Consider the following 144,179-nt stretch of genomic DNA (forward strand, 5'->3'; position numbering starts at 1 on the left):
TCCCAATCTCATCTCTTCTGTTGCCCCCATTTTCCATTTGAAGAAATGGAAGCATAAAATTTTTCATTATTCAGCTTCAGATTACAGTTATTTAGTGGCAGAACTTGAATTCAGTGCTTATTATACTGACTGAGTCTGCACAATGTATAGAATGTGCTGAAGTCGGTGAATGCAGGGTGTTATTCAGGTGGTACAGGGACAAAAACGAATAAGATCAGCCTCTATTAGCTGTAAATAATGGATTAGATATTGTGTGTGCGTGCTTTCTTTTTTAATACTGAAAGTAAAATAGGGCATGGTTTTTCTATATTAATCATTATTTTGAGAAACATTTATTGTGTTCTAGATACAGTGCTAGCCACAGAGGATACAAAGATGAATAAGACATGCTTCTTGGCTCTATTTAATAACATAATACAATATAACTTTGATTTTCCAAGTGAGAAAATATGTAGGGGGAGGATAGGAAATGGCATTTATGATGGGACTGCATTCAGAAAAAGAAACTATATGCACTAAAAGTAAGTATTCTAATACTTTATGACAATGAATTGACTTTCCCTTAAAGGGATTTCAATAGGTATTATAAGATTATCCAAATTACATGCTTTTTAGTGTGGTTCTTTTGAAAGTAGGTGATTCTGACTAGGCCAGTTTTTATCGTAGAATCCCGAATTTAGATAAATGACAGAGTGAAGCTATAGTGGATGTTCAGAGCCTTGAAACTCTGAAGACAGGGCAGGGGGATGGGATGAAGGTGGGAGAAGTAGGCAGTTTTGTCTGCAGCTTGGTTCTTTCAGATTCTAGGTTCCTGGATATTCTACATGGTTGATGAAGTTTCCCATTTGATAGGTAAAAGATCAGTTCAGGTCAGTTCAGTCGCTCAGTCATGTCCAACTCTTTGTGACCCCATGGACCGCAGCACGCCAGGCCTCCCTGTCCATCACCAACTCCCAGAGTTCACCCAAACTCATGTCCATCGAGTCGGTGATGCCATACAACCATCTCACCCTCTGTCGTCCCCTTCTCCTCCTGTCTTCAATCCCTCGCAGCATCAGGATCTTTTCAAGTGAGTCAGCTCTTCGCATGAGGTGGCCAAAGTATTGGAGTTTCAGCTTCAACATCAGTCCTTCCAACAAACACTCAGGACTGATCTCCCTTAGGATGGACTGGCTGGATCTCTTGCAGTCCAAGGGACTCTCAAGAGTATTTTATGTGAATGTACATGGTTTGTTTGTAAATATCTTGTGAAATTATTAGAAAAAAAAATTATTAGGGAAACAGAACACCTGATAGACCATCTGGTCTACCCCTTCCATTTTATAGGTAAAGAGATAAGCTTAGATAGCAAAACTGACTTGTTCCAAACTCCACACTGTCTGACAAAATCCAGGCTTTCTAACACTTTGCCTGGTATCACAAGTGGTTTCAGAATAACATAAATTTTTTTTCATGGAGAGGGCTACTGTCTCTTGAGGACTGAAACTGCCATCACTTCAGCCTCTGCTCTCAGGCTGTTTGTATTCTTGGGAAAAGCTGAGCAGTCTGCCTCCAGCTTAAAGCTTCTGATAAAGAGGGTTTCGAGAAGGTAGAATGACAAGGTCCGTATGTAAGTGAAACTCTTATAGAGGGAAAAGACATTCATTCAAGAAGGTAAAATGCTTGAAGGAAATGTTTAAACTCTGAGACAAAAGTGACCCCCTCTCGACAGTTTTAGCAATGCCCTCTTCACTGCTTTTGCTGTGGGTACGTATACCCCTTCAGATTTACTGCCCCACTTGAATGCATGGCCGGCGGGCTGAAATCATGCCTATTTTGTTTACTCTGAGATCCACAGCACCAAACACAAGCCTAGCATACTCAGGAAGTATTTGTTGAATAAACAAAAGAAGGGGAAAAGATTCTTTTTGCCCTCAGAATGTGTCTAACAATTCAGCACCTTTCCCTACACTATACACTTTCCTTTCTAAGGTCAGAAGCTAATACTCAGAGCATTTGTTTCTGCCAAATTGAATGGACTCTTTACATCCCAGCTAGAGAAATTTAGTTGGAATTTCTATGAAACTGAAGCAACTTACAAGTCTCTATCTTGTCTTGCTTGCCTTATACCTCAAAGGATCCATATGAGCACCCTGAAAATCACTGGCCCCCTGTTCATCCCCATCTACACACACTATTTCTCTCCCTTGGTAACCTCTGTGGGAATCCATCCTGGGGTACTACCAGGACATCCACAAATGTAAACATGGAACAGCTGTTGATAAATCCCAGCATGCTGCTTGAAAACAGCTTGGATGTGGTTGTCCAGCTCCTAGCCCACACACGTACCTTGGGCCTTTGCAATTTTGTTGTAATTGGCCCCATGCCTTCCAGGTGGCCCTGGATACCAGTTTACAGAGAGGCAATTCAACCACAGTTGCTTCCTGACAGTCTTTTACAGTCGGATTTTTGAATTCTAACTTGGGGTTTTCTCCTTCACACGGTTTTGAAGCCAAACCCAATCCATTTGACAGAATTATCTGTTAGTTGCTAGATAAATGGGACTACACAGAGGGAGATGGTAAAAACACAGGCAGAGGATGTAGACATTAGCAAGACAGGAGAGGACTCTGTGTACCAAGAAAACATCCCAGGACATTTCTCAGAGGCAGATCTCACCTGCACTGTAAATGGGTAAGACAGAGAGGTGCAAAGGTGAGAAGGAGATGCTTGGCCTTTCTTTAAATGAACTTGTACGCGTCCTAATCTTGGTGACAAGGTTCCCTGCCCAGCTCCCACTCACCTCTGCAGTGGGCTGTTTCCCAGTTCTTTCAGGTCCCTGCACAGCTCAAGCCAGCTCTCTCTTCCTTCAGCCCCCAGTCGGCAGCTGCTGCCTTCTCTCCCTGCTAGTACTCGGGTGGGCTGGGAGGCTGGCCAAGCCGATTGGCTGGCTCAGGCCAGGCACGTGAACATAATGGGAAAAAGAATTTGGGTCTATTTTGATGAGAGACAAAAATGCCCTTTTTGCCAAAGGACATCTGAAAACCAAGAGGAAATAGTTCAAGCCACGGCTTGAAAAAGCACATTTGGCTGAGCTCTGAGCTTTTGTCTTTTCTTTTTCCAAACTTGTTACATCTTCAACTTAAAATGTCACTGTCTCGTAGGAGGCAGTTTTGGTAAGAGTCGTGGGAGTCAGATAATGTCGACGGCAGAAGATGGGGTGTCCAAGTGGATAAAAAGCTTCCCTGGACCACAAGGTCTCATTGTCTCACTTTTGATTGCTTCTGTTGCTGCTGAGGGCAGCCAAGGGAGGAGAGATGTGGCAACTACTGCTGTTGAGTCTAGATGCAGGAAAGGAACCCCTCCCTGGAGAGGTAAAACAGGTGAAATTAGGATACTGGATGACCCGTGATGTGAAAAGGTGAGATTTTTGAAAAAGAATTGAATTTTTAAGTTTCTGAAAATTTTTTTTTACTAGGCAGCATGTATGTCTGATATAAAAAACCAAAGGGTCAAAAGAGTGTACAGTGAAAAGCAAGCCTTTTTTCATCCTTCCCAGTCCTCTACTTCTCCCAAGAGGCAACCCCTAGAACTAATGTTTTTGTATTTCCATCCAGAGCTTATCTCTGTAAATACTAACATATATGTCTCCCCTTTTTAGGAACAGCTCGCCATATATACTTGTTATGCTCCTTGCTTTTTTACTTAGCATGCACATGCAGAGATTGTTCCATTTAGTACCTTGAAGAGCTACAAGTTCTTCTTAAGGTTGCATGCTGTCCCTTTGTCTCCATGTGCCATACATTATCCGGCCAATTAAAAGACCACATCTTAGTCATCTTTCCCTAATTCCCTGCACAACACAAAGCTCAGCAAACATTCAATGCTTCTTCAGAAAATACATCCTGTACAACTTGTTCATTTTTTTTTTATCATTGCTCTTTTTAGAGGTACCAGTATTTGTTCAATAATCTAGATACTTGTGTAATGTATAAATTCCTGGCCACTCAAGTCTGTCTTGTGCACTGACCAAACCTTACTGACTTCCAAGGTCTGCCTTATCTCGCTCCTTTAATGTTATTCCTCACTATGTCCTATTTTCCTGTGCTCTAAGAATCACTGCCATGCACATATATTTATTGATCACTATATGCAGAATTTTTTTTTTTCTATTTTAAAGAGGCAGAGTAGTGGTAAAGACAAGGAAGGAAATTCTGGATGGGAGGATTAGTACAAGTGGAGGTAGGAATGACAGAAAATAGCTTTATATATCTTCGTGACACTAATAACTTTGGCACATAGTAGGTTTACAGTAGAGTTTGCATGAATGAGACACTCTTCCCTGGTCCTCTGGTTTTTCTCTCCATTCAGTCTTTGAGGATTCACTTAGCTTTCTCGTTACTTCAAGGTTGTATAAGATGGTCCCTTCCTTGGCTGATCTTCTTTAAAGGGAGGACAGGTTCTGAGATCTTGAAAGAAGGTAGATTTGGGCTTCAACTGGGCACTGTCATTCACCAGTTTTGTGACGTCTGCCTCTCTGCGTCTCAGTTTCCTCATTTATAATATGAGCAAGTTTGATAAGAGTATCTTGGAGGCTCCTTCCAGATCTAATGGAAGTTAGATTTTTATAGCTATGTTTACCAATTTTTCTGGAATATATCCCTCATCCCAAACTCCAAATAAACACATCTGGTTAAAATCTTCAGAGATATTCTGAAGCCTTGGGGTCCCATTGCTCCTAGAACATTACAGAATAACGCAGAAGTTCAGAAAAGATTCTCAATGCTGGTCATATTACAAAAAAATTACAGGGATTTTTGAAATCTGGTTATTACACTAAAGATGAGTTTGTTACATTCATGAACGGGGAGAAGAAGGGAGAGCAAGAGAATTAGTAATAACAGAAAGGCTTGGCTGGCTAAGGAAATCATCCTGTCTTGTTCTTAAGGAAAACTGATTTTACAACCAATGTTCCTCAGGTTTTTAAAATCTATACGCTCTCCCAGCTCAGAATATGTTTAAGTCTCACTTACTGTAATGATCATTCATAATGTGTGCCATTCAAAAGCAAGTATTTTTTTTCTTTCAAATGTGATATATATTATTGAATATATTCTTCTCCAGTTCAGTTCAGTTCAGTTCAGTCGCTCAGTCATCTCCAACTCTTTGCGACCCCATGAACTGCAGCACGCCAGGCCTCCCTGTCCATCACTAACTCCCAGAGTTCACTCAAACTCACATCCATCGAGTCAGTGATGCCATCCAGCCATCTCATCCTCGGTTGTCCCCTTCTCCTCCTGCCCCCAATCCATCCCAGCATCAGTCTTTTCCAATGAGTCAACTCTTCGCATGAGGTGGCCAAAGTACTGGAGTTTCAGCTTTAGCATCATTCCTTCCAAAGAACACCCAGGACTGATCTCCTTTAGAATGGACTGGTTGGATCTCCTTACAGTCCAAGGGACTCTCAAGAGTCTTCTCCAACACCACAATTCAAAAGCATCAATTCTTCGGCACTCAGCCTTCTTCACAGTGCAACTCTCACATCCATACATGACTACTGGAAAAACCATAGCCTTGACTAGATGGACCTTAGTCGGCAAAGTAATGTCTCTGCTTTTTAATATGCTATCTAGGTTGGTCATAACTTTCCTTCCAAGGAGTAAGCGTCTTTTAATTTCATGGCTGCAGTCACCACCTGCAGTGATTTTGGAGCCCAGAAAAATAGTCTGACACTGTTTCCCCATCTATTTCCCATGAAGTGATGGGACCGGATGCCACGATCTTCATTTTCTGAATGTTGAGCTTTAAGCCAACTTTTTCACTCTCCTCTCTCACTTTCATCAAGAGGCTTTTTAGTTTCTCTTCCCTTTCTGCCATAAGGGTGGTGTCATCTGCATATCTGAGGTTATTGATATTTCTCCCGGCAATCTTGATTCCAGCTTGTGTTTCTTCCAGTCCAGCGTTTCTCATGATGTACTCTGCATAGAAGTTAAATAAGCAGGGTGACAGTATACAGCCTTGACGTACTCCTTTTCCTATTTGGAACCAGTCTGTTGTTCCATGTCCAGTTCTAACCGTTGTTTTGTCTGGGACTTCCCTCCTATTAAGAATCAGTGATTTTACACAGTTGTTCTAATTTTGCAATAAGCAAGTGCAGTATAAAACCCATTGTTTGCAACAAACACTTTAGGTCTTCGGAAATACAAGCCATCAGGGTGTTTGTTTTACACTTGTGTAACCTGAGAAACGAACAGTCAGTTTTGGGTTTGGGGTGTTGGAGAGGGGAGAAGATGGGGTATGTTTCCTACTTGATTGTTTCAGTGCACACCAGGCCCAGTGCTGTGGGGAGAATACAGGCTGTTCTTCATGTGGCTAGCTCTTGATAGAGCTACCCTGTACTGAATGTTATGACAGAGTGGATGAGAGGATATTAGAAACTCACAGGGCCGGGAGAAGGGAGTGTCTTGTCTGCTTTCTCCATCACAGTATTGCTGAATGGAATGATTGTTAAGCCTGCAGCAGAGCTAACAAATACTGAATATTTCAGGGATAACAGAGACAGGCCAGAAACAATGCTTAATTGAATACACTTCTATATCTTGTACAGCGTTTTCCCATTTATTAACACAAACATCTTGTGAGATTGTTTTTCATATCCCTCTTACGGATAAGGAGACAGATACTCCTCTGGAGACGGAAAGGGAAGAAGTGTTCAGAAAGTGCATTTTTAATGGGATGAGCGTTCACATCGCTGGGGTTGAATTTGCTATCCACTTACCAACAGCTGGAGAAGGCAATGGCACCCCACTCCAGTGTTCTTGCCTGGAGAATCCCAAGGAGCCTGGTGGGCTGCCATCTATGGGGTCGCACAGAGTCGGACACGACTGAGGCGACTTAGCAGCAGCAGCAGCAGCAGTACCAACAGCTCCTTCAAGGGAAGACATCAAGAAGGATGACTCTCTATGCTCTGGGGAGTCTGCACCTTCACACAGGGACGGGAGGTTTTGCGTGAGTGACTGTGAGGGCTGCTTGGAATTGCTAACTGTTCAGGAAGTCAGTGTTCTGCTCTCCCGCTATCGGAGAACACGAGGCAACCTTGCATCCGAGCTCGGTCAAGCTGCCAAGAACAGGAGTTGGCAAAGAGCTCTCTTTCCAAACAAGATTCACGGATAATCAGAGGGCAGGTGCGGGCTTTGAAAGAACCTAAGCTGGGCCTGGACCTCACTGCTCTGACAACGAAGATCTGGAAAGTTCGCTTAGCACCCGACACGTCTCGGAGCTTCTCAGAAAGCGGGAACGCACCAGCGTTCACACTGTGCCTCCTCAACCAAGCCGCGTCTTCTTTGTAACTCGAACAGACCCTAGGGCTGGTTGCTACGGTAGCGGTGCTGGCTCTGCTCCCCGAGGCGAGGAGGTGGGGAGCGGGCCTTGGTGGATGTCACCTAGACTTTATTTGGGGTTGCTGCCCCACTGCCAGCCAATTGTCAGAAAGGAAGTCGTAAGGTAGATGTCTTGTAAGTGAAGTGTCCAGGGGGCGGCATTAATATTATAGGAAGGGGTCAGGACAACCCCCCTCCCCCTCCCTCCCCTCGACCCACCCCCTCCCCCCCGACCAGCAAACCTCCCTGAAAGTCTGCTGCCTCCGATTTTAATGGTCCTTCAGAGAAGGGAGAAAGAACCCAGTCGTAAATGTGAAGATTGAGTCGGACAGACCCAGCGCTGCCCTCGGCCTTTAGTCTAGCTAGGCCACGCCCACCATTGGGAGGAGGCTAGCCCTAGGCCACGCCCCTCCATTTGAGCGTGCGCGGAAGGCGAACCGAGATGGAGGAGCAGTGGTGTTGATGAAATGAACCAGCACAACGAACCGCGCGAAGGCCGGAGGGGCCTGTATTCTGCGTGCGTCGTTCGAGGTCGCCCCGCCCTGCCGTTTGCGCGCTCGCGCGACGCTCCCGCGAGGCCACAGGTTGGGCGAACACGCACAGGATCGCCGGGGCGCGCAGAAAGGGAGGGGCGGGTGGAGTCAGGCGCGCGCGCGCCAGAAGGGACGCGAAAGGAGCAGGCGAGTCGGGCGGATCGGATGGATAGAGCGGTGTGGCCAGGTTGTTTGGAGGCGGTGCGTGAAGCCGCTCTGGGCCCGAGGGCGCCCATCTCACTGGGCCGCTCGGTTCTAGGACCCGATCCGGGGCAGGGGGAGGAGAACACCGGGTCAAGGGCCACCGTCGCCGCTCCCGGGAAGCCCTCCCGCCAGCCCGTCTGACCGCGCTTTGCGGGTTCTGCCTGTCAGGGTAAGCGGGTCCAGGCTTATCAGGGAGGAGGGTGAGATAAGAGAGTGTGGAGGCCATCAGGGGCCTGCGGGAGGAAAGGGAGTGGGAGCGTGCGTGAGGGAAAGGGTATGAGAAGAGAAAGAGGCCCATCAAATAAAATAGTAGTCATAATAACCACCACTAGCACACGACAGTAATATTCTAGTGCTGTGTACCGGAGCTTGAAGAGCACCTTATGTGCTTCATTCTTTTAACCCCTACTGCAGTCCTCCGAGATGTATGCCATCATTAAACCCATTTTAAAAGAAGGGGAAACTGAGGCAGGAGAGAGGTTAAGTAACGTAGGCAAAGCCCCATAGCTCCTTCGCGTCCTCGCTTCGAACTTAGGTCTCTTTGGCCCTAAGGGGTGTAATTTAAATATCTTTGTTTTACCAAAAAAAAAAAAAAAAAAGTGGGGTTAGGAGGAGGAGAGGGGTAAGGGTGGTTTGCAGTGGAAAGTGATCCAGAACAGGAGAGAAGGATGGAGGAAGAAGATGTAAGGCAGGGGACCTGAGTTTGGAACCTCGCGCGCCTCCCCCTTCTTGGTTCTTGCGGCCTCACAACTTTTCCTTGCTGTTCGGTGGCTTTCTGAACCAGAGCTGTTCGCTCTGGAGGAGCCAGCTCACAGGTCCGGCCCACAAGGGTAGTTTTTAAAACTGGTTGAACTGCGGTTCGGTCCAGGGTGGTGTCTTGGAACACTGTTTGGCGGGGGCGGAGGACGGCGGGCCCCGCGGCCGGGATAGGGAGAACCCCCCTCCAGGAGGCTGCCATTTCTTCTGAAGTGCTGCTTACTTCCTTTTCCTTCTTAGCCGAGCGTTGCAAAGCCTTTGTCCTGTCCGCTAGAATGGGGAAGTCTTTTTTATTGTTTACTTGGACTGAACTGCACACACAGCCTCAAACAAAACAAACCCAGAAAAACCAAAACATGCTTTTCGCAAACAAGGTCTGGTTCTCTGGATTGCTTGCAGAGAAAGCGTTCTGTTGACTTTTTCTTGAGTTGCTTTTCAGAGCTTTTCTGAGTTAGTAAGAAGCTTTGTTTTGGAGAAGTTACACTGTAGATCATTGAGGGGCGATCTGCTCAATTTGTTCTTCAGATGAGCACAGGGCAGACACCTCAGGAACTCCTGAGTGGCCTTACAGTCTAGTACTGGCAAGCAACAGGTATCAGGGCTTGTATTTTGCTTTCATATAGAGTGGAGTAGCTTCTGTGGAAGTCAGGTTTTCAAGTCAGCCTGAGGGGCAAACCTTGCATGCAACCAAAATTAAGATTTCCCTGGTGGCTCAGACGGTAAAGCGTCTGTCTACAATGCGGGAGACCTGGGTTTGATCCCTGGGTCGGGAAGATCCGCTGGAGAAGGAAATGGCAATCCACTCCAGTGCTATTGCCTGGAAAATTCCATGGACAGAGGAGCCTGATAGGTTACAGTCCATGGGGTCGCAAAGAGTCGGACACGACTAAGCGACTTCACTTTCCTTTCACTTAGGAAAGTGCAGAATTGGAAATAGCCATTGTGTTTCTCAGTAAATCTAGCGCAGTTGTGTCACCTTCATTTTTTAAAAAAAGATAATTTATTTATTTAGTTTTGGCTCTGCTGGATCTTCGTTGCTGTGGAGGCTTTTTCTCTAGTTGCCGTCTGTGGGCTTCTCATTGTGGTGGCTTCTCTTGGGGAGCACAGGCTCTAGGCGAGCGGGCTTCAGTAGTTGTGACACAGTGTTGCTCCGCAGCATGTGGAGTCTTCCTGGATCAAGGCTCAAACCTGTGTCCCCTGCATTGGCAGATGGATTCTTAACACTACTCTACTAAAGAAGTCTTCTCCCTCAGTTTGGAAACTTATTACAGTTTCTTTGGTTGTAATCCAGGTACAGTAATTAGGTTACCTTTAGGGGCTGTGTTGAACAGATACACACGGTTGAATGGCATAGAGTCATTCTACACTATGAGGTGCCCTGTGCTGTGTTGGCACTGAGAGGCTTAGGAAGAGGACTGATGACCATGGGGAAAAGTATGTTTATTGATCCCCATTTTGGGCTCATACTGGAGCTTGTGCTCACTGAGTGGAAAGTGGCAGGCAGAATTGTTAGCTTTATTTATTATCATCATCTTTATTTCCGTTGCTTTAGGCTGACAGTAGTAATTTACGCTAAATTAAATGTGTGTAACGGCCCTGGGATTTCTTTGGAAAGAATGATGCTAAAGCTGAAACTCCAGTACTTTGGCCACCTCATGCGAAGAGTTGACTCATTGGAAAAGACTCTGATGCTGGGAGGGATTGGGGGCAGGAGGAGAAGGGGACGACCGAGGATGAGATGGCTGGATGGCATCACGGACTCGATGGACGTGAGTCTGAGTGAACTCTGGGAGTTGGTGATGGACAGGGAGGCCTGGCATGCTGCGATTCACGAGGTCGCAAAGGGTCGGACATGACTGAGCAACTGAACTGAACGTTCCTTTTCAGTTTTCGAGTGGCACTACATTTTGCTGCTTCCAAGCTATTGTTTGTTTCTGCATAGTTTTCCTAGATAAGGGTTTGGTGGAAGCATGTCTTAAATATTTTGCCAGTGGTCTGGTTTTGACTTCCTTGTTTGTCAGTACTATAACAGTGATTATACATACTTCCCAGCTGGCTCAGTGGTAAAAAACCTGCCTACCAGTGCAGGAGATGCAGGAGACTTGGGTTCAGTCCCTAGGTCAGGAAGATCCCCTGGAGAAGGGAATGGTAACCCACTTCATTCTTCTTACCTGGAAAATCTCATGGACAGAGGAGCCTCATGGGCTACAACCATGGAGTCGAAAAGAGTCACACAGGACTGAGCGTACCCACACACGTGTAACAATTGTTAGCTTTTAAAAAGAAGTAAAAAGAAAATTTAATTGTAGTTGATGTACAAAGTTATACGTTACAGGTGTGCAACAGTGATTCACAATTTTTAAGTGTTGTACTCCATTTATAGTTATTATAAAATATTGGCTATATATATTCCTTGTGTACAGTATATTGTTATAGCTTATTTTATATGTAATAGTTTGTACTCCTCTTAATCCCCAGTCCCTGTATTATAAAAAGAATTTTCTTGGAAATGGAAGTCATAATACTACCTTTTAAAGTTAATGTCTTTAAATTTCAGTTTTCTTATCTGTAAAATATAGAGAAAAATTATTGTTTAGTTGCTAAGTCATCTCCAACTCTTTGTGACCCCATGGACTATAGCCCTCGAGGCTACTCGTCCTTGGGATTTCCCAGGCAAGAATACTGAAGTAGGTTGCTGTGTCCTTCACTGGGGGATCTTCCTGACCCAGGGATTAAACCTGAGTCTCCTGAATTGGTGGGTGGATTCTTTACCGCTGAGCCACCAGGGAAGCCTGTGGAGAATGATAGTACTGTAAAAGTTGTTGTGAGTTTTCTTCACTGTTACTTTGAAGCAAATCCCACATTTTATGTCCAGTCACTTACAACTATTTGCATTATCTCTAAAAGGTGAGAACTTATTAAAAAAACACTATTAACTGCTATGTAACACCAAAAAAAAAAAAAAAAGAGGAGTAAAGAAAACCTTGAAACCAAAAAAATCAGACATTGTTCAGACTTCTGCTGCTGCTGCTGCTGCTGCTAAGTTGCTTCAGTCGTGTCTGTCTCTGTGTGACCCCATAGACGGCAGCCCACCAGGCTCCTCTGTCCCTGGGATTCTCCAGGCAGGAACACTGGAGTGGGTTGCCATTTCCTTCCCCAGTTCAGACTTCTACTTGTCTCAAAAATGTTAGAATTTTTTTTCCTATGAGTTGCTTAGAGCAGAGTTTAACTAAGGTCTGTATGCTTTGATTGATTGATAGATATCCTGAGAGTCTTTTACCTTTATTTCTTGTAATTTATTTGTTGAAAAAGCTGGATTCTCTAGTTTCCTGTAGAAGTTTCTGGATTTTGTTGGTTGAGTTTCTCTGGTGTCATTTAATGTGTTCCTGTGTCCTTATTTTCTGTATATTAGTAGTTAAATATAGAAACTTGGTCAGATTCAAGTTAAATTTTTTTTGCAAGACAGTTTCATTGTGGTGATGTGTTTTGTTTTTTGAGGCACATAATACCTGGTGGTCTTTTTGTGTTGATTACAGCCATAGTGATTATTTAACATCTTTATTGAGATGTGATTTACATTACTATAAAAACACCCATTTTCATGTAAAATTCAGTGATTTTTTTTCTTTCTATTAAATTTTTTGAGTTGTGCAATAATCATTGTTGTGGAGTTTGGGAACATTTCTGTCTCCTCAATAAGATAAACCTCATTCCCATTTATAGAACTCTCAGTCCCATTCTACCGTGTAATCTTTTCTGTCTGATAGATTTTTTTTTGCCTTTTCTAGATATTCCATAGAAATGCCAGATGTTTAAACTCGTTGCTGCTACTGCTGCTGCTAAGTCGCTTCAGTTGTGTCTGACTCTGTACGACCCCATAGACGGCAGCCCACCAGGCTCCCCCGTCCCTGGGATTCTCCAGGCAAGAACACTGGAGTGGCTTGCCATTTCCTTCTCCAATGCATGAAAGTGAAAAGTGAAAGTGAAGTCACTCAGTAGTGTCCGACTCCTAGCCTCCCCATGGACTGCAGCCTACCAGGCTCCTCCATCCGTGGGATTTTCCAGGCAAGAGTACTGGAGTGGGGTGCCATTTTAAATTCGTTAGGAGTTACAAAATGGTGATAGTCTATCACTCTGTATTTATTTTTAGCTATACCACCTCTAAAGAGAAACTTTCCTTCAGCTATTTGGTTATTTGGGGTTATAGTTTATATAGGAAGGACAAGATACATGTTTTAAAAAATAAGTCCATTCACTCTCATTCTCTAATGGTGCCCAATGAAATGTATTTTCTTAGCTGATTATGAACTCTTAAAAATTATTTATTTATTTATTTATTCATTCATTTCTTGGCTGTGCTGATTTTTCATTGTTGGGGCTTTTCTCTCGTTCCAGCGAGTGGGGGCTACTCTCTAGTTGTGGTGCGAGGGTTTCGTTTGTGGTGCCTTCTTTTGTTGCGGAGATGGGCTCTAGGGCACAGGCTCAATAGTTGTGTCTGGGTTTAGTTGCTCTGCAGGATGTGGGATCTTCCCTGACCAGGGATCGAACCCGTGTCTCCTACATTGGCAGGCGGATTCTTTACCACTGAGCCACCAGGGAAGACCCATTATGAACTCTTGGATTTAAATCTCTATCTGAGAAGTCATAATACATTTTAGTAATTATCCATAAAGATATTCAGATCGTATTTTGTTTGACCAGAGGGAACCTCTTCAGATTGTTCCCTGAGTTCTTTTGATAAAACATTAAGAATCGGCCTGCAATGCAGGAGACCTGAGTTCGATCCTTGGGTTAGGAAGATTCCTTGGAGGAGGGAATGGCTGCCCATTTCAGTGTTCTTGCCTGGAGACTTCCATGGACAAGAGGAGCCTGGCCGGCTACAGTCCATGGACTCACAAAGAGTTGGATACAACTGAGACTAAGCAACTAACGCTTTGACATTAGAGCTTCTTAGCTCGGGAACCTTGTTCTAAGAGTTAAAATAATCCAATTGTCCTCTTTTTAAGCCTGATCTTTGGTGCTTGGAGGACAAAGACATTTTTTGCTTGAATTGCTTTTGTTTTGTTTTTATGTAAATATCTCACTAGGGATACCCACTTCCCCTAAAGTAGTTTTATGGTTGTGTTTGATGTGATGCCAAAAAGGAAGTGCATGAAGGGGTACTGATATAACATTAATGGGCATAGAAATGGTTTTATGCCCTATTGCAGGGGAACATCTTGAGCATTGTTTAGAATCTAAGGTTTTGGGCCCCAGCATTTTCTTTCTTTCTTTCTTTCTTTTGGCCACATTGCATGGCTTGTGGGATCTTAGTTCCTTGACCCGGGATCAAACCTGGGCCCCCCACAAGTGAGAGTGCTGAGTCCTAACCAGTAGTCCACCAGAAAATTCCCCCCGGCATTTTCTTAATAATGGTCAAATATTGGAATTTACTCCACACTCTGTGTGAACTTCTGCCATTTTCTGATGTTCTTGATTAGTTCATTTGCACGCCTTTACTTTATGCCTGTTGTGTGTAGAATAAAAATGAGAAGAAATGAATTCTGCCTTTAAGAAGTGTTCACCCATATTTGTTAGGAACCTGCCACAGAGTCTATTTAAGTTTCAGAGTGATTACAGAAAATCTACTATAATTTCAGAGAAGCATCTGTCAAAGTATGGAGTAACTTGAATAAGTGGAATCTTCAGAGGTTGGTAGAGGTTCCCTGGTGGCTCAGATGGTAAAGCGTCTGCCTACAATACGGGAGACCCGGGTTTGATCCCTGGGTTGGGAAGATCTCCTGGAGAAGGAAATGGCAACCCATTCCAGTATTCTTGCCTGGAGAATCCCACGGACGGAGGAGCATGGTAGGCTACAGTCCATGGGGTTGCAAAAGAGTCGGACACGACTGAGCGAGCTTCACAGCTTCAGAGGTTGGTTACAGACAGTTTTTCAGAGGTGTCTCAGAAATGATAGCACGTGGGAATGCCAATTTTGTTTTGATCCACATTCTTAGTTTTGCATCTGTCTAGCTATGGTGTTGATATAGTCATAGCTATATGACTGTAGCTACGCATCTGCCTAGCTATAGTTATGTATGGATGTGAAAGTTGAACCATAAAGAAGGCTGAGCACCGAAGAATTGATACTTTTGAATTATGGTGCTGGAGAAGACTCTTGAGAGTCCCTTGGACTGCAAGGAGAACAAACCAGTTAGTCCTAAAGGAAATCAACCCTGAATAGTCATTGGAAGGACTGATGCTGAAGCTGAAGCTCCAGTATGGTGAAGCTGAAGCTCCAATACTTTGGCTATCTGATGCGAAGAGCTGATTCATTGGAAAAGAAAGACTCTGATGCTGGGAAAGATTGAAGGCAAAAGGAGAAGGGGGGTGCAGAAGATAAGATGGTTAGATCACATCACTGACTCAGTGGTCATGAATCTGAGCAAACTCTGGAAGATAATGAAGGACAAGGAAGCCTGGTGTGCGGTAGTCCATGAGGTCGCAGAGTCGGGCATGACTTGGCGGCTAAATAACAACAGCATCTTGCAAGCAAAGATTCATTTTACTCTTTCTAGGAATTTTCCCTTGAATATATTCAGTGGAGCCCACTCTTATATTGTGCTGAGGATCTGTGCGTGGGCTTGCTTTTTAAGTAAATACCCTTATGATAAGCTCCTTTTTTGTCATTTTATAACCAGGCACATCATTTCTCTAGTAATAGCATTACTCTTAAAACTGAACCAGGTTTAGTTTATCTTGTTGCCTCCCCAGTTTCCTCCCAGAATATACATTGTAAATCATGTTGCTTCTGGTTGAATTATTTATACCTCTCTCTTCTCTGTTTTTATTGTTGAATTGCTGCTTAGCTTCTTATAATATTATGTGGTGAAAGGTAGACGTTAATAACTCAAATTCTGATTTTCATTGTAGTTGCTCAGATTAGCCCTTGGGATTGGTTTTTACAACTTAAATCTCTCACTTCTTGATCTTTTGGCCTCTGGTTGTATTTGACTTTTTTTGATGGGGAAAAAGAATTTCCTTTTTTGGGGATTGGGGTGGCTATTCCCATGCCCATATTCATCACAGTGTGAAGACTTCAGCGTAAGCGTTCAGGTCCACATTCTGTCAGGCTTTCAGAGATCCTGGTACATTTAAACTTCCTGAAGTGATTCCTTTAGAAATGTTTCCATGATTTGGTCTGTGTGCAGAGTGATCAGAGTGATGTGAAAGTCTTGTATAAGGACATATTTGTATTCACAGGGGATTATTTTAGTCTTCAGTTAGTCTGGAGAGGGCTCAAAAACTGGATTAGGGTAATAGCTTCATTTCTGTGCTAAAGGGCAGCTTAGGCAAAAGTTTTTTCATGTTTAAGTAATTTTATTTATTTTCTTCAAGTTTAAGAACTGAGGAACGGAGCCAAAGTCTGTGTTTGTGTGTGTCTCTCCCTTGTATAAATGGGAGAATAAATACAGTAGTCTTAATGTTTTAGTTTAAGCTGATGATGTGATGGTATTGTTTTGATGTCTTTGTTTTGTTAACATCTTAATGCCAGTGTGTAAATTAATGTGATTTAAAAATATGTTTTTGAATGTAGATCAGATCAGCCATTGATTTGCCCTCCAACGTAGTCTGCTGAAAGCCCCTTCAAGTTTCTTCAGGATGCCTGCGGCACTTGTGGAGAACAGCCAGGTCATCTGTGAAGTCTGGGCCAGCAATCTGGAAGAAGAGATGAGGAAGATCCGAGAAATTGTGCTCAGTTACAGTTATATTGCCATGGTAAGGAGCTCTACTCTCTTTGACTCACCTTCTGAAATGGACTTAGGGAATATTTATTATGAGATTTTGAAAGAAATGATTACACTAAAGCCATGGTAAATTAAACATGCTGGCAGGTTATGTTGCTTTTATGAAACATCAAGGTAGCCTGTGTGTCTGAGAAGGATGTAACCTGCAGGATCTTAGATTATTGATGATGTTACTCTGTCTTTAAATAGAAGTTGTCTCAGCCCATAGGACACATGTGTTCCACAGGTATGGTGACTTAGACAGTGTTGCAGCACTTTTTAAAAAGTAGTTGGCAGCATTTAAAAGTCAAGAGATCTTACTCAAATTCCAGATTTCTGGTATATCTGGAAAAAATGGGCACTATAGGGTCCACTTTCCTGTCCGGTGTTGAGTAGCTGGAGGGAGACATGCGTCCTAGTGAAATCAAGGCCCTCTTTTAGGGGAGGCGCGTACTCTTTAGTTTGCTCCAGTCTCCATTACTCATAACCCTTTTCATATTCTGTGTGCTTTACTCCTTTACTTTAACTGCCTGGAGTTTGTGACTCCTGCTGTGGAGAGTATAGAATTACGTCTTCAGGCTGGTATTCAGAACTCTCTCTCTGATCTTGTTCCAGGCTTTTTACTTTAAGCCAAGCTTGGCTCTTGATTATTATTTACTAATGGCTGTCTCATGTTCCTGTATTTGTGTTTATTCATAGAGTTCTGTTCTCAACCTCAACCGTTCCTAGTTAATTGTATATGAACCTAGAATGGTGGTGTTTTTTTTTTTTTTTTGCTACCCTGCATGTTTTGTAGGATCTTAGTTTGCCAACCAGTGAAAGCGCTGAGTCCTAACCATTGTACCACCAGGGAATTCCCAAACTGAGAATGTTCTTAATGGACCCAGAGTTAGTCAACTACTTCTGTTCGCATTCTGCTTAGATCTCCAAGTTGTTGTGTAAAGCTTCATGATTCCAGTGCTCCTTCTGCAGATTAATGAAATCAGTATTTTAAGGTGAATTTTTGTGCCTGAGCTTGGGGTTTGTCATATAGCTTTTATAAATGGAGATAAAAATTTTTTTATGAATGATCAAGTCGGCATCCAGTGGTTTGTGAAACCTTATGACAAGAGACTTTTTCCTTTCCTAGGACACAGAATTTCCAGGTGTTGTGGTACGACCCATTGGTGAATTTCGTAGTTCTATAGATTACCAGTATCAGCTTTTACGGTGCAATGTTGACCTTTTAAAAATCATCCAGCTGGGCCTTACATTCACAAATGAGAAGGGAGAATATCCTTCTGGAATCAACACCTGGCAGTTCAACTTCAAATTCAACCTTACGTAAGTGTCTGAGACACTTCTCAGTGTTATTCTTAGACTTTCTACATTTGTGCAGACTGTGACTTTAACTGATTTTATTAATTTTTAAGTTTTGTTTCCCTCAAACCCAAGTAGGGGGTGGACAGAGTAGTCAGTCAGAAGATGGAGTAACAAATATCAGAAAGAAAAGCCTCCCTTAAAGAACTCTTACAAGTTGACAATAAAAAGCTCAGTTAAAAATAGGCGTAAGATTTGAATATATATTTTTCCAAAGAAGATTTAAAGATGGCCAATAAGCTTGTGAAAAGATGGCCACCATCCTTAGTCATTAGAGAAATGCAAATCAAAACCATGAGACAGTAAATAAACTACTTCATACCCACTAGGCAGCTATAATCAAGAAGACATAATAGCAAATGTTGATGAGGGTGTGGAGAAATTAGAACTCTCATATATTGCTATTGGAAACAAAATGGTGCAGCCTCTTTGGAAAACAGGCAGTTTCTCCAAAGGTGAAACATGGCGTTACCGTATGACCCAGCAATTGCACCTAAAAGATGAAATCGTACATCAATGTAAAAACCTGTGAGTGTTCATAGCAGCATTATTCATAAAGGCCACAATGTAGAAACAGTCAGTCCAAATGTCTGTGATCTGAGGAATGGCTGTATTTGGTATCTCCATGCCATGGAATGTTACTGGACTGTCCAGAGAGAGAAAGTACTGACATGTGCTATACATGCACGAGCTTTGACAACATCATGCTAACGGAAAGAAGCCAGACACAAAAGATCACATATCCTATGATTCTGTTTATTTGAAATGTCCAAAATAGGTCCTTGAGAAAAGAGTGGTAATTGTCCAGGGTGGATAGCGGGGAGGTAATGGGGAGTGAGTGCTTAATGGGTATGGGTTTCTTTTAGAGGTGATGAGGTGGCACATGATTGATAGTGGTTATACAACTCTGTGAATATACTATTGAATTGCACACTTTACATGAGGGCATTGTTCACTATGTGAATTATATCTTAGTAGGGCTGTGTAAAATGTAAAAGGGAAATCAATTCCCCAATTAGATCAGGGTTCTAATTGCAGTTCTGCCATTTCTTAGCTGGGCAAATTTGGGTCAGTTATTTTACCTTCTATAATTCAGTTTCCTTATCTGTAAATAGTGTTATTACTGTCTTTCATAAAGAAATGAAGTATAGAGAGTATGCTAATCAAGGGTGATTGAAACTGAAGCCTATCTGATAGTGGGCAGGTTTTTATGCACTTTAGAAATAAGCTGTGGTAAAAACCACACAACATGAAATTTACCATCTTAACCATATTTAAGCATACAGTTGAGTAATGTTAAGTGTATTTGCGTTGTGGTGAAGCACACCTCCAGAACTTTTTCATCTCGCAAATCTGAAACTGTATCCATTGAACAACAGCTCACCTTTTTCCTTTCCCCCAGCTCTTGGTAACCATCATTCTCCTTTGTTTCTATGAATTTGACTACTTTAGATATTTCATATAAGTGGAATCATACAGTATTTGTCTTTTTGTGACTGGCTTATTTTACTTAGCATAATGGTGCTGGAGAAGACTCTTGAGAGTCCCTTGGACAGCAAGGAGATCAAACCAGTCAATCCTAAAGGAAATCAACCCTGAATATTCATTGGAAGGACTGATGCTGAAGCTGAAGCTCCAATACTTTGGCCACCTGATGTGAAGACCCGACTCATTGGAAAAGACCCTGATGCTGGGAAAGATTGAAGGCAAAAGGAGAAGAGGGCGGCAGAGGATGAGATGGTTAGATAGCATCACTGACTCAATGGATATGAATCTGAGCAAACTCCGGGAGATAGTGAAGGACAGGGAAGCCTTGTGTGCTCCAGTCCATGGGGTCGCAAAGTTGGACACCACTTAGCGACCGAACAGCAACAACAAATGTCCTTAAGGGCCGTCCATGTTGTCATATGTGGCAGAATTGCCTCCCTTAGCTGAGTGATAGTCCGCTGTGTGTATGTGCTGTGTATTGCTCATCTGCTCATCCATTGATGGACCTTTGGGTTGTTTGCACGTCTTGGCTGTTGTGAATAGTGGTGCTGTGAACATGGATGTGCAGAGATCTATCACCTTGAGATACTGATTTTCTGTCCTTTGTATATATACTTAGAAGTGGCATTGCTGGATCACATCATAGTTCTTCTTTGAAGTTTTTGAGGAGGATGCAATTTTTAAGGGGAAAATTTGGGGAGGTCATTGTTTTGCTCATTGAATGAGGTGGTGTTAGTGTATTTCCTGTTGGGCCCCAGTTCTTGAAAACTGCTTTGTTTAATTGGGACCAGGAGCATCTGATAGGTCAGAAATAATTTTTTGATTATTGTTCTGGAGTTTTCTTTGAGGTTCAGAGAATAATTTTAGGAGATGATCTGGATCTTTCCTTTAACTGTAGTTTTTGAGTCCTTAGCCAAAGCCTGTTATTTGTACAGTGATGACAGTTTAGTACACAGGAAAAATAAGGGTTATATTTATTGCATGATTGGTGTTTGTATTTAAAATAGTGCTTATTTTACTAAGAACAAGATTGTGATTCAGCACTGGTTTCAGTTTAGTGGAAAAAAATTGAGATTGTGGTGTTTTGGTTTCTAGCGTTCTGTCCTAAGTTTATGTGAAAAACAAAAGGCAAGCAGTGAAATCTAGTGGAAAAGGAGGAGAACACAAACCTTCATTTCTGTTATGTGGCATTATAAATATTCCTGTGTTTAGATTAATGGATCTTTACAGTGGAATACTATTTCAGAGCCACAAAGAATGTGTTATATCTGTGAGTGTTGGTCTGGAAAGATAGTCTGTGATATGTAGATACAGGGATGGAGGTGTGTCTGTGGGTAGAGAAAACAGGGTATGTAAACTGAGATGAGGGCTTCCCTCATAGCTCAGTCGGTAAAGACTCTGCCTGTAATGCAGGAGACCCAGGTTCGATTCCTGGGTCGGGAAGATATTCTGGAGAAGGAAATGGCAACCCACTCCTGTATTCTTGCCTGGAGAATCCTATGGACAGAGGAGCCTGGCAGGCTACAGTCTGTGGGGTCGCAGGAGTCAGACACGACTTAGCGACTAAACCAACCAACCAACCAAACTGAGATGAAAGAATTAAAACAGTCATTTCTATGTGATAGCATTATAATAAAGTTATTTTTTCCACTTTCTGTTATTTTTAAATTTTTGCATTGATTGACTCTGCTTTTCTTTAAATGAGAAAATGTGGATCTTTCATAATGAATACACTTATTTTGCAGGGGAAAAAATCCCATTTTTCTTTCTGTTACAGATAAGATTACTTTGTTTGCTAGAATACTGGAAGGAATGAGTTGATTTATTCTTAAAGTATGAAAGCAATTCAAGAATACTTGTTCTGTGATTTATATAGTGATGGTAATATTGTTGCCCACTCCTTGTACTATGCTAGGAGCTAAGAAATGAATGCCTTCTTTTTTAGAGAGGACATGTACTCCCAGGATTCCATAGATCTCCTCGCTAACTCAGGACTGCAGTTTCAGAAGCATGAAGAGGAAGGGATTGACACACTGCACTTTGCAGAGCTGCTTATGACATCTGGGGTGGTTCTCTGTGACAACGTCAAATGGCTCTCATTTCACAGGTCAGTCTCAGTGTTTCTCTTTTGCTTTGGGAGCAGGCAGTCGAATTCTTCCATTACTTTTGCAGTCCTCTTGGCACTCTTATTGTTCATTAGCAGTTATAAAGTTGAAATGATAACTTGCTTACATTTCAGTTTTTCAAAAAACACTTTGGAGCTCATGCTGGTTTATTTCACACAGTATTAGGCTGTGTCCTGTGGCTGTCAGGGGTTATATGCCAAGTGGAAAGATGGAGGGTGGGAAGGATAGAAGACTTGGTCACCTTTTCTTGTCATTTAAATGGCTGACCTGGAGTTTCCTGGGTACTCAAAAACCACATTCTCCTTGAGAGGTATTTTTTTTTTTTTCTGCCACACTGCGTTGCTTGTGGGATCTCAGTCCCCGACCAAGGATTGAACCCAGGCCGCAGTGAAAGCTGCTAACCGCTAGACCACTGAGGAACTCTACTTTTCACTGCTTTTAAATTTTTGATGTGTAAAACCCACATTGATAAACCCTTGGATTCACTTACATATATCCCATATTAATCTGTTAGGTTGTCATTTAATGGAAAGTTCAGAGTATGGGATAAACTCGAGTCCTTTGGAAAACTGAAGTTCCTAACATGAGGTAGCACCATAAACTCTGAGAAATGGGCAGTTGAATGCTGGGGTCTGATAACTGCTGATAACTCTTTTACCTTACTGCCTCATTTTCTCCTTATAGTGGCTATGATTTCGGCTACATGGTAAAGTTGCTAACAGATTCTCGTTTGCCAGAAGAAGAACATGAATTCTTTCACATTCTGAATCTTTTCTTCCCATCCATTTATGATGTTAAATACCTGATGAAGAGTTGTAAAAATCTTAAGGTACACAGTATTTTTCTTAATATATAGTAACAACAACAAGAAAAAGATAAAAATCTAGGTTTGTCATTTTGCTTTATTGTAGTTTGTTGAGCGTGTGTCCTTGAAATCCTGCCGGGTGCCAGTCTGGTGTTAGACAGGGTGCACGTAGAGTAGACTGGCACAGGGATTTGCGTGGTAACTGTCTTTGACCTGGGCATGCACGGAGCCTTTTACTTCTCTCACCCTAAGGCAGGCATTCCTCACTTAGGGCCCACGAACCTAGTGAAACAGTTGGAGACGTGAGGTATGTGTACAGTTTGTTAGCGATAGGGTTTGCAGTGTACCAGACTCTCAGAGGAGTTTTAGCTCTAAACAGTTTAAGAACTCTCTCCCCTAAAAATTGCTAATCTAAGAGGCTTCCATCTAGAATGGCACTGGCATTTACTCTTTCCCCAACCTTGTTTTTCAGCAGTGAGGACTTTCAGTGGCAGAGGCCTGACAAGATTAATACAGAAAAGAAAGGAGTGAAAAGTGGTGGGATATAAGACAGTGTATCATTTGGAGGGTTAAAAATGGGATAGTCTGGGGTGAGGCCTGTTAAGTAAATAGTTGACATAGTTGACTCCAGTAGAGCAGACAGACAGAGTTGACAGACATCGGTGACTCCAGTAGAGAAGTTGGATCTGTAGTATTACATGTGTTTTCCTTCCATCTCCAGGGAGGTCTTCAGGAAGTCGCTGATCAGTTGGATTTGCAGAGAATTGGAAGGCAGCACCAGGCAGGCTCAGACTCACTGTTGACGGGAATGGCATTCTTCAGGATGAAAGAGGTAAGGCAAAAGGCTTTTTGGAAATTTATAGTGTCTCTTGGAAGTTGATGGCCACCTTGAAAGCAGGGTTTTTTTTTGGTGTGTGTTTGTTATGCATATGTTAAACACACTGATTTGAGAGGCAAAGAAACATTTTGAAATGGAGGTTACTCAGCATGCTCAAGTCTGGAAGTGTACTTAGTGTTCCTTGCAGTGCTCATCCTTGCAATTATTTGCTTTTCTTCTGATTTCTGTAATGTGAACACATTTGTTAAACCACTCACTCATTTTATGCTGAGTTCTATTAATTATCAAATGTCCCAATCTGATGTCATACTCAGTGGTGAAAAGCTGAAAGCTTTTCCTCTATGATGAGGAACAAGACAAGGATACCCACTCTTGCCAACTTTTATTCAACATGGTTTTGGAAGTCCTAGCTGGAGCAGTTAGGCAAGAAAAAGAAATTCAAGGCATTCAAATCAGAAAGGAGGCAAACTGTCAGTATTTGCAGATGACATACTATAAATAGGAAACCACAAAGACTCTTATCAAAAAACTTTCAGAACTAATAGATGAATCCAGTAAAATTGAAGGATAAAAAAATTAATATAAAAAATCTTTTGTGTCTATACATTGATAGTGAACTATCAGAAAGAGAAATTATGAAAACAGCCTGATTTACATCAAAAAGAATAAAATGACCTTGGAATAAATTTTATCAAGGAGATGAAAGACCTGTACACTGAAAACTGTGAGACATTAATGAAAGAAACTGAAGAAGACATAAGTCAATGGAAAGATATTCTGGGCTCATGGATTGGAAGAATTAATTTTGTTAATTCATACTACCCAAAGCAGTCTACAGAGTGAATGTAATCCTGATCAAAATTCCAGTGGGGTATTTCTTCACAGAAATAGCACAAATAATCCTAATATTTGTATGGAAGCATAAAAGACCCCCAATAGCTAAAGCCATCTTGAGAAAGAAGAACAAAGCTGGCAACATCATGCTCCTAGTTTGGCCCTTTGGGGCACCCTTGGCAGTGTTTGGAGACATTTTCGGCTCTCATAACTTGGGGAGTGGGGTTATGCTGCTGAATATCCCACAGTGCTGCCGTACACTGGACCACCTCCTCAACCTCCAGCAGAGCGTTCTCCTGCCCAGGAGTGCCCAGAAGGGTGACACACCTTGCTGTGTGTGCTTCATGTTCATTTTTGTAACAATCTGTTACTGTGTTATCCATTTTATGGACCGGAATCTGTGCCTTAAGGAGCATTGAAGTGACTTTACCACAGTGAGTCAGTCTGAGGCTAGAGCTCAAGCTTTTAACCGTTGTGCTACCTGTTAAAGAGAAGGGATGAGATAGAGGCCGTTGTACTAAAAGCAGCAACAGCAGCAGAGGGATCTTGGCAGTGAAAACTCATGGAAAGTATCAGAAGTCTGTTTTGAAAGGGGAACCTGTATAGAGAGAAAGGAACATGAAACGACTGTATAGGAGAGGTTTGGAGCCTTTCTTTATGAAGTTAGCTTCTAGTTGGCTAGATGTTCAAGGCCTTAAGAAAGCTGGGAGGTGCTGATGTGATAGTGTTGCGGCTTGGCCTGATTCTTGGCCTGACTCTTGGCGTGGTTCTCACCAGGGGTTCTCTGTCCTGTTCTGCAGTTGTTTTTTGAGGACAGTATTGATGATGCGAAGTACTGTGGGCGGCTCTATGGCCTAGGCACGGGAGTGGCCCAGAAGCAGAATGAGGATGTGGACTCTGCCCAGGAGAAGATGAGCATCCTGGCGATCATCAACAACATGCAGCAGTGATGGCGGCGAGGCTCTGCAGGCTGGCCCGGCTCCAGAGTGGTGCTTCCTGTGCTGACCGTGTATACTCACCTTCCTCCCCAAGAGAAGACGCTTTTTTGAGCAAACTGTACCTACCATCTGCGTTTACAGACAGACTTTTGTTTTACTGAAGACAAAAGATGACTTTATTTTAGATCCAGAAGAAGTTTGCTCTGAATTTGTAACGTCTTCCCTATTCCTCATCCCTAAGCCTCTCTTCTCCAGTTACCTCTTGCCACCAGCATCCATGGCTCCTTTGACACCTTTTAAAATCCAGGACAAGTTGGAAACAAACTAGTAAAATGTATATAACTCTTACCTGTTGTCATTCTTTTTCTTTTAAATTTGTTGCTAATCTCTGAGGATGACTTCTTGCTGTGAACCTCAGCTGAGCTGAGGGCTTCGAGCAAACGTGGAATCAAGCGATGGGCTTGTGAAGTGGGTTATAGATGTTGAGCCTTTTCCTTTCTTTCCTTTCTTTTGTTTATTTTGACTTTTCTCAAGGACATTTGCTTTCCTCACACTTTGCTGGTCTTATGTATTATTATGTGGAAATGAATTAGTGCTGAGAAGACCAGATAATGAAAACGTTCCTTAAAAACAAATTTCTACTGCATCTGTCTACGCATTATGTACAAGGAACTCCAGAATGGGTATTAAGTTAACCACTTAAATGTCTTCAAGTCTGTTCCATTGTGCCACTGAGATTAGCTGTGACATATGCATCATTTGAAATCATTTTAAGTTTTCATTTCATAAAATATCTTGGAAATTACTGAGAGCAGGTTTTGGGTCATAAGTCTGTTATATTTTCAGTAATGTGATTTCAGATGGTTGTCTCTGTTCTCCCACCTCTCTTCTCTGTTTTCTGTGCTTTTCCTTTTCAGCAAACTGAGAAGTTAGGGACATGGATTAATGTGAGTACAAGGAAGGCGAATCTTTTAAAAAAGTCACAGTGGTTACATGTAAACAGGGCAGTAAGGAATTTGGTTTATAGGGTTCTTTTGGAGTAGTATCCCATGCACAACTGGGGTAAGGAAGCTCAGGATTGTGAAATTTTTTTTTAATTAGTCATTTAAAAAGTATGCTGTATTTTTTTTTTTTTTTGAATGACTACAGTATGGACAATTTCAAAAACCAAAAACTCCTTTGGAATAGTGGAAATGAAAACTGGTAACTCACTGAAGTGGATGAATAGTCTTGCATTTTAAAAGCTTATGGAAAACTCAATTTGAAATGATTAAAAATGTCAAGTATTATAAGCTGGTATTTAAGATGCTTGTAAATATTATTTATGTTTTTAATTTTGTAAAATAAAGATTTCTTTTTAACCACTGGCATGAAGGTTTGGTCTTTCGAAACTGAATTGCTGGCTGTAGAAGATGGTTGTTGACATGGATGCAACTTGCCTCCATTTTCCACAAGTTGGCTTGCATACAAAATGTCTCATTCTGTAGAAAGCTCTTAATGAGCAACTGTGTAAATGGAATTGTCTCTTTACTTCATATGCTCTGCTGATTACTGGGCCTTACTTGGAAATTGGTTTTAATTCTGTTTCCTGGTGCTATTCCATTATATGTGGTGGATTCGCTTATTAATTACTGGACTTTCAGACAAATTGAAGTTCTAGATTTGGTTCAGGACTTTGTTTCCAGTCCTTCCTTTTGGCCCAACAATATGGGGCTGTAATAAGTCTCCCAAGTGGCTCTAGTGGTAAAGAATCTGCCTGCCAATGTGGGAGACATAAGAGATGCTAGTTCAATCCGTGGGTGGGGACGATTCTCTGGAGTAGGAAATGGCAACCCATTCCAGTATTCTTGCCTGGGAAATCCCATGGACAGAGGAGCCTGGCGGGCTACAGTCCATGGGGTTGCAAACAGTTGGACACAGTAAGTCAGATACAAGAGCAGAGCTAGAATTTTGACTGCAATATATATTTATTGTTGTAAGATTTGTGGTAAAGCAGCTTCAGTCAGTGGTTCTGAATCAAGGTGCTTTGGCATGCTGGTGACTATGAGCCCTACACAGATGTCCTAAAAAATTTGGATTAAAATAGGCATTTAGTTACTTCTTGGCCTTTTGACTAAGATCAAGTATAAAATAGGCATTTATGTTTGCCACAGTTAAGAACAGGCTTACTGACATGGGGGTGTACTCATTGCATAGAGATAACTATATTTAAAGTGCTGAAGAAGGGGCACAGGTCTAGTAGAACTGGAAAGAACTTCACTTTGTATATAGGAGTGTGTAGGGCTGTCAGTGGTTATCCTTAGAAAGGGATGGTCCTGCAGAATATCCAAGAGAATACTAACTTGGGTGTGATTCAGTTCCCCCACATACAGTCCCCCTTATCTGTGGGGGAAATGCTTCAAAACCCACAGTGGGTGCCTGAAACCATGGGTAGTACTGAACCCTATAATGTATGATTTGTAATCTTCATATACTCATGGGTAGGTAGTGTATTCAGTGTGGATATGCTGGACAAAAGGATGATTCATGTTTTGGTGGGATGGACTGGGAGGGCTGTGAGATTTCTTCATGCTACTCAGAATGGCCACAGTTTAACTTATGAATTGTTTATTCCTGGAATTTCCCATCTAATATTTTTGGACTCTGTTGACTGGGGGTAACTGAAACTGTGGAAAGTGACATCGTGGCTGGGGGTGAAGGGGCTATTGTAATCCCAGTTATTGAATTTCTGTGGTTTGCTAAGGCAGTAAGGTTGACTACCACTCACAAGCCTTGGTTGTCAGCCAGTGCTAGTATGAAAGCGCTGTTTAGAATCCTTTAAGTCCAAGCTATTAATGAGCATTTTTTCAGTTTCCCAGCTTATTCAGTGGATAAGTCTGAATTATGCACCTACTAGATACTAGACATTGTAAGTACATGCTAGGGATAAAGTAGGAAATGGAAAACAATCTCTATCCTCATTGGAGTTTACAGTCTACCTGTGTTGCCAGATAGTAAATCACAAAAATATAATTTATGAGCTGTAAAGTATAGGATATTGATGTACCTGAGGTTGAAGTCGAAGGACAGTCTTTGAGAAAGGACGTTTTTTCAGCTGTGGTGTGCAGCATGTGGGATCTTGGTTCCTTGATCATGCTCCCTGCATTGGAAGCACAGAGTCTTAACTACTGAACCACCAGGAAAGTCCCCAAGAGAGGACTTTTAAGCTGAGATCTAAGAGATGAGCATAACTGGACCAGGCAGAGAAACAACATAGGCAGAAATCCCTGAGATGACAAGAGAACTTGGTGGCAGCTCAGAGACCAGTGTGACTGGAGTCTTGAAGCAAGGATGAGAACATCTAGGCAGAAAGCTGAGAGGTAAGGGCTAGGATTAGGCAGGGCTTTCCAGTACCAATGGGAAAATACTTAAGTTTTTTAGTTAGGAGTAGACAAGATTTGATTTGTAAGTTATACCAGTCATTGGTATATGAAGAATGGTGAATTAGTAATAAGAAAGCAGGTTTAGGGAATTCCTTGGAGGTCCAGTAGTTAGGACATGGTGCTCTCACTGCCGAGGGCCCAGGTTTGATCCCTGGTTGGAGAACTAAGATCCCACAAGCCATGCGACAAAAAAAGAAAAAGTAAGCAGGTTCAGATACTGAGAGGTGGGTGCAGCTTTCTGGGTAATAGGATGGTGGTTTATATTAGAGAAAAAGTTAGTTTGGGTGGGGTAAAAGTACCAAAACTAAATCTTTAGTTGCTTAGTGATGTATCTTATCCACTCAGAAAGCTTGAGTTACCTCCCTGTGGTTCTGATAATTAGGAAGATGGAAATGAAAATCATGTATTCAAATTAGAATTCAGTTCAGTCGCTCAGTCGTGTCCGACTCTTTGTGACCCCATGGACTGCAGCACCCCAGGGCTCCCTGCCTATCACCAACTCCCGAAATAGTTTGATACATTATCTGGCATTGGAAAAAGGAGTTTGAGAGGAAATGGCGCTGTGTAATTTCTTTCATCTTTGCTTTTGGAAGTCTCCTTGCTTAGTTGTAGAGCAATACTTGTTCTCACCAAAGCAGGGATCAAGGAGGATGTAGGGTGCCCCTACCCAGAGGTGCTGGTTTTGGCGAATCATGAAGGAATTTAGAAATTTCTAGTTTAATAATACTGCTCTTTACTCTCTCTAAGTGAAGCATTTGTTCCTTTTAACAAAGACTGTAGAACTGGTACCTAGTTCTCCACTTTGCTACAAAGATTCTTCATACATCTTCCTAAAATTCACGTACCTATGTAAAGAACTATGAGGATCTAAATTCTACAATATTTCCTTTTTTGGATTTAAGGTTTTAAAATCCTAAAGCTAGGTCTAATAAAAAAACAAAAACAAATCCCAGTAAGTCAGATCTCTGAAAACTGCCTCTAAGGAAAAGTTTATTTTTCCTTCCTAGAGAGTTTCTGTAATCAATTTCATTCTTGCCCACAACAACCCCAACCCTTGGAAATAATTGACAGATAAATAGGACACTGGAGCAGGAAAGCTTTCACAATGAATCCCCAAAAGAAAATAGTACTGGGAAAATGCTCCCGCTCAACTCACCCTAAACTGCCCGGTTTTTATGTTATAGCAATTGTGATATTATAGAAACATCTGTTCCTGACATTTTTCAGCTATGTAAATAACCAATGGGAAGAACAGATCTTAAGAAAATGCTCATTAGTGAGGGGAAAACAATAACAACAGAAAACCAAAACCAAACAATAAACCCCCCACAACCCCCCACAGGGATTTGTAATTAAATAGTATATAAGGTCCTTTTATGCTAAAGTTGGAGTCCAGTGATTCCAAAGTTACATATGCAAAATGAGGAGTATGCATTTTTCTTCAAAGATCATCTGTGGCTTTAATTCTCAAAAAGTCCCTATGATCCAAAAAAAAAAAGTTTAAGAACCAATGAAACAGTCATTTCATCCTGAGCTATTTTGATCACCATTCATTTCTTATAAAACTGAAGGGGTAAGTCACATCTGAATTAGTTATTTGTTCTTCTAAAGTGTTAGTCAGTGATTTGTTCAAATAAGCAATTCCATTACCCACTGAAACCAAAGTTCTGGCCTGAAGTTCAGACAAAGGGTAGAGTTAGCATGATGGGTAAGACCTCTTTCACATTCAAGCTTCAGTCTTTGAAAGAGTAGAAGTGAACCCAAATTAACAAAAACAGTTAAAAAAAATGATACCAGTAGTCATAATATGCAGCAGTTGTATCTTAAACCAGAATGACATGTTTATGATCAGGCGAAGCATTTATAAAGGTAGCTTGTGTTTAAGAATATAACACTTTGGGTGACTGAAAGAGTTTCTCCTCTTTGGGTGAAACCTGCGTAAGGCAATCACTTAGCAGGTGTTAGTTCTTGAGTAACTACTGCTGGCTTTTCATGATCTTTCCTCCAGTAGGAAACTACAATTGAGTCCAGAGTCAGATTTCACTGGGTCCAAGCGTAGAGTTGATTCAAACTTGACCCTCATTTGTATTACTTGGATCACTGCAGAAATATCTAGGGATCAAAGTGAATGTCTGGTGAAGTGTAAATGCAGAGGTGAAAGGTGTTGGATGTTTCAGATTTGGCTTTCTTACAGATCCTTGGAAGTTCATGCGTAGAGGGTCTGGTAATGTCGTTTGTAAACTTTTGTGTTGCCATACTTCTGAAGGAGCTCTTGAGCCTGTTGCTGCATTTCCTGGGTCACAAAGCTAGGACATTGGGACCCAACGTGAAGCAGGATGAGGCAGCATTCCAGCACGTCTGGGAAAGGCCAGGTCTGAAAGATGACACGGGGATAAACAAGGAAGCATTTGCCAAACAAAAGCTCTGTACACCTGCACAGAAGTCACTAGTGACTCAGCCTCTGCTACTGACATATCCCTGGTGTGGCTGAGCCATTTCTCTCTTAAGACTCTTCATCAGTTACTCTAAGGAGAGATGATACTCAAAACTGGGATATCCTCAAACGATACAATCTTTTTCTAAGAAGAGCCCTACTCAAATGAATTTAAAACATGATGCTTCTGTTACTACTAGGGGTCACATTCAAACGTACCTATCCATTTGTAAACAATCAAATACATGTTACCATTTTACTTTACCTCCTAACAGATTTCTCTGAAGGCTGAGGTATAAAATTGTTTGGGATATCAATCACTCTATTCTCACAAAACATTATAGCTCACCAAAGGCAATTAGATCCTCAGTTTTTAAATATACAGAAATGTGTACAGAATTCAGATACATTAAAGAATTTGGTGTAGTCAATTGCTAATACAGAAAGTAATATTTTACCAAATGAACTGCTAATATATCTTACCTTAATACTCTCAGGAAGCTTAGCTATTCTCTCATTTGCCTCTGTAAGTCTTTTGGTTAATTCAGGCAAAGAAACTGGTTCATTTTTTTCTTCTTTACTAGTGATAATAAGAAAAGTTACAAGTCATATGTCTTGTTGCACATAACTTTTAAATCCATTATGTTGTAAATTACTTTTGTCACCTGGGTCTTTAACTCTTATCTTTAAATACTAAGGCTAAGAGACGGGAATTTAATGTGACGTGATATAAAGTTTTCAAAACGCGCTATTGTTCCTCACCACTTTCCAAATTCCCGTTTCTTAGACACACAGCTGCAGGAAGAATTAAGGTTCTTCAGGGGATTCAACCTGCAGCCAAGTGCGGAGGGCCTGGATTTCTCTGGGTAATGGGTTGGACAGAGCAGGTGTCCCTACCCTCGGGGTGTATGGGTGCACGTTTTTCTGGGAAGAGTGTCTTAAACTTCTCAAAGGGGCCCTCTGATCAAAGGTTGAGAGCTGCTGGTTAGAGAACTGTTTAATGTTTTTCTTATTACTAAAACCAAACGTATAGTGCTGCTTAGAGTTTACCTCACTAGAGAAGTACTCAGAACTTTGACTCAAGATTTCAATTGTATTTTTAGAGCAACAAATGTAATTTTAATTTTTAAAAGTTTGTAATAATAGCTATAAATTTATTAACTACTAGTTAAGATATTTTAGGCCCTCTGCTGGCGGGAACATAAGGTAAAAGGTACTCAGCATAACAACTAATCCGTAACTGCTAATCACTGCAGATGGCACAGCCAAGTACCCTGTGACAATACAAAGGGGCTCTAAAGTGATCAGTGATCATCTACCTGGCCCTTATTTTCAAAAGATGTGATTAGGACACTGCAGCAATCTGATCATTTGGGATGTTTTACAGTTTGGTGTGTAATTCTATATACTACCCTTTTTGTGTGTTTTTTTGGGATAGTACTGAAAAATTAAAAACAATGGTTTTGGGGAATTTCCTGGCAGTCCAGTGTTTAGGACTCTGTGTTTTCACTGCTGAGGGCGCAGACTGAATCCCTGGTCAGGGAACTAAAATTCCACAAGCCAGGGAGGGTGGCCAAAAGAAGAAAAACTGTGGTTTTCATTAATGATGTAATGTTGCAACTCCCTATTTTACATGACTGATTTTTTGGGAATCTTGCCCAAAAGGGTTTCATTGTACTATTTTATTAACAATATTTGTGATTCTGTTTGTCAAAACAAGCAAGGTTAGGGTTGGTACTCCATTTATGGATAAGGGAACTAAAGCTCAAGAGACATTAAGACTCTTGAGGTCACTGAGCAGGACCAGGACTGGACCCCCACGTCTGACCCCAAAGCCTGTGCCTTAATGACTGCTCTGTGGGGCTTCCAAGTGACCCGATCAGTCTCACCAAGTACCATGTGAGAGTCGAGCAGGGGATTTTAGTTCCACAACGTACTGAATCAGTACTTACTGGTTCTGAGGATGAGAGAGGGACTCTCCTTCCTGTTCAGGTTCATTCTTATCAGGGCCATTTGCTGTGGATTTACAGAGTTGACTCTTCTGGTGTTGGCGGATCATTTCGCCCAAGGTCTCTTGGACTTCAGCAACAGTTCTCTGTGCATTTTGGAGGTCAGCATGCTTTTCTGACAAGAGCTCCTTACAAGCGTTCTGCATTTGCTCACTTTCTTCTATAAGTCTCACGTCTAGTTCTGGAGTCCTGCTTGGCTCTGGCTGGGAAACTTTGGGGTCAGTTTCTTCAGGGCTGACACTGTCAACCTCTTGGCTCTGTTCAGTAGAGGTTTTACTTCTGTGAGCAGCTCTTACCCAGACACTGGACTCATGGCAAGGCCCAGAGAGAGACCACCAGAATTCATATAGACGTCCGTAAATAAAAAAGGCCTTCAGACTTTTGAAAGCTGGTGTAGTGGGAGACTGATGATCACCCAGTTTGTCTCTTAGGTGGTCACAGCCTAGAAGAGAAGAAAAGGATTTAGGGTTGTTTATTTCTTTGTCTGCCAGAGATCTGATTTCATGCCCACATGTTCCCTGTAACCCAAGAGGCCAGCCAGATCCCAAGAAAAAGAACGGCAGTGATCTGTGGGACCGCATGCTTTCCACCAAAAGTCAGCCAGAGCTTCTGGCCTAAGACAGTGTCCTCATTGCTCCAAGCCATGTAAAGCATGACAGAAAGAAGTATTTCATCAGTCCCATTGTAGGCTCTGGGGCTAAGATGCCACTGTGTTCTGAAAAACCCTAATGTTTTAGGTCAGTGACCAGTTATGTAGCTCAAGGAATGTTTTCTCCATTCTTTATAACTTGTGAGTACACTGCTATTTCTCTCTCTAGCTATGTGTAGGAGAAAGTATATAGGACCAGTAAAGGAAAACAGCTCAGTCACGCTAACTACCTCTTGGGATTTTGGGTAAGAGAATTCAAACTTTCTACTAAATGACACAATGGCTCATCTATGTCTTTCAATAACCTATGTACTCCTGGTGCCACACCACTGGCAGTGGTTATATCATCCTTCAGTGGGTGTGCCCCCAGTGGGGCTGGGGTTCCTTTACCCTGCGGAAGAAAGGCTGAGTGCACTTCCTGCATGATGGTGAAGTTTCCTGAGTCGTAGCTCCGGATCACAGCCCGAAGCAGTCCTTCCACAGCTGCGTCCCAGGAGCCCGCTTCCTGGCTTAGCACTGCCAAGGTCAGGTCATGGCAAATGTGGAGCAGGAGCTGGAGAGAAGAGCCAGAGTCTCAGGTAAACATCTTTGCACACCAGGCACTGGGATGACACCAGAAATGCTCCTATTTACAGCATTTGGAAAGTACATACAGTTCACATTTAAGAAAAATCCTCCTATCCCCACCACCCATTTTTGCTTCCTCATTGGAAACATTCATATTTAGTTGCATAGCAATATACAGTCTAGTTTTAAAGTCTGTTCAGGCTAAGAAAATGCCTTGATATTTGCATTTAATTAAAACAAAAAGTTTTAATTAAACTTTTTCTGGAATTAAAAGCTTTATAATTAAAAGAAAATCTGGAGTGTAATTAAGAAAATTTTCAATTTTAAGTGTGCAATTTGATGAGTTCTGACAAACATATGTATATATACATACATTTAATATAGCCACCATCAAAATCAAGACATAGGATATGATATTTTCACTTTAAACCCCTTTGCAGTCACCTCCCCTCTCCCCATCCCTTGGCAACCTCTGATCAAGTTTTTGCCAGTATCATTTTGTCTTTTCTAGAATTCATATGAATGGAACAGTAGAGTCTGTAGTCTTTTGTGACTTGATTCTTTGACTTACCATAGTGCTTTCAAGATTCACTGATACTCTTTTTGCATTCGTAATTTGTTCCTTTTTGTTGTTGTATAGTTTTCCACTATGTGGAAATACTGTAGTTTGTATACCCATTTGCCAGCTGATGGACATTTGGGTTGTTTCTGTTTGGCTATATGAACCCATCTATGAACGTTTCTGTACTAGACTGTGCAGACACCTGAGTTCACTTCTTTTGGTGAAATATCTAGGCAGTGGGGTTGCTCGGTCATCGTGCATATATGTTTAATTATAAGAAACAGCCACACAGTTTTCCAGAGTGCTATACTACTTGAGAATATCTCGTTCCTCAAAAATATAATAATGTTTCTCATTAAAAAAAAAAAGTGGATAAACTGAGATGTTTTCATAGGATGAGTAGAGCAGCTGTAATGAATCGATTTGTTCTCTTCCTATCAATACGGACAGATTTTATAAACAACGGTCACATAAGCAAGCCACAAAATAACACATGGTCTGATGCAGGGGCTAAAATGCTGGTGAGCTAGGGGAGGGGAATGGGACTGGGCAAGGGAACACTGAGGGACTTCGACTTGGTTGTATTTCTTTAACTAAAAGCACAATATACAAAACCAAACCAAAAGACTCTGTGAAGCAAAAATGACAGAATATGAATATCTGTTAATTCCAATTGATGGGTACTTATTATCTGCTTTTTTTTGGTTGTTGTTGTTGTTTTCAGACTGTTTATTTTTTCATTTAGAAGGGAATGCTGGTCAAAGACTAACTTCAGAGATAAAGGGCTCTAATTACCCTGAAGGGATCTTTCCACTTTCCTGGGCCTGGCTTAGTCTTTTCTGAAATGCAAACTGGCATTCTCCATGTTTCCTTATTATACTAGACAGGGGTTAGAGAAGTCCTACTACTGAGTGACTAATATCAGAAGCTCAGGCAGAAGGCATACCTGTTTGGAGGGAGTGTTACTTGTAGCAGATGGGTACTTGATCTTTTGCAGCTGCTGAAATGCTGCCTGGTACTGCTCTGGGGAGTCGAGGCTGAAGGTGCTTTTCCACACTGCAGTCACCCTCTCCACAAAGGACCCTTCGCTGTCTGCGGGCCAAGCATTGTAAGAAAAAGAACTTTTGCCTTCAGAGAGCTGCTTTTCCTCCAGGTGCTTGGACAGTAGCTCAAGAAGGCAAAACACCAATCTCTGACCCTGGAACCCAAAAACAAAGGAGAGGAACTGTTAAACAGGGAAGGGCTCCACTATCTAGGACTTTCCCCATCTCTCAGATTCTCCCCCTCTGTATCTGCAGCAACCATACCCCCTCAGTGGGCTGCCAACCTGATGTGAGTCTTGCGTGTGGGGGTGGAGGGGAGGGAGGAGATGATCTAATAGATGATTTTTCTAGGATCTTTGGGATCCTAGCCTTTTTGGGAATTCCTACCCACAGTTCTTGGAGCTCAAGCAACCATATTTTATAACATGAAACCCTAACTATAGCCCTACTCACTGATATTTAAGCCACATATGGGCCAGCCACTTAAGATTTGTGGCCAGTGTGAGAAAAGATGGGCTGGACTCATCTATCTAGTTCCTTCCTCCGCCCAGACTTCAGATGAAGGAATACAAAAGTTAAAGCATCATGGGCAGAAGTGCTGGAGCAGACGAGCTGTGTGGGTCTGAGACCTGGGGCAGTGGTCAGGGGCTACATCCAAGTAGGTTTAACAGAGGGAACCAACTGGAATACAACAGAACACAGACAAAAGGCCCAGTCTTCTTGCTTTGTTAAGGATAGTAAGAGGAAAAAGAAAGAAGTGCTAAATAACCATTCTGGAAACTTTTTTTTGTTGTGGTGGTGGTGGTGGCAGATAAATTAGTCTCTCTCTGTTTGGTCACTCTGCAAACAACGTGCCACGTGATACTATCTTTGAAGATGTTCCACCTTTGCCTCCACGTTTATTCTGCACTTCCCAGAAAGCTACCTCCTCACCTAGTGTTTTTCTTGGGCTTTGGACATTCAGCTAGGAACTGTCGTTTGGCCCAGTTATTCTCCTGAAGGGACAGAGGAACTAAAAAAGTTCATATGATATCTGACAAGCAAACTTCTCTAAAATGAATCAAATGTTTACATGTTTTCAAAACTTGTTTTTGCTAAGGCTTTTAAGATCATCACAGTATTGATATATCGAAAAAGACAATGTTGATATGTCAGAAAAGACATTTATTGAAAAAGTTATTGATTTTTTAGCCAGATGGAAACAAAAGATTTAATGGAAAAAAATGTTTTTTAAATTTGGCTGCTTTAGGTCTTAGTTGTGGTTACACAGGATCTTTCGTGGCACATGGACTCTCTAGTTGTGGCACACAGGCTTAGTTGCTCTGTGGCATGTGGGATCTGAGTTCCCTGACCAGGCATAGAACCCACATATGCTGCACTGCAAGGTGGATTCTTAATCACTGGACCACCAGGGAAGTCCCTAACAGAATGTTTTGATTTTACCCAAATTCACTATGGCATGCAGCTGAGGAGGGCTCCTACAGGCAGAGCACGGTGATTTCTGTTAAAGCTGATCTATCTCTCTCTTCAAAGCACACCATCTCCCTCTTCATTTTTGTGCTGATGACATCAATGAAGAAAGCACAGGGGCTGAGCTGACTAAAGGCTATTCAACTGCTAAGCAATGAGAATCACTGTCGATAACCACATTATCTCTTACTCTGAATATGGCAACTGCAAGCCCTGGGGTACTTAGATGGGATAGTATGGCTAGGGCTTGCTGGATACTTCTAAGAATACCTGCCAGATTGGCTCAGCTTGTGCAACTGGGTAATGCACTTGGAATGTGACTGGAGAGGATCTGGGGCTCCCTCCTAAAAGCAGGAGAGGCAAAAAGACTGACCTTTAGACTTGTATGGAGCTGGAGAGCCTCCTGGGCTCCCACCCAGTTCCGGGCCAGAAGCAGTTCCTGGGCACATCTTAGAGCCAGGGAAGCCGACAACTCGTTCTCTCCCACGATGGAGGCCAGCTCTGCTGCTGTCCTAAGTGATGCCGCATCCCCCTTTTTGGCCAAAACTTTGGCTGCATCATAAGCGGAAGTGGCCCCTAAATAGCTAAGACACAAAAGAAAAACCAAACATTAAAAGACTGCCTACTCCTGCTCCCCAGAGGGTCGAATTATTTCTTTCTGTCCACTCTGACTCGCATGGCTTCCTGTGGTCCTAGCTGTGTCACTGCCTGTGGCTGTCCCTGTGAAGGCTGAGGCTAGCACGGCAGAGAAACAGAGGCAGCATCATGGAGGTTAAGGACATGAAGGAACCCCAGCAGCTGCTGAGTTGAACCCAAGCAAAAGAGTCATTCCTTCCCTTTTTTCAGATTTAATGATGCAAGACATCCCTGAAGAAAGGAGTAACTTCTGAATCCGCTACTAGGATTTCGTGAATAGTTATGGTGACTTATGTAAATACCAAGTAGGTAGACCATGCTGAATCTTAATGAAGCTGGGTTTAATACACATATGCTTTTTAATTTGCTAGTCACTTCACCCCCACCTCTAAACTAACTTCCACTCTTGTCCTGCTCTTTGCAGCTCTTCTCTGTCTGGGTGCACTCAGACTTACCATTTTGCTGCTAAGGCATAGTGGCCGTCTTTTTCTAGGATGGCTCCCCAGCTGAGGTACAGGTCCTTTATGATTGGGTCCTCTGGGCGCAGCCGGGCCTTGGCAATTGCAATAGCTTCCCTAGAGGCAAGAAGAGGTAATGAGCCAATCTGAAGAAAGCTCTAGGTTACGCCTTCTCTGTTGTCTGTCTTACTCCAACTTCCCATAAAACAACTGTATTCCTGCATTTTAGGGCAAGTTAGAAAGTGCAAGCTGCGCTTTTCGCCTGTTCTTCACCTAGGTCAGCAATACTTAAAGTGTGGTCTGTGAATTCCTGGGAGTACCCAAGGCCCTTACAGGGGGGTTCACGAGGTCAAGACTATTTTCATAATAATGTCAAGATTATTTGCTTTTCTTACTGTGCTGACATTTGTACTGATGATGCAAAAGCAATGGTGGGTACACTGCTGGCACCCAGAGCAAGGATCCAGGAGGTAGTGGCTCTTGTGTTTTTTTTTTTTTTTTAAATGTAAATTTCCGGAAAAATTATTAATTTCACTAAATGTCAGGTTAATATTGATGGAACCTCATTACTTCTTGAAAGAATGACTAACATACAAACGATAGTTACTTAGCGTTGAGTATCTGGCAGATGTTTTCTCAAGAATGAACAAAGTAAGCGTATCATTTCATGGAAACCAACCAAAACAGTACTGTTGCCAGTGATAAAATCTGAGCTTTCAAGTGAAAATTAGAGTTTTAGGAATCTTGTCTCTCTCACTGGGAACCTGACAGCTTCCCCAAGTTAGAAAGACTTTTCTGATGAAGTAAGGAATGTCATTTTTTTATATATATATTTTAATGAAATGTGTTAACATTTGGAGGATCTGTGTAACTCACTGAACTACTATTTTCCAAATGACATACAACTTCTGGTTTGCATCCAACCTAAAGTTGTAGCTGGAGTCAGTGTTTTAGACTAAAGTGATTCAGAGCAATATTAAGAAGACCTCTATTTCCAGCCATGACGGGGTGATAACTAAGACCACATGTATTCTCCTGTCACAAAATTAAAACACTGGAGAAAGTAGGTACAAAACAAATGTTTGCAAACATTGGACACGAAGCAGCACAGGACTGTCATCCTGGAGAAAAGAAAACATGCTGTGAGCTCAACCCTGGCCCTGGCCCTGGCTTTCTGCCTAAAACCATCTTCCCAGAAGAAACTCCAGCAGAGCCTTCATAGTTAGGGCTGAATGGAGACGAAGCAGTTGGAATTTGTGGGGCAGGACAGTAAGAAGCAGAAGCTGTTCAGAGAAAGAGCTCCACAGTGGTGCTTATGCATACTGTTGAGTCTCTGGTTTAAACACAAAGCTGTACATGGAGGAAAGGCCTTAAGGCTGGACAAAGAATAATCAGGGAGCCATAAGCTGACTAATTCCCAGGGCTCATTCAGGGTAGGAGACGTATATACAAGTTTTGACCACCCTGACATTTAGTTCTGATTTGTTGAATTACACAATACATTCAGCAAAGATACTAGAAGGTAGGAGGGCAAACTAATTCTAGTGTATGGATTTTTCTGCACCTGCCCTAAAAAAGCTTAAAAACAGCCATGAGAAGATCAAGCTGATCTGCAGGGAACTTGACTGCTTGCCAAAAGTGTCCAGCATGCTCTAAAGGAAGACAACAAACCAGAAGAGGATAAACAGAAAGTCTCATCAAAGCCATATGAAATGGCTGAAAAATCAGTGGTGGATAAAGTCCTACAAACAGGAAAAAAAAATCCTATGTAGCAAAGATAAGAATAAATACAGTAGTCAGCAGTGCAAGCCAAGAAAAAATGGAATGATATGTGATGCACAGAAAGACAAAACCTTAGAAACCTAGAAGTCTACACCCACTGAAAGATTCTTTAAAATAATGGCAAAATTAAAGACTTTTACAGACAAACAAAAGTTGATGGAGTATGTCACCAGTGGAATCACACTAGAAAAAAAATGTTGGCGTTCATCAGGCAAAGAAGGAATTGATAACAACTGGAAATTTGGATCTACATAAGAGGATGGAAAATGTTGGCAATAAGTATATGGGCAAAAATAAGAAAATGTTAAAAAACTTAAAGAGACAACTCATTGTTTAAAGCAAAAATTCTAGCATTGTAATGTGGGGTTACAACATGTACATAGTATGTCAAATATACGACAGCAACAGTGGAATGGAGAGGGTGACGTATGCAAGAACTGGTACAATGTTATTGGAGGTAAACTGATAAATTAGAAATGCTCATCATAAATCCTAAAGTAACCATTAAGAAAATAAAGGATTATAGCTGAGAAGCCAGTATTGGAGATAAAGTCCAAAAGAAAAGAGGAAAAAAAAAATAGCAAGATGGTAGACTTAAATCAGTCACACCAATATTTACATTAAAACACTGCAATTAAAAGGCAGAGACTGTCAGACTAGATAAAAAAACAAAGCTCAGTTTTATGCTGTGTATAAGAAATATTTTGGGAACTTCCCTGGTGGTCCAGTGGCTTAGACTCTGAGCTCCCAATGCAGGGGGCTAGGGTCTGATCCCTGGTCAGGGAACTAGATCCCACGTGCAGCAACTAAGAGTCTTAATTGTCAAATAAATAAAAATAAATACTAGTAAAAATTTTAAAAGAAAACATATTTTGTTGCTTTTGTTTTCTGTACTTACATATGTATTGCAGTGAAACAATATTAACTTAAACAGCATCAGTCTCAGAGTGGTTACTGCTAGAGAAGGGATGAGGACAGAACTGGGGAAAGGCAATTCAGCGAAGTCTGGAATACTATACTTCTTCTCTCCCAGGTTAAACAATTTCCTCTTTTAATAATTCATTAAGTTGTTCATTTGCATCATGCTGTTTTCTCTATTTGTGATACTTTATAAAGAAATTAAAAAAAAGATCAGTGGCAAATATTGCTGAGAGTTAACATTTTGTTAAGTATAGGTGGTGGATGTGTTGATCTTGTTAAGCTAGTGAACATAATATTTGTATACATTTGAGATGTTTAATTACAGTAAAGGTTTTATGGTGGTTGTCAAGAAACAGAACTGTTATATAGGTTATTTTCATATCACATCCAACTGTTGGGTCATACAGACCTGTAGAAATGGTTTGACTTGAGCAGCTCCACAGCTTCATACACTTTGTGGATAGAAAGCAGGTGAGAGGCAGCCTTGACATACTGGTCCTGAAAACACAGTTGTTTGGCAAAAGCTTCCACGGCCCATACCCACACATGGTAACCGGCTTTAGGAAGAAAAAGGAAAATGCTTGTTGTTAGTCACTGCATTAAGCAGAACATTTAGATAGTAATTAAGTTGCTGTTATGATCATTTGTTTCATCTCTCTCTCCCCATCCCTATACCTGGAAATATAAACTGTTTCTTTGATTATGTAATACATAAAAAAATAGTAAAACATTCAAATGTACAAGAGTATGGAAGTCAGATAGTGCTTACCCTTGTTTGGGTCTATACAGACTGAGTGAAAAAGTGCCCGAGAGAAGCTTCTAGGGTGCTGATAATGTTATATTTCTTGATACAGGTGCTAGTTAACAAGGGCGTATTCAGTTAGTGAAATTCAGGTACACTCATGACCTGTGTACTTCTCTCCCTCTCTCTTTTGCAGACTTGAATAAAAAGCTAAAAAATGCGGCCTGGCATAAAAATTTCCTTGTTATCCTGGAGCCCTCCTACCCAGACTTAGCCAAATTCCTTTCCCTAGAGACAACTATTATTACTATTATTTGAAACCTTTGGCAACAGTCTATGAATATACAACCACACATGTATAAATGCCAGAGTATTAAATATTATGTTGTGCATCTATACCTAGATTCTTCTCACTAAACTTTGGAACTCCATTCTATATCAGAATACTCAGTTTTTTGTTACCTGAAGGAGTTTCTACTGTATAGATATACAAGATTTAACCAGTCTTATACTGACAGACATCGAGGTTCTTGTGAGCTTTGCTGTTACAGATACTGCTGCGATCATGGTCCATGTTATCTGTCATTTTGCATGTGTAGGTACAGTTAAATTCCTACAGTTAGAACTGCTGAGTCAAAGGGTATGTGGATTTTAAACCTAATCATTATACTTGGCCAAACTGTCTTTCAAGAAAATGTCTATCTTTAGTGGGTGTACCCTAGAGAGGCTAGAGCTTTTGTGGTAAAGAACATACCGACTGGTGCCATAGCCACGAGATTGTCTGTCAGCTCCCCTCTTTCTGCTGCCGTCTGCAGAACACCTTTTAGATCTCCTTTCCAAAGCATGAGCTGGTGATATAACTCAGGGTGGCCATTTTCCAAGTGACTTTTTCCTGTTTGGAGGAGAAATAATATTTGGAAGATGTTTCAGAAACATTTGTCGGTATTGTCTTCTAGAAAAAGAAAGGCAGGATGAAAGAGAGGAATAAATTTCTAGAATATGTAGTCACTCGCTGATGGGTCAGTCCCTTCCCAGGAGTGTTTGTAGTGGGGCCTGAAGCCCACTCAGCCATCTGTCCACCCACCCACTTTCACTTGTACTCAGTCACTCAGAATGAACACTAAGTTTAGGGTCCTGTGATGGATGTAAGCAAGCGGTGTCTGAACTTGCACACAGAATTCAAAGCCTAGTTAGCTGACTCGTAAAACTAGTCGTTGCATGCCACAAGATGGGAGCCATAAAAGGAGTACATACAAAGTGTTAGGAAGGCACAAAGATAGACAGGATTGTGTTGACTGGACTGCCTCACCTTCAACCTCAATCATTCTGTACAGGGTAGCCCTGTCTGTGAAAAGCCCCAGGTGAAATCTTTCCTCAAGATCAGTAGACACATCCTCATTTGGCCCTGCTAATTCAAAAAGACAAAAATTCAGATGAAAGTGATTTAATACATTACTGTTTTCTGTTCAGTTAATTCTGATTCTATGTCTGTAATGCCCATTTCAGATTCTGAGACAGAGTCCTGTGCTCTTACGTACCCTAACAGAGACCTCTACTGATAGCAAAATATGAAAATACTTCAGGCTTTTTAGGCTCAGTCTTGGCAAAATCCAACAAGACAGTTTAGTTTGAAGTTTGCTCAAAGAAAGATTTGGGGGTGGGAAGGAAGAAGGAATGTTAAAAAGCCAACCTCAAATTCAGTGTATTTAAATGCAGTAAAAAAAAAAAACAAACACACAGACCAAAAAAACTAACAAGCAAAGTCTGTAATGTAAACTAGGATCTTCCACAGAGGGATTCAATATAGATTGTTTTTGAAAAAGACAACTGAATGATAATAGAGTGGCTTCAGGGGAGAAATGGAAGAGTGGGGTGAGGGATGGGAGGGAGATTTATTTTCTCTTTATACTGTTTGAATTTCATTTTATCATGTGCATCCCTTTTCAACACATAAAATTCAAAATTAAAAAGAAAAAAAGTTGCTGTAATGTCAGAATAACACGTTAGTGAGGACATTAAAAAGTTAAAACCAAAAAACCTATAAACAAAAATTTCCATCAAAAATTTTTAAAGGAACTGCCATATTAAGGGTTTATTTCCAATAAACAAATGATGTTCTTTTCTACGTGTACATGCTGTTTACTGGGGAGAAGCAGTTGATGGAACTGACTGACACCAAGATATTTCCGCCATTATACCAATTCCAGCACACAGATGGCTGGCAACAACCTGACAACGGAAAAGCAGAGCGTATGTCTCCACGGCGCTGGGGAACGTTGACAGCGGTCAGAGTGCAGAGCCGCAGCAGGCTTGATGCAGAAACACAACAATTTTGGACGTCTGTTGACTCATCCATTCAACATCCAAAAAAGCACTTATGTGCCAGTTCCCAGAAGACTACGGATGGGCCAGGGAAGTTTATTTCTATACCTTTGGAGTGTTTGGTGGTGGCTAATACCAAACAGTCCTGATGAAGCTCCTCTTTGGATCTGTGGTCCAGACTTGTACTCAGGGGAAGCATGGAACGAGCTTTTCGCTTCTTGATTAAGGCTTCTGAAATGTAATACAAGTACAGACCATCTGAAGAACTGATTACAAACCCCAAACTGAATGCATGTCCACTATGTACGCAACCTACTGGAGGAATACTGCTGAGCAGAGAACATTCCCACTCTTAGAAGGAAGCTTTCAAATTAAATTATTAGTAGTTGGGGGTAGTGTTTTCAACACACAGAGAGTCCCTATGGAGGTTCTGAGCCAACATCAACAACTACAAAATGACAGTTCTTCCAAGTACTAAAAAAATGACCCCAAATCAAAACACAAATATTTAAAACCTAAAACAAAACCAAAAAACCATACTCTGTTGAGCTTTCATTTGCATGTAATGAGGATGCTTTAACAAATTATTTTAGTTATTAGATACCAACCTGGCTTCTCTTTAGGTACGTCCTTTTTCAGTAAAGTGACTTTGTTATTAATGGTGCTTTTTGACTTTTCAAAACCTAAGGCTGCTGGAGTGCAGATAATTGGTTCTTTAGAAACTACATCATGGGGAGAAAGAAAAAAGTTTGGATGAGAACAATGTAGAATCTAGTTCTTTTTAAAAATTAAGAGCTATCCCAGTCTTTACAGTGTGATTTTATCTATTACTCCAAATATAAGAAATATTTCAGACAGGAAGCATGGGTAGTCAGTCTCCCTTTCCCCACCTCTCAAACTGCCTTCCAGGAATCTGTAGATTTATCACCTAGCACTCTGACTAACTGATCTAAGGAAAATTATAAAGATTCTAGCCACCACAACTTTAAAAACGTGCCCTTGCTTGTAAGTTTCTATGTATACGCTGCCCCAGCTTCACTTTGTCCCACAGTCTTACCCTGCCCAGGTTGGTAAGTTTTCTCTAGAGAACTTTACTATTTCCATCCCAATCATCCATTAGATTCCCTTAATACTTCAAAGGTAGACCTGACTTAGTTTCCTGGTCAGGACTGTTAAGTGCCAGAAAGCGAAACAGGAGATTCGGCTACATGCCTGCCGAGGTGACACCACAGGGTGGCTCTGGCTCGCGGGCTTCCTCCTCTGTCTCCTGGTCTGACACGCCATTCTCAACAGGGCCCAGGCTCTCCTTGACACTCTCTTCTTCATTCCCGTCACATAATCCTTGCTTTACAGGCACTCTCAAGGTGGGCTTTTTCTTCTTTTTGGGCTTTGGCTTAGGTTGAGAGAGCCGCTTTTTCTCTAATTCAATACTTTTCTTGCCTATAGAAGTCACAGTTCAGAAAAGGATAGATTAAAGTATATATTTGGGTTAAAAGCACTCTAGGAGATAAACTCTAAAACCTTATTGCTCTTCTTTTTGATAACATTCTTACCTTTTCCCCACTTCCCAATGAAGTCTTATATTATCAAAATGTTAACCAAACCAAACCCTTTTCAGATTTCATTAAATCATAAACACAATGCCCATTTACCCTGAATACTTTAGTGTATATCCTACAAAGAAGGGTATTCTCCTACATCATCACAGCACAACCATTAATATCAGGAAATTAACACTGATAGATTATTCATTCCCACTTCATTCAAGTTCTACCAGTTACACCAGAAGTGTCCTTTATAGCAAAAGGAAATCACTCCAGGACTACAGGTTGCACTGGCTTGTTACATCTCTAGTTTCCTTCAGCCTAGAACAGGCTCAGATTTTATTTTGACTTTCATGACTAGAAACTCATGAAGATCACAGGATATTTTGTCTGATTTCCCTCACATTGGGTCTGCTTTATCTTTTGCATGATTAGATTTAGGTTATGTACTTTGAACTGCAATACAAACCAGTGAGGCTGTGTTTATCCTGGTGCAGTCTGTGAGGTAGCACATAATTTCTATTTGTCTCATTATCTGTGGTTCACTTTGATTACTTGGTGTGCTTCCCTTATAGCTCAGTTGGTAAAGAATCTGCCTGCAGTGCAGGAGACTTGGGTTTGATCCCTGGGTCGGGAAGATTCCCTGGAGAAGGAAATGACAATCGGCTCCAGTATCCTTGTCTGGAAAAGTTCATGGACACAGGAGCCTGGTGGGCTGCAATCCATGGGGTCGCAAAGAGTCGGGCATGACTGAGCGACTAATACTTACTTGTTACTTGAATAAGGAGGGTGGTACCTTGCAGGTTTGTCCCCACTAGTTTTACTAAAAATTGTTACTATGATTATGGCCAAAGGGCAATTTTCAGTTCCATCGTTCAGTCTACACTTACTAGGTGGCCTTCTGCTGAAAAGAACTTTTGCTTCTGTCCTTTATTTACACCGTTACTTTATAGTGGTCAGTACGGACTCAAGAATTCCTATTTAATGTTTTAATCCTTTACTATTACTTATTTACTTTTTCAGTTTGAAAGCTTTTATCTTTTGATTTCAAGTCATCTTACTGAGATATAATTTAACACAAGAAAAAATACCAGATTTATTAACGTTTTTATGAGTTTAGACAGATGTATAGGTAACCCACCACCACAAATAAACTGTTGCCATTATTTCAAAATGTTCCCTCATGCCTCTTTGTGTAGATTCCCCTCCGCCCTGAGCCCCAGGCAGTCACTGATTTGCTTCACTGTAGTTTAGTTTTGTCTGTTTTAGAAATTTGTATGATAATACAATTTTTCATACTCTCTCTATATATTTTTAAATTTTTTTCTTTCTTTTTTATATATTTTTCATACTAATATTTCATACTCTATATTAGTACTATACAGTGTTTAGTCTTTTGTGCCAGGCTTACTTTGCTAGGCATAATCTTTGAGATTCACCCATTTTGTTGTATTTATAAGTAGCTACTTGCTTTTTATTGCTGAATAGTTCCACTGTAGGATATATACCACAGTTTATTTACCAGCTGACATTTGTGTTGTTTCTGATTTGTGGCAGTTACAGATTAAGGTATAAGGATTCTTTTATAAGTCTTTATGTGGATGTATCGTTTCATTTCTTGAGTACATTTCTAGTTGTTTATATACCCTGTTTAGTTTTCTAGCTATTTCTGGTGGGTGGGAAAATCTGGTTCCAGTTAGTCTCTTACAGCCAGAAGTGAAATTCTGTTAATTATTTTCAAGTTCAGATTATCTCACATTTGGGTAGCCAGCCCCTTCAAGCTGGTTTCTTTGTCCTTTAGATGACCTCAGTTATACCTTTGTGGCAAATGATGCTGCAGACTTACCTTAGATTTTTTCCGCCTAACCTGGAACTAGCCATTTCTCCAAGAAGCCCTGGTAGGTTCCTTTTAAGAGATTGAGATTTAGAAAACAAGATCTGGGTGCTAGGTATACTTGCTACTATTCAGGTGTTGTCTTCAGACCTCTTCGGGCTACTATCCTTGCCCAGGCTTCCATTCCCACCGTACTGCTCTATTGCCCACCATGAATGTCCTCCTTGCATGACTGATAACTTACTGAGGAAAGGAAAAAGGGAATGAGGCAAGCCCTTATAGGCTCCAGGTTCTGACTGACCTTGCGGAGGTCGGGAGTGTTCCTGCATGGAAGTGAGCCATTTGTACACACAGAAATCATCTGCCCCTGAGTAGATGCAATCTGGATCCAGTGGGGACCATGCAATGCAAAGCAGTCGACCTCGATGTCCTCGGAAATTGCATAGAGGCTCTTCCTGGAGAGTATCCCACACCTAAAACCAAAAGTCGCACAAGAGAATAGATAATTTTTGGTTATTCTATTGTCTGAGGGGGCGTTGGTATACATTTTTGAAAAAAAAAAATCTGTGTACTCTTATTTCCTCTTGTAATTTGTACTTGCAGTTTCAGAAAGTGCTATTTCCTAATGGAGGTTTCTGTATTCTGGGATATAGAGGCATTCCCATAGGAATGATTTGGAGTAAGCTTTTCATGGTGCCCTGTGGATTTCACTGTCCTGAACCAGTACTGCATGTTATCTTTGGGCTGGGGATTCTGATACCTCTAATTCAGAGCCCACATCTACATGTGTGATGCAAGGGTTCTAATTTCTCACAGATGATTCTTCTATCTCAGGGCAAATGATCAATTTCCTTGCTATTTCCTGAATGATTCCAGTCTCCATCTCAAAGGGCAGCCAGTCATGGCTCTCAGCTCTGTGCAGACAGCTCATTTACCACTCAGTACTGAGACAGACATCCATCACTGATGATGGATCCCCAGTTCCTGAGGTCTGTTCTGGTTCTGATATCCGAAACTCACTTCACAGCTCTGGCTTGGCATCTCATCTTTATTTTTGAGAACTTGAAGATGTGAGCTACCGAGTTATTATTAGAAGTATTTTTTTCATGATTTATAGTCACCATTCTGTGATAGAACAGAATGGGAGGACTACTTTTCACATCAACTTTAGTCTATCATACTGACAGTAGGTCAAAGTGAAATCTTTAAAAACATCAGTTTAGCTAGTTCCTATCAATATTCTCTTTCACCTAAGTTACAAAAAAACCCAAATTTACCCTGCCAAGGGCCCAGATATGTTTAATGAAATGCCCTCTAGGACATGGGTTTGGGTGGACTCCGGGAGTTAGTGATGGACAGGGAGGCCTGGTGTGATATAGTTCATGGGGTCGCAAAGACTTGGACACCACCGAGCAACTGAACCGAACTGAACTGAATGCTCAGAAAAATCACAGGGGAGAAGAAGAAAGAGTTTCAGTTAGAGTATGTAGTGAAGAACCCACAGAATCAGGGATACAATAGTACCTGAGCTGTACCGTCGTAGGAAGCGGACACCAGCCTTCCATCATGGTGTGGGCTCCATGCCAGACTGGTGATCTTGGCTGTGTGCCCTGACAGGGTCCGGTAGGGCTCTGTAATGGTCACTGGAGATTCAGGATTGCTCTCTAAAAGACAGGGGATGATGTCATTGGTACCAATAACAACAACAAAAAGACATAAAGGAGGGTTTTAATTAACATGGCAAGTCAAGATGTTACCACACGCTTTCTACGTGATTTTCACTGGGCAGCACTGTCTAGTGGTTAAAAGTGTAGGCATATCCACCGTGGCTGGCACATGGGCTTACTGTAAGAAGTGATAGCTATCATTCTTTCTTTCTAAAAGCCAGCAAAATGGAAGTAATGCCTTTAGGATGTGATACCAAGAAGGATGTATTATCATGTATAGTTAAAAATGTGTGACCTGAATCTAGTCATAAGAATATATGAGACCAAACTGAGGACACATCTACCACATAACCAGCTGGTATTTTAAAAAAAAAAAATCAAGATGAAAAAACAAAAAAGGCTGAGAGATATAAAGGACAATATTGGATCAAATGACAACACTAGAATAAGCATGGTAGATTAAACTATTATATTAAATTAACTGAATAATGGAACTGTGGTTATATAAGGGAATATCATTATTCTTACAAAATACACAAACACTGTGGAAAATACATACACCACAGCACAAAGCAAATATGACAAAAGGTTATAAGTTGCTGAATCTGTGGAAAGGTATATGGTAGTCCTTCATACTATTTTTGCAACTTTCCTCTAAGTGTGAATTATTTAAATATAAGAAGATAAAAATGAAGTTTTTCCTGGTCATTTTTTCCCTTTTTCTGTTATTCAGTAGATACGAAATAAAAAACAAACCAGGATGATAGTATTTCAGTAGACAAAGATCTGCACTGCTTTTAAGAATTAAGTTAATGTTCTCCTGTAAGTGATGCTGGAAAAACTGGACAGCTACCTGTGAAAGAATGAGATTAAAACATTTTTTCACACCTTATAAAGAAATAAACTCACAATGGATTAAAGACCTAAATGTAAAACTGGAAACCTTAGAACTCTTAGAAAGGAACTCTTTGACATAAATGATAGCAGTATTACTTTGGATTTGTCTCTTCAGGCAAAACAAACAAAAGCATATTAAAAAACAAAAATTATAGCTCTTGGCAATGAAGATGGGTTATGTGTTTGTTTTTTCCTTCATATTAAGAAAAAAAGTAATTATCTTCTTTCACATTAAAAAAAGCTCTTCTGACCACTTAAACTTCTTCTAGGTGCTGAGGAAGTTCAGAGAAGTTTAAGCCTTGTTAAGGAATAAGTTGTATGAAAATATGAAAAAGATCAACCTGCTAGGCAGGGACTAGTAGTTACCACAACACATGCAGATGCTGCAATCAGACAGTGTGGGAATGAATCTGGGCTCTATCACGTATGAGCTGTGGGACGCATGGAAGTGAGCTAACCCCTCTGAGCCTCAATTAGGAAAATGAAGATAACAAAACCTACCTCCCAGGATTGTAAGAATTAGATGCAGTCATGCATGGGATGGGATGTATGTTGTACGTGTCAAATACTCAAACACTGAAGGAAGGGAATATACATTGGCACCATCTTTTGGAGAGTGACTTGGCAATAACTATACTTTAGAAAATTTGGAGGAAACAGCAATGTTTATTAATGAGGGATGGGAATAAGGGAGGTACTTCACTTTCTAAGTTAACATGTATTGTTATGTTTGAAATTTTTGTTTGTTTTAAATCAGGTGAATACATTACTTTTGAAAGCAGAAAAATATTAAGAGTAGTGTTTAATACCAAAGAAAAAGGAAAATGTACGAAGATTGGAACAAAAAGTAGCTGAACACATATACCACCCCCAGTATGGAAAGAAACCAAAGTTACCTATGACAGTCTGCAGGTTGTGCACATAAATGACTGCATTGTTGGAGCCAGAGGCCATCAGATAGCTCAGTTCTGGCTGGCTGCCATGCTCATGATGCCAGCTAATGGTATTCACAAGCTTATGATGTTGCTGGATGGTGCAGATCAGTTTCAGGTTAGGAGCCTTGAATATTTCTATTGACCTGGAATAACAAACACACCAAGATAAGAAAGGATGCTAAAATTACAGTTCAGTGCAAGCAGGTATCACCCTCATTCCATCAGTCAAAGAAAGGTGAAATGGAATAGGATAACCCAATCTAAACTGCAGAGGTTACTCTCTTACAAAAAATCAGGTACAAAAGGCAGTTCTTTCAGCAGCTTTAATAAATCTCAACAACCTCTGGAAAGTTGTATTTATCATGCTCTAAAAATAATAAATGGTACCAGGGTAAAACTAAAAGAAGAATTAATAAACCAATGACTGCAACAGTACCATGTTACTATGATCAATACCGGAAAGGGCAAAACAAACCAAAACACCCTAAAAAACCAAACCAAAACATTGGAAAGGATATAGTAAGAGCTAAAAAGCATTTCTCCTTTTTTTTTCTTTACAAAGAATGAAAGGAGATTTAGGGAACTTAATTCTGGAAATGAGCGTTCTGTGAAGCATACTACAACCAAAACAGAGTAGGCAAACATTCTCTTTGAGCTATAAATATTTAACTTATTTTGCAGTTCTCAATAATGCAGACAGCTCCTGAGTTATTTAAGGATATCAGGGATAAGTCAGAATATCAAATACAGCTAGGCTTTCCCAACTAACATTACAGATGGCACTAGCTTGTGATCAAATATATGTGCAATTACAAAGTTTTTTTTTTTTTAAAAAACAAACACATACCCATCTTCATTGCCAAGAGCCATGATTTTGCCATCTGCTTTCCAGCTGATCTCTGTGTGTACAGGCAATTTGTACTAGAAAAGCAAAACAAACCAATCTCGACTAAAAACATTGTTCTTGCCACACAACTTATAAATCAATGATGACAGTGTGAGGGGAAAAAACAAACAAACCTTGGTTTAAAAATGTTCTAATTACAACAGCCATTCTTATAAATAATCTACATAATTTGCCAAAGAGTTACTAAGAACAAGTATGCTAAATATGATTTCCTAACTGAGACAAAAGACAGGCCAGTGAATATTAAATATTTGCAGTGTCTAACCTTGTGAAATGAACTTAATTAAAATGATTTTTATCCCACAGTAAGACATGAAACATGTCCACTGGCTTCGATAACACGGGGCCTGTCATCTTAACAGAAGTCATATACGCCACCCTCTTTTCTTCCCATCTCTTCTGTTTCTTTTCCAGAATTTTATTTTTCTCTTCTGTTTTTATTAGAGAACAGTTCCTTTGTTCCCCAAGGCTGCCTGGGCCCTCTTCTTTTCTTACTTGTCTCTCCACAGACCACCTCATACATGCCCACAGCTTCTTTAGCTACCACTCATATAGAGGGACTCTAAATTTCCATTTCCGGCCCAAATTCCTTATGTGAACTTCTGATCTATATTATTTAAGTCTTACAAAACTAAAAGCTTGTTAGGAACAGGAATTTTGCCTCTTTTATTCACTGTTAAATGTTCAGATAACATTTAAAACATGAAGGAATATAGCCATTAAAAACAATTCAATTTATGATTAAATATTATTTTTATAACAAAAATAGCCATACAAAAATAATGAGCAAAAGTAAAAAATGCTCATTTGAAAGAGTAAGGAAAACTCAACATTTATGGTTTCATTAAAAAAGACAGTTCTGGCATACAGATATATTGATATAATGGTAAAGAAAATGTGATTAAACGTGGAAATCTGGGTGAAGGATATAAGGAAATTATTTGCATTATTTTTGAAGCTTTTGTATAAATCTGTAATTATTTCACTAAAAAACCAAAATGATAATTCTGTTTTGAGCAAAATACCTCATAGTTGTACTTGGATAACATATTATAAAGTAAATTTTACAAACACCTCCCTCTGGAGAAAGCGGCAGGTGTGAAAAGGGTGCTTTATATTCAAGATCTGAAAGTTTATAATAAATAACCATTGCAACTGAGAGAAGCCTGAAATCTGACAGCATAATGGATACCTCACATAATGCCATTTATCATGCAAGATGAGAAGATAAAACAGAGAGATCATGAGAAGACTTCAAATCACAAGAACTTACTTTGATTGAATTGGTGTCCCTGATGAGTTTGTTGATGTCAAAGGCCTCTCCACTAAGCTTCCAAGGGTTGTGTTGTAAGACAATCCCTTCTCCTCCACAACTGTATAAAGTGAGGGAAAGTCTGTCTCCTTCTCCTACATGGAATAAGAAAAGAAAGCTTATCAGTTTTGTACTTCACCAGCTTAACTGTTTGTTGCTTAATATGACCATATTATACTATGACATGTTTAATCTTCTGCCACTCAAAACAGTAGGGGTGCCAAAGCTGGGATCAGAAGACATGTTCTCAAAGTTTTGGGGAATTTATCTTCTCTTACAGAAATAAGTACTGTCTGGTATTTAAATATATGAAGCTGCAGGACTTCCTATGATTAAATGTAAGAAGCTATTCTCAAAGCAATTGGTGTTATAGTAACTTTCCTGTTTATTTTAGGAAGTAAACAGTGGTTCTGATGGGTTTTTGTAAGGACACGTTTTATTTTCACTACTGTAGAACTGTTTGGCACAAATCAAGGATCAGCATTTGCTAAATGGATGAATTAACTCTACAATGCTGCTTGAGGTCTGATGACTTACGCTGCAGTTAGGCAGATATACAGATGTTCCACTATAGATGCTGAAGAAAAGACTACTAAAGATTTTGCTGAACATATTCAATTTATAAATTCTGCAAGACCTACCATTGTAGGAATAAGAAAGGCAAGACTGAGGGGCTAGAAAAGGGTCAGAATGTATTCACAGGCAACAAGAGATCGTCTGAGAAATTCTAACCCTGCTTTAACTGTAGGCTGAAACAGATGATCATTAACATTATAATTCTTTAAAAAATTTTTAAAAATAAAGTGTTTATTTTTTTGGCCACACTGAGTGGCTTGTGGGATCTTAGTTGCCCAGCCAGGGACTGAACCTGGCACTTGGCAGTGAGAGCATGCAGTCTGCACCACTGGACTGCCAAGGAATTCCCAACATTATAATTCTGATAAAATTAAAAGGCAATAGCAAGTTTTAGTGAAAATTATTAGATTAGGTATCAGGACCTAGCATGAGATAACTGTAGTCACAATAAAAAATTCAGCACAGAGAGACCAAATACTATAATTTGGAGAGGCTTATTCTAGGTGAATGGTTTCTAACTGATCACCTGTTACAACTGCCCTCACGGACCCCAGGGACAACACAGCAGCCTGCATAAGGATGTATTGCACTAGAATGTTTATGACTTTTTCCAGGCTGAATATCCTAGGATTAAGTTGAAAGAGAATAGTCTTACATTTGTTAGAGAATGATTCAGATACTTACCGAGTGCCATGGCAGGTACTGGTGGTCCCCAGGCTAACGAGTACACAGTCTTCTTGTGATATGTGCTGGAAATCTGTGGAGGTCTGGGGGGAAGGGAAATTATAAACAGAAAGATTTAAAAAGGTACAGTGGAAAAGAGACCATCTTTTTTAAAAAAGTTGCCTGTTACAAACTTAGTTGCTGATATTAAAGAAAAATAACAGTACCCGTCTCCAAGTAACTGATTGTAAAGAAGCAAACATTTAAATAATACACCATGTAATAAGAGCAACTGAAAAATAAGTCCCAAACGTACTTTACCTAGAAAAAAGTTATTAATATCCCTTAACTGGCCAGGGTCATTTTCCCTATCTATTCCTGAATTTCTCACTTCACTTAAATGTCAAATATTCTAATATTACTGTAGTTATATACAAAAGTAAAGGCTACAACTTGAGAAAAACAGGACAAGACAGAAAATGCAAACTGTTCAGCCCACAACTAAGGTTACTACTAAGCATATATTATCACTATGCAAATATCTCCACCTTATAGTCAAGTAAAAGACTAGAATCATTTTTGGCTTAACCTGTCATTAACATCACATTCTCAAACTAAGGCTTAATTTTTTTATTTTTGGCTGTTCTAAGCAGCTTGCAGGATCCTGGACCAAGGATTGAAACTGTGCCTCCTGCAGTAGCAGCGTGCAGTCCTAACCACTGGACAGCCAGGGACTTCCCAAGATTTCAGAGTAGATAGGTTTTTAGGTTTTTTTCCTCTGGATTAGTATTTTTATTCTTCACAAACATTCATTTCTTCCATCCTTTCTACCTAATAATGGTATTTATTTAAAATTTTTTTTCAATGTTTTACAATTTTTTAAGATTACTTTCCATTTAGTTATTACAAAATGCTGGGTATACTCCCCATGTTATACAGTACACCCTTGAGCCTTACACCCAATAGTTTATACCTTCCCCTCCTCCATCTCTATAATCCACCCCTCCCCCCACCGGTAACCACTAGTTTGTTCAATGTATCTGTGAGTCTGCTTCTTTTTTGTTATATTCAGTAGTTGGTTGTATTTTTTAGAGTCCATATATAAGTGATATCATACAGTACTTGTCTTTTTCTGTCTGACTTATTTCACTTAATGAAATAATGTCCTTTATATCCAACTACGTGGCTGCAAGTGGTGAAATTTCATTGTTTTTTATGGCTGAGTAGCATTCCTGTGTGTGTGTACCACATCTTTTTTATCCTTTCATCTGCTGATGGACATTTAGGTTACTCCCATACCTTGGCAATGGTAAATAATGCTGCTTTGAAGATTGGGGTGCATGTATCTTTTAGAATGAGTCTTTTTGTTTTTTTTTGGATATATCTTGAGGAGTGAAATTGCAGGGTCATATGGTCATTCGAGTTTTTGGTTTTTATTTATTATTTTAAAAAGAAACCTTGCTCTTCAGGGTTATTTTTGAAGGTTGTGGTTGATTAATGATATCTGATGTGTCCAGACAGGGCAGTGCAGTTATTACCTTTAACATATACTATACTCTTTGTGTGATTTTAGAATTCCAGTATCTGTGACTGAATGAGTTGTTGACTTCTTTATTTCCATGTATCCGACACATTTATCATGATCAGTCTAGACAATAAACCAAATTTTCTTTGGCTAAAGGAAACAGAAAAAGCGTTTCTGGCTGAATACCTAGCAATAAATATATCTACAGTAACGTCCTTCCTCCTATTATATACCTTTGCTGCTGTCAGTTTGAATATTTAGCTTATAATAAGCAAAAGATAGTAATTTACTAGAATTAGTAATTTTGTACTGACACAAAGCTATTTAAATTGATATATAATTTTATTTTATTAAGTACTTCTTTGAAACAGTGTAGCCTTTTAAAAAAAAGATTAAAAATGGAGAAAAACAGTTAACTGTGTGTAAGTTATACATAGGGTCTTCCCTGGTGGTTCACTGGTAAAGAATCTGCCTGCCAATGCAGGAGATACAGGTTCGATCCCTGGCTTGGGAAGATCCCCTGGAGAAGGGAATGGCTACCCACTCAGTATTCTTGCCTGGGAAATCCCAAGAGGAGCCTGGTGGGCTACAGTCCATAGGGTTGCAAAAAGTCGGATATGACTTAGTGATTAAACAATAAACAACAAGTTATACACAAGTACCTAAAGAATTGGCACATGAAAAGGTTAGCTCTACAGTATAATGAATGATTCTCACTTAGGTGCAAATGATCTAGAACAGGAGTAGGCAGACTTTCTGTAAAGGGCCAGGTAGTCAGTGCTTCAGACTTTGTGAGTCTAGCAGTTTTTATCATAGTCCATCCACTTTGCTGTGTAGCACACAAGCAGCCTCAGATAAGATGTAATGAAATGAGTGTGGCAGGGCTCTAATAAAACTTTATGGACAGAGAAACTTGAATTTTATTTACTTTTCACACATTGTGAAATATTCTTGATTCTTTTTCATTGATTTTTAAAAGATAAAACTATTCTTAACTCATGGGCTTCCCTGGTGGCTCAGATGGTAAAGAATCTGCCTGCAATGCAGGAGACCTGGGTTTGATCCCTGGGTTGGGAAGATCCCTTGGAGGAGGAAATGGCAACCCACTCCAGTATTCTTGCCTGAGAAATCCCATGGTCAGAGGAGCCTGGCAGGCTACAGTTCATGGGATTGCAAAGAGTTGGACACGACTGAGCGACTAAACACTTTCTTAGCTCATGGGCCACAGTTTTCTAATCCCTGGCCTAGAACAGTGCTGTCCAATAAAGTAGCCCTTAGCCAGATATGGACATGGAACAACAGACTGGTTCCAAATAGGTAAAGGAGTACATCAAGGCTGTATATTGTCACCCTGCTTGTTTAACTTATATGCAGAGTACATCATGAGAAATGCTGGGCTGGAAGAAACACAAGCTGGAATCAAGATTGCCAGGAAAAATATCAATCACCTCAGATATGCAGATGACACCACCCTTATGGCAGAAAGTGAAGAGGAACTAAAAAGCCTCTTGATGAAAGTGAAAGAGGAGAGTGAAAAAGTTGGCTTAAAGCTCAACATTCAGAAAACGAAGATCATGGCATCTGGTCCCATCACTTCATGGGAAATAGATGGAGAAACAGTGGAAACAGTGTCAGACTTTATTTTTGGGGGCTCCAAAATCACTGCAGATGGTGACTGCAGCCGGGAAATTAAAAGATGCTTACTCCTTGGAAGAAAAGTTATGACCAACCTAGATAGCATATTCAAAAGCAGAGACATTACTTTGCCGACTAAGGCCCGTCTAGTCAAGGCTATAGTTTTTCCAGTAGTCATGTATGGATGTGAGAGTTGGACTGTGAAGAAGGCTGAGTGCTGAAGAATTGATGCTTTTGAACTGTGGTGCTGGAGAAGACTCTTGAGAGTCCCTTGGACTGCAAGGAATCCAACCAGTCCATTCTGAAGGAGATCAGCCCTGGGATTTCTTTGGAAGGAATGATACTAAAGCTGAAACTCCAGTACTTTGGCCACCTCATGTGAAGAGTTGACTCATTGGAAAAGACTCTGATGCTGGGAGGGATTGGGGGCAGGAGGAGAAGGGGACAACCGAGGATGAGATGGCTGGATGACATCACTGACTCGATGGACGTGAATCTGAGTGAACTCCGGGAGTTGGTGATGGACAGGTAGGCCTGGCGTGCTGCGATTCATGGGGTCGCAAAGAGTTGGACACGACTGAGCGACTGGACTGGACTGAACTGAACTGAACTGAACTAGCCAGATATGGCCCTTGAGCACTGGCAGTGTGGCACATGTGACTAGGAGCTCAATCTCCAATTTTATTCAATTTTAATTACCTTAAGCATAAGTAGCCACATGTGGCCAGTGGCTACCAAACTGAACAGTGCAGGTTTGGAATCTAATATAGCACTCAGAATAGCTGTGTCCAGTAGATTTATACTGTGAGCCATAAATACAAACCCCGTCTGCAACTTAAAGCTTTCTAGTAGCCATGTTAACAGAAGTATCAGAAACAAGTGAAATTCAATTTTAGGAATTAGCTCAGTGTATAAAAAGTATTACCTTTTAAATTATAATTAAAATAAATATTGAGGCATCTTACATTCTTTTCTTTTTTGAACTCTCAAGTGTGTTCTACACTTAGCACACTTCAGTAGCCACCTGTGACTAAAGACGCAGTGCTGGTCTAGAAAGTTTATAGGCAATACAAGGAAGACAAGGAATATAGGAAATACAGGAAAGAGTGAACTGAATTACAAGTCACCACAAAGAATTAACTAGACAAGTCCAAAATGTAGAATATGCTAGAAAATGACTTATCTGGAATCTTCAAATTGAAAGGCAGTGTTACGGAAAGAAGTGGGGGACTATTCTATAATAAGAGGCTAAAGAGGAATAAAAAAACACAATGTGTGACCCCTGATTAAAAAAAGGTTTGAAAAAAAATTGCTAGAAGAACATTTGTGGCTCAACTGAGGAAATTTGTATATGCACAGGATATTACATCATGTTATGGATTACTGCTAATTTTTGTTAAGTGTACCAAAAGTATGGCAAAATGTTAACAACTGGTAATTCAAAATGGAAGAAACAGAGATGTTCTTTATTCTAAGCTTTTAACACTCTTGAAAGTGAAAATGTTAGCCGCTCAGTCGTGTCTGACTCTTTGTGACCTCGTGGCCTGTAGCCTGCCAGGCTCCTCTGTCCATGGAATTCTACACTCAACAATACTGGAGTGGTAGCCATTTCCTTCTCCAGGGGATCTTCCCAACCGGGGATCAAACCTGGGTCTCCCACATTGCAGGCAGATTCTTTATGGTCTTAGCCACCAGGGAAGCCCATATAAATATCAGTCGCTCAGTTGTGTCTGACTCTTTGCAGCCCTATAGACTAGCCCACCATGCTTCTCTGTCCAAATACTATAGTTGGTAGCCATTCCGTTCTCCAGGGGATCTTCCCAATTCAGGGATCAAACCTGGGTCTCCTGCATTGCAAGCAGATTCTTTACCATCTGAGCCACCAGGGAAGCCCCTATGTATAACTTAACATTCTTGGATGCCTGAAAACTTTTGTAAAAAAAAAGTGTTGAGGGAAAACAAAAGCAAATGTTTTCCTGAAAAGAAAAACTTCAGTGGTGTTCACAGGTCAGATGGGCTGAACCATCACTATCACCTGAAAAAATGTTTTAAAAATAAAATTCTGAATTCTAAGCCCCAGTCTCAGAGTCAGAATCTTAAAGATGATTCTCAGTCTTACTATGATAAACATCTGGGTCTATGAACTCAAAATGAACTCACTAACATTTTGGTCAATGGGCTAAATAAAGATCATCTATTTCTTACTTGTTGGAGTAGGTGTCGTACAATCCCACTTTTCCATCGTCAGTTCCAAAAGCTAAGCAGCCTTCCTTGGTCAGGTGCCAGCACAGCTACAAGGAAATACGAAGAAAGGGGCACTGTTAAGGGATTCATTAAGTTATACTTCAGCGTTCAGCTGGAAACACTTCTTGCTCTTGGTGTCTTCTAATTTTAAAAGTAACAAATTCTCATTATTTAAAAGAAAAATTGTACTAACAAGAAAGTCACTTGTAATTTCACCATCCAAAACACCCCACTACCAGTTCTGTATCTTTCTAGAAATTTTTTGTGAGTAAACTTTATATATAATTGAAAAACAAAAATAGGATCAAATGTTTAAATGATGTTCGTGATACATTGTTGGGTGGGGAGTAAAAGATTCCAGAACAATTTAGAAAATATGATTCTATTATTAATTAACAAGATTTGTTACATCAACAGTGGTTCTTTGGATTATGGAAGCAGGAGAATAGAGTCAAGGGTGGAAAAGAGAACATTTTTGCTTTCTACACTTCTGTACTGTGGGTTTTTTTAAAATCACAAACATTATTATTCCTCATGTGGTTATATTATAATTTAATGTACCTCCTATGAATGCACGCACATCCAGGTTATTTTAAATTTCTTACTATTAGAAAATAGGGTGACTTGAATAAAAATGTAATTTCACAAAACAAAGCTAAATTTCTGAATTAGGAGGTAGTGCGTTTGGTTAGGGAGGGTCCCTGTGCTTTCCCAATTTCAAATTGCATCAAAAATACTCCTGAAATGTAAATTCCCTATAGAGTTCATTTGTGTGAATAGGTATTCTCTAAGAGAGAATTAGTTATTTGAAAACAGTGTATGGCAAGTTCAAAGAACGCATCCTTACCGCTGTAACCTTGGACTTGACACCTTGCCAAAAATTTTTCACATCATAGTTGTTCTTTATGGAGAGTGTATTCCATACGCGGATCATGCCATCCCCAACGCCTATCGCTAAGCAGCCTGTGTCCACAGGAGAGAAAGCCAGACTGTAGGCAAACCCACCGAGGGAAGGCAGGGTCCAGCAGCACTCCAGAGTGGCCATGTCCCAACATTTTACCTGAAAAGGTTAAGGGTTAGGGTCTTTACGAAGATTGGAGAAACGGGAAAAACAATCAATGTTTCAGACAGAATGGGCTCAATGAGCGCAGCAGGAGAATGTAACTTACCTATTCCAGTAGGAATTAGAAAAAAAAAAAAGCAGTAAACTGTAGAGCTCAAAGGGATCTTGGAATACATTTATTCGCTAAGATGCCAAGTGAATTGAAGGCACACAATACACTAGAACTCAGGCTTCCTATTTCCCAGAGTCCACTGGCCTTTCCACAATATTACAGCATTGATAATCTCATTTGGTAAACTCAAAAAAAAAAGTAAAGAAAAAAGATGACGATGGTCTTAGGACAGTGGAAGAATCAGAGTTTATCTCAAAAAGCAAAATATGTTATCATTTCTGTTGGACGAGGAGTGCTCTAAGTTTTTAATCTTCACTTGTTTATTAACACAGTGACTTCGGAGAAAACAAAGTCTATCAAACAAGCTTTGATTACTGAAAAACAGTAAGGTTACTCAGATAAAGCCAATTCTCTCTTACAGAGACTCTGCCAAGAGCAGATGATTCTGCTACCTAAACTATATAGACAAGGATATTTTAAAGCTAAACCATGATGATCTCTCACATCCTTTCATGCACACATCTCTTTCTTATCGTATCTGCTTTAACAAAAAGACATCTTGGTTGTTCCTCCCCTTCCCTTTACTTCTCTACTGCTAATGTATTTAATGCCAATCAGAAACAGTAACTTTGAAATCGGAACCTGGGGGGGAGGTGAGGTGTGAGAACTGATGATAGTCTGAAAAAGTCCTCTAATCCTATCCAAGTTATAAATCACCAATATACAGTATTGAATGCAAAATAAGCTGTTCTTACATCTCTGTCCATTGATATGGAAAGCAGCAGCTGTTTGTCTTCTTCAGTTTGCAGAGGACATAAATTAAACACAATCCTTGAATGATTTTGCCCTTCTGATGAACCACTAAAGAGGGTATATTTCCGTCTCCAAGACTGAGTGAGATCCCATAGCAGCAGTTCACCTCTGTGAAGGAAAAACAAGTAGCAGTTCTCTTTCATGAGCAATCTGAAAACAAGTGGTGTTGGGCCAGAGTGCGGGCCCTCAGCTGCAAAATACTTTCTGTTCATTGTTCCTTTAAGGAGGGACAAATTACATATTCTAAAACAGACGCAAAAACAAAAGAAATTATTGCCTATGGCGAGGAGAACCAAGCAGAGAAGACAGAGGTGGAGAGAGAGCTCTGGAGTTTGCTGGCAGTCTAGTGGTTAGGACTCTGCTTTCGCTGCAGTTGCCCGATTTGGTCAGGGAACTGAGATCCTGCAAGCTATGTGGTGTGGCTAAAATTTTTAAAAAGGAGCTTTACTATATCCTTTCATTCTTTCTGAACCATGCAAACATACTAGACTACCTTCTGAACAGATTTTCCTAATAGCTTTAATTATAAAATGCCACCATAATTTGCACAACCACAAAGGCTTTAAGACATATGTCTGCTTTGGAGCAGTGCGGGTAGTAGCGTCACTGCTAACACTTCAGGAGATCCTATATGCTCCACCTGCATTGCCTCTTAAAGCAGGGACCTTGTCTGTTAAATTCACTTGTCATCTCAAGCACCTAGAAACAGGGGGTCAATACATTTTGCTTAACAAATGGTCATAATCATCCTAGGACAAAGGAAACACTATAACCGTCCCCTTATTCATGTGAAGTCACTGAAGCTCAGAAAAGGGAAGAATCTTGCTTATGAACAGCTGATAAGTAACAGACTGATTCTGAAATCTGCCTGACTTCAGAGTCCACACTTAACAAGCAGGCTGTACTTATTTGATCTTTTCATAACTCTTATTAGACAGCACAGGCATTAATTCCATGACTTTTCCATTACAAATGGTCCATCATAATATAATGGGCCTCTTAGCCACTGCTGTCTCCATCTTCTGTGTCTAGAAAGAGAAGCCTAGGAATTCCTGAGACTAGAGAGGAAAACAAAATGTGTTAGAGAGCATGACCAAAAAAAAAAAAAAAAAAACTTACCCAAAACAGCTGGATACCAGCTGAGTTGGCTGATCCTTGGGCCAATGGAGTGTCAACCAAAGGCGCTCTTTAACAGTTGGGTCTACACCCCCTCCTCTTCTTTTAAGAAAGGGCAATTTCAAAGTCATCACCCCTGCAGATTAAAAGAAGTTCCATGGACGGTCAAGACACACACTCAGGATAATAAGACAGTAAAAAAGCTTTTACTGGATTGATAGAAGTTATATCACAAGGGAAATGTTGAATATTAGCCTTACCTCGGCCTCTAGAGCAGCTCCAGATCCGAATGGTCTGGTCTTTGCTCCCAGTGGCTAAGTAGCAGCCTTTTGTTACTGGAGTTTGTGCTGTAACTTTCCCATTGGGAATTTCAGGTTCTTCTAGGATAGAGATGGTAATTTTGTTTTTAATTTGCTTTAAAAATGAACTCATTAAAGAAAAAACTAGTTTGCAAGAGTTCCTGTAACTATCATTTTCATAGATTTGATCTGTAAAATCTAGTTTTAAATGTAATTCAAATTGCACTATTCTACCCACTTGGTTCTTTGAGTCTAAAGAGTACTGAACCCTCTTAAATCATCTCTACCTGAATTTTCCTCTTGGTTTATGGATAAACAGTCTTCACCCGACAGGGGACACCAGGCTATGGAATGGATCTCATCATCGTGGCCTCGAAGCCTGTGCATAACTTCTCCTTTCTTGCTGATGTCAATTATAACCACTATGCCATCTTTGTAGCTAAAAAACAAGGTTAGAAATATTGCTAAAAAATACAGACTGTCTTTCTAGGAAACTTTTGGCTTAGGAGTTATTGTGCATTTCTACAAGTTAAGTGCATGGAGGGGAGGGAGGAAAGAGAACAAGGAATAATTTTGTTCTGTCCTTTTTCCAAAGTATACTTATTTCATATTTTGATCAAATGATCAAATTCCAGGTACTATGTTATACTATGCATGTTGCCCAGCATGAAGGTTGACAGCAGAGCATGCTTGTGCTCGAGGGAAACGTTAAAGAAAAGTAGTCCTGAAAGGGGCCAGCAATCCCCCTAATTGGAAATGAATTTGTCCTAATACACTAAAAATATCTTTTTATTTTACAAGTGATCTTACTTTTCTAACAAAAGCTGCAGAATTCTAACCTGTAGTTCTGGGTATTTCAAGACTGTCATTCTTTTCCATTTAGAAGAAATTGAGACATTCTAATAGTTTTTTCTTTAAATGATGAAGTATTTCAGACACAATAAAGAAATATATACTCTCTAGCTTAAGAAAAAAAAAAACTTTGCAGTACAGTTGAAATCCTCTGTATATCTCATCCCAATCAAATTTTTCTCCCTCTCTTCCACAGAGGTAAACTGCAATTCCTCTATCTTGTGTTATATTAGTTCTAGACTTTCTTTGTATATATTCCTAAATGAGATACAAAATTACTTTGTACTTTAAAAGCTTCATATACATGGTAACATGTTGTTTATTTTCCTGTAGCTTGTTTTTTCCACTCATTCTTTTTGTGAGTCATCCATGTTAACACACGTAACTCTAGTCCCTGATCAGTCATTTATACTATTGCATAGTACTCCACTGTATGAATATACTTCAAGTTTACTCGTTTTCCTTTTGAAAGGCTCTCACTTTTTTTTTACTGTTACAAACATAAAATGCTATTAATAATCTCATTATAAGATTATAAAATATATAATAATCTTAATTAATAATCTTATCACACACTTAAGACAGTTTCAGGTTTGATGCTTAGTAACAGAACTGCCAGAATCTTAGTCACATTTTTGCTTTACTAGAAAGTGCAAAATTGGTCTCCAAAGTGGGCATACCTGTTTTCCTATACACTAGATAATCCTACAGCTTTATTTCTCTTTTTATTAAAAAAATTTTTTTCCCAGTTACAACTTTATTTAAAAAAATAAAATCATAGAATATATCAAATCTTTGAAGATAGAGACTTTGAAAACCATCAAGTTATATAACCTAAACAATAGACATGTGATCAAGCTATTTTGCAATTTCAATCAAGACTTCAGGGACTAATCACTGTTTTGAAGAACATTTAAAAATAAATCATTTTGATTCAATCCTGTTTGACTGTTTGAAAGACTCACCTCTTCTTGTGAATTTCTGCTCATCTTTCAAGGTCAGTTTGATTTACCCTTCTCTGACCCCTGCCTACCACCCTTTCTGTTCTGTCTCTTGTACCCTCACCACAATGCTCCCATTCCATGGAGACCTCCCATCACAGACCCTTTCCATTTTCAGTGTTACTCACGCACACCTGTCTTCCTGTTCATCCCTGCATGCAGAGCAGATTCATGATCCATCATTATAATCACTCCTTAAATAAAATCCTTATCTCCTTTGTTCCCCCTTTTTCTCAGGGGTATTTACTCCACAGAACCCCAAACCTGGTTGAATCCAACCACCCCCTTTCTCAATCAGTTTGAGTAGTTTACTTAAAATTCACGATCATGATCCTCAGCTTGGCACTCAACCAGGACCACGGGACCTGCAATTTCCATCAGAAAGTTCATTTTCCTGTTCTCTGAGATTTTCCTGTTCATTTTCCTGTTCTCTTCATACCTTCGTCCTACATCCAGCTCCTGTCCCACTCTGAACTTGACTTGTGCCTCACAAAAAATCAGAAGCCATCAGAATGAAACACCCTTCTCTTCTAAGCAGATCTGTGAAACTACTTACACCTATCTCCACATTCTCAGCTGGTTCTTTTTACTTGTGATCTGGGGCCAATTCCCTCTTGACTTCTCAGCACTCCTGTATTCATCACTGTTCACCCCTGCAACAGATTCCCCCTCTTCTGCCTCATTTCTATCAGCATAGAAACATGCCTTTGTTATCTTCCGTTTAATGCTCCCTGACCCCCATATGCCTCCTCTGGCTTCATGTCTACATGCACATTGCTGCAACAGAGTTTGTGGAAAAGTTGTCACCATGTGTATCTATCCCACCTCCAAGTGTCTGGAATTCTCTCCTGTTGGACTTTCTCCTCTTAGATGCTTGTGCTTATGTCTCATCTTTAAACTAGACAGAATGGACATCTTTGAGATATAAGTAAATAGAGCAGTAAGGGAGAGAGGACCGCCTACTGAGGCAACTCATGTGAAGACAACCTTGATGATCACAGGGGAGACGGATCCCAATGCCACACTGCTTTCCCAATTGAGTGGAAGAGCTGAGAATCAGAGCAGAGCTGAGTCATTTGACCCTATGGGAATAAATGTTATTAATATAACCAAAGGTAAGTACAGAGGAGTAAGAGGTGAAAGAGGACATTTCTGACATTTGGAGATTCACTGAAGAAATCAGGTATGAAGAATAAGGAAAGTACAGTATCACAGAAACCAGGGAAACAAAAATACAGTGAGGACCTGGAGGAATAACAATACGAGGGGTGCAGGAATAACAATACGAGGAATAACAATACGAGGGGTGCAGGGAGAGTGGTTAATACCTGTAAATGGTTTCCTGTGAGGAATAAAGGGATAGGAGAAGGTAAAGAAAATACAAAATAACATCATAAACAAAAATAAATTATTAGTGCAAATGGCACAGTACTCACCCAATAGCTACTAAATCTTCATGATGAGGCGAGCAAGTAAGACAGAAAATTGTTCTAGGTTCTATAAAGAGGTGCTGGCTGTCATTTCTGTTAAGCCAGTAACAGAAAACTACTCCTTTTTCATCTCCAGATACTATCAGATCCTTTACTCGAGGAGACCAATGCAATGCTGATATTGTATGCTTTAAAACAAAGGAAAGATATATTTGCTTCTCATTTGTTATTGCTTAATTTTTAGTTTTTAATCTGTATAATGCTAGGCATATTATAGGTACTTAATAAATACTGTTAGGACCACCCATATAGCAATATTATATTATAATCAAACGATAGGAGAATTCAGGCTAAGAATGATTAAATTTTTTTTTTCCTTTGTAGATTAGTGCAAAATTCTTCCTAAGATTAACTGAGTTCTTTTCTATATTTTCTAGGCAGGTATATCAATTAACCATCTAGTTTCAAAATAAGTTTCACTCACAGTTTATATCAAGAGTCTTTTTCGTGTAAAGAGCCAGAGAGTGAATATTTTAGATTGTGTGGGCCATATTGTCTGTTTTAACTCTCAATTCTGCCATTGTAGCCTGCAAGCAGCAACAGTTAAAATTGTAGGCAATACTAAAATGAACGGCTGTGATTGTATTCCAGTGAAACAATCTGCAAAAGCAGGCAGCAGTGCAGTTTGTTGACCTCTGATTTATGTGTATCGCCTTCCAAAAAAATTTTGAGGTACCTTTACAATATATACCTTCTGATCTAATGAACAAACACAATTATAAAAGTTACCATATATATTATATAAATTTATTATATACTTAATAAATACTATATATTTATAATAATATGTTATATATTTTTAAAATTATATTCAATTATATATATAAATAAAAGTTAGCACAGAGGAGCTAGCAAAACTATACTTGAAGCAGGAGAACTCTGACACAGATACTTATTAATAGTCTGAGAAACCAGTAAGCCATGGTACCTGATGGAGTGCATGTTCCGTCACAACTGTTTTTGCCTCTACTTCCCAGATTTTCACAGTCCCATCATCGGAGCTGGTGGCACAGAGGTTGTATTGACCCGGGTGATGACAAAACGTGAAGCCAGACACCTTTTCCGTGTGTCCCACCAATTCGCCTATGACTTAAAGGAAAACTAGGCTGCAGGTTAAAGAGCTATCTAAGATTCCCGCCAGCATCTTTACTGTTGTTGGTGATTGCGGCCTCACTTATTCCATGGAATAACAAAAATATCCAGAAACCCACAATTAGAAATCTCATGTGCAGATATTGGCTCTGCCATCTGACTTCAGACAAGTCGTTTTATCTCCTTGGGACTCAGTCTTTTTAACTGTAAAATACGTTCATATCGCTCAGTTCTCAGGCTGAGGAGCAGCTCCAATGAAGACTGTAAAAGGGATTGTATTTAGATCTGGCTAGAAGTCTTTAGGAAGTGTCTGGCATGCCGTATCCCAAGGCATAACCAAAACCTAGCTGGACCCTGGAAGCAGATCTCGCTTAGGGCCTGGAGCTGTAGAAAGCAAGGCCTAGGTGTTATAAATACCTGGAAAGACACACGGATAACTTTTTAGTAAGCCAGCGGATGCACGCGGAGAGAGCCAGGAGGCGGGACCGCTTAGCCACAGCGTGGTGTAGAGCTCAGCCTTGGAGACCCGGACACAACTCAGTTTAGACGACTATGAATAGACCCTTCTCTCTGCCCGAGCCTCAGTTTCCCCATCTATGGCGGGCACGCCCTCTTGGCGCCCCCGGGGAACGCAGTTAGTGCAGGTAGTTTGGGGTCAAGAGGTGGGGACTTACCTCGAAATGGGGGCGTCCCTGGGATCGTGTCCGCGCCCGGGCCCACGCGGACAAGGAAGACCGAAGTCCGCGCCGCGAAGCCGAAGAGGCCCCCGGGCACGGCATCGCTGCATCGGGAGCAGTACCAGTTAGGGGAGGGCGGCAACGTGCGCGGTTCCTGTCCCATAATCACGGGCAACCAGCGATGAGGGAAGTAACCACTGGAGCAGACCGTTCGTAGCCCCACGCTGGAGCCGTGGAGGGGGCGGGGTTGACTCGGAGCCCGCCGCTACGGCGCGCGCGAAGGTCCAGACCTCACGGCGCGCTCGATTCCAGCCGCCTCGAGCCTGGGAGAGGCGGGGCCCCGGGTTGCAGTCGCTTCCCAGCTCCTTTTGGAGGGTCTGGTACCACTGGAGCCTAGTTAGCCAGAGGTTGTACTGTGTGCCTAGTCGCTCAGTCGTGTCCGACTCTTTGCAACCGCATGGACTGTGCAGCCCGCCAGGCTCCTCTATCCATGGAATTCTCCAGGCAAGAATAATGGAGTAGGTTGTCAAGCCCCTTTCCAGGGGATCTTCCCAACTCAGAAATCCAACCCAGGTTTCCCGCCTTGCAGGCGGATTCTTTACCGTCTGAGCCACCAAGGAAGCCCAGCCCAGAGGTTAGGTATTCTCATTAACGACAGCAATGGAGTCACCTCCCCGCCCTGCTAGTTTATTCTCTACCGTGCTAGCTCTGGAGATGGTTTAAAAGTATCTGCAAGACGCCAACTAACAAAAAGGTAAAAATTATAATCAGAAATAAAAAACAAGAGTTTTTGAAACTGGGTGGAAATTCTATCTTTGGGTTTTGATACTCAAGGAGAAGCAGAATAGAGTAACCCTCTTTTGATGTGATTAAGTACCACTCTATGAAGGGACTGTATGTGTTAAATGCTGTGGAGAAAAAAGAACCAGTTTCCTTCCACCTCAAATGGCCTAAAATGCTCCGTTTATGCACTTATTCTTCTTCGTATTGCTTGTTTGCATTGGGTATCTCGAACTCTTGAATATGTAGCAAAGGAAACCTGAACTATCCATGCTACTGAAGAGAAGCTTTATCATAAATCTTTTCCCCCTCGATTGACCACTGTTTTTGCCAGTTATTATGTGAGAGACTTTAACCTATTACAAATATTTTCCCCTAGGTTGACCACTGTTTTTGCCAGTTATTATCTCAGGGAATTTAACCTGTTATAAATCCTTTTTCTTAGCTGAAGAAGTAAGATCATGATCCAGATCTAGTTGGGTTGGATCTAACTGTGAGGATTACATGAGATTTACTGAAATGCCTGCTGGCTATATGTGGTAGCTAGTGCCTGCTGAATATTAACTCTTAACTCTTGGAGGTAAACCTGAAGATTAGCATCATACTTAGTATTTGAACCATTTGTTCCTTATTTTTATTTATTGAAGTGTAGTGGATTTACAATATTAATTTGAAGTGTATAACAGTGATTCACAATTTTTGAAGATTAACTCCATGATCTTCATGACCCAGATAATCGCGATGATGTGATCACTCACCTAGAAGCAGACATCCTGGAATGTGAAGTCAAGTGGGCCTTAGGAAGCATCACTACGAACAAAGCTAGCCGAGTTGATGGAATTCCAGTTGAGCTACTTCAAATCCTGAAAGACAATCCTGTAAAAGTGTTGCAGTCAATATGCCAGCAAATTTGGAAAACTCAGCAGTGGCCACAGGACTGGAAAATGTCAGTTTTCATTCCAATCTCTAGGAAAGGCAATGCCAAAGAATGCTCAAACTACCACACAATTGCACTCATCTCACATGCTAGTAATGTTCAAAATTCTCTAAGCCAGGCTTCAACAATATGTGAACCGTGAACTTCCAGATGTTCAATCTGGTTTTAGAAAAAGCAGGGGAACAGAGATCAAATTGCCAACATCCGCTGGATCATGGAAAAAGCAAGAGAGTTCCAGAAAAGCATCTATTTCTGCTTTATTGACTATGCCAAAGCCTTTGACTGTATGGATCACAATAACCTGTGGAAAATTCTGAAAGAGATGGGAATACCAGACCACCTAACCTGCCTCTTGAGAAATCTGTATGCAGGTCAGGAAGCAAGTTAGAACTGGACATGGAACAACAGACTGGTTCCAAATAGGAAAAGGAGTATGTCAAGGCTGTATATTGTCACCCTGCTTATTTAACTTATATGCAGAATACATCATGAGAAACACTGGGCTGGATGAAGCACAAGCTGGAATCAAGATTGCCGGGAGAAATATCAATAACCTCAGATATGCACCTCAGATATGACACCATCCTTGTGGCATAAAGTGAAGAAGAACAGTAGAGCCTCTTGATGAAAGTGAAAGAGGAGAGTGAAAAAGTTGGCTTAAAGCTCAACATTCAGAAAACTAAGATCATGGCATCTGGTCCCACCACTTCATGGGAAATAGATGGAGAAACAGTGGAAACAGTGTCAGACTTTTTTTTTTTTTTGCAGACTTTTATTTTTTTCACTGCAGCCGTGAAATTAAAAGACGCTTACTCCTTGGAAGAAAAGTTATGACCAACTAGACAGCATATTAAAAAGCAGAGACATTACTTTGCCAACAAAGGTCCGTCTAGTGAAAGCTATGGTTTTTCCAGTAGTCATGTATGGATGTGAGAGTTGGACTATAAAGAAAGCTGAGCACAGAAGAATTGATGCTTTTGAACTGTGGTGGAGAAGACTCTTGAGAGTCCCTTGGACTGCAAGGAGATCCAGCCAGTCCATCCTAAAGGAAATCAGTCCTGAATATTCTTTGGAAGGACTGATGCTGAAGCTGAAACTCCAATACTTTGGCCACCTGATGTGAAGAACTGACTCTTTGGAAAAGACCCTGATGCTGGGAAAGATTGAAGGCGGGAGGAGAAGGGAATGGACGACAGAGGATGAGATGGTTGGATGGCATCACTGACTCACTCAATGGACGTGAGTTTGAGTAAACTCCAGGAGTTGGTGGTGAACAGGGAGGCCTAGCGTGCTGCAGTCCATGGGGTCGCAAAGAGTTGGACACGACTGAACGACTGAACTGAAAGTTATTATAAACTATTGGCCATGTTGCTTGTGCTGTACAATATATCCTTGTGGCTTATTTTATACATAGTGAGCTTCCGTGGTGGCTCAGACAGTAGAGTCTGTCTGCAATGCAGGAGACCTGGGTTCGATCCCTGGGTTGAGAAGATCCCGTGGAGAAGGGAATGGCAACCCACTCCAGAATTCTTGCCTGGAGAATTCCATGGACAGAGGAACCTGCCAGGCTACAGTCCATGGGGTCGCAAAAAGTCAGATATCACTGAGTGACTAGCACCTTGATGCTTAGAGTTCTTTAAAAGAACTTTCATACAATCTCTAGTGGTCTTTACAAGCCTGTACCCCAGTGATACTTATTTTTGTTTTTAGAAACTGAAGTCCTCCCAGGTTAGTTGGCTTGGTTTACGGTCTGTTTTCCTAATCCTTTCAGACCATTTGTGAGGCTTCGCAGTTTTTCTGGATCCCGACGAATCTTCGGAAACTCGCTAAACTTTGGCCCTTATTGAGTAATCCATTACGAAGCAAGGCTGACGGGACCCCGCCCTAAGCACCAGCCTCTTGTTGACGGTTTCCAAGACAACACCACGAATGAAGGTGCGGCTGGGTATCGCGATAAGAAGGGAAACCAACAAACCCCAACAAAACCCTAAAACCCCGGGAATTGCGCATGCGTTTTGCGCACACGGCGTTCTGAACTCAGAGGCTTCCGTAGAGGGAGGAGAAACATGGCGGCGGTTATACTGGAACGTTTGGGTAAGATTTTTTGATGGTTAAGTGGTGGAGGAAGGGAGTGAGGTGGCACTTTGAATTAACGACTTGTGTTGATACTGCAGGTGCGTTATGGGTGCAGAATCTCAGGGGGAAGCTGGCCTTGGGGTAAGTGTCGCCTCGGAGTTGCGGAAGGTTCCTGGCTCCAGTTCAGTTCAGTCGCTCAGTCGCGTCCGACTCTTAGCGACCCCGTGGCCTGCAGCACGCCTGGGGCTGTCCATCACCAACTCCCGGAGTTTACTCAGACTCATGTCCATTGCGTCGGTGATGCCGTCCAACCATCTCATCCTCTGAGAGCTTAAGTGCCAGACTCTGCTTTATGCCCTGAGCATGGCGAACGGTACACCAGAATATCAGCTTCGCCACCCGGTTTTTTATTACCCCCGTATTGCATAGCCCTGAGGGGACCAGGATTTTCAGTGACCGAAGGGACGTTGTAAATGCCTTTTCTGGACACTTCCTAGATTCTCCCACCAAGTTGGGAGCATACTTTTCTAGTTATCTAATTATCTGCCTATATGGGCAGTGATTGTATCGACAGGTGCAGTTTACATCGTGTCTGACATTGTGTTAAAATCTATGTGCGTTATCTCATTCTTACAGCATCCTACATAGTGTAGGTACTGCAATACCCATTTGTTTTGGACGAAGAAACCTGTGCCCAAGGTCCCACAGTTAGAGAATGTTGAAGCTTTATATGTATTTTGCAGACCATTCTTCGAACTCAGGACAAAGCGTTCCTTAAGGTTAGGGAATGAACTTTAGTCAGTACTGGTAAGAGGCTTTCTCTGACTGCTTCTCATTTTCCTTCTAATGTAGTATAGCTATTGCTATGTGGAGGTTGATAATCTGATTGTAAGTTTTCTAATTGATGTGTTTGTTAACATTAATTTTGGTTTAATTCATAGGTTTTGGAGACATCTGATAAGTTGTGAATCCACATTTTAACTTTGATTTTGGAAAAGTTAACTCATTTTTCCTAAGCTTCAGTTCTGTGATATGAGAGGGTTATTAGTGCCTACTTAATAGATTTTTAAATTAGGATTAAATGAAATAATGTTTATAAAGTGTTTTATGCAGTGCATGACGTATAATATTCCCACCCTAAATCTTAGCTTCCATTAGTGTTTTTATCATTATAAACTATTATTGAGTTCCTATTATATCTAGCTTTGTTTAAGGTTCTTGGCTTAAGGGATGAAGAGGTGGCTAAAGAAAAAAATAAGAAGTACTGCTACTTAGGATTTGTCTTCAGTTTGCTTTCGTAGATTATCTTCCATCACTCTAGCCTCAGCCATGCTGATTTACTTACTTTTTCTGTTTATGCTGTGCCTTTACATATTTCTTGGCTTTTTCATGCTGTGCCCTCACTTTCTGTTAGTAACGGCAGCCCTCAAAGCCCTTCTCCATTTCTTCTGACAATGCACTTCTCTGGGAGAAAGGGTGCTGCTCCCCTTGGTCAGATTGAGAACAAATGTGAAGATACATTTTTCTGTGAGTAAAGGCAATGGGGAAATCTTCAAAACAAACAAAACAATCCAGCAGTTCTCATTATTCATATCCCTGTTTAAATGTTTCCCTTTCATGATCTCACTAAAAATGAAAGAAATGGGGACTTTCTTGGTGGCCTAGACTCCACGCTTCCATTGCAGGGGACCTGGGTTCGATTCCTGGTCAGGGAACTAGATCCCACATGCCAAAACTAAAAGATCTCACATGCTGCAATGAATACCCCACATGCTGCAACTAAGACCCAGTGCAGCCAAATAAATAATAAATATTAAAAAAAAATGAAATCAGTTCCTTCTTTCTTTTAGCATGTGTTTCTTAAATAATGGCTTCAAATATATATGTCTTTGTCCTTTTTTACCTCGTATATCCTGGACAGTTAGGGACAATTCTTGTTTCACTTTGTAGCTCCAGGGTAGGGTCTTGCACAAAGTGAATGTTTTGTTTATTCTGGTTGATTTAAATTGTCCCACACTGACTTGTATTGGGAACCTCTGAGCAAGTAACTAAAGCACTTTGCCTTCAGTCTTTTTATCTGTGTGATACAGAAAGGCTGGATTTTGCTAGGTAATCTCTTTCTAGTTTTGAAGTTACATAATTTATGAATCCCCATTTTGGGCTTTATAGTGGGGAAATGACCACATGGAAACTGAATAGAAAAGGTATAACTGATAATAGTCCAGTGATTGGAAACCTCATTGCATCCCAAATGCCAGACAGATAATAGAAATGAATTATAGAGACGTGGTTGTTGTAAAAAGAGTGGTAGGGCTTGTGGAAGTCAGTTGAGTACATTCCTCCTCTAAAGACACTGAACTGAATTTAAAAATGCTGCTCGTCAAATACTTTTCTACAGGTTATATTTGGTAGCAGATGGACAATTTCCAGCCTTTAAATTTTAAGTCTCCCATTTTAGTGATGCATGCATTTGGGAAATTTTGTGACTTACTGAAGGTTACATGGCAAATCTGGGATCTAAACAAAAAATTCTCTGGCTTAAAATAGTGCTGTATCACACATGGGAGGGACACGAGTGATGAGCCCTTAAGGGGTTTATCAAGGGAGTCTTTCTGGAAGAGGTGATATTAAAATTTAAAGAGTGAAGAGTATGGTTTGGTGTTTTAAAAATAGAAGAGCCGGTTGTAAAAGTTTGAAGGCACTAATTACATGTGTACACAAGGTGTACATATGTTAAAAGTCTCCACAAGAAAAACCAAGTTGGAAATACTGTGAATCAGCAATTTGGTGGAACAATGATGACAGCATTGTGATATGTTTGAAAAACACTGGGCTGCAGGTGATAGAGCTGGATTTCAGGCTTCTGTCAGGCACAAGTGTTGGAGCCTTGGGTCATTTGCTTAACTTCTCTGAGATTCAGTTTCAGTGTTTACTCAAATCAAAGAATGAGGATGATATTTAACTTCAAGGATGCCTGTGAGAATTAAGAGACTTAATACGTAAAATGTCTTATAGTGCATGGCACTGTGAGAATGTTGTGTTGGAGATGATACTGCTGTGAAGTTGTTTGAGAGGAGTCATATTTAATGCTAGAATCAATCAGTGGATACTCAACACTCTTAGATAGGGTTACCTACTTCATCCATCAGCCCTACTGTTTTTTTAATTCTTTTTTTCCTCTTTTTGATTTTTTTAATTATTAAAGTATGATAACACATTTACAGGAGACTTGGAAAATACAGAACAGAGTTGCATATAGTTCCACTATTTATTACAATTATTTTTTAAGTAGATAACAGTTTTACTTGGAGCTTCAATATCAAATGCTCAAAAATTAAGAGAATGAATATACAGAAAAGTAGAAGAATATAGTAGACCTGAAAAGAACCATAAGTCGATTTAACATAATTAAGATTTATACAATTTTCGCACAACAGTAGGATAAAAATTCTATTCAAGTTCCCATAGATTAAATTAGGAGAGACTGGATCATATCCAGGGACATAAAACAAGGTGCAAATATTTTATGGTCTAAAGGTATTGAAATCATACAGAGTCTGTTCTCATCACTGTGGTATTATGTTAGAAATCAATATCACAAGATATTTGACAATAATGCACATGTTTTCAAGTGCAGTGTCACCTTTAGCAAGAGAAATTATCTCTTGTTTTTAATGTATCTATGCTGTCAGTGTTCTGGTTGCTGTGACCAGCAGATATGACTACCATGTTGATTTGTGCTCTTTTAAGTAATCTTAACCTGTGACCTGAGGGAGTTGTGATTCCTTGCCCTTAAGGTCAGTGATTCTTAAATTTGAGTCAGTCACAGACTTCTTTGAGAGTCTGACGAAAGCCACAAACCATGTTCCCAGAAAAATGCATATAGTATTCATAGTTTGACTTGTAATTTCATCATCCTTAGTGTAGGAATCTTTGCACTGGGACATGATAACTAAACAAAAGCACGATGATGATACACAATTATGTATATAACTACACAGTGATGATTAGTGGTATGGGCAGTGGCCCTTGTGCTAATGGATGAAATATTTCCCTCTATTTATTTTGAAAAATTTCAATTCTATAGGAAAGTTAAAAGAATATTACAGTGTCCTTCAGCTGGACTCATCAGCTGAACTCATAATTTTAGCTCTCTATAAATATATATGCTTTTTTCCCTCAAATCATTTGAAAGTGAATTGTACACACTATGGTACTTTACTCCTAATCAATTCAGGTTATATTTCTGAAAAGTGACAAAGGTCCCACGAACCGCAAACTTACTGAAATGGTACAGTTTAATTGTCTTTTATTTTAATGTTAAAAGGAGTCAAATAGAAGTCAAGTGTATGCTGGCATTTACTTTTGAAAAAAGAAAAATTGACCATTATTTGTGGCTTGACAATAAGCCCTAAACTGGCCATGCACTAAAACTTACAGATGAAAATTTTCAGTGCTGTAATATTTATATTTGTTTAGTGAGTCTCTTGTTTATGTGACACTTTACTCTCTTCAAGGCACTCTCAAGATGCTTCCTTCTTTTTAAAAAAATTTGAATTGAAGGATAATTGCTTTACAATGTTGTGTTTGTTTCTTCTGTAAGGACTCTTCTTTGAATTAGGGTTTGTATCTTGTTGAAGCCTTATTTGTAGATCTTTGTAGAAACTTTATTTGAAAGATTTTTGTGTTCGTTTCCTAGGGCTGCTGTGACAAATTATCACAAACTGGGTGACTTGAAACAATGGAAACTTACTATCTCATAGTTCCGGAGACCAGAATCCCAAAATCAAGCTGTCAGCAGGGCTGCACTCCGTCTGGAGGCTGTAGGGAGAATTCATTCCTTGCCTGTCTCTTCAGCTGCTTCTTCTGTCTTCACCTCACCTTTCCCTCTGTTTCTCTGCATCTTTCTCATTAGGAAAGATGAAATTACATTTAGGGCTGAACAAGATAATCCAGGATAAGCTCCTCCTCTGTAGATCCCTAACTTAATTACCTCCTTTTCCACAAAAAGTATTATTCACAGATTCTGGGAGTGAGGATGCAGACATATTTTGGGAATCATTGTTCAGCCCACTACATTGAGTTTCAAAAAAGGTCTGTGATGACATCTTCAGGTCTTTTTTTTTTTTTTTCCCAGAGTGATGCCCTGTAAAAGTGTTTTTACTTCTGCTATGCCTTTAACTTGGAGTGCTCTTGTACTGGGTTTCTGAGTATGGAAGTCTGCCTTCTTCAACACTCAGTCCCAACTCCTTAAAGCCATCCTGATTACCTCAGCCCTTCTGTTGCTTTTTCTGACATTTTAATGCCTATTGCACAGTATGGTTAATTCTTTATCTCTCTAACTGAATTTTAAATCACTTGACAGGAGATAGTTTCATGTCTCTTTGCATCCCCATCACTTGAAACAGTACCTGTAGTACCCTGTCCTTATTAATTTGTCAATAAGTGTAAGTTGAACTTTCAGCCTGAGTAGATGCAAGTTGTAGATGAAGGATTGCCAGAAACTGAGATCCTGGCTTTCCACTCCAGTGCCAAGAATGAACCCTAATGGCAAATTAAGTACAGGTACAGATTCCAGCTTTATGTAATAGACCAGCTTGCACTGATTATCCAGATTCTTTTAAGTATTCTAACTATTCCTTAGGAAAAAATGAGAAGCTCTGTGTAACTTTATTACTGACTAGAACATGACTGTTACTATTCTGAATGATACAGTAGGGATCCGAAAGGGTTAGTGCCTTATTTTCAAATAATTATTGACACCAGAGACTTCCACTAGCTTCTCTGAGGGAACATGTTAGATCTGTGAAATTGGAAGTTAAACAAGAATGTATTTATAAATTTTGTAATTTTTTTCCCTCAGATTCTTTTTTAAAAAATTTATTCTGCTGAAAATTGTGACGTCTTTATTTGTTCTTATCCACCTCTAGAGTCAGCCACCCTCCCCTAATATATATGTATAAATAAAAATACAAAATAATGAATAAGGGCTATATCATGAAAAATAAGAGTAATGTGGGGTTGGGAAGGAATGAAACTTAAATAGTTGCTTTGGGGGCTCTACTAGCTTACCCCAAGAGGTTACAGATTGAAGATCTGCCTGATGAGTCAGGCTTGCAGATACGTTTTGTATGTTATATTGTATTTAAAAATTTAAATCATTTTAAAACTGGTGACTTTCTCATAAAAATCTAGCTTTTTAGATTCTGTTATGCATAGCAAGACATGGCAGCAATTTCTAGAGCAGAAGAGTGTATCACTCTTTGGATGGTGGCTATTCTTCAGTTTCCCTCATTTCCCAACTATGTTTAAAATTTTTGCATGGGTACTTATACTCAGCCCTCTTGTTTGTATTATCCTGGCTGTCCCCTGTATTCTGTAATTCATTCTGTTGATACAAATATGTATTTAGTGCCTGCCACATGCCAAGCTGTTCTAGCACTGGGAATTTTGTAGTGAACAAAAAGCATAATCACTGTCCTTATGGCGTGTACAATCTAGTGCGGGAGGCAAATAGTAAGTAAAATATAGAATATATGAGAAAGTGACAGCTTCATGGGAGAAAGTGAAAGCAGAGCATGGGAGTGGAAAGTGTGTGTATGTGTGTGTGTGTGTGTGTGTGTGTGTGTGTGTGTGTGTATGAGAGGGATATTGAAGTTTCAGATAGGAAAGACCTCTTTAAGAAGGTAACATTTGCCTAAAGATCTGAAAGAAATCAGGGAGCAAATTCAAGCCATGCCATCTGATCGAAGAACATTTTAGACAGATGGGACATAAACGCAGAGGCCCAGAGAAGGAAACATACCTAGTGTATGAGAGGATGAGAGGAGGAAGAACACAGTAGATGAGGTCAGAAGAAGGAATAGGAGATCATGTAGAACCTTATGGGTCACTGGAAGTACTTTGGTTTTTACTCTAAGTGAGATGAGGAAACAATTGGTAGGTTTTCAGTGTAAGAATAATATGACTGAAATGGGTGATTCTTTGTTGAGAACAAACCATAGTGGGGATGAGGAGCAAGAGACCATTGGTATTTCAAGATAAAGATTATTGTGGCTTGGATTAGGATGGCTGTGAAGGTGGGTGAATGGTTGGATTTTGGCAGTATATTAATCACAACTAACAAGACCTCTTGATGAATTGGAGTGTGAGAAACAGGAATGACACGAGGGTTTGCCACTTAAACAAGTGGAGGGATGGAGTTACCATTTGCTGAGATAGAAAGACTTCCAGAGGAGCAGGCTTTGGGAGACCATCAGGAACTCAGTTTAGGGCTTGTTAAATTTGAAATACCCAGTAAGCATACAAGTGGAGATGTGGGGAAACAGCGGGATATATGAGTTTGGAGTTCAGGGAGCACATGCAGATTTGGGAGTCATCAGTGTATGAACAGTAGTTAAAACCATGAGACTGGTTGGCTTCACTGTGAGAGTAGATAGAAAACTCAGGAGTCAAAGCTTCCCAGGTGGTTCAGTAGTAAAGAATCTACCTGCCAATGCAGGAGACTGGGGTTGGGAAGATCCCTTGGAGAAGGTAATGGCAACCCACTCCAGATTCTTGCCTGGAAAAATCCCTTGGACAGAGAAGCCTGGTGGGCTGCAGTCCATGGGGTTGCAAATAATTGGACATAACTGAGCATGCTCGCATGCACAAGTTAAAGGATTGATTTCTGCCTGAGGCAGCCAGCTTTTACACCTCAGGGTGAGGAGAACACAGCAAAGGAGACTGGAGAAGTGTCTGCAGAGGTGAGAGGGAACCCATCATGCACAGTGTCCTGGAGCTCAGAGAAGCGTCCCAAGGACGAGCAAGTGACCGGATGGGGTATTGTGATTTGTGAGAAGCCAAATATACTTCTGTCATATGTGTTTGGTCTTTGTGCATGGTTCTGGCTTACAGCTCCTGAAACCTTTGGAATTTCCTGAGCCATAGGTTGATGGGAGCTTCTTTTGTCATCATCTTTGATCTTTCGTCTCAGTTTATGACTTCAGAGGCATAAAGTGAAATGGGTCTCTTGTTATTCCTGACAAGCCCCTTTCCACAGGGTTTTTATTAATGAGGTGAGTTTGGGGAAGCACTGGAGACGGGGTGGTGGTTGTGAGCGGAATCAAGCATGAATGGAGGGGTGGGACTGAGTTGTACCACCTCCTGGTATCCAGGGATGGGGGAAGGAGTGGAGGTTGAATCAGTTATCAATGGCCAGTGAATGAGTTAATCCTGCCTATGTAATGAAGCCTCCATAAAAAGACAAAAGGGGGTTCAATCTTTTGTAAAAAGTCAATAATCTAGTGATTAAGTAGGTTTCCTGAATCTTAAAAGCTGCTTTAGCAAACCCAAAAAGGGGGTCATGAGAACCTCTTGATCTATATAGGCAGTTGGTCAGAAGCACAGGTAACAACCTGGGCTTGTAATTGGTATCTAAAGTGGATGGTGGTTTTATGGGGGAAGCCCTTGATCTGCTACCCCCAGGTGGAGAGTGTCAGAATTGAACTGTAGGACCCCCAGCTGATGTCAGTGTTGCTTAGTGGTGGTGTGAGGAACCACCCCCCCCCGCCCCCCGCCAAGTTGGAATCGTTGAGTAGTCAGATCCCTTTTACCAGAGATACTTAAATCATTCTGGGTGAAAAGTGAGAATTGTCCACTGGGTTTTACAACACAGATATCTTCAATGACTTTAATAAAGCAGTGTTGGTGTCACAATTGCAGAGAGGATTAAGGGTGAATGGTAGGGCTGGAATGAGAAACAAGGAATTTAGGTAACTCATTCAAGGAGTTTTGTTTGAGTAGTTCGAGGAAGTTGGTTGGGGACAGTTTGTTTTAAGTTGAGAGATTTTAGAGTATATTTGTTTGCTGATGAGAATGTTCCAATAGAGAAGAAAAACTGATGATTTAAAGGGGGAAGAAAGAATTGGTGGGAGCAGTGCTCTTGAGTAGGTGAGAAGGAATGGGATCTAGGGAGCAGGGGATGAGATTGGTCCTGGTTAGTGCATAGACTTGAATTATAGTAGTAAGTAAGGGTATAGTCGTTAAGTGTGTATGGATACGGATGCTGGTAAGTATGTAGATTAGGTGATGGGAGCTTGTAGATGTTCTCTTCTGATTGTTTATCTCAGTGAAGAAGCACAGTTATTAGCTGAGACTGAGGATGAGGGAGGGGATACTGGAGGTTTAATTAGCAAGGAAGAGACATAAAGTGTGAAGATAGGAAGATACCAAGACCAACGTTGGTTTCACTTTTTTTTGTTTGCTAAATTCCTGTTTCCTTGATTGCTTGTCCTTGATTTTCACACAGCAAAATTATATTGAGTTAGGAGAATTTACAGGGCTTCCCTGATTGCTCAGCAGTAAAGAAACTACCTGTAATGCAGGAGACACAGATTCGATCTCTGGGTCAGGAAGATCCCCTGGAAGCGGGCATGGGAACCCACTCTAGTATTTTTGCCTGGAGAATCCCATGAACTGAGGAGCCTGGTGGGTTACAGTCCATAGGGTCTCAAAGAGACATGACTGAAGTGACTTAGCATGCACGCATGCCTGAGAATATATATATACGTATATCAGTTCAGTTCAGTCGCTCAGTCGTGTCTGACTCTTTGCGACCCCATGAATCGCAGCACGCCAGGCCTCCCTGTCCATCACCATCTCCCGGAGTTCACTCAGACTCACGTCCATCAAGTCCGTGATGCCATCCAGCCATCTCATCCTCTGTCGTCCCCTTCTCCTCCTGCCCCCAATCTCTCCCAGCATCAGAGTCTTTTCCAATGAGTCAACTCTTTGCATGAGGTGTCCAAAGTACTGGAGCTTCAGCTTTAGCATCATTCCTTCCAAAGAAATCCCAGGGTTGATCTCCTTCAGAAAAGGGACCCTCAAGAGTCTTCTCCAACATCACAGTTCAAAAGCATCAATTCTTCGGCGCTCAGCCTTCTTCACAGTCCAACTCTCACATCCATACATGACCACAGGAAAAACTATAGCCTTGACTAGGTGGACCTTAGTCGGCAAAGTAATGTCTCTCCTCTTGAATATACTATCTAGGTTGGTCTTCTTCCAAGGAGTAAGCGTCTTTTAATTTCATGGCTGCAGTCACCATCTGCAGTGATTTTGGAGCCCAGAAAAATAAAGTCTGACACTGTTTCTACTGTTTGCCCATCTATTTCCCATGAAGTGATGGGACCGGATGCCATGATCTTCGTTTTCTGAATGTTGAGCTTTAAGCCAACTTTTTCACTCTCTGACTTTCATCAAGAGGCTTTTTAGCTCCTCTTCACTGTCTGCCATAAGGGTGGTGTCATCTTCATATCTGAGGTTATTGATATTTCTCCCGGCAGTCTTGATTCCAGCTTGTGTTTCTTCCAGTCCAGCGTTTCTCATGATGTACTCTGCATTTAAGTTAAATAAGCAGGGTGACAATATACAGCCTTGACGTACTCCTTTTCCTATTTGGAACCAGTCTGTTGTTCCATGTCCAGTTCTAACTGTTGCTTCCTGACCTGCATACAGATTTCTCAAGATGCAGGTCAGGTGGTCTGGTATTCCCGTCTCTTTCAGAATTTTCCACAGTTTATTGTGATCCACACAGTCATAGGCTTTGGCATAGTCAATAAAGCAGAAATCAATGTTTTTCTGGAACTCTCTTGCTTTTTCCATGATCCAGCAGATGTTGGCAATTTGATCTCTGGTTCCTCTGCCTTTTCTAAAACCAGCTTGAACATCAGGGAGTTCACGGTTCATGTATTGCTGAAGCCTGGCTTGGAGAATTTTGAGCATTACTTTACTAGCAAGTGAGATGAGTGCAATTGTGCAGTAGTTTGAGCATTCTTTTGCATTGCCTTTCTTTGGAATTGGAATGAAAACGGACCTTTTCCAGTCCTGTGGCCACTGCTGAGTTTTCCAAACTTGCTGGCATATTGAGTGCAGTGCTTTCACAGCATCATCTTTCAGGATTTGAAACAGCTCAACTGTTATATATCACTTCAGCCCTTTTAGATTTTAATTGAGTCAGGAGGGAGTATGTTCTTTTATTCAGTCTCAACTGTGGAATTAATTTGATGTTATCTGAAGTAAATTGGGAACAAAGAATTTTTTGCCTTGTTGCATCTGATAACATGATTCTCTTAAGACTGAGCTGGAGGCCAGTATTATCTTCATTTGGGACTTGGGTATACCTTGTATTAAATTTCTAAATAAACTTTGAGTAACAAAGAGGAAGTATTCATTCTGTCAAATTGTGACTTTATAAAGTTTCAGATACTCTTATTATCTGATTTAACTCTTAATCCTGAAATTTGGCTTGGATCTGCTACTTTTCAGTGCTGAGCTACTTTTCAATTGCAAATGACTATGGGCAGGATTTGAAAAGTGCTACTTAAACTTAATCCTTGAGTATTGGTAGATACAGAACACCAGAATGATGAGAGTAGGGAAATTCATATGCTAGTTCCAGGATACCATCCACTTTCTGCTTGAATTCTGGCAGTCTCACTGTACTGTGGGAACCTGCGTGTATATTTTGCATATGAACACTCTAGACTGGTGGTTCTTGCCTACCTTCCTTCACTGAAGTTACAGAGATACAGTGAAGGTAAAGGGATATGGGTTTCCTAGTAAATGAAAAGATATAGTTGAAAGGTCGGGCAAGGTCGGGCATGTTGAGGCATGCATGCCCAGGCATGTCGGGACATGTCCCGGCAGAGTGCCGCAGACAAGCCCCGGAGGCGGGCCGACAACCAAAGCCGTCCAATCAGGAGCCGACACGGAGCCCTTGGACACCAATCACCGCTGAGCCCGCGCTTTCTTCCTTATATGGGTGCCCAGCCCAGGCTATAAAACCCTTCCCCACCCCTCATACCTCGCAGACTCCCTTTGCTTCGCAGACTCCCTTCGCTTCCTTGCTCACCCGCCCCCCTGGAGTTCTGCCCGAGAGCGACCGCCCAATAAAGGCCCTGATCAACGGTCCATAGGGGTGGCTCTTTCTTCCCGCGGCGTTTCTTACAATAGTAAATATCAGTAGTGATATATGAATTTCCAAGTGATAAAAGTTGATCCTGGTTGCCTTTCAGTTTTGTTTTTTAAAAAGAAGCCAAGCCATTCATATTTCTGAAATCCTGCTGTTAGGCATGAGATTAGAGAAGATTAAGGTTAATTTGACTAACTTAGGGCCCATGAATCACAGCTTCATAGAAACAAATTTGACCATGATTATAAACATGAGAGAAGGTTTGAAATTTTGTAATGTAAAGCTTACAGTTCCAAGTGTTTTTTTTAATCTGCAAAGTGTTTATTTATTTGATTATTGAGAACAGAAGAGATGAATTGTTCAGAGGGCCTGATTAAAAATTAATACTAGCTACTGGTGTATATCATGTGGTAAACTTTGTGGGGTGTTGTATGTTAATTATTTATCTACTGCCAACAGAATGAAGTAGGCATTGTTCTTCTCATTCTAAAAGTAATAATATCTAAAATTTATTGAGCCTCATTAATGTGTCAGATTAAATATTTTACTTCAAATATCTCATTTGAGCTCCTTAAGAAGTCCATGGGCTTCCCTGGTAGCTCAGCTGGTACAGAGTCCATCTGCAATGCAGGAGACCCTGGTTTGATTTCCTAGGTCAGAGGATCTCATGGAAATGGGATAGGCCACCCACTCCAGTATTCTTGGGCTTCCCTCGTGACTCAGCTGGTAAAGAATCTGCCTGCTGTGCGGGAGACCTGAGTTCAATACCTGGGTTGGGAAGATCCCCTGGAGAAGGGAATAGGCTACCCACTCCAGTATTCTGGCCAGGATAATTCCATGGACTGTACAGCCAACGGGGTTGCAAAGAGTTGGACACGACTGAGCGACTTTCACTTTCAAGAAACCTCTGAGGGGGTCTTCCCTGGTGGTCCAGTGGTTAGGACTCTGTGCTTCCACTGCAGGGGGTGTGGGTTCAACACCTGGTTGGGGAACTAAGATGCCGCGTGCTGCACAGTGCAGCCAAAACAAAGCCTATGAGATAATTATTATTCTCATTTTACTGATGAGAAAACAGGCCTCGAAAGGTATGTCACTTCCCCAGTGCCATTCCCCTAGGATTAAAGTTAGGATTTAGATCCAGGTCTGCTGGATTCTATAGTCTCTGCCCTCATCACCTGGCTCATAATTTTATTAGAAAATTCTGTCCTCTAACATCATGTGTCCTAGTTTTGTGCATTTCAGTTAAAATAGTGGAACCTGAAGGTGGATGGCAAAGGTACAGATTTTGTTAGGTATTTCGACGGCACTGATCAGTGAACTTGAGGTAGAGTAGGAGAAATGAGCCACTAGAAGAATACATTTTTAAAATTCTTTAGCCTGAATGGTTTGAGAATTAAAAGCAGAGACTTTACCAAGTATATAATCTAATTGCATATATTGTGTGAGGGTCTGCCAGTATACAACAACTTTGAATATTTAAGTGTAGTTTAAATTTTCACTCAGTATGAATGTGCCAGATACTGTCCTTGGTGCTGAAATACAAAGAATGTCAGTCTTGCCCTTGAGATGCTCAAATTGATATACTTACTGCAGGAACTCATTGTTTTGCAGTCATCTTATTAATAGTTCAGGAGTAATCCAACTTGTACAGCTGGCAAGAACAAAGTATTAATATTAAGGCAATGGTCGGGGGGGGTTGGTTATCTCAAGGAATCAGGTTCACGTTGAGGTGCTCAGTGCTTCACATTGAGGTGACATTTGAGCTGGGACTTAAAACAGGACATGCATTTCATTTAGGAGATAGTGAGGGAAGAGAGAACAATATGAGCAAAAGTGTAAAGATAAAGAAGTGTGTGGCTTTTACAGGGAACAGAATGTCTGTGCCTTAAGGTTAATAGGCTACGATGGTCAGCTTGGGGTTAGAATATGAGAGGCCTTTTATGTCTTATTGAGGAGTTTGGACTATATTCTGAGCAGTACGGAAGCACCAAAGTTTGTTGTTATTTGGATATATCCAGATGTAAGGAAAGGTAGACAATATGATGATCCCACATGAACCCATCATCCAACTCCAGCACTTCTTAACTCATGGCCTTTCTTGCTTTATCTTTGGTCCTTGCTTCCCCCCATCATATTTTGAAACAAATCCCAGATAGTTTGTCATTTCATCAATAAATATTTCACCGTGTATCTTATTTAAAAGTATTGAATGTCCAGGTAATGTTCAAATTTCCAGTGGTTAAATAACTTTTATACTTTTAAAGTTATAGTAGTCCACACTTAAGAAATTCCTTTAGCATTTCTTATTTCTTGTAAGGTCAGTTTAATGGTGAGGAACCCCTTTAGCTTTTGCTTGTCTAGAAAACTCCTTTAGTTCTTTTTTTTTTTTTCTCTTGAACCAATTGTCTACATATATGTATTTCAGTCAGTTTTTTTCTTTGCTTTTGTTTTTAATTGGAGGACAGCTGCTTTACAATATTGTATTGGCCTCTGCCATACAACAAAGTGAATCAGTCATAAGTATACATCTGTCCCCTCACTCACCACCCACCCCCCATCCCACCCCTCTAGGTTGTCAGAGTGCCTTGTTGAGCTCCCTGTGTGACACAGCAACTTCTCCTTAGCTGTTCTACACATGATAATATACATATTTCATTGCTACTCTCTCAGTTCGTCCCACCCTCGCCTTCTCCCACTGTGTCCAAAAGTCCATTCTCTATGTCTGCATCTCTGTTCCTGCCCTGAAAATAGCTTAATCAGTACCATTTTTCTAGATTCCATATGTATGTGTTAATATATGATACTTATTTTTCTCTTTCTGACTTTCTTCACTTTGTATAATAGGTTCTGTGTTCATCTACATCATTAGAACTGATTCAACTGCGTTCCTTTTTTATGGGTGAATAATATTCCATTGTATGTATGTACCACAACCTCTTTATCCGTTCACCTGTTGATGGATATCTAGGTTGCTTCTGTATCCTAGATACTGTAAATAGTGGTACAATGAACATTGGGTTACATGTGTCTTTTTCAGTTATGGTTTCCTCATGGTGTATGCCCAGTAGTGGGATTGCTGGGTCATATGGTAATTTTATTCATAGTTTTTTAAGGAATCTCCATACTGTTCTCCACAGTGGCTCTATCAGTTTACATTCCCACCAGCAGTGCAAGAGGATTCCCTTTTTTTCCACACCTTCTCCAGCATTTATTGTTTGTTGTTTGATGATGGCCATTCTGACTGGTGTGAGGTGATACCTCATTTCCTTTTCTCTAGTAATGAATGATGTTGAACATCTCTCCATGTGTTTGTTGACCATTTGTATGTCTTCTTTGGAGAAATGCCTCTGTAGTTCTCACACCCATTTTTTGATTGGGTTGTTTGTTTTTCTGGTATTGAGCAGCATCAACTGCTTATATATTTTGGAGATTAATCCTTTCTCAATTGTTTCACAGGCATTTATTCCCTCCCATTCTGTCTTTTTCTGTCTTGTTTATAGTTTGTTTTGCTGTGCAGAAGCTTTTAAATTTAATTAGGTCCCACTGTTTATTTTTATTTCCATTACTCTGGGAGGTGAGTCAAAGAGGTTATTGCTGTGATTTATGTCAAAGAATGTACTGCCTCTGTTTTCCTCTAAGAGTTTTATAGTGTCTGGCCTTACGTTTAGGTCTTTAATCCAGTTTGAGTTTATTTTTGTGTATGGTGTAAGAAAGTGTTCTAGTTTCATTCTTTTACATGTGGTTGACCAGTTTTCCCAGCACTACTTATTGAAGAGGCTCTCTTTTCTCCACTGTATATTCTTGCCTCCCGTGTCAAAGATAAGGTACCCATAGGTATGTATATTTATCTCTGGACTTTCTATTTTGTTCCGTTGATCTGTATTTCTGTTTTTGTGCCAATACCATAATGTCTTGACTGACTGTAGCTTTGTAGTATAGTCTGAGATCAGGATGGTTGATTCCTCCAGCTCCCTTCTTATTTGTCTAGTTTGCTTTGGGTATTTGGAGCCTTTTGTGTTTTCATACAAATAGTGAACTTTTTGGTTCTGGTTCTGTGAAACGTGCTTTTGGTAATTTGGTAGGGATTGCATTGACTCTGTAGCTTGCTTTGGATAGTATACTTGTTTCACAGTATTGATTCTTCGAGTCCAGTGATACAGTGCGTCTCTCCATCTGTCTGTGTCGTCTTTGATTTCTTTCATCAGTGTCTTACAGTTTTCTGCATACAGGTCTTTTGTCTCCTTAGGTAGGTTTATTCCTTGGAATTTTATTCTTTTTGTTTCAGTGGTGGATGGGATTGTTTCCTTAGTTTCTCTTCCTGATTTTTTTGTTGTTAGTGTATAGGAATGCGAGGGATTTCTCTCTTAATTTTGTATCCTGCAACTTTGCTGTAAATTCATTGATTAGCTCTAGTAATTTTCTGGTGGCTCCTTTAGGGTTTTCTATGTGTAGAATCATATCATCTGCAAACAGTGAGACTTTTGCTTCCTCTTTTGCAATCTGGATTCATTTAATTTCTTTTTCTTCTCTGATTGCTGTGGCTAAAACTTCTGAAGCTATATTGAATAGTAGTGGTAAGAGTGAGCACCCTTGTCTTGTTCTTGATCTTAGAGGAAATAGTTTCAGTTTTTCACCATTAAGAAAAATGTTTGCTTGGAGTTTGTCATATATAGCCTTTATTATGTAGAGGTAGGTTCCTGCTATGCCCATTTTATGGTGTCTTTCCTTCAATTCTGAGTGGTAACTTCACCAGATAGAGTATTCTTGGTTTATTCTTTTTGTTTTTGTTGCTCTGCTTGGGTGAGTTCTACTGCCTTTCCTTAAAGTTGACAGATTCTTCCTTCTGCCTCATTGAATTTGTTGTTGATGTTCCTCAAGTGTATTTTTCAGTGCAATAATTCTTCAGCTCTGTGACTGCTGCTGCTTTCCTGGTAGTTCAGCTGGTAAAGAATCCACCAGTGCAGGAGACCCCGGTTCGATCCCTGGGTCGGGAAGATTCCCTGGACAGGGGAAAGGGTATCCACGCTGGTATTCTGGCCTAGAGAAATACACGGACTGTATATTTTCTTATATTTTCCACTTTTTGTTGAAGTTTTCACTCTTTTCATCCATTTGTCTTCCCAGTTCAGTGGGCATCTTGATGACCGTTAATTTGAACTCTTTATTAGGTAAATTACTTATCTCTGTTTCCTTAAGAATTTTTTGTTTTTATCTTGTTAACTCACTTGGAGCATATTCATCTGTGCCTTCATTTCACTTGACTCTCTGTGTTGGTTTCTCTACAGTAGAAGAAACAGCCACTTCTCCCAGTCTTGAAGGAGTGGCCTCATGTAGGAGGTGAAGCTTTTCATTCATCCCTGCCACAGCTTTTGTTTGTCTTTCACACTTCTGTGTTTGCACAAGTGGCAAATGGCTCCCGTTTGTTGAGGTTGTGCCGAGAATAGTGTTCCAAAGAGGAGGATTTCAGCACCTAGATTCAATCTGACTGGAAGCTAGACCCTCAGGCAGCAAACTTATAAGTATGCAAATATATTCAGTTCTGGGGGGCCACAAAGGTAAGCCCTTTTGGCCCCCAGAGCCAGGAGATCTGTCCTCTGGGCAGCAGTTGCAAAAATCAGGATACACCCTCCAGATGAGTAGATACGCTTCTTTTTGGGAAGATACTGGTAAGCTGGAGTAAGGCAGAGAAAAAGAGCTCCAAGCTGATATCTAGAGCTTACATTATTTTTTGTTTTGTTTTGTTTCTTGGCTGCACTGCAAGGCATGTAGGATTTTAGTTCCCCAACCAAAGATTAAACCTGTGCCTCCTGCATTGGAAGCACGAGGTCTTAACCACTGGACAACCAGCGAAGACCCCAGCCTGCATTCTTGAGAGCTGCTTCATAGGCTACTAAATGTGTTGCAGACTTGAGGCTTCCCACTCAAAAGTTCCAGGACTGCAGTGTGGTCTCCTTCATAGAAAGACTGAGCAGTGTGCCTTGGTCTGCTGTCTGTGCAGTCACCTGAGGATGGTAGCCTGCCATGAACCATCCTTCCCCAGTGGCCGCAGTCCCATGAGACCCAGAACACAAGCCCCTCTGGTCATGAGGGCCAGGGGACCAAGGGGGATCCCTTGGATGTCAGCTGCAGAAGCTATACCAGACGTGTGTAAAGCTCCCCTCCAGAGACACTGGTGCTTTGTAGCCTGGCGGAGGATGAGTGCTAAGATAGTGTCTACAACCTCCCCACCACCAACCCCAACTTTGGAAAGGATTACAGTCAGCTCCTTGATATGTATTGTTTGCTTAGAAGCCTGCCTCCAGGCCAGTTAGGATGGTTAGCTAATAGGCCTCCTTCATAGAAAGACCTCAAAGATCTGTTGCCTCTTGCTGTGTCCCATGGGTGGCAACTGTTTAAGAACTCTTTCTCCATTGGTTACATTCCTGGGGGACCCACAAGTAAGTTTAAGCCTCTGATTACCAGAGCCAAGTGATGTAGAAGTGTCCCCTGGCAGCAGTCATAAAATTCATGGTGCCAGACAGGGTTCTGAGCTCTTTGGGCGACACCTATTACTACAGTTCCATGTGAACCGGAACGCAAGCTCCTCTGACCTCCAGAGCCAGACAGTCAAGAGTTATCTCCTGGGTGGCAGCTGCAAAAGTTGGGGTACCAGATGCATATAAAGGCTGTCTTCTGGGAGATAGATACTGGTTCTCTGGAGCATGGTAAAGGAGAGAGCAAAGATGGTGCCTACCAGTCTCCTTCCCTGGAGAGCGTTGCAGCAGGCTCCTTAATGTGTGTGTTAACTTGCCTCTCAGGCTTAGGGTTGGTTTGTTTGTTTGTTTAAATTTACTTTTGGCTGTACCACATGGTTTGTGGGATCTTAGTTCCCTGACCAGAGATTGAGCCTCTTGACCCTCTGCAGTGAGACCTCGGTTGTAACCGTGGTACTGCTGGGGAAATCCCCAGGCTGAAGTTTTAATGTAAACAGGTGAGCCTCCTTTACTCTTAAGTGCGGAAATGGCTGCTTCTGAGCTGAGCATTGGGGTGGGTGAGTTTCTGAGTGTGACTCTTTAAGAGGTGTTTCTCTGATTGTCTCCGGCTTGTGGGTTGTGGGCCGTGAGCTCAATTGGTTTTCAAAATTAGGTGTTTTGGGGGTTCATCTCTCAAGTGTGTGTCTTAAAAGTTGCAGTGCCAGATGTGGAGTTTGAACCCTTTGTTCTCAGAGAGAAGCTCTGAGTGTTGAGTTCCCTCTCAGTTATGGGTTGTCATGGTGGGTGTGGGGTTTATGACAAGATTGTGAGCCATCCTTTCCTACTGCTGTGATATAGTTTTCTTCCTGTGTACCTGATGTGTTGTTGTCATCCAGCCAGCCTTTAGTTTTTTTTTTTAAGAGAAAATTGTTCCATATGTAGCTGTAGACTCAGTGTGTCTGTGGCAGGAGGTATAGGAGATTAAATAATATGCTGCTGAATAACCAATGAGTCAAAGAAGAAGTCAGAAAATACCTTAAGAAAAATGGAAATGTAATATACCAGAGTTTGTGGGATGCAGCAAAAGCAGCTCTAAGAGGGAAATTCACAGCAACAAATGCTTACCTCAAGAAAAAAAAAATCTCAAGAAACAGCATAACTCTGCACTTCTAGGATCTAGAAGAACAAATGAAGCCCAAGGTTAGTAGTCAGAAAGAAGGAAATAATAAAAATTAAAGCAGAAACAAATGAACTAGACATTAAAAAGACAAGAGAAAATACTGATAACTAAGAGCTAATTCTTTGAAAAGATTAAAAAAAAAAAATCCCCCAAACCTGACAAACCTTTAGGTAGACTCAACAAGAAAAGAGAGAGAGGACTTTATTATATAACATCAGAAATGAAAAGAAGAACTGTGACAGTGATACCACAGAAATACAAAGGATCTTAAGAGACTACTATGGGACTGCCCTGGTGGTCCAGTGGTTAAGACTCTGCCTACCATTGCAGTGGATACAGGCTTGATCCCTGGTTCAGAGGGGTCCAACGTGCCGCAGGGCAGCTGAGCCCATGCACTGCAACAACTGCAGCCTGCGTGCCCAGAGCCCGAGAGAGGCCCCCACAGTGAGAAGGCCACGCACTGCAGCTGATGAGCAGGCCCCATGTGCCGCAACTAGAGAAGGCCCGTGCACAGCAGTGAGGGCGCAGTGCAGCCAAAATAAATAAATAACTTGAAAAACACTGAAAAAAAGGAGACTACTATGAATAATTACATGCCAGCAAATTGGACAACTTAGAAGAAATGAATAAATTCCTGGAAACATATAACCTAAGGCTGAGTTGAATCTGTGTGTGTGTGCTCAGTCATGTTGGACTCTGCGACCCTGTGGACTGTAGCCCACCAGGCTTTCCTCCATGGAATTTTTCAGGCAAGAATACTGGAGTGGATTGCTGTTTCCTCCTACAGGGGATCTTCCCAACCTAGGGATTGAGCCTGCGTCTCTTGTGTCTCCTGGTTTGGCAGGCGGATTCTTTACCAAGCCCAGTGCCACCTGGGAAGCATAAGGCTGAATCATAATGAAATAGAAAATCTGAGCAAACTGATTACTAGCAAGGAGACTGAATTAGTAATCAGAAACTCCAACAAACAAAAGTCCAGGAGCAAAAAAAAAAAAACAAGTCCAGGACCAGATGGCTTCCCTGGTAAATTCTACCACACATTCAAAGAAGAATTAAAATTAGTCCTTCTCAAACTCTCCCCCCAAATAGAACAGGGCAGAATTCTTCCAAACACATTTTATGAGGCCAGCATTATCCTGATACCAAAACCAAGTAATGTGCCATATACAAAAAATTACAGGCCAGTATCCCTGGTGACCACAGATGCAAAACCCTCAACAAGTTCTTAGCAAACTAAATTCACCAATACATTAAAAGGATCATAGAGGAGTGGTGGGGAGCGGCGGCAGCAGCAGGCCGAGGGGATGCACGGGCAGTGGCGGCGCCGTGTCGCATGGTCACAGTGGGGGCGGCTGCTGCTGCGCCGCCAAACGGGAGGAGCCTCCCGAGCAGCGTGGCCTGACCTTCGGCCTGTACCTGGCCTGTACCTGCTCTTTGACTTGGAGCAGTCGCAGTGCCTCAAGGAGAGCCGTGAGGGCAGCGGCCACGGTGTCTTTAGGCCATGGGAGGAGCTGACTGACCGCTCCAAGTTTGTTGAAAGTGATGCAGATGAAGAGCTTATGTTTAATATTCCATTTACAGGCAAAGTCAAGCTCAAGGGCATCATTATAATGGGAGAAGATGATGACTCACACCCTTCTGAGATGAGACTGTGCAGGAACATTCCACAGATGTCCTTTGATGATAGAGACAGGGAGCCAGATCAGACCTTTAGTCTGAACCGGGATCTTACAGGGGAATTGGAGTATGCTACAAAAATTTCTCATTTTTCAAATATCTGTCATCTCTCAATTCATATTTCAAAAAACTTTGGAGCTGATACCACAAAGGTCTTTTATATTGGCCTGAGAGGAGAACGGACTGAGCTTTGCTCACATGAGGTCACCATCTGTAGTTATGAAGCATGAGCCAATCCAGCTGACCACAGGGTCCATCAGGTAACCCCACAGAAACACTTTATTTCCTAAGGTCTGGCTAAGACTCCCACAGAGGCATTGTGTCATTGAAGAAGTATGACATCCTGTTGGGAAGGACAAAGAGAGATGGGGCTCCAAAGAGAGTTGGCTGCCACAGCCTCTGCCAAGCTTTGTCTTTGGGGCTTGCTGCAGAAACCTGGCCTATGGAAGATACCACACCCCCAGGAAGGGTTGTGTGGTTGCCAGGGAACAATCGTGGTTCTCTAGGGCCCTACAGAAATCGGGTCTTGGGCTGGTCAGTATCTAGCAGCCATGGATGATGCCTGCCTTCCCAGTTTATGTGGCCATGGGACCCCAAGTGTCTTGTTGCTTTGTGGCAGGATTATTTTATGACTTGTTTTTTAAAATGGAAACTATTCCTGGGCTGCGGTAAACTTTTTGAAGCCTCAGCATTGTGTTTGTATTAACCATCAGGGGGGTCTGTAACTAGAAATACTTGTCCCTGCTTGCTCCTTCTCCCTGTCATCTTTCAACATTCTTGTCAAGTTGCCCAGCTTGGGCTTGTCTGTCATGCACCAGTGTCCCATGTTATAGCTTGAAGAGCAGGAATCTCCTGATGTTGCTTAATAGCTTGAGAGGGTCCTTTTTTCCTGTTGCCCAGGTAAGCGGTCTGAGGAGAGCATGGCATTGTTTCTGTGTTTGTGGGTAGCCTGATTGGGGTAAGATGGAACTTTGATATGCTTCCCTTTGGGATATCCTTAATGTTTATCAGCTTCTAACTAGTGTTGTAAGCCCAGTGGCAGAATTTGGAGATCTTGCTTCTTCTGTTCATGGCTTTTTATTCACTGTGACTAATAAGCTTCCTAATAAATCCTTGCCAGACTTAAAAAAAAAAAAGGTCATAGACCATGATTAAGTGGGATTTATTCTAAAAATGTATTCAATACTTTCCAATTCCAGAAATGGTTCAACACATGCAAGCCAGTTAATGCAATTCACCACATTAACAAAATGAAAGATTAAAAAAAATCATATGATCATCTCAGTATGGACGTACAAAAAAAGCATTTGACAAAATTCAGTATTCATTTATGATAAAAACTTTCAGTATCCATTTTTGATAAAAAGCAAGCATTGAGTGAACATACCTGAACATCATAAAAGCCATATATGTCAAGTCCACAGCTAGCGTCATACTCAATGGTGAAAAGCTAAAAACTTTTAAGGTCAGGAACAAAGATGATGATATACATATACTCTAACCACTTATATTCAAAATGATATTAGAAGTTCTAGCTGCAGAAATTAGACAAGAAAAGAAATGTATCCAAATTGGAAAGGAAGAAGTAAAACTCTATTTACAGATAACATGATAGAACCCTAAAGACTCAAAAAAAACTATTGAAAGTAAATGAATTCAGGAAAGTTGCAGGATACAAAATTAATACACAAAAACTTGTTTATACTAATAATGAACTATCAGGTAATCAAGTAACCCATTTACAGTTTCATCAAAAAGAATAAAATATCTAAAAATGAATTTAACCAAGGAGATGAAAGACTTGTATATTAAAAACTATAAGACATTAATGAAAGAAATTGAAGACGATAGAAATAAATGCAAAGATATTTTGTGTTCATGGATTGGAAGAATTAATACTGTTAAATGACCATACCACTCAGAGCAGTCTACAGACTCAGTGCAGTCCCTATCAAAATGTCAGTGGCAGGGCTTCTTTGGTGGCTCACTGGCAAATGATCCACCTCCCAGTGCAGGAGACACGGGTTCGATCCCTGACCTGGGAAGATCCCTTGTGCCGTGGAGTGACTAAGCCTGTGCGCCACAAGTATTGAGTCTGTGCTCTGGAGCCTGGGAGCTGCAACTGCTGGGCCCACGTGTCCTAGGGCCTGTGCTTCACAACAAGGGAAGCCGCCGCGATGAGAAGCCTGTGCACCACAACTGGAGAGTAGCCCACTTATAACAAAAGCCCATGTAGCACTGAAGACCCAGCCCAGCCAAAAATAAATAAAACTAAAAAGAATTTTTCAGTGGCGTTTTCTCACAGAAATGGAACACTTTTAAAAGTTGCATGGACCCTCCAAACTCCAATAACAAAAGCAATCTTGAGAAAGAAGAGCAAAGCTAAAGGCATCATGCTACCTGATTACAAAGCTGTGGTAATCAGAACAGTATGATATTGATATAGAAATGGACACATAGATCAATGGAACAGAATAGAGAGCCCAGAAATAAACCCACAAATATTTTGTCAATATTGGGGAAAAGATAGTCTCTATTGGACAGCCATATGCAAAAGAATGAAATTGGATCCTATCTTACACCATACTCCAAAATTAAGTGGGTTAAAGACTTGAATGTATGACCTGAAACCATAAAACTCCTAGAAGAAAGCAGGCAGTAAGCTCCTTGACCTAGGTCTTGGCAATAATGTTTTTTAATCTGACACCAAAAGCAGTAACAAAAATAAACAAGTAGGGCCTTATTAAACTAAAAAACTTCTCATAGGAAATCAGCGACATAATGAAAAGGCAGCTGTAGGTAATATATCTGATAAAGGGCTAATGTCTAAAGTATACAACAAACTCATATAACTAAATAGCAAAGAGACCCCAATCAAATCAAAAACTGAGATCTGAATAGCTATTTTTCCAAGGAAGACATGCCAGTGACCAACAGGAACATGAAAAGATACTCAGTATCATAAATCATCAGAGAAATGCAAATCCAGACCATGGTGAAATACTACTTCACACTTGTTAGTGTGGCAGGGATTTGTAGAAAAGGGAAACCTTGTGCACTTTTGGTGGGAACGTAACTTGGTGGAGCCACTGTGGAAAACGGTATGGAGGTTCCTCAAAAAATTTAAAATGAGCTACCATGTCAGCTAGCAATTCTACTTCTGAAGAAAATAAAAGCACTGCTTTGAAAAGATGTATACACACTCTTATCCATTGCTGTGTTACAGTAGCCAGGATATGGGAACAACCTCAGTGTCCATCAGTGGATGAATAGGTAAAGAGATTGTGATATATATAAATACATAAACACACACACAGAGGTATTAATCAGCTGTAAAAAAGAATGAAGTTTTGCTATTTGTGACAAGGACGAACCTGGAGGGTAGTGTGATAAGTGAAATAAGTCAATCAAAGAAAGACTAATACATTTGATTTCTCTTGTATGTGGAATCTAAAAAACAAAACAAAAATAAAACTAGGCTCATAGATACAGAGAACAGATTGATAGTTGCAGGAGGCTGCAACCTCTTGGGTTGAGGGGTGGGAAAAATGGACAAATTGGTTTTTTTCGTTTGTTTTGCCGTTTTTTAGTTTAAATACATTGAATCAAACTTTCAAAAAAAGTCCACTCGTTAACATTTTTCTTAGTTCTCATAATCTGTGTGTAGGTTCTTTATTCAGCTCCTTTTTAAAAACTCTCCTTGTGATTTGTGTGTTGAAGAAAGTGGGCTGTTGGTGTCACAGACTTAAGTACAGCTCGGATTTTGTTGAGCGCATCCCCTTCATGTTGTTTAACAGGTGTCCCCGTCTCTGTCTTTTCTGTATTGACTCAAGATTAATTCAGGTTTGTTTTTGGCAGAAAGACTACTTCATAGATGGTGGGTGGTGTCTTTTTACATCAGCAGGCATATAAATCCACCTTTATGCATTAATTTCTTAGGCATTACAAAATGATGTTATTTGTCTTGATTTTTCAACAAAGTTGAGGAATTCTTCAGATCATGTCAGGGATCTGCTGTGTCTTTAAATCTGTTTTAGGACTGAGATGACTTACAGTAGCGAATCAGTAGTCACTGGCCACCGTAAAAAGGAATGAAATTTTGCCGTTTGCAACAATGTGGATGAACTTCAGTTAAATTATTATCTTTAGTGAAATAAGTGAGACTGAGAAAGACAAATATTGTGCAACATATGTTGAATCTAAACTGTAAAACAAGCTAGTGAATATAACAAAGAAGAAACAGACTCACAGATGTAGAAAACTGATGGTTATCAGTGGAAAGAGGGAAAGGGGGGAGGGAAAACAGGGGTAGGAGGTTAAGTACAAGCTACTATGTATAAAGTCAGTAAGCTACAAGGGTATATTGTGCAACAGGGAATATAGCCAACATTTTATAATAACTATAAATGGAATGTAACCTTTAAAAATTGTGACTCATTATGTTGTACACCTGAAACTTACATAATGTTGTATATTATATATATATGATGAGAAAGTCCCTAAAAAAATAAGTGTTTATTGGTCAGTAAGGATAAGATATCTTGGGCATTATAATATGTTTATTATTTGACTTAATGTGAGTTACTGACTTTTCACTCTTCTTAGCATTCAGTACACTACAAGCTCTTTGTGGTATTTTATGTAATAGCACTCTCTGTTAACAAATATGTCCAGAATGTTCCCACTTGTTATCCTTAAATAGTTTCCATCAAAATGGAGCTGATGTGGTTCAGAAAATAGATGTGGAGAAGATTCTAAGTGTCTGTTGCTTTACAGGCTTTTTTCATCTCACAGCATTTTACCTCAATCACATATCCACACAAGTGCTTCTCTTGAAATATCTCGAAAATGGGAGAAGAAGAATAAAATTGTTTATCCTCCACAACTGCCTGGAGAACCTCGGAGACCAGCTGTAAGTTTGTGGGTATAACTGATCTCTTCATTTTGATAAAGCACTCTTACTCTTGTGTAGCTATGCCGGGGTCCAGCCCCCGTGGATCCAGGGAATTCGAAGGTGGGGATGGAGTTGGCGTCTTTGGAAAAATACATATTTAATCACAGATATAGAGAGATTAAAAATGGATAGTGTAGTAGGAAGATTAGTGGAGAAAAAGAGGCTGAATAACTTGGATTACGTGGAATAGCATCCATGCTCCAGACGGGAATTCAGCCAGAAAAACGGGAGCAAGAAAGAAGCGACATGGGGGAATCAGTCTTTCTGGAAACTGATCCGATTTCTTTATTTTTGGGTTTGCTTATATACCTTTTGTTACACATAGGGATGAATACAGAGTCACGTGGGAGTCAGCAGTCCTGACCTTTATAAAAATCAGGTGCTTCACATAAATGTATAAAAAAGGTACATCATCTTCTGGCCATGAGTGAGACCTGCTGACATTTTATGATCCTTTCTTTCTGATAACCAAAAAACTTATTTCTTCCAAGGGTGTTTTTTCTTAAACCAGGCACCACCCTCCAAATAAAGTTACATTCCTATAGGGTGAGGGTGTGGTGAGTTACAATCAAGAAAGGAATTTATTTAACCCAAGGTTAACATGATTAGTCTTAAAGGTTAATACTTATTTCTCCTATATGCTTAAAGGTTAATACTTATTTCTCCTATATGCTAGTTATATTCATTATAAGGGCAGGGAATATGGAGATTTAGCAGCAAACATCAGCCCAGCAAATGAAAATCCTTTTACCAATGCTCCCCTTAAGATCTATTTAGTCTTAAGATATGATAAAGTTACATTTTTACATAGCAAGGACACAGTGATTTATAACGAAGTACAGTGATCTATTACAAAAGAGAAAATCCATTAACTCAAAAAGTCTAGTATTGCTAACATCAAACTACTATATTTCCTTTGCTATATTCCAAATACATTGATTAATATATTCCCAGGTGCCTAAGGATATGGAGGCCTGGCGGCAGTCATTGACTCAACAAGAAGAAACAGTCCTAGAAAAGACTCTCAAAATACTCCGAAAGTCTCTGTGCTGTTTATGGTTAAGAGGTAGTAAACAATCATGTGGCAGGAGTATGGATAATGCTGTCACACAAGCTAGTCTGTCAGCAGAGAGATTTGACCTGAGACATTGTTGTCCCACTCAGAGCAGGGAATTAGCAGCAATTATTGACACAACAAATGAAAAAACCCTTCACCAATATAATTCCTAACCAACACACTATGCTAATAATTTCTAACTCCCCAAAAGAATTTGCCTTTAATAAGTCTAAAACATCTCATGCCTCTCAGGTTGGGAGGCTGTAAACAATCACATGTGGCCGGACGAACCTATACAGGTGGGCTAGATAACCTTCAGAGGAGTCCGTAAGCTGAAACACTCTTGTCACGCCCAGGAATTTTTATTGCCTTGGAGCTGCACGTTTACTCCTTCTCCAAGAGAAACGGTTATGGAGGAGAGCCCCCCGTAAAGTCAGAGGTGTAGGTGAGAGCATAAAACAGACTCTGGTTTTGGGGTTAGATGCTTGGGAACAGGGGGTTTCCTGAGGCTTGATCACGCCTTTTCGTATGCCAAGCCTCCTTCCTCATGACCTTTGCCATGGGCGGAGTTCCTCATGCTGGCTCCTGGCATAGCTAGCAGTGATTTAGTATTCCATATTAAGAAAAAAATTACAGCAATTTTCTTGATCTTTTCATTGATACAGAAAATATTCTAGGTTTATCTTTTTGATAGTTAAAAAGATTGTTTCTTATCTATTTGCTTCTTATTTATTTTGTTTCTTTATTTATTTGCTTATCCAGAAGCGCTCCTGGATGGGCTTCCCTGGTGGCTCAAATGGTAAAGAATCTAACTGCAATGCAGGAGAACTGGGGGTTGAATCCCTGACTCAGGGAAGATCCCCTGGAGAAGGGAATGGCAACCCACCCCAGTATTCTTGCCTGGAGAATTCCATGGAGAGAGGAGCTTGGTGGGCTACAGTCCAGTGGGTTGCAAAGAGTTGGACAAGACTGAGCGACTTTCACTTTTTTCACTATAAATACCTTGCTTACTAACAGGGAACAGTTTGCTCACCTAGCCACATAGTTTACACACTGTGTCATTATTTGCAGTGTTCCTTAGTATTTTCAGTCTGCTAGCTGCAAACATTTAGAAAGTTAGTATTACCTCTTGTTTAAAAGAGGGCCAGATAATACTTAACCATTCTATCTCATTCTGTTCTTCAGCATTTGGAATATGTAGTTAAATAATAGTAGATGGGCAATGAATAAATCCTATAGCAGTAACTTAAAATGAATGTCACCAGTTTAGACCACTCCTTTATTTTTAAGAGTGTCTTCCTAATTTAGCTAGTACAAATATCCAAACAATGTAGGCTCCTGTAGATACTATCTTACATGTGACTTCATCCTGGTAAAGACAGTCAGAAATTAAAGGCTTTTAAAAATATATATACATATAAAATAGTCATACCTTGTTAAATTGAGCTTGACTTTTTATGTGTTTCTGAAGAAAGCTAAGTTAAATAAATTAGTAGTGAAACTGTATCAAAACTGTTTGAACAGTCACTTCTATGAGAGGCATGTTTTTAATATGTGGATTAATTGACATACTGATCATATGTCATTCTTATGAGTCATTAATGTGGATCCTCTATTAGGTGACATTTTTTGTTGCTGTTTGTGTCATTATATGCATTTAAAAATAAACTTCTTTACAAGTTACTAATTTAGACATTTCATAATTTAGACTTATACTTTATTTGAATAGCTGTTTTGGACATTATATTCTAATGTAACTTTACCTAATTTTACTGTGTAGGTTAATTAATAGCCATTATGTTTAACCAGGCCTTCTGACCTCCAAATTTGCCACTTTATCTATTTGCCATGGTAGGTTTATTTACTGAGACTTAATCTGGTTTACCTTTAGAAAGTGCCCTTATACAGTGCACCTGCCTCAAGCAAACGTTGAGCTTTTTAGTTTTAGAAGACGATGGTTGAATAACTTTCACCTTTTCTGGTAAACATTTGATTCCTTTTTTCCCAGTGTTTTGCCAGGATTACGGTGTCTTTTTTTTTTTTTTTTTAATATTTGAAGATGATTATATACAATTCAGGTTTAACGATATCTCACCATGGGAAACCAAGAGTTGAAAGGTTTCTATAGAAAAGATTTTGTTGAGTATTAATTTTGCAGATTAATATTATCAGTCATGACAGTTCTTTCCTCTCCTGTGCTCCCCAGGACAGATTATTGCTGAAAATGTAATTAGACTGTTGCTACACTTTTCAGCCTGTCAGCTTCTACTGCAACAGAATTGAAATCTGCTACATATTGAAAGACGGCCACTTGAGACTAACTGGTGTTTCTAAGTCATTTGTAAACTTCTAGCTGGGCTCAGAATGTTAAAAAGTTCTGCGGTTTCTCTGCTGTTACTTGCCTTGAATTGCCTTGAAATCGTTTTTCTGATTTTTAAGTGGCAGTGTGGTGTAGTAGTAGAAAGAGTGTGGGTTTTAGAGTCACGAGGAGAACTTTAAAGATAGACCTGCCAGACATTGTATTAAGCCCTTCACATACTTCCCTGGGTGGCACTAGCTTTGTCTCTTACAAGCTTTGCTATCTTGGACAAGTCACTTGATTTCTCTGATTTTCATTTTGTAAAAGATTTATAAAATGTTTTCTCTCCCAACTCATAGAGTTAGATCATATGAAATAAAGGGCTTGAAAAATGCTTTATGAACTATAAATTGTGTAATGGATGATTGATTAAAAAATTCGGTGGGATAAAGCTACCTTCTATAAATCAGTTCAGTTCAGTCGCTCAGTCATGTCCGACTTTTTGTGACCCCATGAATCGCAGCATGCCAGGCCTCCCTGTCTATCACCAACTCCCGGAGTTCACTCAGACTCGCTTCCATCGAGTCAGTGATGCCATCCAGCCATCTCATCCTCGGTTGTCCCCTTTCCAATCCCTCCCAGCATCAGAGTCTTTTCCAATGAGTCATCTCTTCGCATGAGGTGGCCAAAGTACTGGAGTTTTAGCTTTTAGCATCATTCCTTCCAAAGAAATCCCAGGGCTGATCTCCTTCAGAATGGACTGGCTGGATCTCCTTGCAGTCCAAGGGACTCTCAAGAGTCTTCTCCAACACCACAGTTCAAAAACATCAATTCTTCGGCGCTCAGCCTTCTTCACAGTCCAGTTCTCACATCCATACATGACTACTGGAAAAACCATAGCCTTGACTAGATGGACCTTAGTCGGCAAAGTAATGTCTCTGCCTTTGAATATGCTATCTAGGTTGGTCATAACTTTTCTTCCAAGGAGTAAGCGTCTTTTAATTTCATGGCTGCAGTCACCATCTGCAGTGATTTTGGAGCCCCCCAAAATAAAAACCGAATATTTACTAAGATCTTACCATGTGCTAGGCACTGTATAGTACTTGGTTCACATAGGTTAGTTTATTTAATCCTTATTGTAGTTTTAGGTGTTAGGTACTATTGTTTTCATTTTAAAGAAGAGACTTAGCCAGAAACTGGTGAAGGGCCTCGGGCTCTGTAGTTGGTAAATGGTAGAGTGGGAATTCAGACCCCGGTAGTTTGATTCTAGAACCTATGCTCTTCTTCTAGAACCTGTGCTCTTCACCAGACACCCGCAGTATTGGTTTTCTTACAAAAGTAGCTGTTTCATCCGTTTTTCCATTGTTTTCCTCACTAACAAGAAACTTATTTTCTTTTTGTATGCTTTGTTCTTTTAGCCAGCTAAATGTTTTTAAAATACTTTCATTTAAGGCTTTTACTATTCATCTGTATAGAAGCATTGCAGATATTGTCATGAACTAGCCATTTTGCAGTTTATTTCTCCCTTAGTAATCTTTATGACAGTGAGACTTTGGAAAAATATAGCTTTAAATAGGGAAAAAACAGTCTCCATATTCTTGATAATGTTTTTATTTCTAATGGCAGTATTTCATTAGGCATTAGAAAGTAAAAACTTTATTAATACTGTGTTACTGTCATTTTCGGAGAAGGCAATGGCACCCCACTCCAGTACTCTTGCCTGGAAAATCCCATGGATGGAGGAGCGTAGGCTGCAGTCCATGGGGTCACTAAGAGTCAAGACACGACTGAGCGACTTCACTTTCACTTTTCACTCTCAGACGTTGGAGAAGGAAATGGCAACCCACTCCAGTGTTCTTGCTTGGAGAATCCCAGGGACGGCAGAGCCTGGTGGGCTGCCGTCTATGGGGTCGCACAGAATCGGGCACAACTGAAGTGACTTAGCAGCAACTGTCATTTTGATAGGCTTGTTTAATTTTGTTTTTTTCCTGTTTGTAAGGAAATCTACCATTGTCGAAGACAAATAAAGTACAGCAAAGACAAGATGTGGTATTTGGCAAAATTGGTAAGCTAAAGTGACTGTTACCATATAATACTTTGGGAAAGAAGGTTCGAATTTTATCCTAGTATTTGAAAAAAACCAAAAACCGAAAAAAAACTTGCCTTGTTTTCTCTAAAAAGTGAGGAATATAATTACATTTTCAGACATTTGGTAGGTAATCCAAAAATGATAGCTCAGAAATTAGTGATTTTGTTCAGTTTTTACCTCCTGAGAATCTCAATCATGTTAGATTCATAGATATTTAGAACAAAGGCATCAAGAACCTGGCTACAGTTAGAAAATCTAGGAAGCAAACTTACATATCTGTAAAAGCTGATTGAACCTGTTTCAAAACTGTTGCCTTTTAAGTTTTTTACCCAGAAAATAAAATTTATGTAGGAGAGAAACCAAAAGCAGCAAGTACATGTATAATAATACATTTATTCTGTAGGAAAAAGATGCCTTTTATGCCTGCTAGCATCCTTGCCAACCTATGATCTTTCTTTGTCATGTCTGCTCTCTTTTATTATTAAAACTATTAAAATCCAGGTTAGTGGTTGAAATTTTTAAGTTTGATTTTAACTTAAAGAGAGTGATGGTGTACCTTCTCAAACGTGTATTTTTCTCCTTTGCATTTATTAGCTATTTTTATTTTTTAAGAAAAAAATTTTCCCTAATTTTACTGAGATGTAATTAACATGTAACTTGTTAGCTATTTTTAGAAGTTATTTGGATTATGTAAGGCTTTTACTTTTCACTGAAGTGGCAATACTGACTTTGTAAACCAATTTATTTATTTTCTTTTTGTCTATTACCCTTTAATTCTAGATACGAGGAATGTCAATTGACCAGGCTCTGGCTCAATTGGAATTCAGTGACAAAAAAGGAGCCCAGATAATTAAAGAGGTAAACTAAGATTGGTGGGGAAAGAGCACATAGTTGTCTCGCAGATGTTAGTAAGCTTTGCCTAAATCTGGAATTAGCTCATTTAAGTGCAGAGTTTATATTATACAGATTCAGGGTACTCAGTTTTATTAATGTTCTTATACGTTAGGGATGTTCTATGCTTTAAGTATTCTTTTTCCTGAGATGCTTTTATTTGTACCACAAAGTCATTTATATACATCTTATTTTAAATTATTGGGTCTTGATACATTATTTTAGAAGAATTTTTGTCAATTCCACACCTGAGAGCTTGGGATTTTATAACTAATTGAGTGGAAAAAGCACTGGACTGGAACTCTGGTGACTTGGTCTTATCTTTTCTCTGACAATTTCTGTTGTGACTATGGGCAAGGCACTTGTCTAGTTCCATTTTTCTTATTTGTAAGAAAGACCTCTCTAGCTCTAAATGTAGCTGATTCACTTGGTGCAAATATACTGTTGGTATTTATGCTGACTCATTCTAGGCACATGAGTGTTTTGTTTCAGAAAGCTGAGTTGAGGACATCTGGGGAAATCAGCATTACTTCAGTTAATTTTCACATTAAGTCAGATCTTTTAATTTAGTAGTTGAATAGCTGAGATTGTTGGATTCAGACTTCTGAGAGGCTCTCTTGTAATGCCTCTTATTTATTTCCATTCAGAATGCAATTACTAAGTATCTGTTGTGTACCCAGCTTTGTACTACATTCTTCCTCTTTAAAGGACAAAAAGATCTGCTTTCTGTTATTTCTGACAACTACTGTCCTGTTTTAAGAAATGTGTTCTGGAGAAAGTTAATTCAAAATATTTATGGAGTATAAATTTAATAATTCTTTTTTTGTTTGTTTTGTTGTTATTTTTTGGCTGTGCCATCTGGCATATGGGAATCTTAGTTCCCTGACCAGGGATAGAACCCGAGTCCCCTGCATTGAAAGCTTGGGGTCTTAACCACTGGACCACCAGGGAAATCCCTAAACTTAATAATTCTTAAAGGAAATTTTCAAGTATGATTTTCTCTATTTGTCTGATGTTGTTAATGGTTATTTTGCATCCAAAGTTTAAGAATTTTCAGTAAGATTTAGCTCTTGAGCTTCTTGAACTTTTTGACAAAGTCTGTGACTCAAAGACATAATGCTCATTACCAGGGTTTCTGCTGCTAGTACTGTTATCTCCTCCTTTACAGCTTACACATTCCATTTAAAACTTAGCAGTATCGACTGTGTTCTTTGCATTTGCAATTCTTGTCTGAGGAAGGAAACTCACTGTATCCATTCTCCTTAGTACTGTTATCATTTGATATTCTCTTTTTAAAATTGACTATAATAGGAAAGCATGTGATTAGCAGTCATGTAGAGATAACAACAAGAAATGAGAAATTTAATTCTGTTCTAGTTCAAGGTCAGCCATATGAATGCCTTTCTTTTCCTTGTTAAAGGTTCTCTTAGAAGCACAAGATATGGCAGTAAGAGACCACAATGTGGAATTCAGATCCAATTTATATATAGGTAAGATCTCTAATATTCTTAGCTTTGGAAAGTGTCTTCTAGTAGTGGTGCCAAGTTCTTCACCTAATAACAGTCTTTGATATCTAAATACTTTGGACTATGTTTACCATTGGAAATTGCTGGTAATAGCTTATTTTTCAGTCTCCAACATGTGAATGTTAAGTCTGTTGTAATGGTCCTAACTGCTTTATTTTTACTTGTTCTCTAATGAGACTGAGATCATGAAATCTATTGCTGATAGTTATTAAATAATGGATATCAAGATGATACGTAGAGTGGTCCTTTACTCATAATAAGAATGTAGCTGATTTTTTAAAAAATGAATTCTTTTTCAACTCGAAAGAGATATATAAAGGATCACAGTGGACTTAGACAGTCTTTATAGATAATGTGCCATGCCAGGCGCCTCATCCATAGAGGTATCCTGTAAGTTAGCCCTCCTAGTACCAGAATGGAAAATCATCTGTTGAATTACAAAAGCCAGAGGACCTTCAAAGACTTAGTGACCCAGATGTGTTGGTTCCTCTCTGTTCTTAACATCCTAAAGCATTAGCTCTGGTTTTGTAGGCTTGTCTCACATCTATTTAATGGAAGTGAAAATGTTTTGGAAGGCATGGTGTACTGTACAAATGTAAAGGATATTTTGGTAGCATACCTTCATACTGATCTTTTTTTAGAAAGAGATCAGTGTTTATTACAAAGCTCTTCCCCACCCCACCCCAATAAAATGGAGCATAGGTTGGAGTTAATGCAGCAGTTACTCCTGACTTCAGGAGTTTTATCACCAAACAGAGATGTTGATGTCAAAGCAAAATTTTCTCAGTCTACCAAGCCTACATATAAGAAGGACTATTTTACTAAAGATATTTCAAATTCAAGATATGGGAACTGCTGCTCTCCACACAGAGGGGAAAAGGCTGAATCATTATAGTGGAAGTTAGCTGCTGTACCTTATAGTTTTTCAGCAATTAGCATTTTAAAAGATCATCTAAATTCCACTTTGTCACATAACCTCTGCCCTACTGGAGATGTTTATTCTGGTTAATATCTTACCTCACCTCACCTGAAATTGACGCTGGCAGCTACAGCTACTTTTGAAATTTAAATGAGTTATGATTTTCAATTGAAACATCTTATTTTAAAGCTGAATCTTGTAAAATTAATTATATTCTGATACATGCATAGAGTTAGAGGGGAATCAAAATGGCAGCTAGAAGATGCAGGCCACAGTAGTTAATCATAAGCATTTTCTTCTGGGAGAAGCATGAATAAGTAATGCTGGAAGGACCCAGAAACACTGGAAGAGATGAAATGGATGAAGGGCAAGACCATTTGCTTAAAACCTCTTGGTGACCTTTCCTGCTCCATGACTGAATATCAGATGACGTTTAATTATTTCATTCAATTTCATAAGAATATTGGCTTCTTAGCTGATCGGCAGCATTTCATAATGTAATTCAGATGCAAGTGAAATGGAATTTGTGTTTAAATCCGTTTCAGTAGTTAGTATATATAATGAGAGGGTGAAGAGCTTAATCCTGTCTTCCCAAATGAAGGAGCAAAGTCCAATATTACCTTTAAGCAGAAATCAACTTAACTGTGAATGGTCCTTTAATGTACTGGCTTCTTATGCACATTTCTGCTGAGAAACCTCTGCCCCTCCTGTACCTTCTTTTCATCTAGTTCTGGGTCAAAATCTCTTTTCTTAAGTAGGGCTAGTAAGTCTGGATTTGTCTTATGATTTTAAAAACTCTTTTGCTAAGTGTTTTGTTGGCGAATTTTGTTAATAAGGAAAAGGAGATGAGTACCCCCAGGAAGACGAAGTATCTGACCACAACACATCAGGCAGTTTATCCCTGTATTTGCTAAACTTCCCTGATATGAATTGTCTGAGGTTCTAGAGTTGGACACAACTGAGTGACTTTCACTTTCTCTTATTAAAAACACAGATTCCCAGTCCTCACCACAGACTGAAACCTCAAGGGAGAGGCTTGGGTAAAGTCTATTGATTCTTACCCATAAAATGTGGGAAACTGATTGATCTTACAGTCTTTGAGAAGGCCTAGATATTTCATTCCATAGACTTCTTTTAGAGTTTGAAAGCCTAGTTACTTGTTGACTGCCGGTTTGGCTCAGCAAAAGCTCTTTCAGTCCCCTGAAATAAGTAAGTCCAGAGATTATAAGGGATGTACTTTTTTGGTAGCATATGTTCTCATTATGTGGTAATTCCTTCAAATGCTTGTCATCAGTCTAAAGCTCATACCTGGTGTTGCATGACCATAGACTTTGAAAGTTCATTTCCTTTTCAAACTTGTAATGATGACTGATGACACAGTGATAGGCCTTAACAAGTGGACATGGACTAATAAAATGCCATTGCTCTGTGATTCATAGCATCTTAAAGTGGTTCACTTCAGGGAAAGTGAATGACTGACTTTGTAAATCAGCCTTCTGGGCTAAGACTGATGAAGGGGAAAGTGGGGAGGGTTTCTGAAGTTAATGTTAAGATTCCCATTAAGCTAAATACAAGTAATCAGAAATATTGAGAGTATTTTCAATACATGGTACCTGCTGGGCAATATCTTTGAAGGTAATTTCTTCTTTTGAGATATCTTACTGTTTTTTCTTTCATTCAAAAAATATTTGAGTGCCTGCTTCCCTGTTAGCTCAGTCTGTGTGGTTCTGCCTGTGATTCCGGATACCTGGGTTTGATCCCTCGTTTGGGTTGGGAAGATCCTCTGAAGAAGGAAATGGCAACCTACTCCAGTATTCTTGCTTGGAGAATTCCATGAACAGAGGAGCCTGGTGGGCTACAGTCCATGGGGTCACAAAACCCCATGGACCAAAACCGTACATATTAGTACTGTGTGTACTTGGGAAACAATGAAATTTAGTTTAGAATTTGAGCAATTTAGCAGAGATGTCTGTTCATGGGAAATCGATGGGGAAACAATGGAAACAGTGACAGACTTTATATTTTTGGGCTCCTAAATCACTGCAGATGGTGACTGCAGCCATGAAATTCAAAGATGCTTACTCCTTGGAAGAAAAGCTATGACCAACCTAGACAGCATATTAAAAAAACAGAGACATTACTTTGCCGACAAAGGCCCATCTGGTCACAGCTGTGGTTTTTCCCGTAGTCATGTATGGATGTGAGAGTTGAACCATAAAGAAAGCTGAGTGCTGAAGAATTGATGCTTTTGAACTGTGTTCTTGGAGAAGACTCTTGAGAGTCCCTTGGACTGCGAAGAGATCCAACCAGTCCATCCTACAGGAAATCAATCCTGGGTGTTCATTGAAAGGTCTGATGCTGAACCTGAAACTCCAGTACTTTGGCCACCTGAAGCGAAGAACTGACTCATTAGTAAAGACCCTGATGCTGGGAAAAATTGAAGGCAGGGGATGACAGAGGATGAGTTGGTTGGATGGGATCACCGACTCAATGGACATGAGTTTGAGCAAGCTCCAGGATTTGGTGATGGGCAGGGAAGCCTGGCTTCACACTCAGCAGAAACTTGAAATTTGTTTGTTGAGTGAGTGAACGGCACAGTTTTGGATCTGCTGAAACTGTGCTGTTCACGCACTCAACAAACAGAAATTCCCATGTAGAACAAATTGCTATTAAGGTAGGCATCTACATACTGTTTCTGGAGAAGGAAATGGCAGCCCACTCCAGTGTTCTTGCCTGGAGAATCCCAGGGATGGGGGAGCCTGGTAGGCTGCTGTCTTTGGGGTTGCACAGAGTCGGACACGACTGAAGTGACTTAGCAGCAGCAGCAGCTACATACTGTTTCATTTTAATTGACATAGTTCTGTACTAAAGTAGTTTGAAACTCAACATACATAATTAGTGGAGGAGAGACTGGAGGAGGGGAGACCCTAAACCAATTTGGAATCTATACTGTAAGCCCTGATTTTGTTCAGATCTGAGTGGTTGTGTTGTATATTCCCATTCCAGGGTGTGGTGTTTGAGAATTAATGTTTTTGTTTTGACATTAAAAAGTGATGGCATTATATGCATGCAGGTTAGGCAGATGTTATCTTATGGCCTAAAGAGGAAACCATGGCTGGCATTTCGTAGGTTCTAAGTGTTTGCTGTTAGGTATTTTGGGAGAAATGGAAAGGAAATGGTAGTTAGCATGGACCCTGTAGCACTGATCGTTGTGTTCTGATAGATTATGTAGTGTTGTGCAGTTAGCTAATTTTGATACTTGTTCCCTGGAGTGTAGTAGTCCTTATTCTGAGAGCATTTGGAAATTGATGCTCAAATTGGATAGAGTAGGAGTTTTAGATAAAATTAGCCATCATGTTTGTAAAATCTTTTCAGAAGTTTCTACACTCTTCCCAGTGTCATTGGTTTTATTTTTAGGATTCCTCCTGACAAGTGGATTCAGAGCACCTGGAAATACTTTATATTATAAAGTGATCTGTGTATATTGGTTTTTGGAGAAACTAAAAAAAATTTTTTATTGAAGTATAATTGACATGCAACATTATGTTAATTTCAGGTGTACAGCTGGATGATTCAGTATTGCAAAGTGATCACCATAACAAATCTGGTTAGCATCTGTCATACATTGTTACAGGGTTGTTTTTTTTCTTGTGATGAGATCTTATAATATCTCTTCTCAACTTTCAAATATGCAATATGGGTATTATTGACTATAGTCACCATGCTGTACATTACATCCCCATGGCTTATTTATTTTATAACTGAAAGTTTGTACCTTTTGACTCCCTTCATCCATTTCGCCCAGCTGCCCCCTACCGCTATCTTTGGAAATTCTTAAATTCATTTCTTTAGTGCCCAGTAGATGAATTTGATAAATAGGGAGTTAACTCTCACCTTATTTCACTGAAACCCTAGGCAGTTTTCTTAGTCACTTTCATCATTAGCTTTCTCTTTGGCAAAGCTAGGATGGTTCTGCTGAAATCACTTCATGAGAGGTTTGTGGTCAGAGGGTTGTGGAGCACATGCTTTGACATGGTCTCTGTACTATAAAGTTCCATCACAGTAAGAATAAAAGTGGTGAGTATGAAAGTGAAATAATTTGCTCCGTATGCTATAGATTTTGCCTTTTTAAAACGCTTATTAAATTAACTAAAAATGTAAGACTAAATTCAGAAGGTAGTTACTATGATTTACCATGGGTGAATAGGTGAATAGATTACTTCTTATTACTATTTAAAAGAGTTCTTCAAATTTTGCAAGGTCAAACCTTGAGATGTAGAATTGAGACAGGGAGATGAGGGGTAGATGTGATGCAGGAATTCGTAAACCTGACTGTGAATCAGAGTTGCCTGGATTGGGGGATGTTGTTTGCTCAGGATATAATTTCCAAGGCCCGCTCCAAATATAAGAATATCAGCATCAGCATTTTAAATGTGTTCCCTAGGTTTGTTTGATGTAGTAGCCTGAGGATAGCATTTGGGAACCATTGGTTCCAGAGGCTTCTCATACAGTTAAAATAAAATCAGAATGTTCTTCCACAACCTCCAGGGCTCTGTGTAATCTTGTCTTCATCTCTGATCTCTTCCCCTTATTTGTATCACTCTGCGCCTTGCCTACTGTGCTTTAGCAGGTTCTGGTCCTGAAACAAGCCAAGGATGTTCTTACCTTTGGGGCTTTGCATGTGCTCTTTCCTCAGCCTGGAACACGTTGCCCTTAGGTATTTGCATGAGTGATTCATTCTGGTCTTGGATCAAATGTGTCTTCCTCAAGGATGCCTCTTGACACCACCCAGTCTGAAGTTGCCCCCACAACACCCTCTCAGTCTCTGTCACATCACTGGTTTTGTTTTATTCATAGCGCTTGTCACTAACTAAAATGATGGCATTTGTTTTCTGTCATTCTCCTCTAGAGTGTCCACTGTGCGGAGCCAGGGCCCTTGCTGGTCTTGTTCACTCTTACTTCTCCAGGACCTGAAATGGAGCCTGATCTGTGAGGAAGAACTCAGGAGATGCTTGTCTTTAGATAAGCTGCTCTAGCCAGCCAGTGAGCTCATGTAATCTTAGAATCCAGCTGAGGAGAAGACAGAAATTTCTCAGCCAGTCAAGCTGTAATCTTGCAGATACAGTTATGGTTGTTTTGTGTAATTCTCTTTTTCTTTCCTGTCTAGCTGAGTCCACCTCAGGGCGAGGCCAATACCTGAAACGCATCCGATACCATGGCAGAGGTCGCTTTGGGATTATGGAGAAGGTTTTTTGCCATTATTTTGTGAAGTTGGTGGAAGGCCCTCCCCCTCCACCTGAGGCACCAAAGACAGCAGTCACCCACGCCAAAGAGTATATCCAGGAGCTTCGCAACCGGACCATCATTCATACTCTGTGATGGGACTATTCAGACTCCATGGTGTATATATTTTACCATTTATTTCTTAAAACCAACAAAAATTAAAGACAAATGCTTTCTATGAATCGTTATTGAGTTATTGAAATATGAAGTACCACTGCTGGTTTTATATGAATATTTATAAATCTCTGTCCATTTCTTGAGAGCCTCTGGTTATATTTTATGTATTTGCAACTAGGAAGGGGAAATCAGCTTTAAACATAGTGACAGACTGTATAATTCAGAAGGCTTTTTTGAGTCCCATTTGAAAGGAATGTTAGCTTTGTAGCTAGTGCCCTGCAGGTGGTAGTTTTGATACCAGACTTGAGTAGAAAGTTGTAGGATAAGAAAGCTTGTCCTTATTATTTCACTTGATTTTCCTCTTGAGACTAAGGGAGGTGGTGGAGGGGAGCATGCCTGCATGTTGTTTCAGTGCAGTATTTTAAAGCATTCTGTGGTTCAGTTTTTCCTTTCACTGTTGGCATTGACTAGTGGGTGAGGGTTTATATTACCCTTACTGTTTTAGCTGAAACTTGAAATTATAGGAATTTATTAGATATATTAATCTAAAACTCCAAAAATCATTTAACTTATAAAGTTTATTTTCCTCAAATAATAACTGTTTTTATGTCTCCTTCCAACAGTGCTTTCTGTTGCTTGGCTATCTTGTTTAGGATTGATTTTTCAGAGTGAATTCAATTAGAAGAACCAATTTCAGCCTTGCATTCTAAAATAAGGCAGTAGATGGCACTCACTTCCCTCTTGTTAGCAGAAATTGTTAAGAGTATTCAGCACTCTGTCCACGGCCCTAGTTCAGTGTTTCTCTAATGTTTATATGCAGAGGAAGAACCTAGGGTGCTTATTAATGCACACTTCTGGGTCCCTCTCCACCCCTCTCCCCCAAATATTCTGATTCACTAAAAATCTGTTTTAAATAAGCACTTCCAGATGATTCTGTTTTCAGGAACTGCACTTTGAGTCAAATGAAGAATGTAGCTTCCGTGCCATGTCTTAAGATGGCATTAATAATAGCTACTATTTATTGGGACCTCATTATTTGACATGCTCTGTGCTATATTTTACAAATAACCATCTCTGGGTTACACAGTTTGTAAATATTGGACTATAATTTAAATTCTAGGTTTAAGTTATTTATGCATACCTAATGAATATACAGGAATATTTCTAGGCCTTTGCAGTTAACCTAATGTATGGGTAAAAAAGGCAGAGGGCTCAGTGAATAAGTCACTGAGATGTCGGGCAGATTCATTCTGGGTCCTAAGGTATTACAGCATGGAAGCATGGAAATAACACTGGAGTGGTGGGAGGTAACCTTTGTTCTAGTCTTGGCATAATCACTAACCAGAAGTAAGACTCTGGGCAGATTTCCTCCGTGCTTGGCCTCCATTTAGTTTACCTAGAAGATAAGAGGCTCAGAGTTGTCTGGAGAACACCTTCAGAATCACTTGAAGGGCTTGTTAAAAGATCCAAATGCCTGGGCCTCACTCTCTGACTTAGTGAGTCAGGGTTTGGTGTGGGGGACCAGGGGTTTACACTGGTAACAAATGCCCCAGTGATGCGTGGCTAAGAATCCCTGGACCAGAGGGTCTCCAGGCTTTCTCTCGGGGCAGATGCTGTATGAGTTTTAGTCTCAAGAGTTTTTACTTCCTTGGGTGTGACTGAAACACACCAGGTGGTGGTGTGGACTCTGTAACTATAAATTGCATATATGAGGATGCTACTTCATCAGGCTCTTAAAAGTGTTTTGAAATAGGTAAGAACAAAACATCTTGGAGTCTAATGAAGAATGTTTGTAATCTAAGATTCAGCCTTGATTTGGAACTGCTTCTGGTATGTTAAAGTGTACTAATTGCTAGCCTTCAGGACTGGGTACTGTTTTAAACATGGTGTATACGTTATCTCAATGAACCTTTCCCATTATAACTGTTGCTAAGTACATCTGGTTAGTTTCCATGCTGAAATTAACTTTACGTGGTTCAGAAACTGATTTCTTCTCTTTAACAATATCTGAATGCTTGTAATTTCCGTGTTTTCCCCAGAGAATTATGATAGATTAACACTTTTTTTTGTTAGTGTATAGCGCATTCAGGAGGGCTTTGTAGGTGACTCAGTGGTAAAGAATCCATCTGCCAAGCAGGAGATGTAGGTTTGATCCCTGGGTCATGAAGATCCTCTGGAGAAGGAAATGGCAACCCACTCCAGTATTCTTGCCTGGGAAATCTTGTGGACAGAGGAGCCTGACGAGCTACAGTCCTTGGGGTCACAGAGTCACACATGGCTGAGTGGCTAAACAGCAGCAACGGCACATTCAGGAGTTGCACTGATCGCACGTTTAGCTGAACAAATGATCAAGTGATGAGCGTACCCAGGTAAGCAGGTGAAGAGAGAGAACGTGGTAGCAACGCTGGGTCTCCTTCATGCCCCTGCCCTGTCACTGCCCACCTCTCTTCCCCAAGGCTAGCCATTACCCTGGCTGTCATATGATAGCTTTTTTTTTAAGGTAAGCTTTTGTTTTCTTCAGCTCAATTTATTGGGCAACCATTCTGTGCCTGGTGCTGAGGATACAGGTAGTGAAAAAGGAATCAACCCCTGCTCGTGGAGCTCACACTGTACTGGGAAAGGAGGAGTAATTCAGTAATTACAAGGGTTCACTGTGCTGAGTGTTATAAGAGTAGAGAAATGGGGCTTTGGGAGTAGACATCAGGGCACCCTGGAAAACTGCCTTTGGGTTTTGGGGAAATTAATTTTAAAGAGATGTAGTGAGGGGAAAAGGTAAAAATTAAAAATGTCATACAGATCAATAAAAGGCTATGTTGTTAGGCCAATTTGGGTTTTGTTGTCAACTGTGTGAACGTTAGGACCACTTGATCCTCTCAGAAGTTGAGAAGTATATAGCATGTGTGATGCAGAGCGGAGTATACTGTCTCTGGAGCTGACTCCGAGTTATCAAACTGAATGAGGCTCCAGCTAACCCTGAGGGGAAGGACATGTGAAGTGAGTATACTGCAAACATTGCAAAATAGAATGGATGTGTTTCTCCACAAGTGATGAAAATGATTGGATTTTTCCCATGGATTTCATTTTAATGCAGAGGTTGTAGTAACAATTTTAGTTGATTAAGAAGAGCTCACTCACGTGTGTGGTTTTGGAGTGGGTGAGCTTCCAGAAAGATTCTAAAGCAGGACAAAATTACATAGATGACATTATTAACACTTCTAGGAATAGGCCCCTCTTCTCAGCCATTGTCTGATGCAACTGTCTAGGGTCCAATCTCTGTATGAGATAGGTTTTAGCCTTTAGTCTTAAGCAAACTGGCCTACTGTGAGTTACGTTAGTATACAGCTTAGGATGTGTCTGTTATGGAACCACAAATTCATTGGATTGAAGAGAAAATATTGGTAAGTGAATCATACTTGTGCACTCAAGTAAAAGTTTTTTTATGTTTATCCAGTAGGGACTGAATGAAGAATTATTTTCACTTAACAGTCCAAGGAGACTCGTAAAAATTTTATTCTGGAAAGTAAGGGATGGCAATATTAATATCAAATGAAGTAGAATTTAAGGAAAAGGCATAAATGAACCTAAAAGGGTTTAATGCACATTGGGAGGAACACATTCTGCAGTCAATTTGAAGCCATTTCTAAACCTCCTGAAGCTCATCTTAAAGTCTCAAGTTTCCATAGTGGACCCCAGCATAAGAATATCTGATTTAAATGATTTAAGTTCATTTTTATCTATCTGGCCATAGTTCTTGACTCTTTTCCTATATCCATGCTCTTTACAGTGTGACTTTGCAGTTCTTCTTATTGCAAAGTGGAGTCTCTTCTGACCTCTTGAATTTGGGCTGACTTTCTAATAGCATGTGGCAGAGGTGACAGCTTGCAGGTTTTCAGCCTTGTCTTTGCTTCCTTATTCTTTCTTGGATCTCTGCTTCTCTATGTAAACAAGACCCAGCTGATGTGCTCAAGGATGAGAGACCATGTGAAGAGAGATGTGGGCCCCAGCTTACAGCCAGCCAACCACAACACACATGAGAGAACCTAGCCAGCATCCTCATAGCTGCTGATGGAACAAACACTGATGACAGGTGAGAGGACGTAAAACAGCACAAACTGACTTCATAGACTCATGAACAAATTTGTAAGTTCTTACTAAGCCACTGAAATTTGAGGTAGTTTGCTACATAGTAGTAGCTCTAATAAATATTTCAAACTTTGTACTCTAAGGAGAATACCAGTCTTTTCAAATGTCTCTAACGATTGGTAAAATTGATTCTACAAATTTTAAATTCTATAGTGGTAGACTCTAAATTGATTCTGCAGTTTTAATTTACAGAGAAGTCCTCACATTCTCAAGAATCATATAGACCACTTTTTAAAATCATTCTGCCCTAAAATCAGAAAGTTGTTCTTTTTAAGAAAGTTTAAGCATAACCTCCTTGATAATAAAACACTCCTTAATTATTTGAGGGAAAAATGGTTATGGACAGATCTTATAAGTTTAATGAAGAAATACAAATAATACAAATAGACAAGACAGGAAAGCAGCCTAAATGTCCATTGATAAATGAATGGATAAAGAAGATGTGGGACACGTGTACAATGGAATACTACTTAGTCATAAAAAAGGAGGAAATAATGCCATTTGCAGCAATATGGATTAACCTAGAGATTCCTTCACATTATAAAGTGAGTCAAAAAGAGAAATACTGTGATATCACTTATATGTGGAATCTAAAATGTAACACAAATGATTTACAAAAGAGAAACACGCACAGACATAGAAAACAACTTACGGTTTCCAAAGGGGAAAGGGCTTGGGGGAGGGATAAATTAGGAGTTTGGGATTAGCTGATACAAAATACTACAGATAAAATAGGTGAACAACAAAGTCCTACTGTATAGCACAGGAAACTATTCAATATCCTGTAATCATATGGAAAAGAATGTGAAAAAATATGTGTGTATAGGGAGATATATTTGTGTGTATATATATGTGTGTATATGTATATATACACTATATACACGTGTATATACTATATATATACACACATATATGTATATATATAGCTGAAACACTTTGCTGTATACCAGAAGCTGATAGAACACTATAAATCAGCTATACTTTACTTTCTTTTTTTTTTTTTTAAATTTTTATTTTTACTTTATTTTACTTTACAATACTGTATTGGTTTTGCCATACATTGACATGAATCCACTACGGGTGTACATGCGTTCCCAAACATGAACCCCCCTCCCACCTCCCTCCCCATAACATCTCTCTGGGTCATCACCGTGCAACAGCCGCAAGCATGAATAAATCAGCTATACTTTAATTTAAAAAAATGAAAATAAATGTATGATACAAGGGCATAAAAACAAAAAAATAATCCTGTGAAGAAATGGGCTGGGTCATTCTATTTCTCTGCATGGTTCTGGATTGGAATTGATCAAAAGATGAACTTGAGTAATAATTGGGAGTTAGAAGTGATGCCCTCACAATCATTTTGGCATCTCGATACCTATCACAATAGTGCCTCATTGTAAGACAGCACACTAGGGCAGCAGGTGTCCCATTTCAACATCTTGCTAAGCAGAAGGGAATTATTAAGGATCTTAGCTAGCTCAAAGAATTTCTAAGTGGGCCCCAGACTATATAATATGTTTTCCCCTGGTCTGCAGGTACTTACTTCATTTTCTGAATCAGGAGTGGGTATCAGTGACTGGCAGAAGTGTCATAAGACTGAACTGTAGCTATAAAGTAGTCTAGAAATGGACTTTCTAATTTTCTGGTCTCTTAAAACATGTCTGTTCTGCAGCCAGAGACCACCATGAACACAGAGTTGAACAAGTTGGGTTTATGACTTTTTGCGGCAAGGGAGAACACACACCATGGCGACCATGGAGAATCCTCAGCAAGAGGATGTTAGGATTTGGGCTTTGGTGGAGTGATTTTATAGGATTTGGGCTTCGGTTGGTTGACTTGCTAGGGTTTGCTCTGAATTCGATGTCATCAGACAGTGTGGGTGGGGGAAATTCTATGATTGATTATCTCAATAAATTTTACATATAGGGAGGGCAAACTTGGGGGAGGAAATAGTTGTAAATAATCGATAAGGAATTAACAGTCACTTATTTTAGCAAAGAAAAGGTGTTTGGTATTTTGTGGATGGCACCGCAACCTTAGGTGAAATTATGTTGTGTACTTGTTTTATTTCATTTAATCAGGTTCCCAGAATGACCTTGTCTGAGTTGGTATTCTGAGAGATGGTTTCTGTTCAACAGGAGAATAACTGTGTCAAGTGCCTAGCCAGCTTCTGAATGTCAGGGACTGTTCTTTTCTTTTTCAAATACTGGCTGGAAGGAAATTTGAGTAGCTATTGACTAAGCGAATTTGTTGTATCTACCTCAGGTATCATCATACTTAATGATAACACTCTGGATTTTCCCACCAAAGTTGGGGACAAGTCAAGTGTGCCGACTATTCATGGTTATTTAATATTTCCCAAAAGTTTAGTCAAAAGCCATAAGACAAAATGAAATAAGACGAAAATCTTTGGAAAGGAAGAGATGAATTATTACTTGCATGTAACTGCCTCCCTGGGAAACCAAGAAATCAACTGAAAAATTATTAGAAGTAAGGAGAGTTCAGTAGGTCAGTTGATTGCAAAATCAGTATAAGTCAACGCTTATGCTTTAAGTTAGCAGTCATCAGAATATATAATTTTAAAAAGCCACTAAAATAGAGACTAAAATAGAAAATATCTTAGGAATAAACTTGACATATGAAAACTATGCAGGACCCATATAAACAAAACTATAAAGCTTTCCTGGGACATGTGAAGACTTACATGGTAGGGCATGCTACATTCTTGGGTGGCATAACTCAGTAATGCAGCCATTTCAATTCTAATAAAAATGTCAAAAGTATTCTTTTTTTATCTAGGCAGTATAATCCTAAGGTCACCTGAGAAGCTTAATAAAAGGCTGAGAAATTTTTAGAAGATTAGGAGGTGGCTTACACTGAAAGATTTATTATCAAAGCAGCATGGTTCTTGTGTAAGAATAAAAATAGGCCCCCAAACAGACTTAAGTATATACATTTGGTTTAGGATGAAAGTGGAATTGAAATGTTCTTATGCCTCTGCTTAAAATATAGGAAGCTGCTAATAAGCACATCTCTTCTGTCCTAATAATGAGAAAATGACATAAACTACAAAATCATTACTTTGCTTGAGCTCATGAGAAAGATGAGGTTGGGAGGCACAGCCTCATTCAGAAGAGAGACAAACTCCTCTGGAGATGGCTTCACAACTGTCTCCACTCCCACAGAGCTTGGGAGCAGAAACTCAGCCACTGTCCAGGTATGGAGATGAGATCAGCTAAATTGTAGCTTAAAATCCACATGTGGGTGAGCTGTAAATCGGGTAGCTGAGGTAGCAGAGGAGTTCCGTCTCAGCTAGACTGTCCTCCACAGACTTCCACCAGCTGCTCACCAGAAGTACAGGGGGAGGGCAGGAGATTGGCCCTCTTGAACCCACATCTGAGGTCCAGACAGAGGAGGCAGTTGGATGCTGGGGACACAAAATACCATTGGCTTCCCTGGATTTTCCTCCCTTAGGGATCAAAAGCTCTAAGCTGCTGGGGGTAGGGCAGGAAACTCAAATTGCCCACAGGGTTCAAAGTGATCAGTGGACGCGGGGCTCAAGACCCTGCCTTTTTCTCTGAACAGTAGACTACAGCCTCAAGTCTCTGCAGTGGCAGTCTGTTACTCGGGCAGACGGACCAAAATGTGTTCCTTAATAACTGCATGAAAAGCATTTGATAACACTGAATATCCATTTATGATAAAAACTCAGGACACTAGAACTTTCTCAATCTGATAATAGACATCTACAAAAACTCTATGGCTACTGTCATACTTAATGGTGGAAGATAGAATTTATGAATTGTGGTGTTTCCTACAATGGAATACTTCTCATCAGTAAGATGGAGGAACTGCTGATACAAGCAACAGCATGGACGAATCTCAAAAGCATTACAGTAAATGAAAAAGCCGAAATCAAAAGGCTATACGTTGTATGTTTCATTCACATTCAGGAAAAGGCAAAACCACATGAACAGAGAGAACAGATCAGGGTTGCCAGGGGCTGGCAGGTGGAATGGGGGACTGACTACAAGTGGGCAGAAGCAAACTTGGGGATGATGGAAATACTCCATCTATGTGTGTTGATTGTTGTGACTACACATGGCGTTTGTCAAAATTCATGACACTATCATAAGAGTATGAATTATATCTTGTGAGATCTGACTTTAAAAAACTGGCTCAAGAAGAAAGTATTATGCTATAAACTGCTGAAATAATTGAAAAATCATTTGTGGGAAATTAATTCCTCACGTCATCTGATAAGATTAATTCCAAATGGGTTATAAATAAGGATGAAAAGATGAAACCATTAAAAGCTTAGAAATATGCAGAAAAGATAGCTGATGAATACATAGGGGAGCAAAGTATAAAGTAAAGAAGTGAAGACTGCCGCCTCATGACCGTGATTCTCAAGAGGTAAAAGGAGTGTTTTTGAGAAAGAACCTCTTGTGAGAGTCTGTCTTCTCTCCCTCCTTCCCTCCCGCCCACCCCCCCCCCTCCTCCTGTCTTCCCCACTCCGCTCTTCCTCCCTCTCCATCTCAGTGATGTCTATGGCAGTTACAGGAACATTTGTTTTATGATTATTCATCACACTGTACAGCCTTCTGTTTACATGTACCATACTTTGTAGTTTTAAAAAAAGAAACGCTTGGGGTCCAAATGTAATTTCCTACGTTTTAACAGGATTTAGGCGCAGAGAGTCCAAGTGCATTGGTGAAGGTGGTTCCCCTCATTTTGTCATCAGTTCTCCATCCCCTGTCTAGTGCTCTACCAGCCAGAGCAGCCACCTAGTTCAGCACAGGTCAACAGACTCTGAACATGGTAAACCAAACCCAGTTAGAAGAACCTACGTTGCAGTTATGAGGTGTATAATAAAAAACAAATGTGGGTAAAATCAATCTGACTTGGAGTGGAGAAAGCTTTTTAAGTATCAAAGTAAAGGCAGAAGACATAAGGAAAAGATTGATAGATTTTTATTACTTCCAAATTAAAAATGATGTACAAATTTTAAAGCAGCAGAGCAAAACTGAAAGATAACATACAATTGGGGAAAATATTTAAAAAGTACATGACAGACTTCCCTGGTGGTCTGGTGGCTAAGGCTGTGCACTCCCAAGTGCAAGGGGCCCCGGTTTGATCCCTAGTCAGGGAACTGGATCCCACATGCCACAACAGAATTCACACACCACAACAAAGACTCAGAGCAGTCAAATAAGTAAAATTTAAAAATAAATGTGGCAGATAAAGGGTTAGCATTCCTGAAATACAGAGAGCCCCCAAAATCAATGAGACCAATATTCCAGTAGAAAAACAGGCAAGGAATATGAATAGCGGGTTTTTAAGAGAAGAAGAAGTACTTCTGAAAATAATTCTCCCTAGTAATCAAATAGTTGCACGTTGAAAGTGTGCACTTGTCACATACCTAACTGCCCAGTATTAGAATGGAAACATCTAGAATTGGGAAACTGTAGAGAAAAGAACACTGAAGCACTTGGTAGAAGTACAGCAGCATTAAAAAGAGCCTCAAAAACTTTTTATTAACGTGTTAATGTTTTCATAATATATGCACAAATATATAAAGAAAATTGGAAATGACCTAAAACATTCCAGTGACAGGAAACTGGCTAGGTTACGTTCCCTTTGTGTGCTTGGGCATTTTCTAGCTAATATGGCACCATTGTGTGACTTAGAAAAAAGTCGTCTTCTATTTCAGGAGACCCCACCCTACACCAGGCCTACTGCTTGTGCAGGCGACAGCTTGGACTGTGGAGGTTAGGGCTCTGATACACAAATGATGGTATACTGTGGAGTCATTAGAACACAGTTTTGAATGACATGGGTAAAGTTCACAGTATGCTATTAATGACATACAATGTGAAGTGTTGGCTAGTTACTAGGTGTTACTTAAAATGTAAATTTTTCATTGTATGCAACATAAGTAATTTTGAAAAGTATAGTAATATGCATAGATAGCAAAAACTAGGGCAAAAAAACCCTAGAAGGATGTATACCAGTATTTTTAATAGTATTATAGCTGGATGAAAAGATTATAGGTGGTTTTTATTTTTCCTTTTGTACTTTCTATATTTTTGACATTTTCTTGATGGAACGTTTATTAGGTAATCGAGGGAAAAAAACAGTAAAAATTTTTTTAAAAATCTCATTTAGGGTACTGAGCAGAAGCAGGTGAAAAACGCAGCTTACCCAGGAGAAATGTATGCTTTTGGTTACTTTCATTACCTTGAGCCTCACATAGAAGCTTAAGCCTTATAAATAGAAAAGTCAGTAAGAGTGCACCTGTTTAGATGACATTTAGTGACAGTGGTGAAAATGTGACCACATTAAAAAGTTGAAGCGAGATGAGGTTATATGCCACAGGCCATCCTTGATGTGCAGGTTGTAACCCGAGCAAGATGCTGCTGACCCAGCCCTGCTCATGACAGATGTTACGGGGCCAAAGGAAGCTTGGCATGGGTTAAGGGACAGATGGAGAAGGCAGTGGGAAGCCCTGGCTAAGTCAGAGAAGCACGGGAGGCCAGTGTACCCTCCACCCAGTGATTCAGGTGGGAGGTAAAGGCAAAACAGTCTTCAGCAGGGTAGTTACTCCTTTCTGTCTAAGTTCCCTGTTCTGTTAAGGTGCTAACTGCAAAGTGAGAGTGTTAAACGTGGCATTTCCCTTAATGGTTTGTTTTCCCTGAAGCCAGTGGTGTTATGTGTTGATAGAGAGGAGAAAGCCCATGACCAAGTGAAATATACACTTGTCTCTGCCCTCTCTCCCTTCTTCTCTAATATCTCCCTCCACTGCTTACAAGCCTCCAGTGACTCCTCACAGGCTTCAGGACAAAGTGTAAACTCTTCATCTTGGCATAAAAGACCTGCTTTTCATTCTAGCACTGTCGCTCAGCAGACATATTTCAACCTCACAAAGTGGCATTGGTTCTCTAAACACATGCGGTACGTTATCTCATGTCTGGTGGTATTTATCCTCTTGCTAATATTAACCCAATGCCTGCTACATGCCAGGCATTGTGCTAAATGTTTACTGTTGTTTTCTGCCTTATAACAGTTTTATCTTGTGGACTTGAATATTGTCTCCCATTTTATAAATGAGAAGCCTGAGGTTCAAAGAAATTAAATAATTTTCTTAAGGGTCACGTAGTAAGTAGCAGAGTCAGAATTTGAACCCAGGTTTTTGTTTTTTTCTTCCCCAAACCACGTGAATGGGGATTTTCTGGCAGTCTAGTGGTTAGGACTCAGCACTTCCACTGCTGGGGCCCAGGTTCAATCCCTAGTCAGGGAACTAAAATCCCACAAGCCATTCATGGCACAGCCAAATTAAAAACAAATAGCAACAACAAAACCCCCCACTTTGTTGATCTATGACCGACGTATAAAAGCTGTAGATATTTAATGTATAAAACGAGGTGTTTGGAGATAAGTACATATACATACCTATGAAATTATCATTACTGTCAGAACTATGTGCTAAACTCATCTCCTCCTACTCTTTAAACCCAGGTTTGACTCCAAAGCTTGAATTCTTTTATATTTGCAGTGAAATATATATAACACAACGCTTAACCATTTTAACTATTGTAAGTATACATTTTTGTGGCATTAGGTACACTTACATTGTTGGGCAAGCATCACCACCATCCATCTCCAGAATTTTTATCTTCTTCCTCTGAAACTCTGTATCCTCTGAACATTCACTCCCCATTTCTCCCTCCCAGACCCTGCCAAGCAACCACCATTCTACTTTCTCTATGAATCTGGGCACTCTAAGTACCTCATATAAGAATCATACGGTTTGTCTTTTTGTGGTTGGCTTATTTAATTTAGTATAATGTCGTCAAGATTCATCCATACTATAGCATGTGTCAGAGTTTCCTTTTCCAGGCTGAACAATATTCCATTGTATGAATATATCATGTTTTCCTTATTCACCCATCAGTGGACACTTGGGTTGCTTTACCTTTTGGTTATTGTGAATATTGCTGCAGTGAATGCGAGTGTACACATATCTGTTCAAGGCCCTGCTTTCACTGCTCTTGAGTATTTATACAGAAGTGGAATTGCTGGATCACATGGGAGTTCTACGTTTTGTGATGTGAACATGGTTGAAGATTATAAGCCAGTCATTTTGTAGAGTCTCCTTCAATTTGTACTTGGACTCGGATTATATGTTTTGACTGGAATGTCACAGATGCTTTTTTTTTTTTTTTCTAAATCACACTCCACAAGGTGGCAAGTGATGTCTATTTGGTTACTGGTATTTTTAACTTAGATTCACTTTATTGTGCTGCTGACTGCCAGGTGAATCTACTGTAAAATTATTGTAAAGTCTCTTTGTAATTATTAAGTATCTTAGAAGGAGATACTTTGAGACTATGTAAGTAGTTCTTTCCTCACCGTTCTCTCACTGGAGTTTAGCATCTTTGATATTTTTTGGTTGAAAGGTTACTATGAAGGTTAATAAGTGGTAATTTTCTAATGACCATCATCTTTTTCATGGTCAGCAAAGGAGTCCGAAATGCAGCACTTGGATGCAATCTCAAAAACGAAAAAATGATCTCTGTTCGTTTCCAAGGCAAACTATTCAGTATCACCATAATCCAAGCCTATGCCCCAACCAGTAATGCTGAAGAAGCTGAAGTTGAATGGTTCTATGAAGACCTACAAGACCTTGTAGAACTAACACCCAAAAGAGATGTCCTTTTCATTAGAGGGGACTGGAATGCAAAAGTAGGAAATCAAGAAACACCTGGAGTAACAGGCAAATTTGGCCTTGGAATGCGGAATGAAGCAGGGCAAAGACTAATAGAGTTTTGCCAAGAAAATGCACTGGTCATAGCAAAACACCCTCTTCCAACAACACAAGAGAAGAGTCTACACGTAGACATCACCAGATGGTCAACACCAAAATCAGATTGATTATATTCTTTGCAGCCAAAGATGGAGAAGCTCTATACAGTCAGCAAAAACAAGACCAGGAGCTGACTGTGGCTCAGATCATGAACTCCTTATTGCCAAATTCAGAATTAAATTGAAGAAAGTAGGGGAAACCACTAGACCATTTAGGTATGACCTAAATCAAATCCCTTATGATTATACAGTGGAAGTGAGAAATAGATTTAGGGGCCTAGATCTGATAGATGGAGTGCCTGATGAACTATGGAATGAGGTTCATGACATTGTACAGGAGACAGGGATCAAGACCATCCCCATGGAAAAGAAATGCAAAAAAGCAAAATGGCTGTCTGGGGAGGCCTTACAAATAGCTGTGAAAAGAAGAGAGGCAAAAAGCAAAGGAGAAAAGGAAAGATATAAGCATCTGAATGCAGAGTTCCAAAGAATAGCAAGAAGAGATAAGAAAGCCTACTTCAGTGATCAATGCAAAGAAATAGAGGAAAAGAACAGAATGGGAAAGACTAGAGATCTCTTCAAGAAAATTAGAGATACCAAGGGAACATTTCATGCAAAGATGGGCTCGATAAAGGACAGGAATGGTATGGACCTAACAGAAGCAGAAGATATTAAGAAGAGGTGGCAAGAATACACAGAAGAACTGTACAAAAAAGATCTTCATGACCTGGATAATCACGATGGTGTGATCACTCATCTAGGGCCAGACATCCTGGAATGCGAAGTCAAGTGGGCCTTAGAAAGCCTCACTACGAACAAAGCTAGTGGAGGTGATGGAATTACAGTTGAGCTGTTTCAAATCCTGAAAGATGGTGCTGTGAAAGTGCTGCACTCAGTATGCCAACAAATTTGGAAAACTCAACAGTGGCCACAGGACTGGAAAAGGTCAGTTTTCATTCCAATCCCAAAGAAAGGCAATGCCAAAGAATGCTCAAACTACCGCACAATTGCACTCATCTCACACGCTAGTAAAGTATTGCTCAAAATTCTCCAAGCCAGGCTTTAACAATACGTGAACCGTGAACTCCCTGATGTTCAAGCTGGTTTTAGAAAAGGCAGAGGAACCAGAGATCAAATTGCCAACATCCGCTGGATCATGGAAAAAACAAGAGAGTTCCAGAAAAACATCTATTTCTGCTTTATTGACTATGCCAAAACCTTTGACTGTGTGGATCACAATAAACTGTGGAAAATTCTGAAAGAGATGGGAATACGAGACCACCTGACCTGTCTCTTGAGAAATCTGTATGCAGGTCAGGAAGCAACAGTTAGAACTGGACATGGAACAACAGACTGGTTTCAAATAGGAAAAGGAGTACGTCAAGGCTGTATATTGTCACCCTGCTTATTTAACTTAAATGCAGAGTACATCATGAGAAACGCTGGACTGGAAGAAACACAAGCTGGAATCAAGATTGCTGGGAGAAATATCAATAACCTCAGATATGCAGATGACACCACCCTTATGGCAGAAAGTGAAGAGGAACTAAAAAGCCTCTTGATGAAAGTGAAAGAGGAGAGTGAAAAAGTTGGCTTAAAGCTCAACATTCAGAAAACGAAGATCATGGCATCCGGTCCCATCACTTCATGGGAAATAGATGGGGAAACAGTGGAAACAGTGTCAGACTTGATTGTTTTGGGCTCCAAAATCACTGCAGATGGTGACTGCAGCCATGAAATTAAAAGACACTTACTCCTTGGAAGAAAAGTTATGAGCAACCTAGACAGCATATTCAAAAGCAGAGACATTACTTTGCCAACAAAAGTCCGTCTAGTCAAGGCTAGGTTTTTCCTGTGGTCATGCATGGATGTGAGAGTTGGACTGTGAAGAAGGCTGAGCACCGAAGAATTGATGCTTTTGAACTGTGGTGTTGGAGAAGACTCTTGAGAGTCCCTTGGACTGCAAGGAGATCTAACCAGTCCATTCTGAAGGAGATCAGCCCTGGGATTTCTTTGGAAGGAATGATGCTAAAGCTGAAACTCCAGTACTTTGGCCACCTATGTGAAGAGTTGACTCATTGGAAAAGAATTCTGATGCTGGGAGGGATTGGGGGCAGGAGGAGAAGGGGACGACAGAGGATGAGATGGCTGGATGGCATCACCGACTCGATGGAAGTGAGTCTGAGTGAACTCCAGGAGTTGGTGATGGACAGGGAGGCCTGGCATGCTGCGATTCATGGGGTCGCGAAGAGTCAGACACAATAGCGACTGAACTGAACTGAACTGAAGTAGCTCTTTCCTCAGCAATCTCTCAGTCACTGGAGTTTAGCATCTTTGATATTTTTTGGTTGAAATGTTACCATGAAGGTTAGTAAGTGGTAATTTTCTAATAACCATCATCATTCCTTTTGCATTTATTGTTGACGATAGAGAAGTTCCTCTTCTCATTTATTTGTTAGTATAGATTCATGAGTTCTTTATTCACTGTATCCTAGTCTGTTGCTATCAGAGTATTTCATGCTCAAAATGTCCCAGATCTGGCTAGTAGAAGCCATTGCAGGTTGCTTCCTGTGTCCTTTTGAATTTCTTCATCGTTGTTTGATGACTTTCTTTATGACATCAAAAGATATTTCTGGGCTTATCTCATTATTTCCCTGGGTTCAGTGATTTGAGGAGAGCATATTTATCTGTAGAAATAAAGCCACTCCTTAATGTCAAAAATGCAAAAGCAGGGTGTTATCAAGTGACTTCACATACTTCCACTGCTGGCAAGCCCCGCAGGTTTGAGATTTCATTCCTGGTTTGCTACTAGATTTGTGAGTCCAATAGAAGACGAGTGTGTTTTCAGTTCAGTTCAGTCGCTCAGTCGTGTCCGACTGTTTGCGACCCCATGAATCGCAGCACGTCAGGCCTCCCTGTCTATCACCAACTCCCGGAGTTCACTCAGACTCACGTCCATCGAGTCTGTGATGCCATCCAGCCATCTCATCCTCTGTTGTCCCCTTCTCCTCCTGCCCACAATACCTCTCAGCATCAGAGTCTTTTCCAATGAGTCAACTCTTCGCATAAGGTGGCCAAAGTACTGGAGTTTCAGCTTCAGCATCATTCCTTCCAAAGAAATCCCAGGGCTGATCTCCTTCAGAATGGACTGGTTAGATCTCCTTGCAGTCCAAGGGACTCTCAAGAGTCTTCTCCAACACCACAGTTTAAAAGCATCAATTCTTTGGTGCTCAGCTTTCCTCACAGTCCAAGTCTCACATCCATATATGACCACTGGAAAAATGATAGCCTTGGCTAGGCGGACTTTTGTTGGCAAAGTAATGTCTCTGCTTTTTATGGCCAGTTAAATATCAGCTGTGAGCTTGAGAGTCCCTGAGGGGAGCACAGGAAGGAACTGGCACTGATTTGTACTGTAGGTTGTTTGGTTTCCTCCAAAGGATACTTGGGGCCCTGCTGGCAGGGAGCTCGGTTTAGAGAAAAGGCTGTCTTGACACATTTCTTTCTAATGGTAATAGAAATGAAACCATTGTTGTGAAGAGACACTAGGTTTAGACTACACCATATGGCAGTGAGAGGCGCTCATCACTACACTGTCTTTAACAGCGGAACTGAAAATAGCCCATATTTTTGCAATGATCGAGAATTAGCCCCTAACTGCCAGGAAACACCCATTGTAGCAGCTCTTCAGCCATGTAATTTAAAATAATTACTAATTAAGTGAGAATAAAATAGAGTCCATGATAACAATAATAATCACTGTAGCATTGGTCATTACCCAAGTTACTGTTTGTTGGAGCGTTACCTAGGGGAAGATGGCTTGCCAAAGGCAGGAAGAACGGCCGGGGAGCCGCTGGCTTCAGCATTACTGCTGAGGTAAGGAATCAGGACCTTTCTGGGGTGCTTGGCGGCCACAGACCTGATTTTATATTCCATCAATATTGCCGATCTCATGTTGTTTCAAGGAATTTGCTCACTAATACAGCAGGCAGCGTGCCATTGAAAACCAAGTGTGGAAACAGCTTTGAGGCTTGTCAATGGACTTATATCATTGCAGGGAACAGCTCGAGCAGTTACCTGCTTATGACAGGCATCTCATCAACATCTTGAGAAAAGCGAGGCCCTTTTGCAAGAGTGCCATTGGGAGCAAATGTCCAATGCCAATGGTTATGAGCGGGTATGTGAGATAGTGGAGGTGGGACTCCCAGTGTTTCAGGGCACTGTGCAAAGGCCTGTCCAGGTGTCTAAGAAAGTAAAGGGTGGAGGCTTTTGGGGTTAAAGGCAGGGTTTATGCTTACTGTTTTTTGGGTGATTTAAAAGAGCATGCATTCCTTTATTTATTCACTCATCGACAAATACATATCTACTATGCACCAGGCATTGCAGTAAGTACTGGGATTATGGATCAAGGCAGGCTTGGCTGCTAACCTCTGGCATCTAACTGTCTCCTGGGTAGTGAGAGATATACAAATAGAGACATGCAGAAAGTGCCAGGGGCTAAGAAGAGAGCACTTGACGGGAGAGCAGAGGCACTGTTTCCGCACTGTCCCTCTGTGAAGAGCCCTCGAGAAAGTTCCGTTTATGCTGAGGCCTCAAATCGGAGGAGTGTTTGGCTTGCAAAGGATAAGGGGAGAATGTTCTAGGCAAAGGATGAAACCTAGTTAGTTTGAAGAACTACTGGAAGTACAGAGTGTGAGGAGAAGCATGGAAGTACATTCAGAGGGAGGGAGAATGTGGCACAAGATTTTGGTGAGGTCAGCTGGCTTCAGAGAGAGGAGTGCATATTGGATTCTGAGTGCAAGGGGAAGCTTAAAGCTGAGGGGTGGCAGGACCCAGCTTAGGTCTAGCTGCTGGTGGGGAATTGCCCGGAGCAGGTGGGTCCTGAGCTAATACAGGGACACCAGGTAGGAGAGGGAAGATACCAGATTCCCAGCTCTTTGGCTAGAGCAAGCTGGGTGAATGGATGCACTGTATGTTCAGGTGGGAAATATCAGAGAGGACAGCTATGTCTGGGAGTTACAATACTCAGTTTGGTTTTGTTTTTTAATCATGGCAGGGTACACACAAACACAGACACATACACATTATGCTAAGTTACTTCAGTTGTGTCCCACTCTGTGTGCCCCTATAAACTATAGCTCATCAGGCTCCTCTGTCCATGGGATTCTCCAGGCGGGAATACTGGAGTGGGCTGCCATCCCCTCCTCCAGGGGATCTTCCTGACCCAGGGACTGAACTCATGTCTCTAATATCTCCTGCGCTGGCAGGCAGGTTCTTCACCACTAGCACCACCTTGTATGTATGTATGTACGAATGTGAAAGTGAAGTCGCTCAGTCGTGTCCAACTCTTTGCGACCCCATGGACTGTAGCCTACCAGGTTTCTCAGCCCATGGAATTTTCCAGGCAGGAATACTGGAGTGGGTTGCCATTTCCTTCTCCAGGGGATCTTCCTGACCCAGGGATCGAACCTGGGTCTCCCACATTGCAGGCAGATGCTTTCCCGTCTGAGCCACCAGGGAAACCCATGTACATATGTACCTATGTATGTATGTATATGTACTCGATCCAGGGATTGAACCCTCATCTCCTCTGTCCCCTGCATTGGCAGACGGGTTCTTTACTACTAACACCACCTGGGAAGCTAATATATACATATATATATCTCATAAAATTTACCATTTTAACCATTTAAAACTGTACACTTCTGTGGCACTAAGTACATTCACATTGTTGTGCCACCATCACCACTAAAAATTTCCAGAACTGTCTCATCTTCCGCATCTGAATATACCCATTCAACACTACCTACCTATTCTCTCCTCCCCCTCAGCTCCTGGCAAGCATTAGCCTTCTACTTTCTGTCTATGAGTTTGACTGCTCTTGGTACCTCATATGATCATATAGTATTCGTCCTTTGCTTACTGGCTTACTTCACTCAGCATAGTATCTACCAGATTCATCCATGCTGTAGTTTATGTCAGAACTTCCCTTTTAAAACAATAATATTCCATTGTATGTATATGCCATGTTTTATTTATTCATATGTTTACTGATGGACATTTGGGTTGCTTCCATTTTTCAGCTCTGTTTATTGCCTGTTATTTAATGCAATTACAAACATGGTTATACAGGTATCTGCTCAAGCCCCTGCTTTCACTTCTTTTGGATTTATACCCAGAAGTGGAATTGCTGAGCTGTATGGTAGTTCTGTTTTCAGTTGCCTGAGGAGTCTCCAAACTGTTTTCCATGGTGACTGAACCATTTTACACTTGCATGTGTCACAGTACACAAGGATTCCAATTTCTCCACTTCCTTTCCAACACTTGTTATTTATTAATTTTTAAAAATAATTTAAATTACATAACTTAAATAATAATCTTCACCCTAATGACTGTGAAGTGGTGTCACAGTGTGGTAAACATTCAGATTTTTAGATGTTAGATGCCTGAGGGAAATTCACGTGGCTTGTCCAGTAGACGGTTGGTTATACCCTGCGAGATTTCAAGGAGAGGTCTTCTGGCCCACAGATCAGTTTAAATTCCACTTACCGAGGTGTGAAGCCTCTTGTAAATGCCTCACCATGGTGGACCTTGTGTATTTGTTCTAAGGCATCCTACCCTACCAGTTTGTCTACTATTTAAGGATATGAGCTCTGGGCATTTGGGCTTATTTCTGGTGAACAAAAGACATTTTGTACCTGGTTCTCCCCTTTCTCATCAATATTACAGCTCCAGTGGAAGTTAACTAAGAATTACTAAATATAATCTGCAAATAAAAGTGGTAGAAAGATTCAGAATGAGGCAGTTTATTGTCTTGGTCTTAGGAGGGATATCTAGCTGAAGTCAGATAGGGTTGATTGTCCTTTAGAGTGAATGGAAGGCATTTTTGTTTCTCCCTTTTCTTGGTAACAGAAAATGCATCTTTAACGTGTCTTTCAATTTCTTTCTCAGCTCCCTTTCATTCTCTGATTTCTTTACTCTTAATGGGATAGCATAAACTAGTTTTCTGCTGTCTTTTATTCATCAAAGCTGTCGATTTATCCTGAACAGAATGAAGGCAAGGATGTTATTAAAATAAAACAACTTTCAATTGAGCTGCTAATAAATGCTGAAATGCATCCACATTTTTCTTATTGATTATCTCCTGCCGACAAAAGCAGGCACAAGTTTGTACTGCACGCTGCCCGTGGAAATGAAACATTTAATTAGATGAAAACTGAATGAGCTGGAAGATCTACGGTGCTGGGCCATCAAACAATTGTTATTCATAATTGGCTGTTTAAAATGTCCCTACTATTTGAGCCTTTTTCACTTGAAAAATTCCCTACAGTACATTAAGACGAACACAGTCATTAGTAAATTTTCTCCTGTGCATTTTACAAGCTCAAGGTTGTGGGCTAGAATGAGCTCTGTTGGGCCATAAATCAGGTATAATAGAAATCTCGGAATTGAGAATTAGGAGGTGAGAGCAGGAGGTGGCAGTGTCCTCTCCATTTCAGGCCTATCTCTAAATGCTGAAGTGAAGGTGGGAGAGGAGATGCTGGTAGAGGCCCATGAACTCCAAAGGAAGAAGTTCTTTAGAACTTACTAACTCTAATCATGTGCATGTAAAGCTTAATGTCTGGTAAATGCACGGGTATTTAGCAATGGGAGTTTATTGAAAAGTGGGTATTCACTTTGCCAGGAATGTTTCAAGCACTTACCAGGTGGCCTGCTTTTTAAGGCAGTGGGGAAGAGAAAGATGGATGAGAATCATTGCCTGTGGCAGAAACGTAGCATTTAGCCTGTACAGGCTTTTCTTCCTGGAACCCCCAGCAAGTTATTAAGATTTAAAGGCTTTGGTTTCCTCATTTGCACTTCTTGGGTATTAATCATACCTATTATATCAATTTGTCATGAGGATTGAGTGAGAGAAAGCCTTTAGCACAGTGGGCACACGGCACACACTAAATGAATGTCAGCTACTGGCAATAATATCTCATCTTCCAAATCTAAAGGCCCTGAAGGGAAGACATCATTTCTTCTATTATATTTCCCACAGCATCTTGCCTTGTACCTAACACCCGGCTCTTGATAACTTTCATCTGAATTAAAAGAAGTGTCAATTTCTCAGTCATCAGATTCTTACAGATTCAGATGAGAGCTGACAATGGTTCAGTGAGTGTGTATTTACTGTTTTAAATCACTTAAAAAATATTTTGCTTTTCTGGTTACAAAAGAAGTAGCAGCTTCTCCTGGGCAGAGACAGTGAGGTTAAGAGGGCAGGTGCCAGAGCCAGATTGCCTGGGTGTGTGTTCCTCCCCTACCAGCCTGCACCCCTCTGCCCACAGAGTGATTGGACTGTGTGAGAATTCAATGAGTTGAGATACAAACCACATGCACCAGGGCCTAGCACATAATATGTGCTCAATAAAGCGTAATTCATGCTGAGTAAAATAAAAACCAACAAAGAGATCACTTATTCTCAGGACCATGTGATAACTGCTAATAAATGCTTATTGAAAGTGTGCTCTGGGATTAACACAGTGTTAGGTATAGTCAGGCATCATGAGTAGCCCAGTTATTGAACCCTTGCTGCCACCAGGCACTGTACCCACTGCTTTGCACAAAATATCTCACTTAATTCACACAAGAATCCTATGGAGACAGACAATGTTACTCCAACTTTATGAGTTGAAAAAATAAGATCCATCAGGTTAGGTAACTTTCCAAGTTCATATACACAGTAAGTGATGGAGCTGAGATTCAAATGCGGCTCTCTTTGGTTCCAAAGTTAATTTTTATGCCACCCTACCTTGAGATGCCTGATATCAAATCAAGACCAGGCAGCCAGTATGAAAGAGATGCGTGACCTGAGTGAAGGGGAAGAGTGGGAGGAGTATCAGGAAACAGGCAATTGTATGGGCCTATGCCTTGTCTCCTCCCTTGTGCTCAATTCTAACAGGGGAGGCTGACGGGATGCACAGCGTTCTCCCTCTCAGTTTGGGAGAGCTGTCCTAAGACTAGGGCTGGCTCTTCAAGGCACGAAGGGCAGTTTTTTAAAAAAGAAGCAGACAGTTATGATGTACTATGTTTCATGCTATGACTGTAACTTCTGATTAGCCCTCAGATGCCTTCTTAACACAGTGATTTAGATTTGAGAGCAAAGCTGGCACAGGAAATGAAACCCAACTTGCACAGTGCTGCATATTAAGCAGGGACTCAAGCAGCCCAGGTGGCTTTTTCCAAGACTTCATTGTGCTCCTGCATGTTTGGGCCTGATTTTTTGTGTCATATCTCACCGTTTATGCTGCAGTGGAATCTCAGGCTAGATATTTTCTCTTTAATACCTGGTCCCCTATAGTCACTGCTTCTGTATAAAAACACCATGGTGTGTTAGTTCTTCTTTCTCAAGTGTAATTTGGAGTCAAGTGGAACAGATAAACAATGTCAATGAAAATATCTTCTGATGGGACCTATCTGTCTTGAAATGAGGAGATAAAGGATGCATAAATGTTTAATTTTTCTTTGCATCTTAATGTAACCACTGAACACCCTTGGTCCCAAAGCAAATTAATCGTCACAAAATGAGAGTAAACGATACACAATCTGTACTGAGCTGTTGTCTATTGGATCAGCCACCCCTTGGCACAGTAGCACACAAGAGGCAGATCTCTCCAGCAGAGCTGCTTGAACAGCTGTGCAGGATGAAGTGTATTAGAAGCTTCCTTGGAAAACTTAGAGCAATGGCAATGATCTTGTAGCTTGAGGTTTGATTCTTGGCCTGTTTGTCAGGTGAAGTTTCCCTCTCCCCGTAGAGAAGGTCCAGAGAAAGTCCTAATATGAGATTGGCTTCCCCACACATTCCTTACTGTGTGAGTTTTACAAGTTACAGCCTCTCTGAGCTTTATTGACTTCATTCACAAAATATAGTTGTGGCTAGTAGTGTTGTATGTGTTAGTGTTAATCACTCAGTCATGTCCAACTGTTTGCGATCCCATGGCCTGTAGCCTGCCAGGCTCCTCTGTCTATGGAATGCTCCAGGCAAGAATACTGGAGTGGGTAGCCATTCCTCACTCCAGGGGATCGTCCTGATCCAGGGATTGAACCTGGGTCTCCTGCTTTGCAGGCAAATTCTTTACCATCTGAGCCACGCATACATAGTTTTAAAAATTTCTAGTTGTGGTAAAATACACATAACATAAAATTTACCAAGCTAGCCATTTTAAAGTATACAGTTCAGGAAGCTAATTATTATATTTCAGTATAATTATAATGCTACCAGTATTTTTATTTTATCTTATTGCATTTTTTGTTGAATGAAGGATTTGTTAAATTCTATACCGCTTTACAATTTTCGTGTTTCAAACACATGATTTCATCTAGTCCCATAATAACCCTTTTTTTCTCCCTATGCTTATATTGTCCCTCCTCCCTTCCCTCTCTCAACTGGTAACCACTAATTTGTTTTCTATCTGTGAGTCTGCTTCTTTTTTGTTTTATTCACTGGTTTGTTGCATTTTTTAGAATCTAGATATAAGTGATACCATGTAATATCTGTCTCATTTATTTCACTTAGCATAGTGCCCTCTAAGTCCATCCATGTTGCTGCAAATGGCAAAATTTAAATCTTTTTATGCTTGAGTAATATTCCATTATATATATATACATACACCACATCTTTAAAAAATTTTTATTAATTTTATTTTTGGTTGTGCTGTGTCTTCATTGCTTTGTGTGGGCTTTCTTTAGTTGCAGCGAGTGGGCTTACTTTTCATTGCAGTTCACAAGCTTCTCAATGTGGTGGCTTCTCTTGTTGCAAAGCACAGGCTCTCTGCAAGCAGGCGTCAGTAGTTGCGGTGCTCATGCTTAGTTGCTCAAAGGCATGTGGACTCTTCTTGAACCAGGGATGAAACCTGTGTCCCCTGCATTGGCAGGCAGATTTCTATCCACTGTGCCACCAGGGAAGTCCCCATACCACATCTTTATCCATTCATCTGTTGATGGACACTTAGGTTGCTCCCATACTTTGGAAGTTGTAAATAACACAGTGCTACCAATATTACCACCACTTGCCTAGAAGAATTGTTGTGAGGATCAGATGAGAAAAGAAGAAGTGAAGATGCTTCGTCACTAAAAAGTGCTTTGCAGATATCGGTTGCTGTTGTTAGTGTGACCCCATCCTCTCTCTGGACTCGCTTTCCCCATCAGGGCCTTGAACTGCAGATGCCTTTGGCTCAACATTCTGGGCAAACATTGCTTCTACCCAGCAGAGCTTTCCATGTCCATAGGGAGTCAGCCTGAAACTAAAAGCTGAGTTTTCTCTAACAGAACATTGTCATGCACATGGAGGTGTTGTGGCTTTTCTTGTCACCCTGTGCTATAAGCCATTGATTAAAAATCTGCTTGGCTTGCCATTGACCCTGACACACCTATGTCTGTATTTCTAGATCTGTATCTCCATCTATGCCTAGATCTGGTTTTCTGTCTATGTCCATATCTGTCTTCTATTTATTCAGAAATATTTATCCCACACCTTCTAGTTGCTTGGACACTGTCTGAGGTGCCCCTGGGGGTAAAGCAGGAACCAGAGAGACAAATTCCCTCCCCTCACTGAGCCTGCCTTTTAATGGGGAAGGCAGACGGTCACCAGCAGATATATAATAGATGCTGTAAAGTGTCAGGCCAGGAGTGGGGGGTGACAGGGGCTTCTCTTTTAGATGGAGTGGCCAGAGGAGGTCTCTTTAAAGAGGCGACATTGGAGCAGAGACCAGGCACTAGAAGGTGTGGGGAGCAGCGGATAGGCTTGGAGGGGAGAACTTCCCATGGAAACCCGGAGGCTTCTCCTTGGCCTGGACAGCTGTGACTGTGGCTGAGCCAATGGTAGCACCCATGCAGACGGATTCAGGGCTGCTTCTCTTTCCCTTGAGTTTCCATACATGAGAGTATTTCCAGTGCTCGCAGCTCTGTGTCAGGGAATTCTGAAGCTTCTGCGAGCACCTGGGAATGCTGGGAGAACTGAAAATTTTATTGGTCCCTTTGCTTAATTTTGGGTGTTAGTTCTAAAAGGTCTTGTAGGTCTTCATAAAACCGTTCAACTTCAGCTTCTTCAGCATTACTGGTTGGGGCACAGACTTGGATAAATGTGATATTGAATGGTTTGCCTTGGAGATGGACAGAGATCATTCTGTCATTTCTGAGACTGCATCCAAGTACTGCATTTCGGACACTCTTGTTGACCATGATGGCTACTCCATTTCTTCTGAGGGATTCCTGCCCGCAGTAGTAGATATAATGGTCATCTGAGTTAAATTCACCCATTCAAGTCCATTTTAGTTTGCTGATTCCTAGAATGTTGACGTTCACCCTTGCCATCTCTTGTTTGACCACTTCCAATTTGCCTTGATTCATGGACCTGACATTCCAGGTTCCTATGCAATATTGCTCTTTACAGCATCAGATCTTGCTTCTATCACCAGTCACATGAACATCTGGGTATTGTTTTTGCTTTGGCTCCATCCGTTCATTCTTTCTGGAGTTATTTCTCCACTGATCTCCAGTAGCATATTGGGCACCTAATGACCTGGGGATTTCCTCTTTTGGTATCCTATCATTTTGCCTTTTCCTACTGTTCATGGGGTTCTCAAGGCAAGAATACTGAAGTGGCTTGCCATTCCCTTCTCCAGTGAACCACGTTCTATCAGACCTCTCCACCATGACCCCGCAGGCATGGCTTGGTTTCCTTGAGTTAGACAAGGCTGTGGTCCTGGTATGATTAGATTGACTAGTTTTCTGTGAGTATGGTTTTAGTGTGTCTGCCCTCAGATGCCCTCTTGCAACACCTACCATCTTACTTGGGTTTCTCTTACCTTGAGCGTGGGGTATCTCTTCACGGCTGCTCCAGCAAAGCACAGCTGCTGCTCCTTACCTTGGACGAAGGGTATCTCCTTACTGCTGCCGTTCCTGACCTTCAATGTGGGATAGCTCCTCTAGGCCCTCCTGCGCCTGCGCAGCCATCGCTCCTCTGGTTGCTCCTCCCAGCTGCCGCCCCTGGCCTCAGGGTGGCTCCTCAGGGTCACTGCCTCTGGCCTCGGGTGCGAGGTGGCTTCTCCCGGCCGCCCCGACCTCGGACGTGGGGTGTCTCTTCCCGGCCGCCCCTGACCTCCAACGCTGGATAGCTTCTCCCGGCCGCCACCCCTGACCTCGGATGCGAGGTGTCTCTTCCCGGCCACCACTGGCCTTGGACACGGGGTTTCAAATCCTGAAAGATGATGCTGTGAAAGTGCTGCACTCAATATGCCAGCAAATTTGGAAAACTCAGCAGTGGCCACAGGACTGGAAAAGGTCCGTTTTCATTCCAATTCCAAAGAAAGGCAATGCCAAAGAATGCTCAAACTACCGCACAATTGCACTCATCTCACATGCTAGTAAAGTAATGCTCAAAATTCTCCAAGCCAGGCTTTAGCAATACGTGAACCGTGAACTCCTTGATGTTCAAGCTGGTTTTAGAAAAGGCAGAGGAACCAGAGATCAAATTGCCAACATCCGCTGGATCATGGAAAAAACAAGAGTTCCAGAAAAACATCTATTTATGCTTTATTGACTATGCCAAAACCTTTGACTGTGTGGATCACAATAAACTGTGGAAAATTCTGAAAGAGATGGGAATATGAGACCACCTGACCTGCCTCTTGAGAAATCTGTATGCAGGTCAGGAAGCAACAGTTAGAACTGGACATGGAACAACAGACTGGTTCCAAATAGGAAAAGGAGTACGTCAAGGCTGTATATTGTCACCCTGCTTATTTAACTTATATGCAGAGTACGTCATGAGAAACGCTGGACTGGAAGAAACACAAGCTGGAATCAAGATTGCTGGGAGAAATATCAATAACCTCAGAAATGCAGATGACACCACCCTTATGGCAGAAAGTGAAGAGGAACTAAAAAGCCTCTTGATGAACGTGAAAGAGGAGAGTGAAAAAGTTGGCTCAAAGCTCAGCATTCAGAAAACGAAGATCATGGCATCCAGTCCCATCACTTCATGAGAAATAGATGGGGAAACAGTGTAAACAGTGTCAGACTTTATTTTTCTGGGCTCCAAAATCACTGCAGATGGTGACTGCAGCCATGAAATTAAAAGACGCTTACTCCTTGGAAGAAAAGTTATGAGCAACCTAGACAGCATATTAAAAAGCAGAGACAATACTTTGCTGACTAAGGTCCGTCTAGTCAAGGCTATGGTTTTTCTGTGGTCATGTATGGATGTGAGAGTTGGACTGTGAAGAAGGCTGAGTGCCGAAGAATTGATGCTTTTGAAGTGTGGTGTTGGAGAAGACTCTTGAGAGTCCCTTGGACTGTAAGGAGATCCAACCAGTCCATTCTGAAGGAGATCAGCCCTGGGATTTCTTTGGAAGGAATGATGCTAAAGCTGAAACTCCAGTACTTTGGCCACCTCATGCAAAGAGTTGACTCATTGGAAAAGACTCTGATGCTGGGAGGGATTAGGGGCAGGAGGAGAAGGGGATGACAGAGGATGAGATCATTGGATGGCATCACAGACTCGATGGACGTGAGTCTGAATGAACTCTGGGAGATGGTGATGAACAGGGAGGCCTGGTGTGCTGCGATTCATGGGGTCGCAAAGAGTCAGACACGACTGAGTGACTGAACTAAACTGAACTTGCTCAATTTTAGCCTAAGAATATGCCTCACCTTGAGCCCTGCTCCTCAGAGGCCAAGAGGGCACACCACCCCTGCTGGCCACTGAATTCCTGCAGCCCCACTTGAAACAATTTGGGGTTGAAAGAGCTGCTGATAAAGCTTGAAGATGTCAAATTCCTTCAAAACAGGGCTGTGAAATTTGGTAAAGAGGGGATAACCCTGTTAGTATGGATGAGAGGAAATAAAAATTTATTGAGGCTTTCTGATAATCTAGAAGTCACCTGAATTATCATATTCATTTACAATGTTGCGGGGCTTTCCTTATGGCTGAGTTGGTTAAGAATCAGCCTGCAATGCGGGAGACCTATGTTTGATCCCTGGGTTGGGAAGATCCCCTGGAGAAGGGAACAGCTACCCACTTCAGTATTCTGGCTTGGAGAATTTTATTTTGCATTTGTTCAGATATGGATTTAGCTGCTTTATTGGAGGACAAAATAACAGAGACTTCAATGAAGCTGAAGGAAGTTATTTTCCCAAGTGTGAGCAAGCAGGTAGGTCTGGAACAGAGCAGCCCTGTTCCTTCACATCAACCCCGGCACCTGGACTCCTTGTCCACAGGGTCAAAGGTGACTCACAGCCCTTCTATGATTGTGTTTCAGCCAATACGAAAGAGGAAAAAATTGAGGACACATCCCCTGGTTTTAGGGTGTGACCTCGGAGTTGTGAACATTACATTCTCTTAAGTTTGTTGGCCATAGTGTTGCCAGATTTAGGCAACAAAAATATAGGATAACCAGTTAAACTTGAATGTCAGATAGACAATCAGTACATTTTTTTTGTTCTAGTGGGGCATCATTATACTAAAACAATTATTGGACTTTTAATTTGGGACATACTTATAGTAAAAAAATTACTGGTTGTCACTCTGACTTGTGAATTTAACTGGGCACCCTGTATTTTACCTCACAACACTAATTGGCTAGCACCTAGTGACCTGGACACACCAAGCTTCAAGGGAGTCTGGGAAGCAGTTCTTAGGTGGGTGGTCGTGTGCACTGCTTGGGGTTTTGATTACTTAAAGGAAGAAGGGGAGAATGGATATTGGGGACAACTAGCAGCTTTGCCAAAACTTATCTGGTCTCCTTCATTCATTCATTCTATTAATATTTATTAAGCACCTACTACGTGACAAGTATTGGATAAACAATGCAGAGAAGACTGCTGCTGTCATGGAGCTTTTATTTTAGTGGAAGAGACAGATTGTAGCAATTGATACACATGTAGAATTTTAAGTAGTAATAAATGTTCTGGGAAAAAAGGAGGCGAAGAAGTTTTTAGAGTCTGTTAGGAAAGCAGACATGAATTTGAGGAAACTCTGGGAGATAGTGCAGGACGGAGAAGCCTGGCATGTTTCAGTCTCTAGGGTCGCAGAGTTGGACACAATTTCGCCACTGAAGGACAACAATAAGGGAAGTTGTAATTGGTGGCGGGTGTGGTATGGATCTGGGAAAGCTTCTCTGGAGAAAAGACATTTGAGTAGACACCCAAATGAAGTGAGGAAGAAAGTCTGTGAAATAGGAATAACATGCAAATCAGAGGGACCAGCTGTTTTTCAGGTGGTGGCCTGTGTGGCTGGCATGGAGAGATCAAGGGGGAGAATGTAAGGGAAGCAGGCAAGAATGGGCTTTGAAGACCACAGCAAAGAGTTAAAGAATTTTTAAAAATTATTATTATTTTGGCTACAAGGTGAGGCATGTAGGATGTTAGTTCCCAATCAGGGATTGAACCTGAGCCCCTTGCAGGGGAACTTGGAGCCCCTAACCACTGGACCACCAGGGAATTCCCCCATGACTAAGAGTTTTTTAAATTCTAGGAATGATGAGATGCCATCAGAGGGTTTTGAACAAGACAGTTAATATGATTTAATTTACATTTCAAAAAGATCGCTGTGCCTGCTGGGTAGACAGTGTAGCTATAGGAAGTAAAAGCTAAAGGAAAGAGATAAATTCAGTGGCTATTGCACTGTATTGTGGTTGGATAGGGCCTTAGGAATTGGAGGAGTGAGAAACTGGGATTCAGGATGTGGATTCAGAATGTATACGAAATACCTACCAACGTCACCCTCATCGTACAGATGATGGAAGCTCAGGAAGTCAAACATGAGGATAGGTTGCCCCTCTGCTGGAGGGGCTGGGGAGTGCAGTGCAGTTTCTGCTTCGAGAGGTTGCAGGAATCATTCAGCCTTCGATTTTGACGCTGCAGCAGGAGCCAGAGGGAGGAGAACCGGGGATGAAGAGGACGTCTTTCTCCCTTTCCTCCTATACCAGTTCTTCCAAGAGTTGATTCTCTCTGGTACTCTGGATCTGAGGTAGTCTTATTTGTTACTGGCTTCATTAGAACAAAATCGTGTCTCCTCTTTCGTGAGGAAAAGTAAAGAATTTACTCTTGTAAGTTGGCAGCCATGGCACCAAGAGCGATGTATGTAGAAAGAGGGACTATTTTTTTGTGGTCCTTGCTGCTCCAGGGTTGTAGAGGAAAGCTTTGGACCCACCACACCTGCTCTGAATCTCATTTACTAGCTGAGCCTTGGTTTTTTCATGTGTGGAGTGGGACCATGCACAGCTGCCTCACATAATTGCTGAGAGCCTAGCAAGAGAAAATATGCCTAAACCCAGTAAAACCAATGTGATTTGTGATTTGGTGATCGTTTTGGGTCCAGCTCGCTCTTAGCAATGTTCTCTTCTTTATGGTTCTACCAGCTCCCTTACAGACTCTCCATCCCCTTCCCTTGCTGCTTCTCTCCTGTCATGATGTTTAGAGCTCTGCATATGTAGCTGAGCTGAAGAGTGGAATGAAAGGCAGAGGGAAAATGCTGGGATGAGGGGGGTCAGGAATGTGAAGTCCCTTTCATTAATCTGTTCTCTGGAACTGGAATCTGAACTTTCATTTAAGTCAAGTGAAAGACATTATGTTCTCACTTAGTCCAGAGGCACACTGCTGATAAGAAAAAAAATTAGAAATGCAAGTTTTTCTCCCAAGTGCTGTAAAGATGTGTGTTGCTGGTGGAGCTGGGCTTTCCCTGTGGGTCACTTAGACTTTCCCCGAAGCGTATATGCAGATGGAAATGATCCCTGCTTCTCATGAGGCTTTCAGAGCCTGGTATCGAAATTTAAAAAGGGTATTTGAAGTCCTGTTTGTTTGAATCATGAAGAAACACACTGCAAGATGTCTGCTGGTGGGGAGGGGAGACGGTCAGGGAACAGACCTTTCTGCAGTAGATTTTAGAAGTGGATCAGCTGGCCAGAGTGGTGGGTTCCCTAGGATGGGAAGACTCAGAAAGCTCTGGAGTCATAGTGGGAAGAACCCTTAGAAACTTAGAGGAACTGGTCTTTTTATAGGTAAGGCTATTGAAGCCCAGAGAGGGGGCATTTCTTGCCCCAAATCACACATCCAGGGGATATTTCCAACCTAGAGATCGAATCCAGGTTTCCCACATTGCAGGCAGATTTTTTACCATCTGAGCCACCAGGGAAGCTCAGAAAGTAAAGCATGAAAGAACTTTGGTGAGCTTTAGGGTCAGAGTTTGGTTCAAATCCTGGATCTATCACTATATTCCTTGGGTAAGTTACTTAATTTTCTAAAGCTTCAATTTTCTTGCTTGTCAAATGGTGCTAGTCATAATTCCTACTTCACAGAGTATTTGAGGATTAACAGGAAAATCCTTGTAAAATAGCACTTAGTGCTAAGTAAATACTGCTGTTTCGTAGTGTTGATGATATATCTTTGAGGTCTGAGGAACTGACACCAGGTAACTGTTGTTAACATGAAAGGCCTCTGGGGGTGTGGTGGGTTGAACTGTGTTCCTTCAAAAGGTACCTTCAAGTATTAACTCCCTGAAGATATCTTCAGCAGATGTGAGCGTATTTGGAAATAAGATCTTTGTAGATGTAGTCAAGTTAAGATGAGGGTCATAGTGGATGATGGTGGGCCCTCGTCCAATAACTAGTGTCTATAAGGAGAAATCTATACCCAGGGAGAACTCCGTGAGAAGACAGAGGCAGA

The 144,179-nt window shown here is 40.7% G+C and overlaps 3 protein-coding genes, 1 non-coding gene and 1 pseudogene across 8 annotated transcripts; 4 read left to right on the forward strand and 1 right to left on the reverse strand.

The window, feature by feature from the left end:
- Window positions 1-8,133: 8,133 nt before the first annotated feature.
- Window positions 8,134-26,194, forward strand: CNOT8 (CCR4-NOT transcription complex subunit 8). The gene is made up of 7 exons (XM_068980268.1): window positions 8,134-8,264; window positions 16,428-16,609; window positions 17,747-17,940; window positions 21,410-21,571; window positions 22,275-22,419; window positions 23,117-23,227; window positions 24,868-26,194. Exons 2-7 carry the CDS (start codon window positions 16,493-16,495, stop codon window positions 25,015-25,017), a joined length of 879 nt encoding a protein of 292 aa, XP_068836369.1. The 5' UTR covers window positions 8,134-8,264; window positions 16,428-16,492; the 3' UTR covers window positions 25,018-26,194.
- A 3,753-nt stretch (window positions 26,195-29,947) lies between these two features.
- Window positions 29,948-68,439, reverse strand: GEMIN5 (gem nuclear organelle associated protein 5). Of its 2 annotated transcripts, none has more exons than XM_068980243.1 (28): window positions 68,274-68,439; window positions 67,436-67,596; window positions 66,454-66,635; window positions 63,452-63,603; window positions 63,126-63,242; window positions 62,869-63,001; window positions 61,692-61,857; window positions 60,609-60,821; window positions 59,723-59,808; window positions 54,379-54,461; window positions 53,080-53,213; window positions 51,747-51,820; window positions 50,861-51,042; window positions 48,925-49,064; window positions 47,702-47,873; window positions 45,235-45,462; window positions 44,631-44,744; window positions 44,131-44,253; window positions 43,010-43,105; window positions 42,455-42,592; window positions 41,368-41,515; window positions 38,253-38,372; window positions 37,535-37,745; window positions 35,595-35,846; window positions 33,910-34,072; window positions 32,812-33,312; window positions 31,345-31,442; window positions 29,948-30,801 (listed from the first exon to the last, which is right to left on the reverse strand). In XM_068980243.1, exons 1-28 carry the CDS (start codon window positions 68,437-68,439, stop codon window positions 30,634-30,636), a joined length of 4,521 nt encoding a protein of 1,506 aa, XP_068836344.1. In that variant the 3' UTR covers window positions 29,948-30,633. The 2 variants fall into 2 exon arrangements, with proteins under 2 accessions (XP_068836344.1, XP_068836343.1); XM_068980242.1 differs by having other exon boundaries at window positions 63,126-63,245.
- A 3,584-nt stretch (window positions 68,440-72,023) lies between these two features.
- Window positions 72,024-112,496, forward strand: MRPL22 (mitochondrial ribosomal protein L22). Of its 4 annotated transcripts, none has more exons than XM_068980874.1 (7): window positions 72,024-72,087; window positions 72,168-72,210; window positions 98,108-98,243; window positions 103,641-103,706; window positions 104,511-104,588; window positions 106,042-106,111; window positions 112,234-112,496. In XM_068980874.1, the coding sequence occupies exons 1-7, from the start codon at window positions 72,060-72,062 to the stop codon at window positions 112,443-112,445; spliced, it is 633 nt and encodes a 210-aa protein (XP_068836975.1). In that variant the 5' UTR covers window positions 72,024-72,059; the 3' UTR covers window positions 112,446-112,496. The 4 variants fall into 4 exon arrangements, with proteins under 4 accessions (XP_068836975.1, XP_068836978.1, XP_068836976.1 ...); XM_068980875.1 differs by having other exon boundaries at window positions 72,060-72,087; window positions 98,126-98,243; XM_068980877.1 differs by lacking the exon at window positions 72,168-72,210 and having other exon boundaries at window positions 72,058-72,087.
- On the forward strand, window positions 83,746-93,621 carry LOC138085525 (PITH domain-containing protein 1 pseudogene; annotated as a pseudogene).
- A 21,874-nt stretch (window positions 112,497-134,370) lies between the features above and the next one.
- On the forward strand, window positions 134,371-134,509 carry LOC138086716 (small Cajal body-specific RNA 11). Its single transcript, XR_011145422.1, has one exon. It is a non-coding gene; the product is annotated as a small Cajal body-specific RNA 11 (non-coding RNA).
- The last annotated feature ends 9,670 nt before the right edge of the window (window positions 134,510-144,179 follow it).

The sequence above is a fragment of the Capricornis sumatraensis genome, chromosome 9 (genome assembly GCF_032405125.1).
Source record: "Capricornis sumatraensis isolate serow.1 chromosome 9, serow.2, whole genome shotgun sequence".
NCBI classification, from domain to species: Eukaryota; Metazoa; Chordata; class Mammalia; order Artiodactyla; family Bovidae; genus Capricornis; species Capricornis sumatraensis.

Bases quoted from the DNA above. Each gene is read 5' to 3' on its own strand.
- CNOT8 (XM_068980268.1), top strand. From the start codon at position 16,493: ATGCCTGCGGCACTTGTGGAGAACAGCCAGGTCATCTGTGAAGTCTGG. The intron at 17,941-21,409 runs GTAAGTGTCTGA...CTTCTTTTTTAG, and splicing joins AACTTCAAATTCAACCTTAC to AGAGGACATGTACTCCCAGG. The intron at 21,572-22,274 runs GTCAGTCTCAGT...TTCTCCTTATAG, and splicing joins AAATGGCTCTCATTTCACAG to TGGCTATGATTTCGGCTACA.
- GEMIN5 (XM_068980242.1), bottom strand. From the start codon at position 68,439: ATGGGACAGGAACCGCGCACGTTGCCGCCCTCCCCTAACTGGTACTGC. The intron at 66,636-67,435 runs GTACCATGGCTT...TTTGTTTTAAAG, and splicing joins CGGAACATGCACTCCATCAG to CATACAATATCAGCATTGCA. The intron at 37,746-38,252 runs GTAAGTCTGAGT...TTTGTGTCTTAG, and splicing joins TATGCCTTAGCAGCAAAATG to CTATTTAGGGGCCACTTCCG.
- MRPL22 (XM_068980874.1), top strand. From the start codon at position 72,060: ATGGCGGCGGTTATACTGGAACGTTTGG. The intron at 72,088-72,167 runs GTAAGATTTTTT...TTGATACTGCAG, and splicing joins GGTTATACTGGAACGTTTGG to GTGCGTTATGGGTGCAGAAT. The intron at 106,112-112,233 runs GTAAGATCTCTA...TTTCCTGTCTAG, and splicing joins CAGATCCAATTTATATATAG to CTGAGTCCACCTCAGGGCGA.